This window comes from Ahaetulla prasina, chromosome 7, assembly GCF_028640845.1.
Source record: "Ahaetulla prasina isolate Xishuangbanna chromosome 7, ASM2864084v1, whole genome shotgun sequence".
Lineage (NCBI taxonomy): Eukaryota > Metazoa > Chordata > Lepidosauria > Squamata > Colubridae > Ahaetulla > Ahaetulla prasina.
The window spans coordinates 100608838-100749650 of NC_080545.1; the positions used below are offsets into that span (position 1 = coordinate 100608838).

The 140813-nt window shown below is 47.2% G+C and overlaps 2 protein-coding genes across 3 annotated transcripts in view; both read right to left on the reverse strand.

The window, feature by feature from the left end:
* Nucleotides 1-26639: 26639 nt before the first annotated feature.
* On the reverse strand, nt 26640-118962 carry AHCYL2 (adenosylhomocysteinase like 2). Of its 2 annotated transcripts, XM_058190154.1 has the most exons (17): nt 118559-118954; nt 64956-65064; nt 52800-52943; nt 49829-49929; nt 46828-46930; nt 46537-46631; nt 39850-39956; nt 38064-38180; nt 36137-36200; nt 34601-34689; nt 33501-33571; nt 33218-33312; nt 31941-32039; nt 31671-31739; nt 29497-29575; nt 27710-27830; nt 26640-26810 (listed from the first exon to the last, which is right to left on the reverse strand). In XM_058190154.1, the coding sequence occupies exons 1-17, from the start codon at nt 118889-118891 to the stop codon at nt 26804-26806; spliced, it is 1803 nt and encodes a 600-aa protein (XP_058046137.1). In that variant the 5' UTR covers nt 118892-118954; the 3' UTR covers nt 26640-26803. The 2 variants fall into 2 exon arrangements, with proteins under 2 accessions (XP_058046137.1, XP_058046136.1); XM_058190153.1 differs by lacking the exons at nt 26640-26810; nt 27710-27830; nt 29497-29575; nt 31671-31739; nt 31941-32039 and adding an exon at nt 32391-33160 and having other exon boundaries at nt 33201-33312; nt 118559-118962.
* Nucleotides 118963-125821: 6859 nt separating this feature from the next.
* SMO (smoothened, frizzled class receptor) overlaps nt 125822-140813 on the reverse strand; it is a 28231-nt gene continuing 13239 nt past the window's right edge. Inside the window, exons 7-12 of the mRNA XM_058190152.1 lie at nt 138951-139043; nt 137575-137683; nt 135791-135976; nt 132375-132523; nt 130063-130197; nt 125822-127034 (exon numbers count right to left, since the gene is read on the reverse strand). Coding sequence (XP_058046135.1) covers nt 126394-127034; nt 130063-130197; nt 132375-132523; nt 135791-135976; nt 137575-137683; nt 138951-139043 — 1313 coding nt within the window. The 3' untranslated portion in view covers nt 125822-126393. The remainder of the gene's footprint in view (nt 127035-130062; nt 130198-132374; nt 132524-135790; nt 135977-137574; nt 137684-138950; nt 139044-140813) is intronic.

Below are 140813 nucleotides of genomic sequence, written 5' to 3' on the forward strand. Positions count from 1 at the left end.
TGGAGATCCCTGCTCTAGACTCCCAGGAGGGAGGGGCTGCTGGCTGAGGGACTCTGGGAGTTGAAGTCCACAAGTCTTAAAGGGACCAAGGTTGGAGACCCCTGCTCTAGACTCCCAGGAGGGAGGGGCTGCTGGCTGAGGGACTCTGGGAGTTGAAGTCCACAAGTCTTAAAGGGACCAAGGTTGGAGATCCCTGCTCTAGACTCCCAGGAGGGAGGGGCTGCTGGCTGAGGGACTCTGGGAGTTGAAGTCCACAAGTCTTAAAGGGACCAAGGTTGGAGATCCCTGTTCTAGACTCCCAGGAGGGAGGGGCTGCTGGCTGAGGGACTCTGGGAGTTGAAGTCCACAAGTCTTAAAGTTGCCAAGGTTGGAGACCCCTGTTCTAGACTCCCAGGAGGGAGGAGCAGCTGGCTGAGGGACTCTGGGAGTTGAAGTCCACAAGTCTTAAAGGGACCAAGGTTGGAGATCCCTGTTCTAGACTCCCAGGAGGGAGGGGCTGCTGGCTGAGGGACTCTGGGAGTTGAAGTCCACAAGTCTTAAAGGGACCAAGGTTGGAGATCCCTGTTCTAGACTCCCAGGAGGGAGGGGCTGCTGGCTGAGGGACTCTGGGAGTTGAAGTCCACAAGTCTTAAAGGGACCAAGGTTGGAGATCCCTGCTCTAGACTCCCAGGAGGGAGGGGCCGCTGGCTGAGGAACTCTGGGAGTTGAAGTCCGCAAGTCTTAAAGGGACCAAGATTGAGACCCTGTTCTAGACTCCCAGGAGGGGCTGCTGGCTGAGGGACTCTGGGAGTTGAAGTCCACAAGTCTTAAAGGGACCAAGGTTGGAGACCCCTGTTCTAGACTCCCAGGAGGGAGGGGCTGCTGGCTGAGGGACTCTGGGAGTTGAAGTCCACAAGTCTTAAAGTTGCCAAGGTTGGAGATCCCTGTTCTAGACTCCCAGGAGGGAGGGGCTGCTGGCTGAGGAACTCTGGGAGTTGAAGTCCACAAGTCTTAAAGTTGCCAAGGTTGGAGATCCCTGTTCTAGACTCCCAGGAGGGAGGGGCTGCTGGCTGAGGGACTCTGGGAGTTGAAGTCCACAAGTCTTAAAGGGACCAAGGTTGGAGACCCCTGTTCTAGACTCCCAGGAGGGAGGGGCTGCTGGCTGAGGGACTCTGGGAGTTGAAGTCCACAAGTCTTAAAGTTGCCAAGGTTGGAGACCCCTGCTCTAGACTCCCAGGAGGGAGGAGCAGCTGGCTGAGGGACTCTGGGAGTTGAAGTCCACAAGTCTTAAAGGGACCAAGGTTGGAGACCCCTGTTCTAGACTCCCAGGAGGGAGGGGCTGCTGGCTGAGGGACTCTGGGAGTTGAAGTCCACAAGTCTTAAAGGGACCAAGGTTGGAGACCCCTGCTCTAGACTCCCAGGAGGGAGGGGCTGCTGGCTGAGGGACTCTGGGAGTTGAAGTCCACAAGTCTTAAAGGGACCAAGGTTGGAGATCCCTGTTCTAGACTCCCAGGAAAGGAGGGGCCGCTGGCTGAGGGACTCTGGGAGTTGAAGTCCACAAGTCTTAAAGGGACCAAGGTTGGAGATCCCTGTTCTAGACTCCCAGGAGGGAGGGGCTGCTGGCTGAGGGACTCTGGGAGTTGAAGTCCACAAGTCTTAAAGTTGCCAAGGTTGGAGACCCCTGCTCTAGACTCCCAGGAGGGAGGAGCAGCTGGCTGAGGAATTCTGGGAGTTGAAGTCCACAAGTCTTAAAGGGACCAAGGTTGGAGACCCCTGTTCTAGACTCCCAGGAGGGAGGGGCTGCTGGCTGAGGGACTCTGGGAGTTGAAGTCCACAAGTCTTAAAGTTGCCAAGGTTGGAAACCCCTGCTCTAGACAGCAGTGACTCTCAATTTCCGTAGAGAGAATTTTTGCAATCTCAGGGTTGACCAGTGAGGTCTTGAGGGCTTCTCTGAATTTGGCTATCCTCTTGCAGACGTTTCACGACCCAACTAGGGAACATCATCAGTGCTTAGAAGGCAGTGAGTTTTGCTCTCTGTTAAGCTACTGACAAGAAAACCACACAGCCATCCTTCTAGCATTGATCATGTTCCCTAGTTGGGTCATAAAATGTCTGCAAAAAAAAAACCAAAACAGGTTCATAAAGGACCCTGCAGTTCTTCTCCTCCTGTTTCTCCTCCTCCTCCTCTCCTCCACAAACCCCTTTCCTCATCTACCACTGATCATGTTCCCTGGTTGGGTCATAAAATGTCTGCAAAAAAATAATCAAGTTGAGAAAGGACCTTACAGTCCTCCTCCTCCCGTTTTTCCTTCTCCTCCTTCTCTCTTCCTCCACGAACCCCTTTCCTCATCTACCACTGATGATGTTCCCTAGTTGGGTCATGAAACGTCGGCTCTGAGACCCCCCACCCCCCCTCTTCCCACCGATGCGCCCCACGGAAGCCCCACCACGGAAAGAGAGAAGCTGACACACCACGAGGACCTTCCAGAGTAAAAGCAGGACCTTCTTCATGGGGAAATGTGGAGAATGCTCGCTGCAGAATTTGGTCACCATCGTGAACAGCAAGAGGGCGAACGGTTCTTCGCTGTGGATCGGATAACCTGCCAGAAGAATTCTGAAGAGTCAAATCGGGGGAGGGGAAAGGAGAAGTTGAGTGTCACCAGCAACCTGGCAAAACCCAGCTTTGTCTCTACGTAAAAGCGACCCAGAAGTTTTTAAAAAAATTAAACAGAATTTTTGGCGGGGTGTCTATCCAAGGAGAGTGAATGGATGGGGAATTGGGGAATTATTGCCTGTGGCGTCAGAGGGTGCAAAGCGCTAAGAAGGAAGAGAGAGAGAGAGAGAGAGAGAGAGAGAAGAGAAAGAAGAGAGAGACAAAAGAGAGAGAGAGGACAGAGAAGAGAGAGAGAGAAGGGAGAGAGAAAGAGAGAAGAGAGAGGGGAGAGGAGAGAGAGAAGAGAAAGAAGAGAGAGAAAGAGAGGACAGAGAAGAGAGAGAAAATGGAAGAGAGAAGGAGAGGAGGAGAGAGAGAAGAGAAAGAAGAAAGAGAGAGAGAGAGAAAGAGAGAGAGAAGAGAGAGAGGGAAAGAGAGAGAGAGAGAGAGAAGAGACAGAGAAGAGAAAGAGAGAGGACAGAGAAGAGAGAGAAAACGGAAAAGAGAAGGGAGAGGAGAGAGAAAAGAGAGAAGAGAAAGAAGAGAGGAGAGAGAGAGAGAAGAGAGAGAAAGAGAGAAGGGAGAGGAGAGAGAGGAGAGAGAGAAAAGAAAGAAGAGAGAGAGAAAAGAGAGAGAGAGAAAGAGAGAGGACAGAGAAGAGAGAGAGAGAAGGGAGAGAGAGAGAAAGAGAGAGGACAGAGTAGAAAGAGAGAAAAACGGAAGAGAGAAGAGAGAGGACGGAGGAAAGAGAGAGAAAGAAGGGAAAAATTGAGTCTGAACAGAGCAAGGATCGGGGCCAAGGTTAAAAGGCACCACCTGGGCCAATCCAGAGACAGTGTGTGTGTGTGTATTTGTTTTGTGTGTTGCCGTCACCTACTCAGCTCAGCCCTGAACATTTCTCGGGAGGCCGTCCACTTCGGAGGGTCGGTCTCCATTTCCACCCGGACGTTCTCCACCATCAGGTACATGACGCTCAGAATCACCCTGGAAATAAATCCGAAAATAAGCTGCAGTTAGTCCTTGACTTATAACCGTTTCGTTTTAGTGACTTCGTTCGAAGTGACAACGGCGCAGAAAAAAGTGACGTAGGACCGTTTTTCACACTTATGACCTCATCATCATAATTCCCTCATGGTCACATGATCAAAATTCATCCGCTTGGCAACTGACTCACACTTATGACCTTTGCAGCGTCCGTCCCTGTGGTCATGTGATCAAAATTAGGACACTTGGCGATTGACTCACACTTACGACGGTGGCAGTGTCTCCCAGGGTCGTGTGATCCCCTTTGGGCACCTTCTGACAAGCAAAGTCCACGGGGAAGCCGGATTCGCTTAAGGACCGTATTGCTAACCGAACAACGGCACCGATTCACTTAACAACCAGTTGTCAAATGGTGCAAAACCATTAATTAGCAACCGTCTTGCTTAGCAACGGAAGTGGTCATATACATCAAGGACTACCTGTATTTTTATTGCAAAAGAACTTGCTTAACAACTGCCTTGCTCAACAACGGAAATTTGGGGGGGGGGGCTCCACCGCGGTCGTACGTCGAGGACTACCTGTGAAGGGAAGACTCATGCTCGGACTAACTCACCTGAGTTCGGTGCTGTCCGCTAGAGAGATTGCTGGCTTCCTCAGGGCGCTGCTACGGGCCTCGGTGTTGCTAAAATAAAATAAAAAACGCGGAAGAACAGTCAAAAGTTTCTTTTCTTTGCAAAAATCAGGTGGGGAAAAAAAAAAAACCCTAGTCATGAACCGGCTGCGTCTAGATGATCTCTAGGAGCCAAACGTGACAAGGGGATGTTCTCCTTTGGATTGGGCTTCAGGCTTAGCCAACGGAACAACAATAATTTTCCTGTTCTTGGGGCATTCGGCCTTCAAGAGATCTAGCGTTATGCATAAATCTTTTCTTGCAAGGTTGCAGTGAGTGTTGTGACCCAGGCCCAAGTAGGTAGTAGGAAACTCAGTCAGTGTAAAAACAAACAAACTTTAATTAATTCATTAATTAAATAGAATTAATTCATTCCCAGCTTAGTTCAACTAAATTAAAGCAAATTCCCCCCAACAAATTCCTCAGTCCTATCGCAGACCTCGGTCCAATTAGGCAAACTGCCAAAGGCCTTTCTTGGCAAAAGTTCAGAAGACGCCGATACAAAAATAAATGCAACAAGACAAAGCTATCAATGTTGTTTTCCGGCAAAGAGCCCAAACGCCATTGTTGGTCTTTTAAACCTTATGGGAGGGGCCAATCATCTCTTGGCCTTACTCCCTAGTCGTCCTCTTTGCTTGAGCTGCTCTTGCCTTCTGGCCAGTCACAAATCCCCTTTTTCAGTACCAAAGTAACTTCAAACAGTTGCTAAATGAATGGTTGTATGTTGAGGAGTACCTCTACTCAGAGGTCTGTGTAACAGATATGACACCCAGTGCTGAAATTTCCTTTCATCATCTTTTAACGACCCCAAAATCTCTTGCGGGGTGGAGTCTGGGCAACTGAATGGAGCTGAATGTTTACTGGCTGAATGCCCTTCCTGTTGCCAGTGCGGAGTTTTGTTCAGCAGATATAGTCTCAGTCTGCCCAGAGAGAGAAATATCTGCCTCTAACTAGGATCGAACTCACAGCCTCTCCTGACTGTGAGGGGAGAGCTCCACCTCTACGCCACCGCACCACTCCAGCGCCGAAATTCCTTTGTGTGCAACAAATCGGTATTTAAAGGCTAGAAAAATGGTGTTTTTCTACTTATTTGAGCCTCTCCCTAAATTAATCAATTCACACAAATGAAGTTTTTATGAAATAGAAGCTTTTTTAAAAAAAGCTGGTCGCTTCCCGAAGCAAATTCAACAGCAGGGCGTGAGTCCTTCGGGAGAAGGGCGGTATACAAATCAAAACAATAAATAAATAAATAAATAAATAAATAAATAAATAAATAAATAAATAAATAAATAAATAAATGTCTTTTATGCCCGTCGCCAAAACGTCACTTACGCCGCTTCCATGTTGAGCAGTTCCAGAAAGGCTGTGAAGGTCCCCATTTGGTACAGCAAAAAGTTGTTGTGTCGCGCCCAGTGGAGGACATCCGCTTCCGTGTCACATTCTCCAAAAACACCTGGAAACCCCATGCAGGTGAGAGATGGAAAAAAAAAAGAGAGAAGAGTGAAATTTCTGCCTACTTTTTCGCACTGATTCCCAAGCTTGGCTACTTTAAGATGTTTCAACTCGGTGGTGGGATTCAGCCGTTTCGCACCGGTTCGGACGAACCGGTAGTGGTTCCCTGCAGGTGGGCCTGCCCCGTCCACCTGCTCCGGCGCTAGGCCATCCTATTTAGCCACATTTTCTAAACGACGCACGTGAGCAAAGGACACATAGAATTTCTAGGTTCTATCATATCGCAAGATCTAAAATGGACAGCTAACATCAAAAACATCATCAAAAAAGGACAACAAAGAATGTTCTTTCTGCGCCAACTCAGGAAGCTCAAACTGCCCAAGGAGCTGCTGATCCAGTTCTACAGAGGAATTATTGAGTCTGTCATTTGCACCTCTATAACTGTCTGGTTCGGTTCTGCAACCCAACAAGAAAAACACAGACTTCAGAGGATAATTAGAACTGCAGAAAAAATAATTGCTACCAACCTGCCTTCCATTGAGGACCTGTATACTGCACGAATCAAGAAGAGGGCCGTGAAAATATTTGCAGATCCCTCGCATCCTGGACATAAACTGTTTCAACTCCTACCCTCAAAACGACGCTATAGAGCACTGCACACCAGAACAACTAGACACAAGAACAGTTTCTTCCAGAACGCCATCACTCTGCTAAACAAATAATTCCGTCAATGCTGTCAAACTATTTACTAAATCTAACTACTATTAATCTCATCGTTTTCATCACCAATCTCTTTCCACTTATGACTGTATGACTGTAACTTTTTGTTGCTATCATTAAGGGTTAAATTGCAACCTATGATCATCATTTGTGTTGTAAATGTTGTACCTTTGATGTATTTTTTTTCTTTTTTTCTTTTTCTTTTATGTACACTGAGAGCCTATGCACCAAAACAAATTCCTTGTATGTCCAATCACACTTGGCCAATAAAATTTTATTCTGTTCTGTTCTGTTCTGTTCTGTTCTGTTCTGTTCTGTTCTGTTCTGTTCTATTCTATTCTATTCTATTCTATTCTATTCTATTCTATTCTATATGCAGAAGGCCGGGCACATGCGTGAAAGACACATGTGCAAGCAAAGTGAGCGTGCGCGCACGCGTGCTCACATTTTCGGTGTGCGGAGAACCGGCGGTAAAATTATGTGGAACCCATCTCTCTTTGGACTTCGACTCCCAAAATTCTCCCAGCCAATTCTGGGAGTCGGAGTCGAGACATCTTAAAGTAGTCAAGGTTGGGAAACCCCGGTTTACAGTGAACAACGAAGAGAAAGCAAAATGAAATATCTTAATTTTTCTAAAATACTTGCAAGACTCTTTACAGAATTAACTCATCTTGTTACGTTTCCTGTCTTGTCTACCTGGGAAGGCGGATTATCAATCTTGCAGGTCTAAAAATACAAACCTCCCGCCGTCTCTTTTTAAGACTGAGAATTAGAGAATTTCCTTTCTTTCTCCACCCATTATGCAGCTGAGGGCTAAGAGCTCCCTTATAGAATAGAATAGAATAGGACTTCTGGTGGCGCCGCTTTCTTCGCTGGATGCCGGAAAAGGCGCCCCATGCTGAGGTGTCATAAAAGCCGATGAAAACAGCTAAAATCAGCTTGAAGTACCCTCCCTGGGAGAAAGAGAAGGGAAAGAGCAGCGGAAAAGCGCTAGAACTCCCCAGGGGCTTTGCTTTGTGAAAGTGAAGCCTCGGAGGGTCGAGTCCGGCATAACTCCGTTGAGCTCTGAATCCAGCACGCTCCTGCAGTAGCGGGAAAAGAAGAAAGCGACCATCTCTGCTCAAGTGATTTTTCTTTGGATTTCTGGATGCAGACGGAACAAACACAAGTGATCGATCATTGGGATTGCAATTATTGAACCTGACTTCTACCCTTTAAGAAAAGAAACCTTCTATCGTTTTAATTAAGATTGCTGAAAATGGCGTCTGAGAGGAAGTGAAAGTTGGAAACTTTGTAATCAAGTGTAGATTGTATTTGTGGAATGAATGTTTTACCTAGATTTTTATTTTTGTTTCAGATGATACCAATAATTAAGAAAGATAAAAATTTGGAAGAATGGCAGATTGGAATTAATAAATTTATATGGGAAGGTAAAAAAGCGAGAGTTAAAATGAAAATAATTCAAGACATACAGAAAAGAGGAGGTTTAAAAATGCCTAATTTTAAATTATATTATGAAGCAGCTGCTCTTTCGGTAATAAGTGATTGGTTTAACTTAACAGAGGAAAGGATTCTGAATATAGAAGGTTATGATTTACTATATGGATGGCATGCATATTTATTGTATGATAAAAAAATGGATAGAGCCTTTAAGAACCATGTGTTAAGAATTGCTCTTCTGCGTGTCTGGAAGAAATACTATTACAAGTTGAATTATAAAATTCCTATTTGGACAAACCCCAGGCATGCAATAGAGAATATAAATATAGAACAGAAACAGGAAGTGTTTACTTATAAAGAACTTTTATATTTTGAGAGAGGTAATTTACAATTAAAATCCTTGCAACAATTAAAAGAAGAAGGGAGAAATTATACTTGGTTCTAATATGGGCAATTACGAGCTAGGTGGAAAAAAGATCAGAAAATTGGTATCATGCAGAATGAAGAAAACTTGGTAAAACAAATTATAAATCAAACTCAGGTGCATATAAAGAGATTGTATAATGTGTTGATAGAAATAGACTCTGAAAGGGATCTAATAAAGCATTGTATGATAAAATGGGCACAAAATATTTAAGAACCAATATTTTTGGAAACTTGGGAAAAAATTTGGATTAGAAATATTAAATTTACGCAAGCACAGAACTTGAAGGAAAATTTTTATAAAATGTTTTATAGATGGCACTTAGACCCTAAGAAATTATCATGTATGTATCCAGATATGCAAGCGAAATGTTGGAGATGTAATTGTGATGATGCTACATATTTTCATATTTGGTGGACTTGTAAGAAGATTAAGGCTTTTTGGATAAGGATCTGGTGGATTATACAAAATGTTTTGAAAAAGAAGATAAAGTTCCTACCGCAATTTTTCTTATTGGGAATTATTACGAACTGTACAGTAATTGAGACTAAGTTGATTTTAAATTTAATAACAGTGGCAAGACTACTGATAGGACAATACTGGAAGAAAAAAGAGTTACCTACTATAGAAGAATGGATATTGAAAGTTGCTAATTTGGCTGAGATGGCTAAAATCTCAGCCTTTTTGAAAGACACTACACAAGAAAAATATTTAACTGAATGGAAAAAATGGATTGAATATATGCAAAATAGATATCAGATTAAGAGATATCAGATTGCTTTTGAACGATTAGGATGTATTTATCTTTGATTTGTATGGGGAAAGTTAGGATTTGAGAAGAAGGGAAGGATTATAATTTGTTTTAGGGAAAATTTAGCGAATGATTGTTTTTTCTTTTGAACTATACCTTGTGTTTGTTCTGGTAAATCGGGGGAGGGGGGGAGGGAGGAGGGAGGGGATGGAGTGGGGGGGGAAAGGGGGGGGGGAAATTTTTGTAAAAACTTTTTCAATAAAAAAAAGAATAGAATTTTTTTTATTGGCCAAGTGTGATTGGACACACAAGGAATTTGTCTTTGGTGCATAAGCTCTCAGTGTACATAAAAGAAAAGATACCTTCATCAAGGTACAACATTTACAACACTTAATGATGGTCATAGGGTACAAATTTAACACTTAATGATACAACACTTAATGATAGTCATAGACTACAAATAAGCAATCAGGAAACAATCTCAATATAAATCATAAGGATTACCAGCACCAAAGTTACAGTCATACAGTCATAAGTGGAAGGAGATGGGTGATGGGTGATATCTGACTGTTCTCTAGGTAGCACTTCTTGGCTGGTCTTTCAACGTGTTGCTCGCAGGCCATTTGTAGGTGCTTAAGGGTGGCCTCCACATCCCACGTTCTGCTTAGCGTAGGATTTTGTAACCCTCCATAATTTCACGGTTTTTTTAAAAAAAAACCTATTTGCAATGTTAGCCTTTCCTTGCTCTAATTCATCTTTTTCTTTCTCTACTTTAATAAGATATTGGCCAAAAATATAAGATGGATAACTTCAGACACACAGAAATAAGGATTTCTAGTAACGTTGGTGTGTGTGTGGAATAATGCACTTCACATTAGAGGCTGGTCTCTTGGTTTTAGTCAGGGGTGAAATCCAGCAGGTTCTGACAGGTTCTGGAGAACCGGTAGCGGAAATTTTGAGTAGTTCGGAGAACCGGCAAATACCACCTCTGGCTGGCCCCAGAGTGGGGTGGGAATGGGAATTTTGCAGTATCCTTCCCCTGCCATGCCCACCAAGCCATGCCCACAGAACCAGTAGTAAACAAATTTGAATTCCATCAGTGGTTGAGGCACCAGGCCAGAAAGTGGGAGACGGTGAGTTCTAGTACCGTCTTAGATGTGAAAGGTGGCTAGGTGATTTTGGACCAATCACTAGAAAATTGTGAGTTCTAGTCCCGCCTTAGGCATGAAAGCCAGCTGGGTGATTTTGGGGCAATCACAGGGAGACGGCGAATTCTAGTCCCGCCTTAGGCATGAAAGCCAGCTGGGTGATTTTGGGCCAATCACAGGGAGACGGTGAGTTCTAGTCCCGCCTTAGGCATGAAGGCCAGCTGGGTGACTTTGGGCCAATCACAGGGAGACGGTGAGTTCTAGTCCTGCCTTATGCATGAAAGCCAGCTGGGTGTCTTTGAGCCAATCGTTCTCTCTCTCTCTCTCTCTCTCTCTCTCTCTCAGCCCAACCCACCTCACAGGGTTGTTGTTGTGTCCTACCCTTGAGTTATTTGTGAGAATAATAAAGGCAGGATGCAAATTAATTAATTAATCGAACAACCAATCAGGAACTCCTGGAAGGAACCTATTTGGCCCTCGAGACGTGCCGTTACCTTGTGCCAAATAGAGAACGGCCCGAGCAACTTTCAGCCGTTGGTCTCTACTGACCACCTCCAGCCCATCCAATAGCCGCATCACGTAGGTCTTCTGCTGGGTCAGGTCCAACTCTGACCACCGCTTGCCCTTGGCTGTAGAAAAGGAAGGACCCGCTGAGTTTATCCATTCAAAGGATAAGAAACGGGTTTCCGTACCATACAAGGCACATAAAGGAAGAGGAGAAGGTCGAAGAGACAGGGAGCAGACTCAGAAGAAGATGGAGAGACGCCCGAACAGCCTCAAATAACAATGGTTGAGGCCTCCATCTCCCTCAACGGCTGAATTGGTAAAAGAGGGAGGAGGAGGAAAGGAGGAGAAGGAAGGGGAAGGGGAAGAGGGGGGAAGAAAAGGAAGGAAAGCAAAGAGGTTGTAAAGGGCTACAAGTGGAGGAGGAATGGGGAGGAGGAACAGGAAGAAAGAAAGAAGGAGGAGGAGGAGGAAGAGAAGTAGTAGTAGTCATGTCAAGGATTACAAGTGGAGGAAGAGGGGGAGGAGGAAGGAGAGAAAGGAAGGAGAAGAGGTGGTAAGGGACTACAAGTGGAGGAGGAATGGGGAGGAGGAGGAAGAGGAAGAAAGAAAGAAGGAGGAGGAGGAGGAGGAGAAGTAGTAGTAGTAGTCATGTCAAGGATTACAAGTGGAGGAAGAGGGGGAGGAGGAAGGAGAGAAAGAAAGAAAGGGAGGGAGGGAGGGAGGGAGGAAGGAAGGAGAAGAGGTGGTAAGGGACTACAAGTGGAGGAGGAATGGGGAGGAGGAGGAAGAGGAAGAAAGAAAGAAGAAAGGAAGGAGAAGGAAAAGTCATGTCAAGGATTACAAGTGGAGGAGGAGGGGGAGGAGGAAGGAGAGAAAGAAAGAAAAGGAGGGAGGGAGGGAGGAAGGAAGGAGAAGAGGTGGTAAGGGACTACAAGTGGAGGAGGAAGGGGGGGGAGGAGGAAGAGGAAGAAAGAAAGAAGAAAGGAAGGAGAAGGAAAAGCCATGCCAAGGATTACAAGTGGAGGAGGAGGGGGAGGAGGAAGGAGTGAAAGGAAGGAGAGAAAGGAAGGAAGAAAGGAAGGAGATGGTAGGGACTACAAGTGGAGGAGGAATGGGAGGAGGAGGAAGAGAAGAAAGAAGGAGGAGGAGGAGAGTAGTAGTAGTAGTCATGTCAAGGATTACAAGTGGAGGAAGAGGGGAGGAGGAAGGAGAGAAGAAAGAAGGAGGGAGGAGGAAGGAGAAGAGGTGGAAAGGGACGACAAGGGGGGGAGGAATGGGGAGGAGGAGGAAGAGGAAGAAAGAAAGAAGGAGGAGGAGGAGAAGTAGTAGTAGTAGTCATGTCAAGGATTACAAGTGGAGGAAGAGGGGGAGGAGGAAGGAGAGAAAGAAAGAAAGGGAGGGAGGGAGGAAGGAAGGAGAAGAGGTGGTAAGGGACTACAAGTGGAGGAGGAATGGGGAGGAGGAGGAAGAGGAAGAAAGAAAGAAGGAGGAGGAGGAGAAGTAGTAGTAGTAGTCATGTCAAGGATTACAAGTGGAGGAAGAGGGGGAGGAGGAAGGAGAAAGAAAGAAGGAGGGAGGAGGAGGAGGAGGAGGAGGAGGAAGGAGAAGAGGTGGTAAGGGACTACAAGTGGAGGAGGAATGGGGAGGAGGAGGAAGAGGAAGAAAGAAAGAAGAAAGGAAGGAGAAGGAAAAGTCATGTCAAGGATTACAAGTGGAGGAGGAGGGGGAGGAGGAAGGAGAGAAAGGAAGGAAGGAAGGAAGGAAAGAAAGAAAGTTTTATAACTAACATCTTACTAAGAGCAAAACCAAGATGCTCTTGGTATCTTTGTCTAGGAGAGGAAGGAAGGAAGGAAGGAAGGAAGGAAGGGAGGAAAGATGAATCTGCAGGGTGTCCCAATGCGATCAGTGCAACTCTGGGCCCCTCAGAGATAAAAATACTCCCCACCCCACAGAAAACAGAGAGAGCAAGAGCCGGACGGATGGGACATGGAGGGAAACCTTAGAGGGGGAAAAACGTACCTTGAACCTGGAAATCTTCCTCAAAGCATCTCCTGTTGAGGGCAAATTCGGGTCCCTCGGTGTAGCTGTAGAGTTCTGTTCAAGAAAGATGGATTTTTTTCCAAAGAAGGGAGAGAACGAATAAGCTGCCCTCCGATGATGCCGCCCTGGCCTGGGTGCCACCCCACAGCTGCCCTCTCAGCCAAGACCCAGCAAAGCTTGGGGACCGGATTCGAATCCCTCCTCCTACCCAATCCTCCCAGGGGGCTTCATTCCCTCAAACAAATGTCTCTCACGGGTGCTAAAGCGTACAGAGAGTCCTCGACGTACGACCACAATTGGGACCAGAACTCCTGTTGTTAAGTGGGACGGTCATTAAGTGAGTTGCTCCCTGTCTGCACAAAATTTTGCAATCTTTTTTATTTTTGTAGCAGTCGTTAAACGAATCCGGCTTCCTCCCCCCACCCCCCGCATTGACTTTGCTTGTCAGACGGTCGCAAAAGGGAATCACGTGACCTCCGGGACGCTGCGACCGTCACGAGTGAGTTTTGATCACGTGACCACAGGGATGCTGCAATGGTCATACGTGTGAAAAATGGTCATAAAGACGCTTTGGACAGTCGCTGTTGTAACTTCAAAACTTTATAAGCGAACCGTCGTAAGTCGAGGACCTTGCCTGAACGTGATGCAGGGAAGCTGTGGCGGTTGTAAGCGTAAGTCACATTTTCCAGCTCTGTTGTAATATTGAACAGCTGCTAAACGGAACTATCTCTGTAGACTGAAGTCAGTCTCGTGAAAAGCCGGCAAGGATTTCCCGTGGAAATTTTGCTGAATAAAGACATTGATTGATTGATTGACTGACTGACTGGATTTCTGTAGTAGCCCAGAATTAGTTGTTCACTTAGATTGGTGGCTATAGAAATCAAGTCAAGTCGAAGGAAGGGAGGGAGGAGGAAAGGAAGGAAGGAAGGAAGGAAGGAAGGAAGGAAGGAAGGAAGGAAGGAAGGAAGGAAAGAAAGAAGGAAGGAAGGAAGGAAGGAAGGAATCAGTCAGAAACTTCAATCAATCAGAAACTTCCTAGAGAGTGGGAGAGCCTGGGAGACCCTGTGGCTCTGGATCTGCCTTCTTCAATCTCTTCCTTGCAGAAGATCTGGAGGCACCATATCTGATGGGCTAGTGGATCACAAGGTTTCTCGCTCTGCTATTTGCCCCCTCAAAGTGACATCTAAGCATAAATCCCTTTGCTCGCAAAATACCTGAGCATTTTTAGGCAGCGTCCACAAAACCACGAAAGTTGGCAGCCTTCTTTTCAACCCAAGGGAAGGACGTAGCTCCTTCCAGACCTTCTTACTCAGGGGTGAAATGCTACCAGTTCACTCCAGTTTGGGAGAACCGGTAGTGATAAAAACTAGTAAAAGAAAAAAAGCTACCGGTTCAGGCAAACTGGTAGTTAGCTACCATAGTTCAGTTGAACCGGTAGTTTAAAAAGCTACCAGTTCAGGCGAACCCGGTTCCTCCGAACTGGTATATCCAACGATCAGCTGTGCCGCACGCGTCAGCTTTTCTAGAAAGCAGGAAATACTGCTTTCTAGCGCAGTTAAATCGCACGGCAAAATTGACCCCCCCCCTCGCTGTTCTACTTACCTTCCCAAGACTCCTTTTGGCGAGTAGCGTGCCTGCACTTGGCATGCACTGCGCACGCAGCGAACCAGTAGCAAACCGGTTCAGATTTCACCACTGTTCTTACCTGCCAGTTCAGCTGCATGGCTGTCCGCATCTCCATACGCGAAATCCAGGTTGGGACAATCCATGGATCCCTGCGGAAGAAGGTCCACCTTCAGTGAATGAGGCAGAATCACCAGGGAATAACCGGAATCTTGATTCTGCGCCACTGGCTAGAGCAGGGGGTCTCCAAACGTGGCCATGTGGAAACTTGTAGACCACAACTCCCAGAATCCCTCCATCAGCCATGTCTTAAAGGGGCCACGTTTGGAGAGCCCTGTGCTAGAAGAAAGCAGAAATCTAGAGAATGCTTCAAATCCAGTTATGGAGAAGGCAGTATAGGAACTGGGCGTGGCTTGGTGGGCATGGCAGGGGAAGGATACTGCAAAATCTCCATTCCCACCCCACTCTGGGGCCAGCCAGAGTTGGTATTTGCCTGTTCTCTGAACTACTCAAATTTCTGCTACCGGTTCTCTGAACTACTCAAATTTCTGCTACTGGTTCTCCAGAACTGGCCAGAGGCTGCTGGATTTCACCCCTGACTTATGGTTTATATCCATGTTGCTTGTATCTTTACAATTCATATTCTTCTGATTGTTTCCTAGTATGATTTGATTGCTTATTCGTATCCTATGACTATCACTAAGCGTTGTACCTTATGTTTCTTGACAAATATGTTTTATTTTTTTTCTTTATGTACACTGAGAGCGTATGCACCAAAGACAAATTCCTTGTTTGTCCAATCATATTTGGCCAATAAAGAATTCTATTAAGTGGACCAATGGCACAGTTTTGCTGAAAACTGGAGGTAACTGCCAAGAGCCATAAATGCAGTCTAGTTCCCAGGAGTCAATAGTCTGGACACATGACTGTGTGTGTGTTTGTGTTTGTGTGTGTGAGAGAGAGAGATGGAAAAGAGAGAGGAGAGAAGAGAGAGAGTGATAAGACAGAGAGAAATGTGAGAGGAGAGGAGAGGAGAGCTGCAGAGAGGAGACAGAGACGAGAGAGAGAGAGAGAGAGAGAGAGAGAGAGAAAAGAGGGATGAGAGATGAGTGAGAGACAAGAGAGAAAGAGAGAGAGAGAGAGAGAGAGAGAGAAAGTGGGGGAGAGGGAGAGACCACCACAACTTCAAATCCAGAACTTCTTCCGAGATCCGCATGCTCTCCACATGATGTTGAGTCAATTCAGGCTCTGGGTCTTTGCCTTGAAGGAGAACCCAGCAGAGATCCAGGAATCCACAGAAGTCCTCTCTTTTCTTCCTTCCAGCTGATCCCCAGCAGCGTGCCGTGAAATGTTCGAACCCACTGTGGATTCGAACTCCCTGCCTGGCATTATGTTGCCCGCCTCCAGACGTGGCAGGGACTTCCCTATCTTGAGTTCCCTGGCTAAGAACCTGGTGGGAGGAAAACCGATAGGCTGAGTCCGTGGAGTCACCCGCGGCCGGGTCTTCCGAGCAAGAGAAGACGGAATTATCCGAAAGCTTCTCACCTTGGCCACTTTAAGACTTGCGGACTTCAACTCCCAGGGAATCCTGGGAGTCGAAGTCCACAGGTCTTAAAATGGCCAGAGTTGGCCATTCCGGTTCTCAATAGATAGTTTTTACATCAGGAGCGAAATCCAGCAGGTTCTGGAGAACCGGTAGCAGAAATTTTGAGCGGTTCAGAGAACCGGAAAATACTACCTCTGGCTGGCTCCAAAATGGGGTGGGAATGGAGATTTTGCAGTATCCTTTCCCCCAGGAGATTTTGTAGTCTCCTTCCCCCAGGAGTGGGGTGGGAATGGAGATTTTTGCAGTATCCTCCCCCCAGGAGTGGGGTGGGAATGGAGATTTTTGCAGTATCCTCCCCCCAGGAGTAGGGTGGGAATAGAGATTTTGCAGTATCCTTCCCCCCGGAGTGGGGTGGGCATGGGGATTTTGCAGTCTCCTTCCCCCCCCCTGGAGTGGGGTGGGAATGGAGATTTTTGCAATATCCTCCCCCCAGGAGTGGGGTGGGAATGGAGATTTTTGCAGTATCCTCCCCCCAGGAGTGGGGTGGGAATGGGGATTTTGCAGTATCCTTTCCCTGAGAAGCTGGGAGGGAATGGGGATTTTGCAGTATCCTTCTGCCACGCCCACCAAGCCACGCCCACAGAACTGGTAGTAACAAAAAACTGGATTTCACCCCTGGTTTACCTCTTCACCATTGTTCTCCTACCCCGATTTAAAAAATCAAAGGAGATCCGTCAACTTGTCCTTGGTGGCATCTTGCATATCCGCCATGCCAGCTTCCCTCGGGTTGGTGGTCTCTAGAGGGGCTTCACTACAAACCCCAGGACTCCCCAGCCCCCTCCCCCCATCTGGGCTTTGCACCCTGACTTCTTCACCAGCTACGTGGGGAGGTAAGATTCCCATTGGAGCTCCAACCGATTCCGGGGGGTGTGTGTGACCAGAAGCCCTTTGAGATCCTCTGCTCCCCTTCAATCATGCCAGCTGGAAGCTGCGGTGGGGGGGTGGAAGGTGGGTGGACTTCATCCCACCCGGGGGATGTTTTCTTCCTTCCTTCCTTCCCTTCTTTCTTCTTTCCTTCTCCGTCTCCCTTTCTTCATTACTTTCCTTCCTTCCCTTCTTTCCTTCCTTTCCTTCTTCCTTTCTTCATTACTCTCCTTCCTTCCCTTCTTTCTTCCTTTCTTCCTTCCTTCCTTTCCTTCTTCCTTCCTTCCCTTCTTTCTTCCTTTCTTCCTTCCTTCCTTCCTTTCTTCCTTCTTTCTTCCTTCCTTCTTCTTCCTTCCTTCTTCTTCCTTTCTTCCTTCCTTCTCCTTCCTTCCTTCCTTCTTCCTCTTCCTTCCTTCCTTCTTCTTCCTTCCTTCCTCTTCCTTCCTTCCTTTCTTCCTTCCTTCCTTCCTTCCTTCTTTCCTTCTTCCTTTCTTCATTACTTCCTTCCTCTTCTTCCTTCCTTCCTTCTTCCTCTTCCTTCTTCCTTCCTTCCTTTCCTTCTTTTCTTCATTACTCTCCTTCCTTCCCTTCTTTCTTCCTTCCTTTCCTTCTTCCTTCCTTCCTTTTCTTCGTCCTTCCTTCCTTTCCTTCTTCCTTTCTTCATTACTCTCCTTCCTTCCTTCCTTCTTCCCTTCTTCCTTCCTTTCCTTCTTCCTTCCTTCCTTCCCTTCTTCCTTTCATTACTCTCCTTCCTTCCTTCCCTTCCTTCCTTCCCTTCTTCCTTCCTTTCCTTCTTCTTTTCTTCATTACTTTCCTTCCTTCCTTCCTTCCTTCTTTCTTTCTTTCTTTCTTTCTTTCTTCCTTTCTTTCTTTCTTTCTTCCTTCCTTCCTTCCTTCCTTCCTTCCTTTTCTTCCTTCCTTCCTTCCCTTCTTCCTTCCTTCCTTCCTTCCTTCCTTCTTTTCCTTTCACTCACTCACTCAAGTTCTGCCCTGCATAACAGTCCCAATTTTCCACGCAGCCCCCTGGGGAAAGTAATGGCCCACCCCTGCCCTTGGGCAAGGCTATCTTAGAAGACTGCCCCCCCACTTCAAAAACTAACCCAGCTGCAATGCCCGGAAAGGTCAGACGGAGGCAGTCAAGACGCAGCCCTAGAAGGCGCAGCAGCCCTTCCCTCACAAGTAGCCAAGCCCCCCAGCGTATGGAGCTGCCTTGCTGACCCACTGCTGACCCACAGCTGCTGCCAGGCTCTTCTCTAAGGGTGTAGGGCCAATTTTTCCCAGCCTTTGCTCCAATGGGTAACTCTCCCTCCTCCCTCGGGAAAACACTAAACAAAGTGAAATAATTCGTGGGGTTGTGGGGGGGGGGATTTTTCTGCCTTTCCATGGGGCAGCTGGGAGGGGGGAGGCCCGGCCCTGGCATCCGCAGAGGGTGACCCCCTGGCATGCAGCACCAGAGACCAGCCCACCCCGACCCGAAGGCTGTTGCAATTCAGCCTCTTGCAAGGGGGAGGGGGGGGGAGAGTGGGATGGAGCCACGAGGGGCAGCGCAGTGGAGCAGAAATGCCTGGGGAGGGGCTGCAGCAAAGCCCCCTCCTCACCCTTCCAGCCTCACCCCCCCCACTACTCACCCTGAGCGGGCTGCAGAGGAGGGGGGGGGTCCCTTTTCCCTTCTCCGCATAGATGCATTTCCAGAAGCCCCCACCCCACCCCACCCCACCCCCAAAGCCCGGCTCAGAGGGAGGGCAAAGCAGGAAATGCCCCTCCCAGGGCTCCCCTGCACCTGGGAGACGGGAGGGGCTCTGCACAGCGAAGGCAAAGGGTGCCGCTCCCTCCCATGCAATGCGGGCTGCCCCTCCCGCAAGACCCTCCCACTTATCATTTCTGCCCCCCAGAAGGCAGGTTTTCCTCCCGAGGAGGGGTGTCCCAGCCCCTGCCCGGCGCCCCAGACCCCCAATTTCCCCACGGCCGCGACCCCCCCACCCAGCCCCGGCCCCTCCACCTCGGCTTCCCTCCTCGCGCTGGCCAGCAGCCCCCTGCCCGGGGCTCCGCCGCCCTCCTCCATCCGCCCGGCAGAGACACGTGGGGGCAGCGCGGCGCTTCCCAGCCCGGGTCCCCGCGCGCCACGCCCCCCAGCTCCCATTGGCCGCCAGGCGCCGGTAGGCGGGACCCGGCGCGCACACCCCCTCGCGGCGATTGGCCCAGCCGGGGAAGGGAGACCCCCCTGTGGGAGAGCTGTAACCAGGGCAGGTGGAGAAAAGGGGCGGGGCTCAGCGCTCCAGCCAGGGCGCCTCTGAGCCTGTGCAGAGTGGAGAGGTGTGTGTGTTTATATGTATATTATGTATGTATGTATATATATGTATATATGTTTTCGTAGGTTTTCACAGGTATAGGTATGTAGGTCTTGGCATATTTGGGTCTTTTCCCGTGTAAGGTTGAAAGTATCTTGGCAATGTTTCGACGAGGTCTCACTCGTCATCTTCAGGCTGGTGCTTTTGGCTTTGTGCTTGTGTGAGCAAAGCGTGGTAGGAGCTGCCATCTCTCTATAAATAGCTCCAACCACTTCCTCCGACCACGCTTTGCTCGCACAAGCACAAAGCCGAAAGTACCAGCCTGAAGATGATGAGTGAGACCTCGTCGAAACGTCGCCAAGATACTCTCAACCTTACATGGGAAAAGACCCAAATATGCCAAGACCTACATATACATATATGTATACACATACATACATACACACACATTAGCTATGGGTAGTCCTCGACGTCCGACCACAAGGGAGTCCGACATTTTGGTTTTCTAAGTGAAACAAGTTGTGAAGTGCGCTTTGCCCCATTTTGCAACCTTTTGGGCCACCGGCACTAAGTGAATCGCCGGTGTTGATAAGTTAGTAATCCGGTTGTTAAGGGAATCCGGCTTCCCCATTTGACGCGGCTGGTGGGCAGGGGATCGCGTGACCTTGGGATGCAAGCAACGGTCGTAAGTATGAACCCGTTGCCAAGTGTCTGGATTTTGGCCAACAGCAAAGGTCGTAACTTTTGTGAAAAACAATCCTAAAAGTCACTTTTTTTTAGTGCTGCTCTCACTTAGAATGGTTGCGAGACGAATTGTTGTAAGTCGAGGGCTATTGGTAACTGTTCTGTTAGACTCCACGGTCCCTCATCCACAGCCAGCCGGGGCAGGAAAGCCCACAGCTGCTCTTTCCTGAGCAATGCACAGGGGGTCCCCAGGCTCTCCACAGCTCTCAGTGCAGCTGGGACCCACAAATGAAAAGCCGGCCTTTCCAGTCCCAACAACCACCCTGCAAGGAGTGTGGTTTCTCTGGCGCCTTTCCAATCACGGTCCCCAGACCAGCCCCGGATCCCACACTGGCCCTTCTCTTCTCATCTCTTCTCTTTGCTCCAGAGAGCAGCAGTCTGGGGTCTCTGCTTTCATGGCCGGGCTGGAACCAGGGAAAGCCCCCACTGCCCCCACCCTAGATTGGTATACAGTCAAAGTGACAATAAAGGTATTATCCTATCCTATCCTATTTAATTTCTATTCTATTCTACTCTATTCCTAATTCATATTCCTAATTCACATTCACATTCTACAGACAGTAACAGTTGGAAGGGACCTTGGAGGTCATCTAGTCCAAACTTCTGCTCACACAGACCTGTACTAGGGATTTGAACTGCCGACCTTTCTGTCTTAACTACTGAGCCACCTAGTCAGGCATTCTATTCTATTCTATTCTATTCTATTCTATTCTATTCTATTCTATTCTATTCTATTCTATTCTATTCTATTCTATTCTATTCCATATTCTATTCTATATTCTATTCTATTGTTCTATTCTATTCTATATTCTATTCTATTTCATATTCTATTCTATTCCATATTCTATTCTATTCTTTCATTCCAATGTCTATTCTATTCTATTGTTCTATTCTATTCCATATTCTATTCTATTCTTTCATTCCAATGTCTATTCTATTCTATTCTTCTATTCTATTCTATTCCATATTCTATTCTATTCCATATTCTATTCTATTCTATTCCATATTCTATTCTTTCATTCCAATGTCTATTCTATTCTATTGTTCTATTCTATTCTATTCCATATTCTATTCTATTCTATTCCATATTCTATTCTTTCATTCCAATGTCTATTCTATTCTATTGTTCTATTATATTCTATTCCATAATCTATTCTATTCTATTCTATTCTGTTCTGTTCTATTCTATTCTCATTCTCTTCCTTGTTTTGAACGGCTTTCATCTCTTGGCACAAATAACTCAAGTTTGCTTCCTAGGAGGAGAAGAGAGAGAGATCGAGATCTGGTGATTTAGCCATGAAGTTTAGTGCTGGGTATTTTCTGCCACTCAAGGATCCCCGAGAAATTTTAATAACGTTTCCGCAAAGTTCAGTCTGGATTTGACAAGATTTTATTGGTATTCTTGTGATTACAGAGTCTTTATTGTTTGTCTAATACAATCACTCAGATAGAAATATTGAAAACGTCTTTTGAAAATAGTTAATCCGTCCCAGATTTTCCTCGGTTTTGAGTTTTCAAACATCGTTTCCTTATTTTATTTATTTTTTTCCTTAGGAAGCTTTTTTCCGCCTTCTGGTTCAACTGGTGTTTTTTTTATTTCCTTCCTTCATTGGAAATAGCATTGTGTTTAAACACCAAACATTACAACTGTGTCGGTTTAAGAGATGATGATCACTGCAGGACAATTCAAGGTCGATTAGAAAAATCGGAGCAAGCGAAAGGTAGGAAGGTACAGACTTCAAAAAGGCAGACAGTTTGTTTTGAAATTATAGGGCCCAAATATTATGTAGGATGATTTCAATCCTCCCCTCCAAGCTACGTCGCAGGGAAAAAGTGGCTAGCATTAAACTGAGTTACAGATGAGGAAACCACCATGATGCACCATTGATGAGGATCTGTTCGTTTACAGCAATGTTTTTTTCCCCCCAAACTTGGCCGCTTTAAGATGGGTGGACTTCAATTCCCAGAATTCCCCATGGGAATTGAAGTCCACCCATCTTAAAGTGGCCAAGTTTGAAAAACAACAACAACAACATTGCCAAACAATCTCTCCCTCTTTTACCTTTGATCCCACTTTTAAATGACATTATTTTACAAGCTCAATTCTCTTGTTCTCTCTTAGTGGCTCCCTTTCCCAACCAGGGTGCAGCTCCCCCAGTGGGACTTCTCAGGATAGTAACAGCTATCCTTAGACTTATATCCCCCTTCATGGTACTTGACAGCCCTCTCTAACTGATTGACAGAATCAGCCTCCTGTCTCCCCACAAGCAATCTGGGTCCTCGTTTTACCGACCGCAGAAGGATGAAAAACTGAGTCAACCTTGAGCTGGTCAGGATCGAACTCTGGCGGTGGGAATTCATGCAATACTGCAGTCTAGCCACTGCACCACTACAGATGGTCCTTTCTTCCTTCCTTCTCATCTCCTTCCTCCCTCATCTCATCTCTCCTTCCTTCCTTTCTTCCCTTCCTTCTCATCTCCTTCCCTCCCTCATCTCATCTCTCCTTCCTTTCTTCCCTTCCTTCTCATCTCCTTCCCTCCCTCATCTCATCTTCCTTCCTTCCCCCTTCCTTCTCTCATCTCCCTCCCTCCCTCATCTCTCCTTCCTTTCTTCCCTTTCTTCTCATCTCCTTCCCTCCCTCATCTCATCTCTCCTTCCTTCCTTCTTTCCTTCCCTCTCTCCTCTCCCTCCCTCCCTCATCTCATCTCCTTCCTTCCTTCCCTTCCTTCTCATCTCCTTCCCTCCCTTCTCATCTCCTTCCCTCCCTCATCTCTCCTTCCTTCCTTCCTTCCTTCTCATCTCCTTCCCTCCCTCATCTCATCTCTCCTTCCTTCCTTCTTTCCTTCCTTCCCCCTTCCTTCTCTCATCTCCCTCCCTCCCTCATCTCATCTCTCCTTCCTTTCTTTCCTTCCTTCTCATCTCCCTCCCTCCCTCATCTCATCTCTCCTTCCTTCCTTTCTTCCCTTCCTCCCTCCCTCTTAGCAATAGCACTTATATACCACTTCACGGTGCTTTACAGCCCTCTCTAAGTGGTTTACAAAGTCAGCTTATCGCCCCCAACAAACAAATTGGATCCTCATTTTACCGACCTCGGAAGGATGGAAGGCTGAATCAACCTTGAGCCGGTCAGGATCGAACTGCTGGCAATCGGCAGAGTCAGCCTGCAATACTGCATTCTAATCTCTGCACCACCATGGATGGTTTTTGTCTGCCCAAATTACATCCACACCTTTGACCCAGGACTCTGGCTGGGGTTCCCTCTTTCTGACGCCAATTTTCACCAAAATGGTGTCTTTTCCCACAACACCATAATTACCCACAATTATTTGCAAAGCTGGCTGGGGGCAGAAGGGGGTGCACCCCCTGCGAATATCTGGGTTCCTACATCTAGAGGTGTCAGTTAAAATCCAGGCTGGTCAACAGACGCCGTGGTTGGCTGGGGAACGCTGGGAGTTGATGTCCAACCACTTTCAAGCTGCTATGGTCGAGCGACCCCGATCTACGGTACGTAAGACAGTTCAAAAGTTGGAGAGCAAAAGTTGGGTAAGAAACCGCACCAACTTCTTCACCCACGTGGCATTTTTGGAAAACTCGGATGAGCCCAGGGTGGGTATCCCTCTTGGGATGGCATCAACGCAACCCACAAAAATCCCAGTTGGAAAACGCAACCAAGATATTGTCGCTTTCGGCCAAGCGTTATCTATCGGCCGAAAACTTGGAATTTCACCAACTTGGGAGAGTTTACAAATCGAGGAAACCCGAAAACCGAGGAAGAATTGCTGAGCGGAAATGGGTGGTATCTTTGTATGTCAGAGGTCTTCAAACTTGGCAGCTTTAAGACTTGGGGACTTGAATTCTGGGAGTTTAAGTCCCCAAGTCTTAAAGCTGCCAAATTTGAAGACGTCTGTTCTACGTTCACCCGTTGAGGGTGAATGTTGTGCCTCGCCCGCCCTCCTCTCCTCAGCCGGGCCCCTCCCATCTCCTGCTATCTGAGTCAGAGTCTGATAATGAAGAGGAACGGCCTGGCATGCCTCCAGCCTCCAGCCCTGGCACCATGCCCGGACAGAATGAGCAAACAAACCTCCCTCCTACAGCGTGTGAGCACAAAGCCAGCCACGTGCTAGAATTGCCGGCAGCAGAGCAGGAGGACGGAAAGTCACAGTAGATGGATCCCCGCTTCCGGAGAATGGAGAGGCGACGTCAGCAAAAGGAAGGGAAGGGCAGGCCTGGATAAGTGCTGAGTCATGGAGCCACACCCCACGGCCTATATAAAGGATCTGCTTTTTGGCATTCCTTGAGTCAGGCAAAGTCTAATCTGGTTGCTGAAGTCACACCTTGGATTCCTGCCTGCCCTGAGAACTCTGACAGGAATTTGGCAAAGCTGCAGAGGCTTCGTGGTCACGCTTGATACGGACTTCTCAGACCCGGCCGTCAGAGGAGGAGTGGGACACGACAGTGAATTTACACATTTTCTTTCCCTTTCCAATGCAACAGGCTGTTAGGGCGTGTCGGATTTTTCAACTTTCCATTTTCCAAATGATCGGGATGCTAACAAGTTGTAACCCGCCTTGGGGAGTATAAAGATATTTTGGTCCCTTTGACATAATTTAGATGTCCTTGGTGTAAGGAACTACATAAATATTTGAAGTTTTTGACGTTTTCTTGGTTTCAACGGGCGGCTTCTCTGCTGTGGACCGTGATAAGAGAAACGGGACTCCAACCCCAAAGAATCTGGCCAGAACAGCACAGTGGTGGTGTTGGGGGGGGGGTGTGGCAGAAAGAGAAGGGGCACAATTCCACCTGGCCCAGAAGTGATGATGGAAGATTTGGCCCAAATGATGCCCGCAGAAAGACATTGGCAAGATTACGATTTGGGGAGACGAGGATTATTTAGCCTGAGCAGTTAAATTAAAGACAGCTTTACTGATAGAAGAGAATATTTGTAGCTCAGGGCTGAACTGTGGAGGGTCCTTGGTGCTCTCTGAGCTTGATGGTTTTTCTTGCAGACGTCTCGTGACCCAAATAGGGAACAACATCAATGCTTGAAGGAGAGGAGGAGGAGGAGGAAGTAGTTTGTGGGGTCCTGGGTGCTCTCTGAGCTTGCTGGTTTTCTTGCAGATGTTTCGTGACCCAAGTAGGTAACATCATCAGAAGAGGGGGGGGGGGTTTACAAAGTAGAGAACAGGGAGGAGGAGGAGACTGTGGTGCCCTTCCTGCTCTCTCTGAATTGGGATTGTTTTACGGCAGATATTTCATGACCAATAGATAACCTCATCAGTGCTTCGAGGTCTTCCAACACTGATGATGTTACCTAGTTGGGCCATGAGATGTCTGCAAGAAAACCACCAAGCTCAGAGACCACCAAGGACCCTACATTCAGCTTCCTCCTCCATTCCACAGCCGCCCTCCTTCCTAGCACTGATGATGTTACTTAGCTGGGTCATGAGAAGTCTGCAAGAAAAACCCCAAGCTCGGAGAATGCCCAGGACCGCACAGTCATAGGTTTTTTTTTAATTTGCATTTATATCCCGCCCTTCTCCGAAGACTCAGGGCGGCTTACACTATGTCAAGCAATAGTCTTCATCCATTTGTATATTATATACAAAGTCAACTTATTGCCCCCCCAACAATCTGGGTCCTCATTTTACCTACTTTATAAAGGATGGAAGGCTGAGTCAACCTTGGGCCTGGTGGGACTTGAACCTGCAGTAATTGCAAGCAGCTGCTGTTAATAACAGACTGTCTTAACAGTCTGAGCCACCATAGTCCTCCTCCTCCTCTTCCACTCTGCAAACTCTACTGCCTTCTGGCACTGATGATGTTACCTAGTTGGGTCATGAGACGTCTGCAAAAAAACCAAGCTTGGAGAGAACCCAGGTCCCTACAAATTAGCTTCCTCCTAGTGACTCTTCAGAGAAAGTTGGAACATTCCCACTTGAAGGCAGTGGGGGGGGGCACTAATTTCCACAGAAGTACACAGCGGTTTGGCAACCTCGAAAACTTGGGAGAGGCGGAGGAAGCCACACGCTAAGGGAGCCTTGGGCCCTAGCTCTACATCCCTTCGACCCACTGCAGTCCGTTGGTGTTGTGTCTCGCTCGCTTTCCCCGCAGCCGGGTCCCTCTTATCTCCTGCCGAACGCTGAGGAATGTCCTGGCATGCCTCCAGGCCCCAGCCCTGGCACCATGCCCAGACAGGCCGAACAAGACGAAGGGCCTGACGTGCCTCCAGCCCCCAGCCCTGGCTCCATGCCCAGGCAAACGGAGCAACTAGACCCCTCCCCCTCTCCCACAGCATGTGAGCCTGAGGAATGTGAATTACCAACAGCTGGAGCCTGGAGAGATCCTCACTTCTGGAGAGTTGAGAGGCGACGTCAGCAAAAGGAAGGGAGGGGCAGGCCTGGATAAGTGCTGAGTCATGGAGCCACACCCCATGGCCTATATAAAGGATCTGCTTTCTGGCATTCTCCGAGTCAGGCAAAGTCTACCTTGGATTGCTGAAGTCACTTCCTGGTCTCCTGCCCGCCTTGAGAACTTTGCTAGGACTTTGGCAGAGCTGCAGAGGCACGCTTGATACGGACTTCCCCGACCCGGCCGTCAGCGGAGGAGTGAGACACGACAGTTGGGTTAAACCCAACTGTGAGAACAAGGCCCCTTCCCCAGCCCACCCCCCCCGGCCCAAAAACCACAACTAGGTCCATCATCTCGGAGTAAGAGGGCCGTTTTAAAGAACACCACTGGGGCCTTGGTCGCAAGTACGGTATTCTAGTTTAATAAATAAATAACCTAACACACTGTGGACTAGGGCAGCCTGGTGCTGAGTTCAGAAGTTTGTGCTGGGTCATCCTGCAAGGTAGCCAGAGATGTCTCGGGATCGGATCCTCCCCTTCCTCCGGCGGCAGCCGTGGGAGACTTAATACCTGTTGGATTAGAGAAGGGAGGAGCGGACAGGTTGAGAAGAGGGTCTTTTGAAGGCCTTGGTTGGCGTGTGTGTGTGTGTGTGTGGATTGCGAGGGAAATGCAGCCTGGAAATGGTTTTAAAAATTAAAGGGACATGCAAATAGTCCTCGTTTTACGACCACTTTGGGGAGCGGTATTTTCACTGATAAGCCAGGTGGTTGTTAAACGGGCCCCATCTGATTTTGCAATCTTTTTTCATCATTAAGCAAATCACAGCAGTTGTTAAGTGGATCGTGCGGTCATTAAGTGAATTTGGCTTTCCTCCATTCCCCAGTTTGCCTGTCGGAAGCCGGCGGAAGGTCACAAAAGGGGATCACATGATTCCGGACATTGTAACGGTTGTAAATACAAGTAGTCCTCGACTTACGATTCACAAGTGAGGCCAAGGTTTATGTTGCTTTAAGTGACGAATTTGTTCAGTGAGTTTTGCCCCGTTTTACGACTTTTCTGCCCACATTTGTTACGTGAATCACTGCAGTTGTCCCACGGTTGTTAAGCGAACCTGGCTTGATGAATCCTTGACTTCGCTGGTCAGCAGGTCGCAAAAGGGGATCACGTGACCCCGAGGGGACACTGCGATCGTCATAAACATGAGTCGGTTGCCAAGAGTCTGACCGCTGATCATGCGACCGGTCGTGCAGCAGTCGTAAGTGTGAAGAACTGTCCTAAGTCACAGTGCCGTGGTAACTTTGAATGGTCCCTAAACGAACCGTTGTAAGTCGAGGACTGCCAGTATACGTCGTCGTTTTTTTGTTTTTTTTAAAATGTACACTTTATAAAATATGATAAATAAAAAATATGATAAATAAATAAATAAAACCGAAGAAAATGACTCGGCATTTTCAACAAAAGGACGTACCTGTAATAGTTTGGCTTAAAAGGCCCGTTTTTGTTCAGCCCCAAGTATTTTGCCTGCTCGTCCGACAGTTCCGTCAGGTGGGCGTCAAAGGTGGGCAGGTGAAGGCTCGCGACGTACTCGTCTGCAAGAGAGGAAGGGGGCCGGTCAGATCTCAAGGGGAGGGGGGGGGAGCAGCTGAAGCCCCAACCAAGCTCCTTGGCACGCACACACACACAAACACACACTCACACAAACACAGCCACCCGTCCAAGTGCACATTCAAAGCACCCATGGTGATGTATTTGTATGGAGGTCTCCAAGCTTGGCCACTTTAAGACTTGTGGACTTCAACTCCCAGAATTCCCCAGCCAGCATCCTGGAAGATGAGTGGACTCCAACTCCCAGAATTCCCCAGCCAGCTTTAAGACTTGTGGACTCCAACTCCCAGAATTCCCCAGCCAGCATCCTGGAAGATGAGTGGACTCCCAACTCCCAGAATTCCTCAGCTACCAGGCTTTGAGGTGGGTGGACTTCAAGTCCCAGAATTCCCCAGCCAGCTTTAAGACTTGTGGACTCCAACTCCCAGAATTCCCCAGCCAGCATCCTGGAAGATGAGTGGACTCCCAACTCCCAGAATTCCTCAGCTACCAGGCTTTGAGGTGGGTGGACTTCAACTCCCAGAATTCCCCAGCCAGCTTTAAGACTTGTGGACTCCAACTCCCAGAATTCCCCAGCCAGCATCCTGGAAGATGAGTGGACTCCCAACTCCCAGAATTCCTCAGCTAGCAGGCTTTGAGGTGGGTGGACTTCAACTCCCAGAATTCCCTAGCTAGCGTAGCTTGGGAATTGAAGTCTGCAATTCTTAAAGTGGCCCAGTTTGGCTAGCTGAGGAATTCTGGGAGTTGAAGTCCACGAGTCTTAAAGCATCCAAGACTGGAGACTCTTACCTATCTCCTAAGACAATTCTCATCTCCCTCCCACCTCCCCTCGGAGGGAGATTTGGGGCTCTGACCTCGGGAGGCCCGAAAAACATAAAATATTGAATACAGGTAGTCCTCGACTTACAACAGTTCATTTAGTGACTGTTCAAAAGTTACAACAGTGACTTAGGAGTGTTTTTCTCACTTGCCACCATTGCAGCGTGTTCCCCCCCCCCTCCCCTCCGGTCATATTATTTACATTCTTGACAACTGGTTCATATTTATGACGGTTGCAGTGTCCCGGGGGTCATGTGATCCCCTTTGGTGACCTTCAGACAAGGAAAGTCTAATGGGGGAAGCCAGATTCACTGTACAACTGTGTTACTCTCTTTAACGACGGCAGCAAAGTCGTAAAACGAGGCAAAACTTCACTTAACAAATGTCTCTCTTAACGGCATGAATTCTGGGCTCAATTGTGGTCGTAGGTCGAGGATTACCGTAATAATAGAATTGGAAGGGACCTTGGAGGTCCTCTAGTCCAGGGGTCTCCAACCTTGGCAACTTTAAGGCTTGTGGACTTCAACTCCCAGAATCCCTCAGCCAGCAAAGCTGGCTGAGGAATTCTGGGAGTTGAAGTCCAAAAACCTTAAAGTTGTCCAAGTTGGAGACCCCTGCTCTAGTCCAACCCTCTGCTCAAGCAGGAGGCCCAGCCTACGCCATTTCAAAAAGAGAGCGGCCTAAAATGGTGTAGGGTCTATTTGAGCAGGGGGTAGGACTAGAAGACCTCCAAGGGTCCCTCCTGACTCTATGATTATTTTCTTGGGCCCAGCAGAGGACAGAGGCGGAGTGCCTTCCCAGGGGGAGCCCCGGGCCCATCTCCCCACTTACCCATTTTCTTCGGCAGGAGGTACACGTCCTGCTTGTAACGGCCTTCGGGGGCGTTGTACAGCTCTATCAAGGCCAGCGCCTGCAAACCACAAAGAAGGACTTTGAGCGACCCCACCCCCGGCAAGCCCGGCGGGACCCCCCATAGCAAGACAAGTGGAATGGGAGAGAAGCAGAGCTTGGGCATCACCCACGTCCAGGTTTGAAATAAAAAAAAGAACCGGACTGTAAAAAGCCAGAAGGCAGCCACGCCCGACAGGCAATGTCCCGGACGTCGGCTCCTCCACTGAGAGCAAGTCCAGGACCTGCTGTTCCTTCTCCTCCTCCACCCCATCTGTTCTGCTTAGCGTCGAGCAAAGAGCTAAGCCTTTGAGCCACGGACACCAATTCGCAGCCAAGAATCAAAACGCTTGAATTTCACCACAAGTGGACAGACTGCGCCACGGTTTCAACTGGGAAATTCGGAGCATCCTAAACCAAACCAGGTTCAAAAAAATCGATAAATGAATCGGCCATCGTCGGGCACATAGAGATCAACAACGTTTACATACCGTTCAAAAAAAGACAATCAAAAAGCCAAAAAGGAAACAAAAAGACCGAAAGGCATCTTCTCTGGTAGCCACTACTCAGATAAACAGAGATGTTCTTGATTCTTTGATTAGGCTGTTGTTTACTGTTTATTTCTCTCAGTTGGTGGTTCCTTGATTGGGATACTGTTTACTTATTGATTGTTGGAGTCGGGTTAATTCTTGGTGTTAATCCCTGCTTATCTGGATGTTCAGTAACGGTGAGGAGGTTTTTAAGTCTTTCTGTTTCCTTTTTTGGCTTGTTTTTGGCCTCCTTCCCTTGCGGCACTGATGAGGTTACCTAGTTGGGTCATGAAACGTCTGCAATAAAACAACCCAGCTCAGAGAGCACCAAGGACTCCACGATTCTCCTCTTCCTCCTCTCTGCAAACCCCACTCCCTTCTAGCACTGATGATGTTGCCTAGTTGGGTCGTGAAACATCTGCAAGAAAACCTCCGAGCATAGAGACTAAGTGTTGGTTATCACCTTTAAAGCGCTCCATGGCATTGGACCGGGATATTTATGGGACCGCCTGCTGCCGCCAGTTACCTCCCATTGTCCGGTACGTCCAGTGCGCGCTCACAGGGAGGGCCTTCTTAGGGTGCCGTCGGCCAGCCAATATCGGCTAGCGGCCCCCAGGGGAAGAGCGTTCTTTGTGGGGGCCCCGGCTCTATGGAATGAGCTGCCGGTGGGACTCCGTCTCCTCCCTGATCTCCGGACCTTTAAATGCGAGCTCAAGACTTTCTTTTTTTCACCAAGCGGGGCTGGCCTGATTGATTTTAGTATGGGGGGTTTTAGCGGGTTTTAATAGGGTTTTTACCAAGGTTTTAGTTTTGATAAATTTTAGCTAATATTTTAAGTTACAGCGATTGAATCAGATTTTTAAACTTGTTATAGTATTTTAATTTGTTTAGGATTTTTTGTCGTTTTATTGGCTGTACACCGCCCTGAGTCTTCGGAGAAGGGCGGTATAAAGGGCGGTATGGCATAGGGCCGGGTTATTTACGGGACCGCCTGCTGCTACCGAATACCTCTCACCGACCCGTGCGCTCTCACAGAGAGGGACTCCTCAGGGTGCCGTCGGCGCGACAGTGTCGTCTGGCGACGCCCAGGGGAAGGGCCTTCTCTGTGGGGGCTCCGCCTCTGAACGAACTCCCCAGGACTTCGCCAACTTCGGACCTCAGACCTTTCGCATGAGCTTAAAACCTACCTATTCATCTGCGCTGGCCTGGGTTAGTTTTTAAATTTATGGGTTTTTAAATGGGTTTTAGCTCTAAATTTTAATTGTGGCCAATTTTAATAAGTTTTTTTAACTGCATTTTAATTGTATTTATATATTGTCTATTTTACTTGGCTGTGAACCGCCCTGAGTCCTTTGGGAGAAGGGCGGTATACAAATTTAATAAATAAATAAATAAATAAAAATATGAATGAATAAATAAATAAATAAATAAATAAATCAAGGACCCACACAGTTCAATCCTGAGCTATAAATACCCTCTTCTATAAAATAACTAAACGAACCCCCATTATGATGCGCCCCCCGTGGAGGGAGAAGGCTACCCCGTCCACGCACTCATTGGCAAAACTAACCTCTGTCTCTGACTCACCTGAGTGGTGGCTGTGATGGACAGAACGAAGGTTGGCACTGTGGAGCAGCTGAGGTTCAAGAGGCGTCCCTTAAAAGGCAAAGAAAAGGGGAGGAGCGGTTTTCATCCCCCGGATTGACTTCTAATGTCCCCCATCGTGTCTTGAGCTTCCCCAAGTGGGATATCGGGGAGGGGTCCTCTTTGGCCTCCCGGAGGCTGTCGGGAGCCTGCCCGCCCCAGCACTCAAGGCAAGCTCTCCACTCATCTGCGCTGCGGAGAGGTTTCACTTACTTCAGCCAGCAAGACGATTCTCTTCCCATCGGGCCAGATGACGTGGTCAACCTGAGACCTCACCCGCTCCCAAGTCAGCTCTGGGGTACGCAAGCTGGCCTGGAAGAGAAGCAGGGGAAGGGATCCAAGCAGCCCAGGCCAAACGTTTACAGGCCGGCCTGATACCTCTTCGAGGTTGTGCAAACTCTTCAGAGCAGGGGTCTCCAACCTTGGCCCCTTTAAGACTTGTGGACTTCAACTCCCAGAATTCCTCAGCCAGCTTTGCTGGCTGAGGGACTCTGGGAGTTGAAGTCCACAAGTCTTAAAGGGACCAGCTTTGCTGGCTGAGGGACTCTGGGAGTTGAAGTCCACAAGTCTTAAAGGGACCAGCTTTGCTGGCTGAGGGACTCTGGGAGTTGAAGTCCACAAGTCTTAAAGGGGCCAAGGTTGGAGACCCCTGCTTCAGAGCAATTCCGCTTAACTTTAGCCATTTTTAAGCTGTGTAGACTTCAGCTCCCAGAATTCCCCAGCCAGGAAATTGGCAGAACTTGAGAGAAACTGGCTTTAGATAAGACCCTGGAACACTCCAATGGGCCATTTGTGTGTGTGTGTGTGGGTTCTTTGGAGGGAGGGAGGGAGGAATAGCTTTACACTTGTATATCCTGCTTTCACGGTGTTTTTTCAGCCCTCTCTAAGCGGTTTACAGTTTTCAGCATAATAGCCCCCAACAATCTGGGTCCTCATTTGACCCACCTCGGAAGGAGGGAAGGCTGAGTCAACCTTGAGCCCGCTGTGGGCAGAGTTTGCCTGCAATACTACTGCGTTCTAACCACTGTGGGCATTAGACAAGTCAAGGAAGGAAGGAGGAAAGGAGGGAGGGAGGAAGAAAGGAGACAAAGAGGGAGGAATAGGAGGTAGAAGGAAACTGGAAGGAAGAAGGGAAAGAGGGAGAGAGAAAGGTGATAAAGAGAAAGAAGGTGATAAAGAAAGAGAAACAGGAAGGGAAAGGTGACAAAGAGAGAGGGAAGGAAGGAAGGGACAGATAGAAGAAAGGAATAGGAGGTAGAAGGAAACTTGAAGGAAGAAGAGTGGGAGGGAAGGAGAGAGGAGGGAAGGGAAGGAGGGAGGACAGAAACGGACAGAGAAGGAGAAAAGGAAGGAAGGTGACAAATAGGGAGGGAGGGAAGGAAGGAATAGGAAGTAGAAGGGAGGAAGGAAGGAAACAGGAAGGAAGGAAGGAAGGAAGGAAGGAAGGAAGGAAGGAAGGAAGGAAGGAAGGAGGGAAAGCTACATCTTACCACGTCAATTTCTGTGTTGGAATGTCCCATGTTACAAACAATACAACCGTTCTTCATCCTGTCCAGATGTTCTCTGGTCACTACATTTTTGTTGCCTGTAAAAGAAAACGGGGAGCCAGCGGCAGAGCTGTCAATCAGGCTCCTCCTTGGCCAGCCCATGAAAGGGCTGCGCCTCTTCCACCCTGCAGGAGCGGCTCTTCAGGGCTCTTCTCTTGCAGGTTGCCTGGAAGTGAAGGCCCCCTCCCTCTCCCCCATGACCCCCCCCTCTTCCCCCGGGAGTTACCTGTGCAGGTGATAACGATGTCGACTTGCCGAATTACTTCGTTGAGTTTCACGAGACGGAAGCCATCCATGCTGGGAGAAGGGAGAAAAAAACCCGAACCTTGAGATTCATGGACGGGTCTCCAGAAAAGTCAACCCCAAATATAAGAATTCAACCCCCCCATTTCATATTCCGGGCAGCCCTTTGCCACTTGGGGCCGGAAACCAGCAAGTTGTGGTTGTGTGTAAGGCTGAAATGGCTGGGCACCCACAACAACCCACACATTTTTTTTAATGGCTGCATCAGGGACAACAGGAGGGGTGGGGTCCTTAAGCAAGGCCGTCTCGCTTAACGGCCGTCAGCACTTGCAACCGTACTGGTCAAGCTCCATTACGGCTAGTCCTCAACGTACAACAGTTCGCTTAGCGGCCATTCAGAGTTGCAACGGCACTGAAAAAAAGGACTGTTGTTCACAGTTACGACTTTCGCAGCTTCCCCGTGATCATGTGATCAAAATTTAGATGCTCGCCGACTGGTTCATACTTATGACCGTCGCATCCAAAGGGCAGGTGATCGTTTTTTTTGCGACGTTCCTACAAGCAGAGTCCATGGAGGAAGCCGGATTTGCTTAACAACCGGGTTCATAACTTATTCACAGTGGCGATTCGCTTAACGACAGTTGCAAGGAAGGTCGTAAAACAGGACAAAGCTTAGCCGTTCCTCTTAGCCCCGGCTGGCCCAGGAGAGGCAAAGGGGCAGAAGCAGCAAAAAAAAAAAAGAAATGATAAGATTCATCGAGCCTGAAGGGATCTTGGAGGTCTTCTAGTCCAGGGGTCTCCAACTTTGGCGACTTTGGGACTTGTGGACTTCAGCTCCCAGAGTTCCTCAACCTTGGCGACTTTGAGACTTGTGGACTTCAACTCCCAGAATTCCTCAACCTTGGCGACTTTGAGACTTGTGGACTTCAACTCCCAGAGTTCCTCAGCCAGCAAAGCTGGCTGAGTAACTCTGGGAGTTGAAGTCCACAAGTCTCAAAGTTGCCAAGGTTGGAGACCCCTGTTAATCTAGTCCATCCCCCCCTCCCCGCGAGGCAGTTCCCTCCCCCGCCTTTTGGTCCTTACCAGGCTTGTAGAGCACAGATGGGATCGATCTCGGTCACGTACACAATGGAGCCCATGGCCTTCAGGGCCGCACAGCATCCTTTCCCCACCTGGAGCAAAGGAGGAGGAGGTCAGGAGGAGGCTGGAGAGAGAGGGGAGACCGAAGGCAAGCAGACCATCCCCAGCCCTCTGCAGCTACACATTTAGTCCAAAGGGATGTCTCCCCATCCCCACTCTCTCTCTCTCCTTCTGGAGAGCCCGAGAGAGTCCAGGAAGGGCAGCAATCGGTCTGTGGATGGACAAAGATCCCCACAGGGGAAGTGAGGGGTGTGGGTTTTGTGAGTTTTTCTGCAGAAGAAGCTAAAAAAATTGTTTTTTTTGGAGAGGGGGGGAGAGGCACAGAGGGAAGCCGGATCTCGTTAGAAAGCCAGGTGAGTTAGAACAGGAATCTCCAACCTTGGCAACTTTTAAGACTTGTGGACTTCAACTCCCAGAGTCCCTCAGCCAGCAAAGCAAAGCTGGCTGAGGAACTCTGGGAGCTGAAGTCCACAAGTCTTAAAAGTTGCCAAGGTTGGAGACCCCTGAGTTAGAACAGCGTTCTGGAGAAATCACTTAGAGCAGAGCTTCCCATCCTGGGCAACTGTTAAGATAGCTACACTTCAACTCCCAAAATTCCCCAGGCAGAATGGCGAGGGCTGGCAGGGAAGGGAAGGAAAGGAGAGGAGAGGGAGGGAGGAGAAAGAGGGAAGAAGGAAGAAAGGGAAAGAATGAGGGAAGGAAGGGAAGAAGAAAGGAAGAAAAGGAGTGAGGGACGGAGGAGAGGGAGGGAGGGAAGAAGAAAGAAAGAAAGAAAGAGAGAGAGAAAGAAAGAGAAAGCAAGCAAGCAAGCAAGAAAGAAAGAGGGAGGGAGGGAGGAGAAAGAGGGAAGAAGGAAGGACAAAAGGGAGAGAAGGAGGGAAGGAAGAGAAAGAAAAAAAGAGAAACGGAAGAAAGAAAGAGGGAGGAAAGGAGGGAGGGAGGGAGGAGAAAGAGGGAAGGAAGGAAGGAAAGGAGAGAGAGGGGAGAGAGGAAGGAAGAGAAAGAAAGAAAGAAAGAAAGAAAGAAAGAAAGAAAAAGAAAGAGGGGGAGAGAGGGAGAGAGGAAGGAAGGAAGGAAGGAAGGATTCTGGGAGTTGAAGTCCACATACTTTAAACGTTGCCAGGTCACGAACGCTGACTTAAGAGAGCAGGGGGAGTTGCAAGAGATTCCATCCAGAGGAAGAGATCCTTCTGCCCGATTGTGGGCAAATCCTGGTCTTGACCGCTTGCTATCTTGTACTTCCCCACCCCTGACCTCACAGTTCAAAAGGCTACCCTTGCCCCCCCTTCTCCCCCAGTGGCAGCACTCATGGGCACCAAGGCAGAATTTGGAGGCTCAGGGGGCCAGGAGGAGCCCTTCTCTGGCGATGCCTGCAGCTCTCCAGAGGAGGAACCTTGGGAGCAGAGGCGGTCACTCCTTGTCACCTGGGGAGGAAAATCCCTGAGCGCCGTTTGAAAGGCAAAACGGGTCCGGACTCACCTCTCCGTAGCCGCAGACGACCACCTGTTTCCCTCCAAACATCATGTCGGTCGTCCTTTTAAGGCTGGGGAGAAAAAGAGAAGCCCCGCAATTATTCCAGATGGATGGATGAAAGGAAGGAAGGCGCAGCGCCAATCACACATGTCGAAACAGGTGAATGACGGGTGCTGCCAAGACTCGGGAGCGCAGGTGAAAGGGGTCTGCGGAGGGTTGCCTTTCCACCAAGATGTTACAAGCAGAGTTTTGCAGAATATTAACAGGACCAAATTCCTCGGGGCAGAAAGCTTTCACAAGAGCTGTAATTGGTGGGGCAGGTGTGAAGGCTGCCTCAGATACACACACACAACATTTTCTGTGTTCTTCCCCCCCCCCCCACGTCTCTTTACGGACTGCAGGATCAACTGAAACAGTTGGCCAGATCGCCACAGTGTGGTTGGTATTTGCACGGTTCTAGATAAGAAGAATCTGCTTTCTAGGTGTGAGCAACTCTCATTCCTTCCTAGCACTGATGATGGTCCCTAGTTGGGTCATGAAAGGTCTGCAAGGAAACCACCAAGCTCAGAGAGCACCAAGGACCCCACAGTCCTCCTCCTCCTCCTCTCCTTCAAGCACTGATGATGTTCCCTAGTTGGGTCATGAGACGTCTGCAAGAAAACCACCAAGCTCAGAGAGAACCCAGGACCCCACAACCTAGAAATAATGCAAACCTAGAAACAACTGGAGCTGTACAATGAGGGATCAGGACCAGGAGAGGGGAGACGTATCGACCTGCGGTTACGGTAAAAGTAACAGGAAGTTTAACTTTAACTTAAGTTTAAATTTAAGCTTAAATTTCAACTTCCAACAGCCAGCGCCTGTTGCCTCTTACAAAGCCACTGGATCTAAAAGTGTAAAAAACAAAATAAATAAAAATGAACCAAACTTCAGCAATATCCTCTTCCTTCCCCATTCTTTTAATAACCGTTCAATCGCTTTGTCTTTTATTTCGGTTCATTCCACCTTTGCGTCCCTGCCTCTGAGTCTCCTAAAAGGGCTCTTCGCGGCTTCCGATCTAATCCTGGATTCTGGGTTTTCTGCCACGTCCTCATTTCTGACAGGTGATCTGCGAGACGACCGCCTCCCCCACCCCCAGCCCCCATTCCCCCCAAATGGATTTGCGGAAGGATGCGCTTCCTTTCGGAGCGGAGCCTCTTCTGCTTGGCCCTGCGTGGCCTATATTCCCATCTATTTTTAGCAAATGCGGAAAACAGGTTAACAACGCCGGGAGGGAGCGATTTCCCATTTTCAATCACGGTCCCCGCGGGACGGAGCGTGGCTCTTGCTCCAGTTTCTGATCCTTGGTTCCTTTCCTTTATTTACGACGTCGGCTTCTAAGGTCACTCAATCAGAATAGAGCGGGAAGGGACCTTGGAGGTCTTCTAGTCCAACCCCCTGCTCAAGCAGGAGACCCTATATTATTCCAGACAAACGGTTGTCCAACTCCTCTTAAAAACCTCCAGTGTTGGAGGCAAGGAGTTCCACTGGTTAATTGTTCTCACTGTCAGGAAATTTCTCCTTAGTTCTAGGTTGCTTCTCTCCTTGATTAAATTGGAAGGGACTTTGGAGGTCATCTAGTCCCCTGCTCAAGCAGGGGACCCAATTCAGACCAATGGCTGTCCAATCTCTTCTTAAAAACCTCCAGGGATGGAGCATCCACAACCTCTAGAGGCAAGGAGTTCCTCTGGTTAATTGTTCTCACTTTCAGGAAAATTAAGTGTTAACTAATTTAACTGCAACAATTCCCTTAACAATGGTGGCAAGAAAGTTCACGAAATGGGACAAAGCTCACTTAACAACTGTCCGGCTCGGCAACACAAATGTTGGGCCGTAAGGCGAGGACCACCTGCAGAAGAAGATTGGGAGAAGACTTCAACAGCAGGGGACCTACCCATCCAGAATAGATTCCCGGCAGCAGTACAAGTTGTCGAACTTCTGTTTGGTGACTGAATCGTTGACGTTCATTGCGGGAACGCACAACTTGCCGGCCTTGGAGAGTTGGTACAACCTGGCAAGAAGTTGAAAAACAAAACAAAACACACACACACACACACACACAATCAGTTTTCCACAATTTCCTTTGCTGCTCTTGAGGCTTCTAGGGTGGGTCTCGATTGGCCCAGGTCAGGGGTCTGCAAACTTGGCTCTTTGAAGACTTGTGGACTTCAACTCCCAGAGTTCCTCAGCCAGCTTTGCTCTTTGAAGACTTGTGGACTTCAACTCCCAGAATTCCTCAGCCAGCTTTGCTCTTTGAAGACTTGTGGACTTCAACTCCCAGAGTTCCTCAGCCAGCAAAGCTCTGGGAGTTGAAGTCCAGAAGTCTTAAAAGAGCAACGCTGGCTGAGGAACTCTGGGAGTTGAAGTCCACAAGTCTTCAAAGAGCCAAGTTTGCAGACTCTCCCATCAAAGCTACAAAGGGTCAACCTGTAACCTGATTCTCAACGAAGCGAATGGGTTCGATAACGGAGAATGGAATGGATTTAATCCTTTTATTATCCATTAAGTGAATGGATTTATTTATTTTTTTAACCACAAAGGAGAATAGCTGGGGCCTACTCGACTTACAGCAGTTTGTTTAGCCACCACTTGAAGTTACCACGGGAATGAAAAAAAGCAACAAGACCATTTTTCACACTTACGACTCTTGCAACCTCCCTGTGGTCACGTGATTTACTTTCGGATGCTTGACAACTGACTCAAACTTCTGAGGGTCGTAGCATCCTGGGGTCGCACGATCCCCCTTTTACGACCTTCCGACAAGCAAAGTCAGATTCACTCAACAACTGTGTGACTAGTTTAACAACCGCAGTTGATTCGGTTAACAAATGCGAGGAAAAAAGTCGTAAAATGGTGGCAAAACTCCCACTTATCAAATTTCTCACTTGAGAACATAAATTTTGGGGTCGATTTGACTCGCGGTTTTAACATAACATAACATAACAACAGAGTTGGAAGGTACCTTGGAGGCCTTCTAGTCCAACCCCCTGCCCAGGCAGGAAAGCCTACACCATCTCAGTCAGATGGTTATCCAACATTTTCTTAAAAATTTCCAGTGTTGGAGCATTTACAACTTCTGCAGGCAAGTCGTTCCACTGATTGATTGTTCTAACTGTCAGGAAATTTCTCCTTAGTTCTAAGTTGCTTCTTTCTTTGATCAGTTTCCACCCATTGCTTCTTGTTCTACCCTCAGGTGCTTTGGAGAACAGCCCAACTCCCTCTTCTTTGTGGCAGCCCCTGAGATATTGGAACACAGCTATCATGTCTTCCCTAGTCCTTCTTTTTATTAAACTAGGCATACCGAGTTCCTGCAACCGTTCTTCATATGTTTTATCCTAATCATCTTTGTTGCTCTTCTCTGCACTCTTTCTAGAGTCTCAGCATCTTTTTTACATCGTGGCGACCAAAACTGGATGCAATATTCCAAGTGTGGCCTTACCAAGGCATTATAAAGTGGCACTAACACTTCACGTGATCTTGATTCTATCCCTCTGTTTATGCAGCCCAGAACTGTGTTGGCTTTTTTAACAACTGCTGCACACTGCTGGCTCATATCTAAATGGTTATCCACTAGGACTCCAAGATCCCTCTCACAGGTACTACTATTGAGCAAGGTACCTATCAAAAAAAAAAAAGATCCCAAGGATACAATGGCCGCCCTGTCTCAAATATATTTTTACCTGTGGACCCCGGTGACACTCTCTTCGACTATGCCTTTGATTTTCTTGAACATGTTTGGGTACTTCTTGTAGATCCAGTGTGTGAGGTCTCCACCATCATCCAGGATCTGCAAGACAAAATGGACCACAGGTTGATGTGACTGTGTGGCTACGGCAACAATTTTGAAATAATAATTATTATTACTCCTACCCTCAAAACGACGCTACAGAGCACTGCACACCAGAACAACTAGACACAAGGACAGTTTCTTCCCCAAATGCCATCGCTCTGCTAAACAAATAATTCTCTCAACACTGTCAAACTACTGACTAAATAGGGGGTGGGAGGCACCGTTTATCGGTGGTTCTCCTCCTTCCTCTCGGGCCGTTCGCAGACGGTGTTGACTGTAACTTTGTTGCTTGTGTCCTTACGATTTTGAATGATATTGTTTCCTGATTGCTTATTTGTAGCCTATGACTATCTTTAAATATTGTACCTTATGATTTTTTTTTAAATTTGCATTTATACCCTGCCCTTCTCCGAAGACTCAGGGCGGCTTACACTATGTTAGCAATAGTCTTCATCCTATTTGTATATTTATATACAAAGTCAACTTATTGCCCCCCCAACAATCTGGGTCCTCATTTTACCTACCTTATAAAGGATGGAAGGCTGAGTCAACCTTGGGCCTGGTGGGGCTTGAACTTGCAGTAATTGCAGGCAGCTGCTGTTAATAACAGACTGTCTTAGCAGTCTGAGCCACCAGAGGCCCTTTCTTGATGAAAGTATCTTTTCTTTTATGTACACTGAGAGCCTATGCACCAAGACAAATTCCTTGTGTGTCCAATCACACTTGGCCAATAAAGAATTCTATTCTATTCTATTCTATTCTATTCTATTCTATTCTATTCTATTCTATTCTATTCTATTCTATTCTTTATTCTCTATTCTATTCGTCTTTATTCTCCATTCTATTCTATTCTTTATTCTCTATTCTATTCTATTCTATTCTATTCTGTTCTGTTCTGTTTTATTATTATTACTGATAGCTGCACAATTGGCCAGACATTTAGACTGGATTTGGCATTTCTGCCCACCTGTTTTTTTGTGATTGAACATTTTTTATTAGTTTATCAAAGTATAAAATACAAAGGAAAAAAAAACCATGGAAAAGTTAAGAAGAGAGGGAGGGAAAAAGAAGAGATGTAGTGCAACAGGAGAAAAATAAGAAAAAGGCACCGGCTTCCGACTCTCTTTAACATAGTAGAAGGTAACAACATTACAACCACAACTTTTTTGCTTTTACACAACAGTACGCACAAGCCATTTCTATAATAATAAGTATGTCTGGTTTACAAAAACAGAATCAAAGTTTCATATATATTTTTCTCATTGCAAACACAAAATCCGGAAGCCATTTCAAAATAGAGTCAAAATTAAATATAATCTGTTATTTTGATAAAAGAATCAGTTTATCCATCTCTGGTTCTCTTTGCTGTGGCGGATAACATATCATTCATTCTCGCATTTTCAAATCTAGTCCATAATATTTTACAAACTTTGGAATATTGTTCAGCATTACTTAAAAAAACTGGTAGACAGGCGTATATTACACATATACTCATTTTAGACATACAAAACGACGGTAGGTTAAAGCTTTCTATTGGTACATATATCATTTTTTTTTAAAAAAAATCCATCCTAATTAATTAAAACTTTATATTTAAGTCACTCCCTCCAGGTTCATAAAATAGAGTTTATTTCTTCTCGGGAGTGTCTATCGAATCTCCTTTCTTGAAATAGTGCTCATTTCGGTCGGCCTCTTGATTCCTTCCCAAAGGACTCATTTAAAGTGGTGTCTTTCAACCTTGTGAACTTTCAACTGTAAACAATGCTTGCTGGGGGATTCTGGGAGTCGAAGTCCACCTATCTTAGAAGCTCCCAAAGTTGACAGACATGGCTTTGGATCAGGGCTCTCTAAACCTGGCACCTTTAAGACTTGTGGACTTCAAGTCCCAGAATCCCTCAGCCATCCACGCTGCCTGGGGAACTCTGGGAGTTGAAGTCCACCCATCTGAAAGTTCCCAAGGTTGAGAGACAATGCTCTGAATCAGGACTCTCCAAACGTGGAAACTTTAAGACTTGGGGACTTCAACTCCCAGAATTCCTCAGTTATCCATGCTGCCTGGGGGATTCTGGGAGTTGAACAGGGATGAAATGCTCCCGGTTCGGACCGGCTTGCACGATCCGGTAGCGATGGCGGCTGCTGGTTCAGAGAACTGGTAGCAAAAATCCCTGCCCCCCCCGCTGAGCCGCCCCATCAGCAGAGGGTTGTTTTTTTTTACTTTTAAAAGCCGGTTTTGCTTCAGCCAAAACATGCCTTTAAAAGTAAAAAAAAGCCTTTGAGGATCCTGCCCCTCAGCTGAGATCGGCAGAGACTTTAAACTTAAAAAAAATATATTAAAGTCTCCTCTGGCGATCTCACCTGAGTTCCTCATCAGCAGAACCTTACTTGTACTCTTACTTGTAGAAAACATGTTTTCTACAAGTAAAAGTAGAGATTCTAAGGCACTTACCTGATTACTGATGAACGCATGGCTTTTTTTCCAGCCAGAAAGCCCCAGTTTCACTTTCAGCCAGACAGAATCAATTGCTTAGCTAATCTATTTCCTCAGGGATCAACTAATGCTGGCTGGCTTTGCTGGCTGAGGAACTCTGGGAATTGAAGTCCACAATAAAATAAAATAAAATAAAATAAAATAAAATAAAATAAAATAAAATAAAATAAAATAAAATAAAATAAAATAAAATATTTGTGCAGCTTTCTGAGATTTGGTGTGTTTCTGTAGTGTTTCACTCTAACTACACAAACACACAAAATCTCAGAAAGCTGTATGTGGCATATTGTGTGTGAGTCAGTTGTGTTGTGTTGTGTTGTGTGTGTGTAAAGTGTGAAAGTTGGTTTTTGAGCTTTTTGTGGCTGTGTGAAGTGTGAAGTGCAGCTGCTTTTACATTGTGTGTGAGTCAGTTGTGTTGTGTTGTGTATGTGTAAAGTGTGAAAGTTGGTTTTTGGTACCTCTTATTGTTTTTTATACTTTGTTTATTATTTTTATTCTTTATTGTTATTGACCACGCCCACCCAGTCATCTGACCACCAAGCCACGCCCACAGAACCAGTAGGGAACATTTTTAGATTTCACCCCTGGAGTTGAAGTCCACCCATCTTAAAAATTCCCAAGGTTGAGAGTCAAACTGCTTTAGAGGCATTTGGGTTGGGATGGAACAATTTGCAAAACTCAATTTAGGGAAACAGCCTCCCCCCCCCCAGATCACGCTGGCTATTAACTCAACGGATTACCAGCCTGGCAACAACAGCGCCCAGCAACTCCCCCCCGCCATTCCCACCCACCTTCCTTCGCACTCAAGGCTCCAGCTCATTAATCTCCAGTTAATTAAGAATGTTGTATAATCCACTTCTCCTTCTTGAAGTGCCCTAATAAGTTAGAGTGGCATTTTCTGGCAGGTTTCTCCTGATCTTTTATGGGAAAACGAGAACGTGGTATGCAGCCTAAATTGACCCGTTCCTGGGGGAGGAAGATGAGGGTGGGGTCCTTTGGCCGGCAGAAGAACCCAACCTGGCTTTGGAGCTTCCACCTTGATGTCTGTCTACAGATGGGAGGAACTGATCTCAACAAGGCGGTAAACATGGTTTGGTGACATCCTTGCTGCTTCTTGAGCTAGGTGGTTTTTCCCCCGCAGACATTTCATGACCCAACTTGGCAACATCATCAGTGCGAAGGAGTGTGGAGTTTGCGAATGTGACCATGTTGGGTCATGAAACGTTTGCAAGGAAACAGCCAAGCTCAGAGAGCACTAAGGACCCCGCAGTCCTCCTCCTCCTCCTCCTCCTCCTCCTCCTCCTCCTCCTCCTCCCTTTCTACTACTTCTCCACTCTGCAAACTCCATTCCCTCGTAGAACTGATGATCTTACCTAGTTGGGTCATGAAACGTCTGCAAGAAAACAATCAAGCTCAGAGAGCACCAAGGAGCTCAAAGAAGAAGTAGTCCTCCTCCTCCTCCTCCATCCCAGCACTGATGATGTTACCTAGCTGGGTCATGAAACGCCTGCAAGAAAACCACCCAGCTCAGGGAGCACCCGGGACCCCACGGTTGAACCCCGAGCTACACATATTTTCTTCTACGGAAACTGAAGTTGTGTTGCCCCGTTGTGTTTTCTCCATTCTCTTCCCCATCAACGATGAGGAAAGCCACTCTTCTAACTCTGAATTGGCCACGTCTGCTGGAAGAAGCATTAACGTCTCATTGTGTTTGCACCCAGCAGAAGTCAAGATTTTGGCCCAGGATCATGGGAACATTGCATTCCGGTCCGCTGCCCTGTCCAAAAACTCTCATTAACCTTTCCCAGGGTCCACCCATTGGTCCCACCTACTTAATAATCTGAACCTCCAAGGCCCTCGGGGAAGGGGGGGGGCACCCAGAGGTCACTTCTAGCCCTGCACTGTAATTATAGGTTATTTTCTCCAAATAATATATGCAAGGTAAGTAATAAGCACATTAACAACAAGCATCTCCTGTGACCTGAGAACTGGGGGAAGATATGACTTGGAAAGGCCAGTGAGGTCATCCAGTCCAACCCTGTGCTGAGAACAGAATTTATTTTAAGTGTCTCTGGCAAATCAGTTCCAGGCAAGGAAAATCGGTCTCTGTTCTCAGTTGGTTGCTGGGTGCTCCGTTTATTATTTTATTTCTTAGATTTTTCATCCCGCCTTTATTACTTTATAAGGGAATCAAGGCAACGGACATATCTAATGAGGCAGTCCTCGACTTACAAGAGTTCACTTAGTGACCGAAGTTACAACAGCACTGCGAAAAGTGACTCGGGAGCAGTTTTCACACTTACGACGGGGGTTGCAAAATCCCTGTGGTCACGTGATTTACATTCAGATGCTTGACAAGTGACTCGTATTTATGACGGTCGTAGTGTCCTGGGGTCACACGATCCCCTTTTGCGACCTTCTGACAAGCGAAGTCAAGAGAGGGGGGGAAGCCGGATTCACTTAACGACCGTGTGACTAATTTAACAATTGCAGTAATTTGCTTAACAAGCATGGCAAGGAAGGTCGTACAATGGGGCAAAATTCACTTAACAAATGTCTCACTTAGCAACAGAAATCCTGGGCTCCGTTGTGGTTGTTAAGTCGAGGACTGCCTGTGCTCTTTGCTCCTATTTTTCTCCCAAACAACAATCCTGTGAGGTGGGCAGGGTGTTATCTCACCCCCTCCGCTTTCCAGCCTAAGACGGGACTAGAACTCCCAGTCTCCTGGTGATTGATCCAAAGTCACCCAGGTGGCTTTCAGGCCAAAATGGGACTAGAATTCATCATCTCCTGGTGATTGGCCCAAAGACACCTATCCCATTTTCAGGCATAAAGTGGGACTAGAAATCCCAGTCTCCTGGTGATTGGCCAAAGACACCCAGGCGACTTTCAGGCCTGAGGCAGGACTAGAACTCACCATCTCCTGGTGATTGCTCAAAGACACCTATCCTGTTTTCAGGCCTAAGGCAGGACAAGAACTCCCAGTCTCCTGGTAATTGGCCCAAAGACATCCAGCAGCTTTAATGGCCAAGGCGGGACTAGAACTCCCAGTCTCCTGGTGATTGATCCAAAGTCAGCCAGGTGGCTTTCAGGCCAAAATGGGACTAGAATTCACCATCTCCTGGTGATTGACCCAAAGACACCTATCCCATTTTCAGGCATAAAGTGGGACTAGAAATCCCAGTTTCCTGGTGATTGGCCAGACACCCAGGCAACTTTCAAGCCTGAGGCAGGACTAGAATTCACCATCTCCTGGTGATTGCTCAAAGACACCTATCCCATTTTCAGGCCCAAGGCGGAACTAGAACTCACCATCTCCCACTTTCTAAGTCTGATGCCTTAACTGCTACACCAAACTGGCTCTCTGATATGGACCCTTTTTGGGGATGATGAAATAAGAGGCTCCCAAATGCCAACCCCACCCCCACCCCAAAATCTGGTGGATCTTTTTTGCGCCTGGGGAAGTTTTTAAGAAGCAAAACGACCCCTTTCTTTCAAGTCCCACTGAACCGGCACTTGCCCCTTCCGTGTGATGCCAGTCGCCCCGTGTTGTGACTCCAGCCCCCGAACCTGGCCCCCGTGCCTGAAAGTGACTCTGAGAGTGAGGGGGAAGGGCCGGTAAGGCTTACCTCGGGAGCACCGATTCCTTTGGCTCGGCTCCAGGAGCCAGAACCAGACCAGTCGGAGGACGTAATGAGGCCGTCATCCCCTGATTCCTCCCTTCCCCAGGCTACGCCTTCAGACCCAGCTGATAATAATAATAGTCAAGCTTGAATTGACCCGCGCTTCAGAAGATTAGAGAGGCGGCGTCATCAAAAGGAAGGGTGGGGCAGGAGCCCCACCCCACAGGATATATAAGGAGCCTTGGGACTGCTCTCACTCCACGGGAAGCAAAAGTTTAGCTGAACCGTTTCAAAAAGAGCTGAAAGTCTTACTCTGTGAGTCATTTGTTTGAACTTTGGCAGGCAGCTGCGATTTCTCTGCCAGGACTGATAAGAGCCGTGAATCCACTGGCTGAAGGCCAGCTTGTTAATCCGAAGTGGGGAAGGAGACAGAACACCCCGGCAGATTTTGGGGCCCGGCGCTCACCATGTTGGGCTGCCAGCCTTCGACGTTGACGCATCGGTCGATGCACCACCAGAAATCGTCCTCCGACTCTCCTTTCCAGGCAAAGACAGGAAATCCTAAAAGAGAAATCGGGGGGCGGAGTAAAGGGGGACTCCTTTTAATAGGCAGAAGAAAAGCCATCGCCCCAAAAGACCTTCATGTCGTTCCCGCCCCCCCAGTTCTGCTCATGGCTGAACAGCTTCCGTCCCAACACCCTCAAAGCTTGTTTTGGGGGTCACCCCCCCCCCCCGAGAAAGACAAATCCTTCCTTACCATTCTCAGCCAGGGCAGCCGCCACTTCGTTGAGGGTGGAGTAGATGTTGCAAGCAGCCCACCGGCACTGAGCCCCCAGGGCGCCGAGGGTCTCCATCAGGACCTGCATGCAAGGGAATGGTGAGTAGGGGGCTCCGGAATTGCCAGGGCTACTCAACCCACCCACCCCGATCCCTCAACCTACTCCAATTCGGCCAACCCACCTGCTGGATTTCATTAACTCCTCTTTGCTAAGCTCGTGATAACAACCTTAATAAACCTTTGTTTTTTATTTTCCAGTTGAGCAGGGCTCACGTACAGGTAGTCCTCGACTTACAACCATTTGCTTAGTGACTCTTCGAAGGTGCAAAAGAGTGAAAAAAAAGTGATCCACGTCCGGTTTTTACACTCAAGACGGTGGCAGCCTCCCCGCGGTCAGCTGATCAAAATTCAGACACTTGGCCACTGGCTCGTATTTATGACAGTCGCAGTGTCATCCCGGGGTCATGAGATCCCCTTTCACAACCTTCTGATAAGGGAAGCTTAATGTCTACATGATTCACTTAATGACCTGGGGGTGTCGTGTCCCACTCCTCCGCTGACGGCCGGGTCAGGGAAATCCGAATCAGGCGTGCCTCTGCAGCTCTGCCCAAAGTCCTAGCAAAGTCCTCAGAGCAGGCAGGAGACCAGAAAGTGACTTCAGCAAGATATGTTTAGACTTTGCCTAACTCAGAGACTGCCAGAAAGCAGATCCTTTATATAGGCCATGGGGTGTGGCTCCATGACTCAGCACTCATTAAGGCCTGCCCCTCCCTTCCTTCTGTTGCCTCCGCCTATCCAGTCTTCTGATGCGAGGGTCACTCCAGTCTGCAGCTGTTGGTAATTGACCTTCCTCAGGCTCAAATGCTGTGGAGGAGGGGGAGGGGTCTAGCTGCTCCGTTTGCCTGGGCATGGAGCCAGGGCTGGGGCCGGGGGATGCTCCCTCCTCTGCAGCCTGCTTGGGCATGGAGCCAGGGCTGGGACCGGGAGGTGCCCCCTCCTCTGCAGCTTGTCTGGGCATGGAGCCAGGACTGGGGCCGGGAGGCATACATTCCTCCGTGTTCGGGAGCAGATAAGCAGACCCCGGCTGCGGTGAGAGCGGACAAGACACAACGGGGCGGGGGAAGTAAGGTGATAAAACTGTTGTGGTCCGCCAGCAGCCTGCGGAGCTGGCAACGGAGTTGGACAGCGATGAGGCTGAGGTGGGGCCAGGGCCATCGGGGAATGATATGACTCCAGAGGCTGACAGCAGTGAGGCAGAGGAACAGGAGGAGCCTGTTCCTAATGCACGCATGAGAAGAGCTGCGAGAAGGCAAGAGCAGCTCAAGCAGAGAGGATGACTCAGGAGTAGGGCCAAGAGATGATTGGTTCCTCCCATAAGGCTTAAAACAGACCAGCAATGGTATTTGAGCTTTGCTGGAAAACAACGTTGGTAACTTCGTCTTCTGCTTCGTCTACGTCTTGCATTTATTTTTGTGACTTCTGGACATTTGTCAAGAAAGGCCTTTGGCAGTTTGCCTAATTGGACCAAGGTTTGCGAGATAACTGAGGAATTTGTGTTGGGAGGCATTTGTTTGAATTTGAGCCGAACGATGCTGGGAATGAAGTATGTTCTGTTCGAATAAAGTTTGTTTGTTTTTTCACGGACTGAGTTTCTTACTACCCATTTGGGCCTGGGCCACAACAAAAACGGGACACAACTTGCTTAACAACTGCCCTGCTTAGCAACGGAAATTTGGGCCTCCACTGTGGCCGTAAGTCGAGGACTATCTGTACCCTGCATTGTCAGTTGTCTGGGAGCATGAAAAGTTAAGATGGGGGTCCATGCCAGTATGAGGGGTAGGTGTGAGTGTGGTTGCCTGATTCCAGAAGTACAAAAAGTCCTCCAACTTATGACTGTTCGGTAGTCCTTGACTTAGGGACCACAACCGAGGGCCAAAATTTCTGTTGTTGAGCGAGACATTTTGTTCAGTGAGCTTTGCCTGCGTTTTACGACCTTTCTTGCCACAGCTGTTCAGTGAGCCACTGCCGTTGATAAGTTAGTAACCTGGTTCTTAAGTGAGTCTGGCTTTCCCCCGCTGAGTTTGCTAGTCAGAAGGTCGCAAAAGAGGATCGTATGACACTGTCGTGTCCCACTCCTCCGCTGACGGCCGGGTCAGGGAAATCCCAATCAGGCGTGCCTCTGCAGCTCTGCCAAAGTCCTAGCAAAGTTCTCAAGGCAGGCAGGAGACCAGTAAATGACTTCAGCAAGATATGTTTAGACTTTGCCTGACTCAGAGACTGCCAGAAAGCAGATCCTTTATATAGGCCATGGGGTGTGGCTCCATGACTCAGCACTCATTAAGGCCTGCCCCTCCCTTCCTTCTGTTGCCTCCGCCTATCCAATCTTCTGATGCGAGGGTCACTCCAATCAGCTGTTGTTGGGAGTAAACCCTCCTCAGGCTCACATGCTGTGGAGGAGGGGGAGGGGTCTAGCTGCTCCGTTTGCCTGGGCATGGAGCCAGGGCTGGGGCAGGGAGGTGCTCCTTCTTCTGCAGTTTGTGTGGGCATGGAGCCAGGACTTGGGCCAGGAGGCATACATTCCTCAGTGTTCGGGAGCAGGTAAGAAGGCACCGGCTGCTCTGAGGGCGGGCAAGACACAACAGACACCCTCCCGGAGACGCTCCGATGGTCATAACTATGAACCGGTTCCCGAGTGCCTGAATTTTGAACACATGACCATGGGGATGCTGCAACGGTCGTAAGTGTGAAAAATGATCGGAAGTCACTTTTTTCCAGTGCTGTTGCAACTTGGAATGGTCGCTAAACGAACTGTTGTAAGTCGAGGAGTACCTGTAAAGCCCAACACAGCATCTCCGAGGTGGAGATAACCTCTCTAGGTAGGATTTCTGGACCACTCGATCCAACCTCTGGGTGATCTCCCCAGCTCTGGGACAAAGAAAAAACCGGGGACAGCGACGGGGGAGCGCCTGGCGTGACTTACAGCAGTTTGAGCCGTGATGTGGGTGCAACCCACGATCTTGGCTCCGGCCAGTGGCTTCTCTCCCTGAGCGCGTTTCCTCAAGGCCATGAGCGCAGGCATTTCTAGGGAAAGGAGAGAAGGAAACAGAGGTTCAGCGGAAGGGCAGGAAAACAACCATCTAAAATTAAAAGAAGGGCGGGGTGGGAAAGAAAAAAAAAAACGTGGCCAGGAGGGAGTGGCGAAAGATGGAAGAGAAAAGTTTCGTCTGCCTTATCCAGAGCTGAAATTCGTTTGGGAATCTCCAATTCTTTCTCCTCTCCCCTTTCGGGCCAAAATGGCATCCGTAACCAAATCTATCTACCGAACGGAGTAGCTGTAGGGACCCTGGAGGTCTTCTAGTCCGACCTCCCGCTCAGGCAGGAAAAACTATACCATTCCAGACAAGGGGTTGTCCAATCTCATCTTAAAAACCTCCAGGGGTGGAGCATTCACAAGTTCTAGAGGCCAGTTGTTCCACAGGTTAATTCTTCTCACTGGCAGAACTTTCTCCTTAGTTCTAGGTTCTGGCCTTTCTATTTTCTTTTTAGCCTTTTCATTTTCTCTTTTTGAAAGGTGGGTAGATGTTGCTTATCTCTATGTGCCTGTTGATGCCTGATATATATATACAAGGACAAGCCACTCATATATAAAGAGAACATTCCTTTCTAGCCCTGATGACGTTCCCTAGTTGGGTCATGAAACAGAGAACACTAAAGGATATCCCTCTCCCTCCCTCCCTCCCTTTCTTCTTCCTCCACACCACAAATCCCCCTCCCTTCTAGCACTGATGATGTTCCCTAGTTAGGTCATAAATGTCTTCAAGAAAACAACTAAACTCAGAGATCCACAGCGCTCCTCCCACCTCTCCTCTCTGCAAACCCAACTCCCTTCTAGCCCTGATGATGCTCTCTAGTTGGGTCATGAGTCTGCAAGAAAACCACCAAGCTCAGAGAGCACCAAGATCCCCACAGTCCTCCTCCTCTCGACAAACCCCACTCCCTTGCAGCACTGATGGTGTTACCTAGCTGGGTCCTGAAACGTCTGCAAGGAAACCACCAAGCTCAGAGAGCACCAAAGGCCCCACAGTCTGTCCATCTGTCAGTCAGTCCGTCCATCCTTCTTTCCTTTCTCCTTCCCTCCCTCCCACCTTCTGTAAGAAAATAATCAAGCTCAGAGAGCACCAAGGATTTCAAAGAAGAAGTAGTCCTCCTCCTCCTCCATCTCTCCTTTCTAGCATTGATGATGTTCCCTAGTTGGGTCATGAAACATCTGCAAGAAAACCACCAAGCTCAGAGAGCACAGTCTATTTCCTCCTCCTCCCGCTCCTCCTCCTCTATTTCACAAACCCTTCCTTCCTTCCTTCCTTCCTTCTCTCCTCCTCCTCCCTTCCAAATCCTCCTCCCTTCTAGCACTGATGATGTTCCCTAATTGGGTCATGAAACGTCTGCAAGAAAACCACCAAGCTCAGAGAGCACCAGAGGACCTCACAGTCCTCCTCCTCCTCCTCCTCCTCCCACAAATCCCAACTCCCTTCTAGCACTGATGATGTTCTCTAGTTGGGTCATGAAACGTCTGCAAGGAAACCACCAAGCTCAGAGATCACCCAGGAGCCCAAAACCCCCAGTGTCTCCATCACATCCCCCTAAGATATGGGAAAGGGGTCAGGGGACAGAGAGAAAGAGATCAGCAGAAGGAGCCAGCAGGATTACAGTTTTGTGGCTTTTTTTGGTGTGTGGGTTTTTTTGTTTTTTTTTGCAGCAAAAGAGAACGCTGGGAGTTCATTTGATTCCGTTCCCTTTTGTAGCTCCGGCAGCAAATAGTTCAGTAATTTGATCAGCGTCAAGAGATTAAAGCAAAGAGAGAACTGGGGGTGGGTGGGGGGAGAAATGAGGCTGGGAGCCGTAGAAGGTGTTCCCTTCAGTCCCTGAATAATGGAATGCTTGGGGGAGAGAGAGAAAGCGCTTAGGTGGTTTTGAACAAACATGTTGAACTGCACGTGGCACAAGAGTAAACAACGCGTAGGGTTGGGTTCCCACGACCTGAAGGGATGATGGTGGGTAGAACTACAAATACCAAACCACAAAACGCCTTTCTCCATTTTAATCTTGTCTGGGGTGATCTGGGAATTCAGCCACTGTAAGATCACGTATGTCTGGTTGAGAAGGGGGTCCGGGGGGGGGGAGGAGGGGGAAAGCCTTCTGCAAGAGCAGAGTGGAGGGATATGTCTGTCTGTCTATCCATCCACCCATCTACCCAATCTATCATCCATCCATCCATCCATCCATCCATCCATCCATCCATCCTCTGTAATGTCTGTCTGTCTGTTTCTCTTCCTCTATCCATCCATATGTATCTGTCTACCTCTCTATTTATCCATCCCTCCATCATCTCTTCCTCTAATGTCTATCTCTCTATCTAGCCACCCACCCACCCACCCTTCTCTGTCTCTGCCTCTCTCGAGGCGAGACTAGAATTCACCGTCTCCTGGTGATTGGCCCAAAGTCACTCTGTTGGCTTTTATGCCTAAGGCAGGACTAGAATTCACCGTGTCCTGGTGATTGGCCCAAAATTTTGCCCAGTTTTCATGCCTAAGGCAGGACTAGAACTCACCGTCTCCTGGTGATTGACCCAAAGTCACCCAGCTGGCTTTCATGCCTAAGGCGGGACTAGAACTCAGTCTCCTGGTGATTATGCCCAAAAGTTTACCCAGACAGCTTTTATGCCTAAGGCAGGACTAGAACTCATTACTTCTTCTAGCCTGATGGCTTCACCCCCTAGACCCAACTAGCTGTATGGTCTCCCCGGCTGGGGTGAGATAGGCAACCCACATCCGCAAGGACCAAGAGATGGCTCCCTCCCCGTGCCGGAGTCAATGAATCGAGTCCCGTCACGCCAAACTAATATATGCACGTTGGCCCAGGAAGCCAAGGCCAGCTGCGACGGCCTCCCTCACCTTGTTCGGCGATTTCGATCTCCCTGCGCCCGAATTCAGCCTGTTTGATGTTTTTCACGCAGAAGTCGCTGCTGCCCTTGGTGCTCCTCTGTTGCTTGTCCCTCGGGGAGGTCTCGTCATCAGAGCTGTCGGTGTAGGAGGCAGCTGGGGAGAGCGGAAACAGAAAGGAGGGGGGCTGAGGAGGGGGCTGGGAGGGAAACACCCGCCGTAAACTTGGGAGAAGCAAAACTGGTGGGCAAAAAAACCAAACAAACAAGGTCTTTGGGCATCTAGCCTTTGGAACATCTTGCCACTTGAGGTAAGATCTGCCCCCGTCCTTTTGGCCTCCCGAAAGGCCCCCAAAACGTGACTCTTGCCAACTGGCCTGGAGTCCTGATGGGGACATCCCGCTATAGGAAGTCCTTGACTTACGACCCAAAACATCTGTGGCTAAGCAAGACGGTGGTTAAGGGAGCTTTGCCCCATTTTACGACTTTTCTTGCCACGGCTGTTAAGTGAATCTGGCCTTCCCCATTGACTCCGCTGGTCAAAAGGTCGCAAAAGGGATCACGTGACCGCCCCCGCCCCCCCCGGGGACACGGCAACCGTCACAAATATGAGCCAGTTGCCAAGCGTCCGGATTTTGTTCGTATGACCACGGGGGGCGCTGCAACGGGAGGGCTGTAAGTGTGAAAAATGATCATTTGTTTAGTGCCGTTGTAACTTCGAACGGTCACTAAGTGAACCGTTGTAAGTCGAGGGCTACCTGCATTCCTTGACCACAGAGGTGGCTCAACTCCTCATCACTCCTCATCACCAAGCTCAACGCCTAGCACCAAACACAGACTAAGCCACCTGCAACCCTACAGGGGACTTCTCCAAAGACTAGGCTAGACCGGATAGAAGACCTCTAAGGTCCCTTCCAACTCCATTATTCTTTTCTCCAAAGCACCAGAAGAAAGAAGAACAATAAACCAGTGGAACAGCTTGCCACCAGAAGCTGTGGGTGCTCCAACACTGGAGGGATTTAAGAAGAGTCTGGCAGGATAGGAAGAAAAAGTCTTTTACGAAAGGGTGACATGGTTAAAAGTTAGGATAAGCGATAGAAATAAGAGAAGGGGGAATATTAGTGTATACATTTTTATATGATAAAATAAAAGTAATAACAAGAGAAAACATGGAATAACTGAAGCATGACAGATTGCAACTTAATATAAACGTGTAGCATTAATAGAAATATAAGAGTTGAATGTAATAACTATGATTAATTCTACTAGTTTTTTAAAACGTAGGTGCCACACTGTTCACGCACTGATTTGATATGTTTGTAAAAAATAAAAAATAAAATAAAAAAAAGCTTGGAAAAATAAAGAAGAGTCTGGACAACCATTTGTCGACAATGGTATAGGCCAAGTTTCCTGCCTGAGCAGGGGGCTGGACTAAAACAGGGGTCTCTAACCGTGGCAACTTTAAGCCTGGAGGACTTCAACTCCCAGAATTCCCCAGCCAGCTAGGCTAGACCCCTGGACTAGAAGACCTCTAAGGTCCCTTCTAACTCTGTTATTCTGTTGCACCTGAAGGCAGGACAAGAAGCAACGGATGGAAACTCATCAAGGAGAGAAGCAACTTAAGAACTTCCATACAGTGAGAAGAATTAATCAATGGAACGGCTTGCCATCGGAGGTTTTGGCTCCTCCAACACGGGACATTTTCAAGAAGAGATTGGAGAACTATTTGTCCAGAATAGGGTAAGGTCTCCTACCTTGAGCAGGAGGTAGGACTAGAACAGGGGTCTCCAACCTTGGCAACTTTAAGACTTGTGGACTTCAGTTTTTGTTGAGACTCTAGAAAGAGTGCAGAGAAGAGCAACAAAGATGATTAGGGGACTGGAGGCTAAAACATATGAAGAACGGTTGCAGGAACTGAGTAGGTCTAGTTTAACGAAAAGAAGGACTAGGGGAGACATGATAGCTGTGTTCCAATATCTCAGGGGTTGCCACAAAGAAGAGGGAGTCGGGCTGTTCTCCAAAGCACCTGAGGGTAGAACAAGAAGCAATGGGTGGAAACTGAACAAGGAAAGAAGCAACTTAGAACTAAGGAGAAATTTCCTGACAGTTAGAACAATTAATAAGTGGAACGACTTGCCTGCAGAAGGTGTCACTCGGGAGCCACGAGGGCTCCTCTCATCACCAAGCAGCTGCATTCTGACCAACTGCAGCCTCCGGATGCCCTTCAAGGGGAGCCCCATGTAGAGAGCATTGCAGTAGTCCAGACGAGACGTCAAGGGCGTGAGTGACTGTGCACAAGGCATCCCGGTCTAGAAAGGCGCAACTGGCGCACCAGGCGAACCTGGTGGAAAGCTCTCCTGGAGACGGCCGTCAAATGATCTTCAAAAGACAGCCGTGCATCCAGGAGAACGCCCAAATGCGCGCACCCCTTCCATCGGGGCCAATGACTCGCTCCCGACAGTCAGCCGCGGACTCAGCTGACTGTACCGGGATGCCGCATCCACAGCCACTCCGTCTTGGAGGGATTGAGCTTGAGCCTGTTTCTCCCCATCCAGACCCTGCACGGCTTCCAGACACCGACAGCACTGATAGCTTCATTGGGGTGGCCGGTGTGGAAAAGTACAGCTGGGTGTCATCAGCGACAGCTGGTACCTCACACAAGCCACTGATGATCTCACCCAGCGGCTTCATATAGATGTTGAACAGAAGGGCGAGAGATCGACCCCGCGGCACCCCACAAGTGAGGCGCGGGTGACCTCTGCCCCACCGTCAACACCGTCTGCGGCCGGTCGGAGAGATAGGAGGAGAACCACCGATACACGGTGCCTCCCACTCCCAATCCCTCCAACCGGCGCAGCAGGATACCATGGTCGATGGTATCAAAAGCCGCTGAGAGGTCTAATAGGACCAGGGCAGAGGAATAACCCCTATCCCTGGCCCTCCAGAGATCATCCACCAACGCGACCAAAGCCGTCTCAGTGCTGTAACCGGGTCGGAAGCCGGAGTGGAACGGTCCAGATAGACAGTTTCCTCCAGGTGCAGGGGAAACTGAAATGCCACCATACTCTCTACAACCTTCTCCGCGAAGCGAAGGTTGGAGACCGGACGATAATTACCTAAAACAGCCGGGTCCAGGGAAGGCTTCTTGAGGAGGGGCCTCACCACCGCCTCTTTCAAGGCGGCCGGAAAGACTCTCCAACAAGGAAGCACTGTAATCCCCTGAGCCAGCCTCGTGTCACCTCCTGAGTGGCCAGCACCAGCCAGGAGGGGCACGGGTCCAGTAAACACGTGGTGGCATTCAATCTACCCAGCAACCTGTCCATGTCCTCGGAGTCACAGGGTCAAACTCATCCCACACAACATCACCAAGACCGCCTCAGATACCCCGCCTGAATCGCCACAATTTTGGTCCAGACCGTCCCTTGCTGAACGATTTTATCGATAGATAACCGTTAAACTCCTCAGCACGCCCCGCATCGGGTCATCCCGCTCCCCTGGTGAAGGAGGGAGCGGTCACCCAAACAGGGCAGCTGGGCGGTTATCTGCCGACGCAATGAGGGAGGAGGCGTAAGAACGCCTCGCTTCCCTCAGTGCCACTAGGTAGGTCCTGGTATAGGATCTAACTAGTGTCCGATCAGCCTCTGAACGTCTGGACGTCCAGGAACTCTCTAGGCGCCTTCTCCGCGCTTCATCCCCTCAGCTCCTCGGAGAACCAAGGAGCCGGTTGGGATCTGCGCCGGTCAGAGGTCAAAGGCACGACACGGTCTAAAGCCCCAGCCGCAGCCCGTTCCCAGGCTGCAGCTAGTTCCTCTGCCGTGCCGTGAGCCAGACCTCAGGAAGTGCCCCAACCTCCGTCCGAAACCTCTCTGGGTCCATCAGGCGCCTGGGACGGTACCACCGTAATGGTTCCGTCTCCCTGCGGTGTTGGGTAGCGGTCAGAAAGTCCAGGCGAAGAAGAGAGTGATCTGACCATGACAAAGGTTCAGTGACTATTTCCTTTAAGTCCAGATCTCTCAACCACTGTCCAGAGACAAAATCAGGTCCAGTGTGCCTCCCCCGATGTGAGTGGGGCCATCCACTACTTGAGTCAGGTCCAAGGCCGTCATGGAGGCCAGGAACTCCCGAGCTACCGTCGATGACGAGCCGGCAGATGGCAAGTTAAAGTCCCCCATGACTAAAAGTCTGGGGGTCTCCACTGCCACCCCGGCAAGCACCTCCAGGAGCACGGGCAGGGCAGCTGTCACGCAGCAAGGAGCCAGGTACGCGACCAGCAAGCCCATCTGACATCTATGACCCCACCTCACAAAGAGGGATTCACACCCGGCAATCTGAGGTACAGTGGTCTCCCTCGGCTCTAGACTCTCTTTAATAGCAACCGCCACCCCTCCACCCCTACCCTGGGCCCTCGGCTGATGGAATGCACGGAAACCCGGTGGGCACATCTCGACCAGGGGCACACCCCCTTCAGTGCCCAACCAGGTCTCCGTAACGCCTATAATATCTGCCCCCTTCCTTTTGGCCTCCCGAAAGGCCCCCAAAACGTGATTCTTGCCAACTGGCCTGGAGTCCTGATGGGGACATCCCACTATAGGAAGTCCTTGACTTACGACCCAAAACATCTGTGGCTAAGCAAGACGGTGGTTAAGGGGTTAAGCTTTGCCCCATTTTACGACTTTTCTTGCCACGGCTGTTAAGTGAATCTGGCCTTCCCCATTGACTCCGCTGGTCAAAAGGTCGCAAAAGGGGATCACGTGACCGCCCCCGCCCCCCCCCCGGGGACACGGCAACCGTCACAAATATGAGCCAGTTGCCAAGCGTCCGGATTTTGTTCGTATGACCACGGGGGGCGCTGCAACGGGAGGGCTGTAAGTGTGAAAAATGATCATTTGTTTAGTGCCGTTGTAACTTCGAACGGTCACTAAGTGAACCGTTGTAAGTCGAGGGCTACTTGCATTCCTTGACCACAGAGGTGGCTCAACTCCTCATCACTCCTCATCACCAAGCTCAACGCCTAGCACCAAACACAGACTAAGCCACCTGCAACCCTACAGGGGACTTCTCCAAAGACTAGGCTAGACCGGATAGAAGACCTCTAAGGTCCCTTCCAACTCTATTATTCTTTTCTCCAAAGCACCAGAAGAAAGAAGAACAATAAACCAGTGGAACAGCTTGCCACCAGAAGCTGTGGGTGCTCCAACACTGGAGGGATTTAAGAAGAGTCTGGCAGGATAGGAAGAAAAAGTCTTTTACGAAAGGGTGACATGGTTAAAAGTTAGGATAAGCGATAGAAATAAGAGAAGGGGGAATATTAGTGTATACATTTTTATATGATAAAATAAAAGTAATAACAAGAGAAAACATGGAATAACTGAAGCATGACAGATTGCAACTTAATACAAATGTGTAGCATTAATAGAAATATAAGAGTTGAATGTAATAACTATGATTAATTCTACTAGTTTTGTAAAACGTAGGTGCCACACTGTTCACGCACTGATTTGATATGTTTGTAAAAAATAAAAAATAAAATAAAAAAAGCTTGGAAAAATAAAGAAGAGTCTGGACAACCATTTGTCCACAATGGTGTAGGCCAAGTTTCCTGTCTGAGCAGGGAGCTGGACTAAAACAGGGGTCTCTAACCGTGGCAACTTTAAGCCTGGAGGACTTCAACTCCCAGAATTCCCCAGCCAGCTAGGCTAGACCCCTGGACTAGAAGACCTCTAAGGTCCCTTCTAACTCTGTTATTCTGTTGCACCTGAAGGCAGGACAAGAAGCAATGGATGGAAACTCATCAAGGAGAGAAGCAACTTAGAACTTCCATACAGTGAGAAGAATTAATCAATGGCTTGCCATCAGAGGTTTTGGCTCCTCCAACACGGGACGTTTTCAAGAAGAGATTGGAGAACTATTTGTCCAGAATAGGGTAAGGTCTCCTACCTTGAGCAGGAGGTAGGACTAGAACAGGGGTCTCCAACCTTGGCAACTTTAAGACTTGTGGACTTCAATTTTTGTTGAGACTCTAGAAAGAGTGCAGAGAAGAGCAACAAAGATGATTAGGGGACTGGAGGCTAAAACATATGAAGAACGGTTGCAGGAACTGGGTATGTCTAGTTTAATAAAAAGAAGGACTAGGGGAGACATGATAGCTGTGTTCCAATATCTCAGGGGTTGCCACAAAGAAGAAGGAGTCGGGCTGTTCTCCAAAGCACCTGAGGGCAGGACAAGAAGCAATGGGTGGAAACTGATCAAAGAAAGAAGCAACTTAGAACTAAGGAGGAATTTCCTGACAGTTAGAACAATCAATCGGTGGAACAATTTGCCTGCAGAAGTTGTGAATTCTGGGAGTTGAAGTCCACGAGTCTTAAAGTTGCCAAGGTTGGAGACCCTTGGACTAGAAGATCTCTAAGGTTCATTCCAACCCTGTTATTCTATCACACCGATAAGCGGTTTTTCCAATATTTGAGGGGTTCCCCCAAAGAAGAGGGAGGGGTCAAATTATTCTCCAGAGCACCGGAAGGCAGGACAAGAAGCAATGGATGGACACCAATCGAGGAGAGAAGCAACCTAGAACAATCAACTGATGGAACCGAAGTTGCCTTCGGAAGTTGTGGGAGCTTCATCCCTGGAGGCTTTCGAGAAGAGACTGGACTGCCGTCTGTCAGAAATGGTGCAGGGTCTCCTGCTTGGGCAGAGGGTTAGACTAGATGACCCTACGAGGTCCCTTCCAACTCTGTTGATCTGTATTTTGTAGGCTAATGTACAACCCCAAGCTCCTTACGAGCCAGAAATCGGATCTCTAAAGCAATCCAGTGGATCTTTTGCCTCTAGGAACTCGGTTTAAGAAACCAACTCTTACAGCTAGGGAGGATGTCATGTTTGACCGATCACCCAAGGGATCTGTTGGGGAGGGGGGGGTTTAAAAAGGCCCATCGGTTCTAACGCAAAGAATCCGCTCTCATTTCGACAAGATTCAGACAGCTTAAAAACAACCCGGCAGGAATCTTTTGGGAGCGAGTCCCTACAAGTGATCCTTACCGCTTCCTACCCGTTTACACAGAATCCGGCTGGGCTTCCGGTCTTGGGCCCGAAAGGACAACTGAGCTACGGCAGGGATCTCGTCGAGGACCGTGTCAGGGGAGAAGAGTCTCGGAGCGTCCATCCGATCGAGGAGCGACTCTTCCTTTCTGTGCAACCGGGACCCCCCCGGCGTCCCCCCCGGGAGACGCTCTCCCTCCTCGGATGGCTCCGCATCCAGCCAAGCTCAGTCACAATCGGAGACTGGAGAAGCGTCATAAATAAACGTTCTGAGCTTGGGTTCCAAAGGCCGGGCGGAATCAAACACCGTCTCCGATCTCCTTCTGGAAACAAGAGGCGGTGGCGGGGAAAAGAGAGCGGCTGTGGAAGACCGGGTGGGATCTCTCTCTCTCTCTCTCTCTCTCTTTGTGGGAGGGTCTTTCCTAAGGGGGTCGCAGATCGCGCAAAGTGGGGAACGAAGAATCCAGAGATGAAATAGAAATAGTGCTTAGACTTATATACCGCTTCACGGTGCTTCGCGGCCCTCTCTAAGCGGTTTACAGAGTCAACATAATTGCCCCCAACAATTGGGGTCCTCATTTTACGGACCTTGGAAGGACGGAAGGCTGAGTCCACCTTCAGCCGGTCAGGATCGAACTATTTGCAGTGGGCAGAGTCAGCCTGCAATGCTGCATTCTAATCACTGTACTACCATGGCCCATATTTCCTTCCTTCCTCCCTCCCTCCCTCTTCCTCCCTTCCTCCTTTAGCACTTAGCAACAGCACTTATATATCACTTCACAGTGTTTTAAGCAGTTTACAGAGTCAGCTGCTTGCCCCCAACAATCTGGGTCCTCATTTGACCGACCTCGGAAAGACAGAAGGCTGAGTCAACCTTGAGCCGGTCAGGATCAAACTGCTGGCAGTGGGTAGAGTCAGCCTGCAATCCTGCATTCTAAACCCTGTGCCACCGCGACTCTTGCTGAATGTCAGATTGCACTGAGTTGCACAGCAATGGTGAACATGAGCCGAATATGGAAAAACAAAGATATCAGCCTGGCAACCAAATCTAGGTTAGTCTGCTCTATCGTGTCTCCCCGTATCTACCGATGGCTGTGAAAGCTGGACCTTAAAAAAGTGAGAAATGAAGAAAATAATTTGAGCCATGATTGTTCTGTCCTCCCTCGCCTCCGTCTGAATGATGGCTTAATTAGCCGGCACTATCAGCTCTGGCAGCAGAATAGCCAGCGGCTGCCAAGTGTCTCTGTTATCTTCCACGACACTGGTGAGTCACCCAGAAACAAACTTCAGCTCTTAGTCAATCAGTGGATTTGCCTGATACGAAGAGGCAAAGCAGCTCTGGCTGCCTTTTATATCTGTGGGGTGTGGCTCCATGACTCAGCACTTCCTAGGCCTGCCCCACCCCTGCTTCTGTTGTTCCCTTCTCTCCTGCTACGATACCTAGGGTCCAGCCAGGCCTGATTGCCATCAGCTGGGTCTGCAGGCGTGGCCTGGGGGGCGGGGAAGAGTCGGGGGACGGAGGCCTTGTTATGTCTTCCACCTGGCGACTTCTGGCTCCTGGAGCTGAGCCAGGGAAGCCGGTGCTCCTGAGGTAAAGTCCTGACGGCCCTTCCCCCTCACTTTCCGAGTCACTTTCTGGCAGGAGGGCCGGCTCAGGGGGGCACAGACACAACAATGATGCTGGAGGAGACTCCTGCATCTTCCTTGGACAGCAAAGATGACAAAGTGAGTCCTGTAGCGCATAAGCCCAGACACGTCACGGGAAGGCAAAAATCACGGAATTGTGTCTTCACTTTGCCCACATCACGTGGGGGATTTTGCAGGAGAAAGCAATTCTTTTTGGAAGAGTCAACTGGTAAAAGGAAAGCAGAGCAGCAAAGAACACAACGGGCTGGAGACTCTCACCAGCCAGAGGATAGAACAACTCAAAGGAGTAACATAAGATTGGAAGATATGAAGGGACCTGGCCCACAGAATCACCAAGAGTCGGACACGACTGAATGGATAATATCACCGTCATTGTGAGAAAAGAAATATATCCATTGGAAAATTGGAGGAAATAAGGTCTCGGAGTGGACCTCCAGGCCTCACTGAACCAAAGTTTTAACAAATAAAAATAACAACAACAGAGTTGGAAGGGACCTTGGAGGCCTTCTAGTCCAACCCCCTGCCCAGGCAGGAAACCCTACACCACTTCAGACAGACGGTTATCCAACGATAACCAACAAGATGGTTATTTTAAACTAACATAACTGCAAAATGTACCAGACGCAATTCTAATGTGCTGACTTGTGTGCTGCATTTTCTGCAAAGTACGTGGCGTTTTTTGTTTTTGTTTTTATTTGAATTTATATCCCGCCCTTCTCCGAAGACTCAGGGTGGCTTACATTGTGTAAGGCAATAGTCTCATCCTATTTGTATATTTATATACAAAGCCAACTTTTATTGCCCCCCCCCAACAATCTGGGTCCTCATTTTACCTACCTTATAAAGGATGGAAGGCTGAGTCAACCTTGGGCCTGGTGAAATTCGAGCCTGCAGTAATTGTAATTGCAGGCAGCTGTGTGTTAATAACAGGCTGCATGAGCCTGGTGAGCCACTTCCCAGCATTGAGATATATTTGGAATCAGAACTTTAACACTGAGAAATAGGGAACTGAAAGTAGACGATGGATAGAGGTTTGAGATGTACATGGGTGTCTACAGACAGTGACAGTCAGTAAGAATGTAAAAAAGAACAAGTGAAACGATGGAATGCGTATGTCAGTAAAAAAAAAGGTATAAGAAATGTAGCTTGAGATGAGAATGGTGTCCTCTGCCCGATAGCAGTCCTTGTAGGCCCTTCTATATGACACTGGAACCCATTGCAATGGTTTAATAATGCAAGTTTTGTTGTGGAATTGCATTGCTATGATGGCTGTTCATGTTCCAAATTGCTCATGAATAAACCTCTGAATCTTAAAGTAAGATTTCTTGCTTGGGGTTTCCTCTTTGGGTTTTTTTAATTGGGGTCTTTTGATAACATCATCCTCATCCTCATGTCCTCTTAGCAGCCCTCTCTCCTGCCCTCCCAAGGTTTGCAATGGCACAGCAGTGTGTAAGGGGGTTGCTAGATACGCTTCCTTGTGCTCTCTGATGCCAGCAGGCACAGGGCTTTGGCAGCAGGACCGTGTGACACGCTGCAGGTAGGCAGCGCAGAGCAAACTCCTTTTGTTTTAGAAAGAATGAAAAAAAACCCAGTTTTTCTATTTAAGCCTTCTTATCATAGCTGTATTTTTTTTTTGGTGGGGGGGGGGATGAAAATGGATCCGAAACCATTCTGGCTCCAACGATGGCATTATATGACACATACTGTCCAAGTTTATTCTGTGTCACTATGCCTCCATATCTGTCTGTCCCTCTATCACACTGTTGGCGAAGTGTCGTCACAGAGCGCCAAAATGGGAGCGTGGACACACGCACAGAGGAGTGCCGGAAACTGGAAGAGCAGCTGAGCCTCCCGTTTCCAACACGCTCATGTCTTCACTGGTCACCTGGTCTTCTGGCTCCCGGTGCTCCCACGCGCAAAGACCAGCTGGCCGGCATCCATGTGGGTGCCGGAACCCGGAAGAGCAACGGGCAATGGCTGGCATGCCCAGAGAGATGGCAGTGTGTGCTACTTCTGGCACGCGTGTCATAGGTTCCCCTTCATGGCTCCATCATCTACCTATCCATTTGTCTGTCTATCTATCTATCTGTCCACCTACCCATCCATCCATCTCTATTGCTCTCTCTCTCAATCTCTATCTATCTATCTATCTATCTATCTATCTATCTATCTATCTATCATATAGCTATCTATCATATAGCTATCTATCATCTCATTTCATCTTTCCACCCGTCCGTCCATCAATGTTTCTTATTTCTCTCTCTCATCCATCTATCTATCTATCTATCTATCTATCTATCTATCTATCTATCTATCTATCTATCTATCTATCTATCTATCTATCTATCTATCTATCATATATCTAATCTCTCATCTCTTTGTATCTCATCTCCTCTCCATTCATCCATCCATTCATGTCTCTATTTTTCTCTCTCTCAATATCTATCTATCTATCTATCTATAATCTATCTAACCTCTCATATCTCTGTAACTCATCTCTCCATCCATCCATCCATCCATCCATCCATCCATCCATCCATCCATCCACCCATCCATCCATCCCTCTTATTTCTCTCTCTCTCCTATTTATCTATCTATCTATCTATCTATCTATCTATCTATCTATCTATCTATCTATCTATCTATCTATCATCTATCTAACCTCTCATCTCTTTGTATCTCATCTCATCTCTCCATCCATTCATGTCTCTATTTCTCTCTCTCAATATCTATCTATCTATCTATCTATCTATCTATCTATCTATCTATCTATCTATCTATCTATCTATCTATATCTATCATCTAACCTCTCTATCTATCTATCTATCATCTATCTATATCTATCATCTATCTAACCTCTCATCTATCTAACCTCTCTGTAACTCATCTCTCCATCCATCCAGCCATCCAGCCATCCAGCCAGCCATCCCTCTTATTTCTCTCTCTCTCCTATCTCTCTCTCTCTCTCTCTCATCTATCTAACCTCTCATCCCTTTGTATCCCATCTCTCAATCTATCCATCCATCTATCTATCCTCTGTCCGTCCATCTCTCTGTCCTTAGATCTGCCTGCCTTCCGCTCCCATCTTCAAGCGGTGCCATTTCCCTCACAGAGTGACCCTGGGGGGTGTATAGAGCTCATTTTACTGGGAATGACTATTACAGGATCTCCCTGATGAAGGAAATAAGTCACGAGTTAAACCATTCACCTTAAGCCTTCTTGACTTCAATGGTGATGGAAGCCGAATTGGCATCTGCTCTGTCCTGCTTCACTTCCCATCAGGGAGTGTTCGCTGGTAGGCTGCCTCTTGACAGAGAGGCTCCATTCCACCCCTCTGCCTGTTGTGAACGTTGCAAAACAACCATTCCCACTTCTTCCCTGCATCCCTGGCAGGGAATTCCATGTAATAATTGGGGAGGGAAGAATGGCAGAGGCTCAGTTCCCAAATGTTTTTTTTTTCCTGAAAACTTCTCTTAGACGCGCCTACCGGAGCTGTAGCTGTCGGTTGATGACTGAGAGATGGAGCGGGATAGTGAACGGCGCCCGATCTTCGTGGGACGCTTGTTGAATTCTTGCTTCTGGTCAGCAAACTGGATCTATTAAAAAAAAGAGAAATCCAGATTTAGCGAAAGGTGGACGGAAAGAAGAATTCGGGTCCGACAGAAACCGGCCTTCTGGTCCGCAACTCAAGACACACTTTGAACCAGGTGACTTCTCAAAGAACCCCCAACAGCTTCACGACGTCTCCCGGGTCAATGTTTTAATATCATATTTGCCTTTTGGAAAAAGCAGCTGGTGGGACAACCATGAAGTCTTTAAACCATTTGCAGATGACGCTGTCCTCTTCTCACGAGACGCAGAAGAGCAACAAAGACACATGCAGCAAATGAACAGAGAACCATTTTGGCTTAAAAAATAAACCTGAAGAAAGAGCCAGGTTAGGTTAAATAAATTCAGGAAGGAAAGAAAGAAAACTGTTCATATCTGGAGAAGAACTAGATCTACATCAGGCCAACGGATCTCAATGGAAGGGGATACAAAAATGGAAATTGAACGGCGGGTTAAATGCGGTTGGCAGCCAAGTTAAGAGTAATTTTCAAGAACAACCTCCCCCTACGATGCCCACGGAGAAAAAAGTCTGGATCCGTGTGTGCTACTTGCTCAAACGTATGCCGGCGAAACACGGAGACGAAGCTCACCGTCGACGCAAAAGCTACAAGGGGCGCAAAGATCCACACTCGGCATCACAAGACAAGGTAGAAAGAGCCACGCGTGGATTAGGGAACAAACGAAAATAGAGGATGCCATCGAGAAAGTAAAACCACCCCTGGAACGCTTCAAATCAATGGGAGAAAAACCTGAAGAAGGTGGACATTTTTCGGTATCTGAGATCCCACCTCCAAGGCAGGGGTGAAATGTAAAATTTGTTACTACCGGTTCTGCGGGCGTGGCTTGGGGGGGGGTATAATGTGACTGGGTGGGCATGGCCCTCAGGTGGAGAGTCAACAGCCCGCAGGTCTGGAAGTGGCTGATGAGGAAGAGGAGGAACAGCTGGATCCAGTGCCTGACGTGCAGATGCACAGAAAGCAGAGGAGAGGAGAGCAGTGGAAATCTATGGGCCGGTCCTTGGGATGGAAGAGCCACCGCTACTAGCGAAGCCCCACCCTGGCTCTGGGGATAAAAGGCAGGGGGAGGAGAGGAATAGGTGTGGCAGACAACTATTTATCTCCCCGCCGGCCGGACTTCTTAGCCTGCTAGAGAAACTTTTTGCTGGGGCTGCTGGCGCATCTAATAAAGGAATTATTGATTCAACTTCAGAGGGTTTGTTGTGTTTGGGGAGCCGGGTCAGAACAGGAGGTCTTTTAAGAAAAGATGGGACAAGCGTTTGTCCAGAATGGTATAAAGGACTCCTGCCTTGGCCAGGGGGTGGACTAGAAGACCTCTAAGCTCCCTAGGATGCTATGAAATGCCCTCACCTTGCCTTTAATCCCCGAGTGCCCGTTCGCAGTGGTCATCTTCTGCCCAGGCATGGTGCCGCGTCCGGGATGCCCTCTCAGAGGCAGCACCTGAGCAGGTGCCCATCCCTTTATACCTTCCCTCCAGTGGAAATCCTGCCTCCTCTGGTTTCGCCTCTCTGCCTGGGGACGGGGGTGGGGGGGATGGAAGATGGGAGGGGAGGGGAGGGGTGAGACCAAGGTGTAGAACACCTGAAGGTTCCCACCTTCTTTCCAGGTTTCCATTTCGTGGCCGGAGAACCAATGTTAGAAGAGGCACCCGCCCTTAGCAAAACCAAACCTCACCGCCTATTCCATTGTCCCCGGACCATTCCTCCTCCTTTTAATTTTCATTTTAGCACTGCCACATTATTAAACTCCGGTTTCTAAAATGCCCTGCCTCATACATGCCTTAACAATAGCTTATTTCTATATTCCCCCCCCCCCGTCCCGCCTGCTATAATTAACTCGATAATTAGGTTCCTTTTAAAATTCAAATTTCTCTCTCTTTTTATTGTCCCCCCCCCCCACAATCCGTTCTCGGAAAGTTGAACTAGCAAGCCACTGAAACAATAAAGGCATTTATTATTAACCAAAACTGAAGAGAGCTGCTTCCCATCCACCCACCGCATTTCAAAAATCTTGCTCTTTTCTGAGCAAGGGTGAGATTTTGGATGCTTCTGCAGCTGGTTAACTTCTCGTGCCAAAAAATCCTCCAACAAACCTAGAATCAGTTGGATTTTCTTCCTGGTGACCGGATGGAGCCCACCTCAAGCTGATCACCTGGCGATAACTTGCGCCCGGTCTGGTTTTTTTAAGGGATACAGGTAGTTCTCGACTTACGACCAAAGCTGAGCCCCAAATTTCTGTTCGTTAAATGAGATTTGTTCAGTTGTTAAAGGAGTTTGGCTCCATTTTTTCATGGTTGAGTGAATCAAGGCGATTGATAAAGTTTTGTAACTTGGCTGTTAAGTGAGTCTTGGCTTCCCCATTGACTTTGCTTGTGAGACGGTCGCAAAAGGGGATCGCGTGACCATGGGACACGGCAACGGTCGTTAACTATGAGCTCTGAATTTTGATCACACGACCAGGGGGACCACACGACCAGGGGGACAAAGGTCATAACTGTGAAAAACGGTCCCAAGTCCCCTTTTTTTCCATAGTAACTTGGAACGGTCACTAAATGAACTGTCGTAAGTCAAGGACTGCCTATGAGTCTCTGCTTGCTGATCATCATCTCTTGACTGGTCCTTCCTGCAGTCCCCTGGGTATGTCTATTTTATTTTGTAAGCACCGGAATCGTTAACAGATTGGATTGACCTGCAAACGTCCCAAATAAATATATAACCAAAATGCTTGTTAATTTTTCCAGACTTGGGATCTCAAAACAATGGTTGCATTTAATGACCTAGTGGCTGACTCTCTGGACCAGTGTTTCTCAACCGTGTTGGCCTGAAGGCATGTGGATTTCAACTCCCAGAATTCCCCAGCCAGCTAGGAATGCTGGGAGTTGAAGTCCACCCATCTTCAAATTGCCAAGGTTGAGAAACATTCCCTTAGACCAGGGTTGTCCAACCTGGGTAACTTTAAGACTTGTGGACTTCAACTCCAAGAATTCCTCAAGCTGGCTGAGGAATTCTGGGAGTTGAAGTCCACAAGTCTTAAAGCTGCCAAGTTTGGACTACCCTACCTTAGACCAAGGGTGTCCAACCTGGGCAATGTGAAGACTTCTGGACTTCAGCTCCCAGAATTCCCCAGGCAGATAGGAATTCTGGGAGTTGAAGTCCACCCATCTTCAAGTTTTCAAGGTCGAGAAACGTTGCCTTAGACCAGGGGTGTCCAACATTGGTGGCTTGAAGACTCGTGGACTTCAACTCCCAGAACTCTCCAGCCATCTAGGAATTCTGGGAGTAGAGGTCCACAAGTCTTCCAAGTCGCCAAGGTTGGACACCCCTGTCTTAGACCAACAGGAGACCCCGACTATGAAAGGAAAGCTTCGGCCATGTCCAAGCGGGCTCACCACTGGCTCTAAACTGTCCACCCCAATTTCTCCCCCGAGCAGTTTCACTGCACATACCAGATGGACTTTGTGCCAAGACTTTGAAGGATTTAGTAAGAGGGTTAGGATTCCAGGCTAAGCCTGTCACATGAGTGGGAGCCTTGAGCGGATTAACGCTACTACAGGTTTAACTCTTCAAGTTCTTGAGTGTTCTCCAATACAACATCCATCGCCGGGCGCCGATCTTCAAGGCACGCACTTCCGACTGCAAGGGCATTTGGGATGCCCCCTGCTTGGCCACATGAGATAACAGATATACTTTTAGTGGTTCGCAAAGATGTGAAGTCTTTTTAGTTAACCAAATTAGAAGGAGCCTTTCAGCCGGTTTGGACCGATTCAGGCGAACCGGTAGTAGCGACCCAAGTGCAATCCTGTCCTATATCGCTGTGTTTTGGGATGCTGTACGAATGTGCAGATGGCAGGCAAGAGGGAATGGCCGTGTTGTTTGACGTCGCCTGCATGTGTGGACGGCGCGCGTGAGCGAATTATCATGTTTTGTGACACCGCACACATGCGTGGATGGCACGCATGCACATTTCCGGTACTGGGCGAGCAGGTTGTTACAGTATGTGAAGTCCCACCTCTGGAGCATTTAGGTTTGGCGAACGTTCAAATTAAAAGTACCCTAGATAGATAGCTTCCTGGTCTTCACATGGAAACATTTAATGAGGATCATTAACCACTAATTATCCATTTTGGGGAGATTGATTTTTTTTTAAATTTGAATTTATATCCTGACCTTCTCCGAAGACTCAGGGCGGCTTACATTGTGTTAAGATTCGTTTAGAAGAGAAGATTTGTTGCTCAGGATTGAATTGTGGGGGTCCTTGGTATTCTCTGAGCTGGCTGGGGTTTTGGCCGGACTTTTCATGACCCTACTAGGGAACATCATCTGTGCAGGCAGGCAGGCACGCAGGAAGGAAGGAAGTTTAAAGGGAGGGAAAGAAGACGGAAGAAAGGAAGGAAAAAAGGAAGGAAGAAAGAAGGGAGGGAGGGAAGGAAGGAGAAAGGGAGGGAAGGAAGGGAGAGGGAGGGTGGGAAGGAAGGAAGGAAGGAAGGAAAAAGGAAGGAAGTTTAAAGGGAGGGAGGGAGGGAGGGAAGGAAGAAGGCAGGAAGGAAGGAAAAAAGGAAGGAAGGAGGGAGGGAAGGAAGGGAGAGGGAGGGTGGGAAGGAAGGAAGGAACTTTAAAGGGAGGGAGGGAGAGAAGGAAGAAGGAAGAAAGGAAGGAAAAAGGAAGGAAGGAAGTTTAAAGGGAGGGAGGGAAGGAAGAAGGAAGAAAGGAAGGAAAAAAGGAAGGGAGGGAGGGAGAGCTATGGATCCTTGGTGGGTTTTTTGCACACATTTCATGATCCAACTAAGAAACATCAGCAGCTGTAGAAGTTTTCCCCCTTCCTTCCAGCAGTGATGAGGTTACCTAGTTGGGTCATGAAACGTCTGCAAGAAAACCACCAAGCTCAGAGACCAGGAACTCCACTGATGAGTCTCTATCAAAGGCACACCTGGACACACCTGTGTTCCAGACCTGCACGCCCACCGCACTCCCACAGTCTATCAGAGATTAGCTGGGCAACCCTTCAGTCAGGGACTCCTTTATCTTTACCTTGTCGTTTGTTTTTATTATTTTTGTGCCTTTTCTGAGCGGACGATAGAAGAATTACTTCCGTCTCCTTTTATTCGGGAGAGATCTGAAGGAGGGCTTCCTTTGTTCTTTCCCTCTGTTCCTGACCTTGGGAGCTCACATTTTTTCCAACAGAAGGCCTGCCAGACGGTCACTTTTCTATCTGGAACTTACGTTCTTGGGCAAGCTTACAATTATTTTACGGGCTTTATCACTGAATATTTTTGCCCCAAGGACATCATTAATGATTTTCAGATAATAACCAATCTCAATTTGTCCCGCCACTCATTAATCTGATTGTGCAGGAAGGAATTACTCAGGCAATGGCTGGCACAGAAGACTCTCTCTCTCCTTTCTTTTCTCTTTCCCTCTTCTCTCTTTCTTTCCTTCTTTTCTCTCTCTCTCTCTTTCCCTCTTCTCTCTTTCTTTCCTTCTTTTCTCTCTCTCTCTCTTTCCCTCTTCTCTCTCTCTCCTTTCTTTTCTCTTTTCTTCCTCTCTCTTTTTTCTTTCTCTCTTTCCCTCTTCTCTCTTTTTTCTCTCTCTTTCCCACTTCTTTCTCTCTCTCCTTTCTTTTCTCTTTCCCTCTTCTCTCTCTCTCCTTTTCTTTCTTTTTCCCTCTTCTCTCTCTTTCTCTCCTCTTTCTTTTTTCTCTCTCTCTTTCCCTTTTCTCTCTCTCTCTCTTTTAAAGAGCAAATAAATCCATTTTTGGAACGCACGCTGTCCCTTGGCTTTCTAGGATTACGGTCAAAGACAAAAATTGTTTTAGGGAAACTATCGGGGGTGTGTGTGTTTCTGAACCTCTTTTCTGACTGCTTTGTCCTACACCAACCCGGGAGGCCAAAGGACCTGTCTGGACTTAGCAAAGATGCAATCAAAGACACCACCCTTACTACCAGTTTACTCCTTCGATGCTTTTGGTTCTGCCCAACAGCTCTTACCCTTAGGTGTTGAAAACTGTTTTCCGAATTTGTCTATTCTGCCGCTGCAAAGATTTTACAGGTAGCCCTCAACTTATGACCATTCAAAGTTACAACAGCACCGGAAGTGATTCTAAGTAATTCAGATGCTTGGAAAACTGACTCGTACTTATGACGGTTGCCGCGTCCTGGGGTTGTGTGATTTCCCCTTTGGAAACGAGCAAAGTCAATGGGGAAGCCGGATTCGCTTAACAATGGTGTCACCAACTTAAAAACCCCAGTGATTCGCTTAACAACGGCGGCGAGAAAAGTGGTAACGGCGGAGCGAAATTCACTTAACCGATGCCTCCCTTAGCGACGTAAATGTTGGGCTCCATTCTGGTCGTAGGTCTTCTTGGACTGCCTGTACAGTCGGAGAAACCACCTTCCTGCTAAGGGCTCAGCTGCCTTTTATCTGACCGCTCCCAAGGTCATTTCCACAACTGCCTGATGACCCGAGATATAATTATAAGGCATGACCGATTAGTCATCAATGTGTTAATTAAAAAAGCAGATCCAATTTAATGGCTGTTTTAATAGCTAATTATTCCGCAGATTACTCCACAAAACTAATCTGCCTTCTTTTAATTAACTGGCCTTAGGGCAGGTTTTAGGCTAGGATTAAAAACGGGTCTTTAAACCACTTACAAATCTCGAAAGGACAAGTTTCTAGCAAATGTGGAACTCCTCCCTTTTGCTCCTAGAACTTAAGGAAAACTTTCTGCAAAACTCTAATAGTGACCGAACGATTTTATGGTCATTGATTGAGCGCAATGAAAGAGGTTGCTATATATATAAAAAAAAGAGATTGTATAATGTGTTGATAGAAATAGATTCTGAAAGAGATTTAATAAAGGATTGTATGATAAAATGGGCACAAAATATTCAGGAACCAATAATGTTGGAAACATGGGAAAAAAATTGGGTTAGAAATGTTAAATTTACGCAAGCGCAGAATTTAAGGGAAAATTTTTATAAGATGTTTTATAGATGGCATTTAGATCCTAAGAAATTATCATGTATGTATCCAGATATGCAAGCGAAATGTTGGCAATGTAATTGTGATGATGCTACATATTTTCATGTATGGTGGACTTGTAAGAAAATTAAGTCTTTCTGGATAAGAATTTGGTGGATTATGCAGAATGTTTTGAAGAAGATAAAGTTCCTACCACAACTTTTCCTTTTGGGAATAATAACAGACTGTACAGTGATTGAGACTAAATTGATTTTGAACTTAATAACAGCAGCAAGCCTGTTGATTGGACAATATTGGAAGAAAAAAGAATTACCCACAATAGAAGAGTGGATATTGAAAGTTTCCAATTTGGCTGAGATGGCTAAAATCTCAGCCTTCTTGAAAGACAGTACTCAAGAAAAATATCTAAATGAATGGAAGAATTGGATTGATTATATTCAAAATAGATATCAGATTAAGAAATTTCAGATTGCCTTTGAATGTAGGATGTTGTTTTTGATTTTAAAGGAAGAAGTCAGGTTATGTGAAAGGAAGGATTATAATTGTGTTAGATTTTTAAAATTTAATGTATGACTGTTTGTTCATTGAACTATACCTTGTGTTTGCTCCGGGAAGTTGGGGGGGCAGGGGGGTTTTGGAGGGAGGGGAGAAGGAGGGGGGATGGGAGGGAAGAAATTTAATTGTTGTAAACTTTTTCAATTTAAAAAAAAAAGGATCCCCTTTATTTGGCCAAAGTAAACACTTAAGATTAGGTAGGGAGCCACTCGTTTTAAAATGCATTTATAAAAAAAGGGAATTATTCAGAGAGAGAGGGAAAGGAAGGTCAGAAAAGTATAATTGAAAGAACCTCAGTCTCAAAGGTCACCTTGGATCATGCCGACAATGTACAGGTAGTCCTTAACTTATGGCGGCTCGCTTAGTGACCGTTCAAAGAGAGAACGGCACTGAGAAATGTGGCCATTTTTCGCACCGCAAGCGTTCCAGGGGTCCCATGATCAAAATTCAGACGTTGGGCAAATGATTCATATTTATGACAGTCGCAGTGTGTCCCGTGATCTCCCTATGGTGGCATCCTGAAAAGGCAAATCAACGGGGAAGCTAGATTCATTTAACAACCGTGTCACTAACTTAACAACTGCAGCGAGAAAGCTCACTTTGTCTGTGTTTCACTTAGCAACCTAAAGTTTGGGCTCAATTGTGGTCATAAGTCAAGGAACTACCTCTACGCCGAGAGTTCTTGCTCATTTCAGCCAGGGGGAAAATAAAAAAAGAGATTAATGTGAACAAATACAAAGGAAATAACCGGTCAATAAATTGCTCTTAAGATTGGTAGCAATTCTGGAGAAAAAAAAACAGAAATTTCCGGCTGAAATATTTCAGCATCGCTTGCCGAGTTGGTATTTTCTCTTGGGAGAAATCGGATCTCTCCACCTCAAAAATCCCGGATTCCCTTCTCCCAAATATTTTTTTGAGGGCGATAATCAAAGGTTTAGGACTTCTAAAAATAAAAGGCAGGCAGCGAGGGTTATTTCTGTCGGCTCTAAACAGGCAGGCAAGACGTGGGAAGGAAGAAGGCAGCAGTTGAAAAGTTTTGTGAAATCTGTACGCCCCGATCTTAATGCAACGAGAGAGAGGCATCTCTGGAGCATTCTCTCTCTCTCTTTCTCTCTCTTTCTCTTTCTCTCTCTCTCTGTGTATGTCTAGAATAATGCAGAAGGGGGGCTGGGGACATTCCTGCTTCAGATGCATGGGATGGAGGGGCTTTGGGAGGGGTGCAGAGAAGAGCAATAAAGATGGTTAGGGGCCTGGAGGCTAAAACATATGAAAAATGGTTACAGGAACTGGGCATGGCTGGTCTAGCGAAGAGAAGGACCAGGGGAGACAGGATAGCAGCCTTCTAATATCTCAGGGGCTGCCCCAAAGAAGAGGGAGTCAAGCTATTCTCCAAAGCACCTGAGGGTAGAACAAGAAGCAATGGGTGGAAACTAATCAAGGAGAGATGCAACTTCGAACTAAGGAGAAATTTCCTGACAGTTAGAACAATGAATAAGTGGAACAGCTTGCCACCAGAAATTGTGGTTGCTGCATCAGTGGAGGCTTTTAAGAAGAGATTGGACAACCATTTGTCTGAAATGATATAAGATGTCCTACTTGAGCAGGGGGTTGGACTAGAAGACCTCCAAGGTCCCTTCCAACTCTGTTATTCTGTAAAAGAAAGGTGAAAAGGCTTAAAAAGGACGCCCTGTTTATCCTCCATATTCATCTTAACGTTATTTGAGAAGCAAAGAAGTACTAGGAGAGAGAGGGGGAAGGAGGGAGAGGGAGAGAGAGGGAGGGAGAGAGGGACAGAAAGGAAGAGAGAGAAAGGGAAAGGGAGAGGGAAAGAGAGGGAGGGAGAGAAAGAGAGGGAGGGAGGGAGGGAGGGAGAGAGAGACAGAGAGACGGAGGGAGTGAGAGAGAGGGAGGGAGGAGAGAGAGAGAGAGGGAGGGAGGGAGAGAGAGGGTGGGAGAGAGGGAGGGAGGGAGAGAGAGGGAGAGAGAGACAGAGGAGGAGAGAGAGAGAGGAGGGAGGGAGGAGAGAGAGGAGGAGAGAGGAGAGAGAGAGAGAGGAGGGAGGAGGGAGAGAGGGAAGAGAGAGGGAATGCTTATGGAAGAAATTGCAATGAATAGTTTAAATTTAAAGCAAAGTAATTTATGTAGAAAAGGAGGATCTCTTTTGATCACCCCAGGAGACGATGGGCCCCATTAAATGTTAGAATGAATGTCCACAAAAAAAGGGTCCAGGAAATTAACCATTTGCCCACCAGGAAAAGCGCTTGTCCTGTGAAGACAAATATTCAGCCATGATCCGTCCTTATGAAGACTGAGAGGCCGTAGCGGCTCAACAGATGCGCCAAGCTCATGGACCACCAAATCTGGAGGCCATCCCTGGTCTACCAACGGGAAACGCCATAGGGCAGCTCTACGCCCGACTGCCGTCGCTCAGATGCTCCGGTTCTCAACCCCCGATTCTGACACAGAGGGGGGCCGGCCACATCTAACCTCGGTGAGCAAGCCAGAGTGGCTCCATGATTCTCCGGCCAGCAATTCGAGGGGAAACCAAACCTCCGGGGGTGGGGAGGGGTGTGAATGGCGTTTTGAGGCCCATCCATTTGCAAAAGAGTTTGGCTCCTTGAGGGAGGATGAGAAGTGGGCACCCAACTCTCAACAGCAGCGTGCAGCTCTCCTTAGGCAACCCTTGGGCATTTGAGGCGGAAATGGGCCCTTTTGCTCAGTTTTTTTTTCCTTCCTTCCTTCCTTCCTTCCTTCCTTCCTTCCTTCCTTCCTTCCTTCCTTCTTTCTTTCTATCTATCTGATCATCCATCCATCTATCTACCCACCATCCATTCATCATCTATCTATATATCTATCCATCCATCCATGTATCTACAGTATGTATCTATGTAGCTATCTGATTATCCATCCATCCATCATCTATCAATCATCTCTCTCTCTCTCATCTATCTATCTATCTATCTATCTATCTATCTATCTATCTATCTATCTATCTATCTATCTATCTATCTATCTATCCTCATATCATTTCATCTCTCCGTCCATCCATCAATCCATGTCTCTATTTCTCTCTCTCTCTCTCATCTATCTATCTATCTATCTATCTATCTATCTATCTATCTATCTATCTATCTATCTATCTATCTATACTGTTTCCCCAAAAATAAGACCTAACTGGAAAATAAGCCCTAGAATGATTTTTCAGGATGCTCATAATATAAGCCCTCTCCCCAAAATAAGCTCCAGTTAAGATTGTCAGCCAGATGGGTGCATTTAGTACCGTATTTCCCCCCAAATAAGCCCTAATGCGTCTTTTGGAGCAAAAATTAATACAAGACCCGGTCTTATTTTCAGGGAAACACGGTATCTATCTATATATATCACACCACTTTTATTATTTTTTACAAATATCTCAAGGTGGCGAACAAATCCAACACACCTTCATCCTCCCATTTTCCCCACAACAACCCTGTGAGGTGGGTTGGCCTGAGAGAGAGAAGGCCTGGTCCAAAATCACCCAGCCAGTTTTTCATGCCTAAGGCAGAACTAGAATTCTCCATCTCCTAGTGATTGGCCCAAAGCCACCCAGCTGTTTTTTAAATGACTAAGCTGGAACTAGAACTCCCCGTCTCCTGTTGATTGGCCCAACGTCACCCAGTTACGTTTCATGCCTAAGTCAGGACTAGAACTCCCTGCCTCCTGGTGAATTCACCCAAAGTCACCCAGCTCTCTTTCATGGCTACGGTTTTGTCTTGAAGTCTAAGTCTCAACAACTAAGGCTAACCGTAGCCCTGAAAAGAGAATAAAGGTAAAGGTTCCCCTCGCACAGACATGCTAGTCGTTCCTGACTCTAGGGGGCGGTGCTCATCTCCATTTCAAAGCCGAAGAGCCAGCGCTGTCTGAAGACGTCTCCGTGGTCATGTGGCTGGCATGACTAAATGCCAAAGGCGTACGGAACGCTGTTCCCTTCCCACCAAAGGTGGTCCCTATTTTTTCTACTTGCATTTTTTTTTACCTGCTTTCGAACTGCTAGGTTGGCAGAAGCTGGGACAAGGAACGGGAGCTCACCCTGTTAGGCGGCAGCACTAGGGATTCGAACCGCTGAGCTGCCGACCTTTCGATCGACAAGCTCAACGTCCTAGCCCCTGAGCCACTGTGTCCCTTTGAAAAGAGAATACAGCCAAGCTAAAACGTATCGCCCAACAGGTGTCCAAGTTTTCTCCCCCCCACCCCCTTCTTATTCATGGAAGCTAGATGGAGTTGACTCACCATCCAGTCTGGCAAGTGGAAGGCAGAGGTCCCTTCGGTGTTCTCCCACTTCTCCATCCCAGCAACTTGAGAAACGGTGGTCTTCTAAGGAGGCTTTGATCTGATTCTACAAAGTTGGTCAAGGGGGAAAACAGAACTCCCGGCTCTTCTCGAGGAAGCAACAGAAGAGCTGGTGGCTCTCTTTATGACCGCGCCTTGTCTACGGCGCAAGTCCTTGGTCTGGCTAAGGCTTCGGAGTCCAGAACTCAAGCAGAGACTTCGAAGAAAGCCCTCTGTGCCAAGTCTTAGGACTGGGAAATTAACTACAGACTACACGAGTAATCTGTTTGTCCGCTCCATGGAGCAGGTACTCCCAACCTTTGCAGAACCAATAAATGACATCACCCAAAGTCCTGAGACCAGAGCTCAACCTGCCCCAAAGTCAAGGAGGTGTTCCTGCCAAAGAGAGGTCTTCTCCTGTGTAGTTTTGTTATCGTATAGCATCACAAGTTTGTGTAACTAAAGGAAAAAAGCCTGACAGGACTTCTGGCTGCCAAGCAAGGATGCCTGGCACGGGGCCAGCTGCAAAGTATTTAAAATTAACTTTTGAGAGACCTGACACTGGTGAGTTTTTTTTCTGAGATATTTTCTTTCGCTTGCCTGCAGCTCCCTCTGTTGGGTTGTGCACAAAAAGGCAGCCTTCCCATATCTCGGGGGGCTGCCCCCAAAGAAGAGGGGCGTCAGGCTATTATTCGGCAAAGCGCCCGAAGGCAGGACAAGAAGCAAACGGAGGGAAGCTCATCAAGGAGAGAAGCAACCTGGAACACAGGAGAATTTTTTTTCTGACAATGAGCACAATTAACAGTTTGTCTTCAGATGTCAAACTATTTAACACCACAGACAATACATCTATCATTCAAAAAGACCTTGATCATCTAACCGCTTGGTCTAAAACTTAGGAAAAAAGAACCCAAACACTAAGTACATACTAGATGGACATTACCTTACAGATGACCCCATTCCCGTTAAAGACCTTGGAGTTTTCATGTCAAATGATCTAAGTGCCAAAGCCCCCTGCAAATACATAGCAAAAAAAGGCTCTAAGAGTTGTAGACCTAATCTTGCGTAGCTTCTTTTCCAAAAACACCACACTACTAACCAGAGCATATAAAACATTTGCTAGACCAATTCTAGAATACAGCTCGCCTGTTTGGAACCCTCACCACATCTCTGACATCAATACAATTGAACGTGTCCAGAAATATTTTACAAGAAGAGTTCTCCATTCCTCTGAAAACAACAAAATACCTTATCCCACCAGACTTGAAATCCTAGGCTTAGAAAACTTGGAACTCCGTCGCCTTCGACAAGACCTAAGTTTAACTCATAGAATCATCTATTGTAATGTCCTTCCTGTCAAAGACTACTTCAGCTTTAATTGCAATAATACAAGAGCGACCAATAGATTTAAACTTAATGTCAACCGCTTTAATCTAGATTTGCAGAAAATATGACTTCTGTAACAGAATCATCAGTGTTTGGAATACTTTACCTGACTCTGTGGTCTCTTCCCATAATCCTAAAAGCTTTAACCAAAAACTTTCTACTATTGACCTCACCCCATTCCTAAGAGGACCATAAGGGACGTGCATAAGCGCACAAACGTGCCTACCGTTCCTGTCCTATTGTTTTTCTTTTCTTCTTCCTATATACATATATGCTTATACCTCCTTATATTTATCCATATATGTGTTGATATATTATATAATCTTTTTGTATGATACCTACATATATTGTTGTGACAAAATAAATAAATAAATAAATAAATAAGTTGTGGCTGCTTCAACACTGGAGGTTTTTAAGAAGAGATTGGGCAGTCATTTGTCCAGAATGGTATAGGTAAGTGATGGCTAACCTTTTCACCATCGTGTGTCAAAAGTGGGGGGAGTACGGGGGGGTGGGTGGGGGGTCACACATGAGTGTGCCCACACCCATAATTATATGCGTCCCGTGCATGCGTGCATAATCCTGCGCTCCTCCCGCTTTTGGCCCGATGGGCCCAGTAGGCCCGTTTTTTGCTCTCCCCAGGATCCAGAGCCTCTCTAGGAGTCTGGGGAGAACAAAAAATGGGCCTCCCGGTTCCACCAGAAGTTGGAAAGGAGGCCATTTCCAGCCTCTGGAGGGCCTCCGGGGGATGGGCGGGGGAAGGCCATTCTCACCCTCTCCAGATTCCTAGAGAGGTTCTGGAGTCTGGGGAGAGCGAAAAACAGGCCTTCCCCACTCCACCCCAGGCCCTCTGGAGGCAGGAAACAGCCTGTTTCCCTACTTCTGGTGGGCCCAGAAGGCCCGAAAATCAGCTGTGGCACACGTTCCATAGGTTCGCTATCACGGGTATAGGATCTCCTGCTTGAACAGGGGGTGGAATAGAACAGGGGTCCCCAACCTTGGCAACTTGAAGCCTGGAGGACTTCAACTCCCAGAATTCCCCAGCCAGCTTTGCTGGCTGGGGGATTCTGGGAGTTGAAGTCCTCCAGGCTTAAAGTTGCCAAGGTTGGAGACCCCTGGACTAGAAGACCTCCAAGGTCCCTCCAAACTCGGTTATTCTGTTAATTACCACACACTGAGAGATCAGAAATGGCAGGATTCAAAGGATTCCCACATCTAAAGGAAGCATTTGTAGCTCGCTGAGCTCAGATATTTCATGAGCCAAACTAGGTCACATCCCTAGCACTGATGACATTACCTAGTTGGGTAACGACATGTCTGCAAGAAAACAGCCAAGCTCAGAGAGCACCAAGGATCCCGCAATCATCCGCCTTCTCTTCCTCTTGCTCTACTTCCTCTTTCTGCGCCAACTCAGGAAGCTCAAACTGCCCAAGGAGCTGCTGATTCAGTTCTACAGAGGAATGATTGAGTCTGTCATTTGCACCTCTATAACTGTCTGGTTCGGTTCTGCAACCCAACAAGCAAAACACAGACTTCAGAGGATCATTAGAACTGCAGAAAAAATAATTGCTACCAACCGGCCTTCCATTGAGGACCTGTATACTGCACGAATCAAGAAGAGGGCCGTGAAAATATTTACAGACTCCTCGCATCCAGGACATGAACTGTTTCAACTCCTACCCTCAAAACGACGCTATAGAGCACTGCACACCAGAACAACTAGACACAAGAACAGTTTCTTCCCGAAGGCCATCACTCTGCTAAACAAATAATTCCCTCAACACTGTCAGACTATTTACTGAATCTGCACTACTATTAATCTTCTCATAGTTCCCATCACCAATCTCTTTCCACTTATGACTGTATGACTGTAACTTTGTTGCTGGCAATCCTTATGATTTATATTGATATATTGACCATCAATTGTGTTGTAAATGTTGTACCTTGATGAACGTATCTTTTCTTTTATGTACACTGAGAGCAGATGCACCAAGACAAATTCCTTGTGTGTCCAATCACACTTGGCCAATAAATAAATTCTATATGCAAGTTCCACTCCCTTCTAGCACTGATGAGGTTATCTAGTTGGGTCATGAAACATCTGCGAGAAAACCACGAAGTTCAGAGAGCGCCAAGGACCCCCAAAATCCTTGTCTTCCTCTCCACAAGCCCCCCCCCCCAGTTTTCCAGCACCGATGGTTTTACCTATTTTGGCTAAGGCCAACTCTGCAAGAAAACCACCACCAGGTGGACACGAGAGGGCGCTCGAAGCTCACCCAAATCCATCCTCCCGCTGGAGGAAGGGAGAAAAAGCAAAGAAAAATTCATGTCAGAGATTTTTGGAGGAAAAAAAGGAAGGGCAAAGGAGAAAAAGAATAGAATAGAATAGAATAGAATAGAATAGAATAGAATAGAATAGAATAGAATAGAATAGAATAGAATAGAATTCTTTATTGGCCAAGTGTGATTGGACACACAAGGAATTTGTCTTGGTGCATAGGCTCTCAGTGTACATAAAGGAAAAGATACGTTCATCAAGGTACAACATTTACAACACAATTGATGATCAATATAGCAATATAAATCATAAGGATTGCCAGCAACAAGTTATGGTCATATAAATGGAAAGAGATTGGTGATGGGAACTATGAAACGATTAATAGTAGTGCAGATTCAGTAAATAGTCTGACAGTGTTGAGGGAATTATTTGTTTAGCAGAGTGATGGCCTTCGGGGAAAAACTGTTCTTGTGTCAGGCACCATATTATAAGATATATTGGCAGCCAATCCAGCCCTTGCTAATGAGCCGAAGAGGCAGGGGTGGCCGATGGGCCTCCAACCTGAAAGATGATTTTAAATTCAGCAATTGTGAAAGAGCCTACGGACAAGTCTGTGGTGCAATTTTAAATTTCAATATGGGACTGAAATCATGTAACACGGGACAGGGTGATATTTAAAAGCCAGGCAGGCAGTCCTCGACTTACGACCAAAACGGAGCCCAACGCTTCTGCTGCTAAGCGAAGACAGGCGCTAAGTGAGTTTCGCCCTGTTTTAAGACCGTTCTCGCCACCGTTGTTCAATTACGGCGGGTCGTTCAATTAGTCACACGGTTCTTAAGTGAACCTGGCTTCTCAGTTGACTTTGCTGGTCAGAAGGTCGCAAAAGAGGAATCACGTGATCCCGGGACACTACAACCGTCCTAAGTATGAGTCAGTTGCCAAGGGTCTGGATTTTGATCACATGACCACAGGAATGGTGCAACGGTCGTTAAGTGTGAAAAACAGTCATCGATCCCTTTTTTTGGTGCCATTGTAACTTCGGTCACTAAATCAACTGTTGCTAAGTCGAGGACTGCCTGTAGGAAGGTTCCATTACGGTCATAAGTGGAGGACTAGCTGCACTTTCTGCTCCTGGGATAATTCACAAAAGGCAAATTCGAATCTTGACAGTGGACCTTTAGCTCCTGGTGCCAAATAAATGTTATAAAAAGATAGAAGTTTGATATGCCAGGCAAAGCAACATGGCGCCTCTAGCACATACCACCGAGCGGCCCTGCTGGGTTCAAATGCCCGCTGGAAGAGGACGTCCCTTGAGTTAGAGGGCTCACATTTTCTCCAACCATGACTCATTAAAGCTCTTCTACATGCCCCAGTTTTGATCCTCCCCATGGCAGATCTTTGACCTTGTTGGCAACCATTGGATATTTCTGGCCTACACTGCAAAGGAGAAACCCTTCCATACTTCCACCTCTCACAATACTAGACAACACAGTATCAACAGTAGAGACCTTCAAATTTCTAGGTTCTACCATATCGCAAGACCTAAAATGGGCAGCTAACATCAAAAAAGTCATCAAAAAAGGACAACAAAGAATGTTCTTTCTGCGCCAACTCAGAAAAGCTCAAACTGCCCAAGGAGCTGCTGATCCAGTTCTACAGAGGAATTATTGAGTCTGTCATTACCCTCAAAACGACGCTATAGAGCACTGCACACCAGAACAACTAGACACAAGGACAGTTTTTCCCCGAAGGCCATCACTCTGCTAAACAAATAATTCCCTCAACACTGTCAAACTATTTACTAAATCTGCACTACTATTAATCTTCTCATCGTTCCCATCACCAATCTCTTTCCACTTATGACTGTATGACTGTAATTTTGCTGCTGGCAATCCTTATGATTTATATTGATATATTGACCATCAATTGTGTTGTAAATGTTGTACCTTGATGAAGGTATCTTTTCTTTTATGTACACTGAGAGCATCTGCACCAAAGACAAATTCCTTGTGTGTCCAATCACACTTGGCCAATAAAAATTCTATTCTATTCTATTCTATTCTATTCTATTCTATTCTATTCTATTCTATTCTATTCTATTCTGCTCTGTTCTATTCCTATTCTATTGTAAAAAAAGGACTACCAGCCTCTCATATGAACCACTGGCCGGGAGTTCACCCGCAACACAGGTTGTGAGTATCGATCTAGGAGAATATCTGTAGCTCGGGGTTGAAAGGAAGGGCTCCTTGGTGCTCTCTGAGCTTGGTGGTTTTCCTGCAGACATTTCATGACCCAACTAGATAACCTCATTGGTGCCAGAAAGGAGTGCGGATTGTGGAGAGGAGGAGGAGGAGGGAAACTAGTTAACTTCATCAATCACGGAAGGCCCTTCGAGAGAGAAATACATTCAAGAGACTCTGCTTAATCTAAGCCACTATGAAGCAATGGCTAAATCCGGGAAGCCAGAAGAGAAAACTTTTATTTGCATAGATTGGCTCCAGATAGCGAGGTGCCCTGAGTCAGCCTGCCAGGCGCAGGGAAACGGAGAGCGGGCATGCCAGTTAGGCATGTGACTGGGCTTGACAATGTCAGAAAAGGGAGTTGAGATAATGCCAGTGTGCATTTTTCCAAAACATCACGAGCATCTGGATGTGTTTAAACAAGCGCTGACTTTCCCACAAAAGACAAAAGAACATTACTCATCCCTCCTCGGGCCAGGACAAGACGTTGCTTTTTTAACTTATATTTATCTGTTTAAAATTTCTCCATCTGCATTCATCCTCAGGAACTCGCTGCCTCAGGACGTCCGGGTGAGGAATGGAGACTCCAAAAATAAAAAAAACATCACAGCTATGACTGAAGTACCTGCAAGTACAGGCAGTCCTCAACTTACAGCCACCGTGGAGCCCAACATGTTGCCAAGGGAAACAGCTAAGGGAGTTTTGCCCCATTTTACGACTTGTCTTGCTCCAGTCGTTAAGTGAACCACGGCAGTTGTTAAGTGAGTCGCACGGTTGTTACGCGCATCCGTCTTCCCCGCTGATTTTGCTTCTCAGAAGGTCGCAAAAGGGGGACCGCGTGACCCCAGGGCCACTGCGACCGTCATAAACGTGAGTCGGTTGCCAAGTCTCCCGAATTTTGATCACGTTATCCGGGGGGATGTTGCAAGAGTCTTCAGCGTGGAAAAAGGGCCAAATGTCTTTTTTTTTTTTTAGTGCAACAACAACTCTCTACAGCGAAAGACTCTCTCTAACACAGGGGTCTCCAACCTTGGCAACTTTAAGACCTGTGGACTTCAACTCCCAGAATTCCACAGCCACCTTTCGGAACTCTGGGAGTTGAAGTCCACAAGTCTTAAAAGTTGCCAAGGTTGGAGACCCCCTGCTCTAACAGAATAACCAAGAAAGGACCCTGCTCATTTTGGACAAACAGTTGTCCAATCTCCCACAGCCTCTGGTGGCAAGTTGTTCCACTGATTAATTGTTCTCATTGTCAGGAAATTTCTCCTTAATTCCAGGTTGCTTCTCTCCTTGATTAGTTTCCATCCATTGCTTCTTGTCTTGCCTTCAGGTGCTTTGGAGAATAACTTGACTCCCTCTTCTTTGTGGCAACCCCTCAAGTATTGGAAGAGTGCTATCATCTCACCCTTCGTCCTTCTTGTTATTAGACATACCAAATCCCTGCAACCGTTCATCATATGTTTGAGCCTTCAGTCCCCTGATCATGTCCAGAAATATTTTACAGGAAGAATTCTCCATTCCTCTGAAAACAACAAAATACCTTATCCCACCAGACTTGAAATCCTAGGCTTAGAAAACTTGGAACTCCGTCGCCTTCGACAAGACCTAAGTTTAACTCACAGAATCATCTATTGTAACGTCCTTCCTGTTAAAGACTACTTCAGCTTCAATTGCAATAATACTAGAGCAACCAATAGATTTAAACTTAATGTTAACTGCTTTAATCTAGATTGCAGAAAATATGACTTCTGTAACAGAATCATCAGTGCTTGGAATACTTTCCTTGACTCTGTGGTCTCTTCCCATAATCCCAAAAGCTTTAACCAAAAACTGTCTACTATTGACCTCACCCCATTCCTAAGAGGACCGTAAGGGGCGTGCATAAGCGCACAAACGTGCCTACCGTTCCTGTCCTATTGTTTTTCTTTTCTTCTTCCTACATATATATATGCTTATACCTCCTAACATTTACTCATATATATGTTTATATACTATATAACCTTTCTGTATGATACTTACATATATTGTTGTGACAAAATAAATAAATAAATAAATGTTTGTTGTTCTTCTCTGCACTCTTTCTAGAGTCTCCACTTCTTTTTTTACATCGTGGAGACCCAAACTGGATGCAAATATTCCAAGTGTGGCCTTACCAAGGCATTATAATGTGGTATTAACCCTTCACGTGATTATATCCCTCTGTTCACGCAACCCAGGATCGCATTGAATAACAGAGTTCAAAAGGACCTTGGAGGTCCAGGCTCCTGCACAAGCAGCAGGAGACCCTATATAGCAGGAGTCTCCAACCTTGGTCCCTTTAAGACTTGTGGACTTCAACTCCCAGAGTCCCTCAGCCAGCAAAGCTGGGAGTTGAAGTCCACAAGTCTTAAAGGGACCAAGGTTGGAGACCCCTGTTATAAACCATTTCAGACAAACGACTGTCCAGTCTCTTCTTAAAAACCTCCAGTGTTGGGAGCACCCACAACTACTGGAGGCAAATTGGCTTTTAACGTTTCTTGAAACTTTCTTTTACGAACAGCCATCTGAGGGCAGCGATGACATATGGCGGAGATATTACAACACGTGCATCCATGCGTGTATTTCATCTCATTTTTACGGGACCGCCTGCTGTTACCTTATGCCTCCCACCAACCCGTATGCTCAGATAGAGAGGGACTTCTCAGGGTGCCGTCCGCCAGGCAGTGTCGGCTGGCGGCCCCCAGGGGAAGATCCTTCTCTGTGGGGGCTCCTACTCTTTGGAATGAACTTCCCCCTGGTTTACGCCAAATACCTGACCTTCGGACCTTTTGCCGCGAACTGAAAACATATTTGTTTGTTCGCGCGGGGCTTTCTTAAATTGTCTAGATTTCGAATTTTAAATTTTATTTAAGTTTTAAACTGGGGTTTTTAGATTTTTTAACTATTTTAATTTTCGGCCAAATTGTATAATAAGTTTTTTAATTTACTTTTAATTGTACATTGTTTCTTTTTACCTTGGCTGTACACCGCCCTGAGTCCTTCGGGAGAAGGGCGGTCTAGAAATCTAATAAAATAAATAAATAAATAAATAAATTTTATGCCAAGCTCTTTCGCTTCTCTGCAGTTTGAGCCCTATTGCACCTGAGTTATCGCACATGGGAAGTTTTAAGATGAATACGCTGAATGGTTCCTTCCTTATTCTTTTTTAAGGCAGCCTGTCACCACCTAAAGAAGTCCGCTCGACAGACAGGGAAGTTCTGCGGAAACACAGACACACATACACACAAAGGCAGAAATATGAGCAAGGAAGGTCAAATGGAAAGTTGTGAGTTATCACAAAGTTGTGGTTTGGAGATCAGGAGGTCTGGGCACGTGACTTCAAGAGTGACTCATGGGAGGGGATCGGAATTCAAGACCATCCCGGAGAGGAAGACAGTGCAGTCCTTGACTTACGGCCACAATCGAGCCCCAAAAATTCTCAGTCACCAAGCGAGACAGTGGTTTGGTGAATTTTGCCCCCCTGTTTTACGACCTCCCTTGTCACAGCGGCGAAGCGAATCCCTGCGGGTTGTTAAGTTAGGGGCACGGTCGCTAAGTGAAGCGGGCTTCCCCATTGACTTGGCTGGTCAGAAGGTCGCCCAAGGGGATCGCGTGACACTGCGACCGTCGTAAATACGAAATGTCAAGCAGTCTGAATTTTGATCCCACGAACATGGAGCTGTTGCAGTGGCCCTGAGTCACGATTTTCAGTGCCGTTGCAACTTCGAACGGTCACTAAATGAACTGCTGTAAGTCGAGGACTACCTGTCCTACAAGAGCGTGCAGTGTGAAAAACCAGGAAAAAAAACGGTTGTTCACCTTAACCTTCAGGTGTGTATTGGCAATGACGAAGGGAGAGATGACCAGCCTGTTGATGTACGAAGGAGGGAGCGTTGGTTCCCTTGGGCAAGGAAGGGAAGGAAGCACTCCAATTCTTCCTTTATAGATGTACGGTACATATAGTTTTTTTTTATTAAATGCATCACAATATAATGTACAATATTTCAACGTCTCTCCTTAAAGATCCATGCCTTGAAGCTCAGCCCAATCGTCCCTATGGTGGAGGGTTGGCTGGTTCCTGCAAATTCCCAATTCTTTGCAGATGCTGGCAAGCCACTAGTATATAAAATGAGAGCAAACCCCACTCCCTTCTAGCACTGATGATGTTACCTAGTTGGGTCGTGAAACATCTGCAAGAAAACCACCAAGCTCAGAGAGCATGAAGGGCCCCACGGTCCTCTTCCTCCTCCTCCCTTCTAGCCACTGATGATGTTAGCTAGTTGGGTCATGAAATGTCTGCAAGAAAGAACCAAGCTGAGAGAGCACCAAGGATCCCACAGTCCCCCTCCTCATCCGCAGTTGGATCATGAAACAGCTGCAAGAAACCCTCCAAGCTCAGAGGTTCCCATCAATGGTAATTCTGTCAGACTGGACAGCAACATAGGCTTCCACTGAGCATCAAAATGACACAGATGCTGCCCTTATGTATTTCCATGCTCATGTCTTGTGAGAACATGTAGCTCATGCGTTTTATACATACCGCCCTTCTCCCGAAGGACTCAGGGTGGTTTACAGCCAAGGTAAAAACACAACTCAGAAAAGTTAAAAAAACATTTAAAAACTACTTAAATTGAAGACTGAAGGAATATAAGACTATAATAAAACCCCAATAAAAAACTTCATTAAGCCAGCCCTGCACAATGAAATAGAAAGGTCTTTAGCTCGCGGTGGAAGGTCCGGAGATCAGGAAGTTGACGTATCCTCGGAGGCAGCTCATTCCAGAGGGCAGGAGCCCCCACAGAGAAGGCTCTCCCCCTGGGGGTCACCAGTCTACATTGTTTGACCAACGGCACCCTGAGGAGACCCTCCCTATGGGAGCACACGGGTCGATGGGAGGCTATTGGTAGCAGCAGGCGGTCTCGTAGATAATTCATACTTAATTAAAAATGAAGTTAATACTTCATTTCTGCTAAACCTTCAGGACGGAGGCAAACTCTGTGCCTGAACCGATCGATCTCCTTTCCTAAAATTCACATTATAATGTGGCAGCTGGCCCTCTTCCAGGGCTCAAGAAACCTCAGAGCCAAAGCTGGATTCTCACAGCCACCTGTCGCATTTGAGAGTCAACAAGATAGCACTCAAGGGGGTCATCTGTTAACAGTACAGAATCACAGAGTCAGAAAGGACCTTGTAGGTCACCTAGTCCAGGGGTCTCCAACCTTGGCAACTTTAAGACTTGTGGACTTCAACTCCCAGAATTCATGGGAATTGAAGTCCACAAGTGTTATAGTTGCCAGAGCTGGCTGAGGAATTCTGGGAGTTGAAGTCCACAAGTCTTAAAGTTGCCAAGGTTGGAGACCCCTGATCTAATTCACCCCCACCGCCAAGCAGGAGACCCTACACCGTTTGACAGATGGCAGTCCAGTCTCTTCTTGAAAGCTTCCAGGGATGGAGCTCCCACAACTTCTGAATAACAGATTGACAGAGTTGGAAGGGACCTTGTAGGTCATCTAGTCCAACCCCCTGCCCAAGTAGGAGAGCCTACACCGTTTCTGACAGATGGCAGTCCAGTCTCTTCTCGAAAGCTTTCAGGGATGGAGCTCCCACAACTTCCGAAGGCAAGCTGTAAAGCAATGCGATGCAGAGATGAGCTGTGGACAGCCCTGAGCACTCGGTCTTAGGAAGGCGCATCCGGACCCCTTTAAAAGAAGGCCCCTCGAAGACCTCTCCCCACTTTGTCCAAGCTTCCAATGGGAAGGGGGCTTTCGCTCACGATTGCTGTGACTCAGAAAACCTCCCCACGTGCAAAATCCATGTGAGTGAAGCCCTTCTCCCCCTCTGGAACAGATGGGACTGGCAAGGGAAGGGAAAAAGGGCGAGTTAGGGCAGGGCCTTGCCAACACACCCTGGTGCCTATGTTTAGCTCTTCCTCTCCCCATCCTTGCGCCTCCCCCACCGCACCGCCCCTGGGAGCAAGCTGCGGCCTGTAGCATCTGCAAAACCCAAAGGCCCAGGAGGAGATTAAGCAGGAATGGCAGCAAAATTGGAGCAACGGTTTAAACAAAACAAAAAAAAAAAGATTGCCCCAGGGTGGCAGAAGCTGTCAGCTCAGTAGGAAAGGATGACGGTAACCTTGGCCAGGAGGGTCATCCTTCAATCTCCAAAACTCCCAGAGAGAAGATGGTACTTCAACACTTTCCTCCCACCCTTCTCTTTTCTTCTCTTCTTCCTTCCTTCCTTCCTTCCTTCCTTTCCTTCCTTCCTTCCTTTCCTTCGTTCGTTCCTTCCTTCCTTCCTTAACAAAAAAGCTAGACAGACATAGCTAAACCAAGAGACCGATAGTGAAAAAAATAGATATAAAGAGATGATATAGATTAGAGATAGGTAGGTAGATAGATAAGTAAGTAGGTAGGTAGATATATAGGTAGGTAGGTAGGTAGGTAGGTAGGTAGGTAGGTAGGTAGGTAGGAAGATAGAAAGATAGATAGAAATTATGATAGATATCAGATTGCCTTTGAATAATTAGGAAGTATTATTTTATATAATGGGGGGGTTAGGAAATGAAAAGATTTGGATGAGGTTAATTGGATTAGAAGGGAAAATTTTACTCTATGTTTGGTTTATGTATAACAATACCTTGTGATTGACCCGGGAAGGCGGGGGGGAGGGGTTTTTTAGGGGGGGGAGAGGGGGGAAAAGGGGAAAAATGTTTTTGTTTGTTAAAACTTTTTCAATAAAAAAAGAAGAAGAAATGATGATAGATGATATAGATTAACTTGGATGGATGGATGGAGAGAGAGAAAGAGAGACAGACAGACAGAGGGGTGGGAGATGATGGATAGATAGATGATAGACAGACAAACAGAAGTGGGGGGATAAGCAAAGGATGGATGGATGGATGGATGGATGGATGGATGGATGGATGGATGGGTAGATATAAAAAGAGCAGGGTCCAACCAACGGACAGCATAAGGGTGTGGGCAAGGGAGATCGAGGTAACCCAATGCCCGGGGTCTGCATTGCTGAGACCCTCCCCTCCTCACCCCCTGGGCTGCGTGAGAAGAACACATTCAGCCCAGAATCCAGTGCGCTCTCCGAGAGCTGTCGAAGGAAGGAGGGGGAAAAAAAGGAGGTTAATGAGGGAGGAATTAATGGGCAGCCTTCGTCCAGCCGGAAAATCGGCCTTCTAGGGGGAGCCTTGAGGGCCCTGGCGGCCTTCTCTCTCCCTCTCCCTCTCTCTCCCCCCCCCCAGCCATCCTGGTTTCCCATGGGAACCCAGCCGAAGTCACGTTGCGGGACTGCATGCCAGGGAGAGCTGGCCCTTCTGCAGCCCAAACTGCTCTCACCCACCCCCGTCTTCGCCACTGCAAAAGGCGAAGGCTTTAGGGTTGCTCCATCAATCTGCTCTACGGCAAGTCCTCAGTTTATGGCCACAACTGCGCTCCAGTGGCCAAGTGGCCAAGGTTGAAAACCCCTGCTCCAAACAGAGGTCTGCTGGGGTTTGCTGGAAACACCATGGACACCAAACAGGCAGTCCTCATCTTACAACCGCAATTGAGCCCAAACAAGGTACGTTGCTAAGTGAGTTTTGCCCCGTTGTGACCTTTCTGGCCATAGTTGTTAAGCGAATCACTGACGTTCTTAAATTGGTAACAGTGAATCTACCTTCTCCGTTGATTTTGCTTGTCCGAAGGTCACAAAAGGGGATCACGTGATACCCCCTCCCCAGGACACTGCAACCATCGTGAATGTGAATTGGTTGCCAAGCATCAGAATTTTGTTCACGTGACCGTGGGGATGCTGCAACGGTCGTTAAGCGTAACTTAACTTTGTAACTTTCAATGGTCACTAAATGAACAGTCGTAAACCGAGGACTATTTCATTACAGAAATGTTGTTTTGTCCTAAGGATAAGATGCAGGGCCCGTGAACACGATGCTCATCTCTTTGTAGCCTGCTTACTGCTGGTGCGATATATTTTTTTTCTAGTTTAAAAAGAATAAAATATTATCAGGAGCCTATCCAAAAATGGAAGGTCAGGGTGAAAGCCAGATCTGCAAGTTAAGATCGGATTTTGCAGTGCCATCGTTAAGTTTGAACGGTCACTAAACGAGGACTACCTGTATCTACAAGCACATTCACTCCAGGGAAAACAACAGAAGAAAATTGTGTTTCGAAACAGAAAGTTCCTGACCGCGAGAATAATTAACCAGCGGAACTGCCTGCCTCCAGAAGTTGTGAGTGCTCCATCACTGGAGGTTTTTAAGAAGAGATTGGACAGCCATTGGTCTGGAATGGGAAAGGGTCTCCTGCCTGAGAAGAGGGTTGGACTAGAAGACCTCCGAGGTCCCTTCCAACTCTGCTATTCTATTATTCGGATCTTCTTTCTCTGTTGTGCCCCCCCAACGTGAATTAAAATTAAAATCTCACTTGACCATAGCTGATAGTGGAATTTTTTTAAATACCACTTTTAAATACCAAGAATAAATTTAACTGCCTTTCTTCTCTGAGCTCTGCATTAAACACCCTTTAATATAAAGCAATATTATAGCTATCCTTATCGTACATAAATAAAAGATTTTCATCTGGATTTTTTTTTTTTTTTGCCAGCTGTCTTAATTTGCTGAGGGTCTCCCACAAAAATATTTGTGAAGCCATCATGTTCTCTATGTTCAAAGCAGGAAAAAAAAATGCAACTTGGGAGAGATAAAAGGAAAAAAAATGCCGAATTATTTATCAAGCATGCATTAAAAAAATATTAATACTGAGTCAAAACTCGCTAAATCTACTAAGCACCAAACATATGGGGGATTAGAAAGAACACAGAATGAATGTGCTTTCAAGTGAGAAAATGGAAAAGTCCCAATACTTTTGCTCTCAGCAAATGAGAACATTTTGACAGCAGAAAAGAATTTTTTTTAAAAAAAATATTTCTGTAGAATTATTGAATAGTGACTCCCACTCAGTTGATGGGTACAGTATTCTGTACACAAACCTAAGATTGATCAAAGCTTCTCCAATTTTTGCGGTAAAGTGGAAATGACCCATGTTGGCTTAATCTCGGTTATTCAATACCCACTTTTTCTTTGGATAATCTCAGAACTTGCAAAACAAAACAAAAACGGAACAGAGAGTTAGCCAAAGACTAGTTTTGCTGCTTTTAGGCCCTGATGATGTGATGTGATTTTGTCCAAAGATTGATTTTTGGGAAACCACAATCGACAAAGAAGTGAAACCTGCCCAGAATACAAGCAAGTCCTTTGCATCTAAAAAGGGACTCTACAAAACAGAGGGGTGGACTAGAAGACCTCCAAGGTCCCTCCCAACTCGGCTATTCTGCTAAAACATCTCTGTTAAGATAAAAAGGGTGAGAGTTTCGATTTCTGCTTCAACGGAGGGATTTTTAATTAGCTGGATGATTTCATGAGCCCTTTTATGTTATGCCCCCCAATCTACATGTTGAAAGTTCTAATTCTTGCATAATTAGTAATTCATGGGGGTTTACTAAAACAGAACACTTACCTCACCAAAAACAATTTAATAACTTGCTGTAGAGCGTAGAATTTTAAATATGATTGTGAATGGTTTTGCTTAGGGTTTAATCGCTTCTCTAATCTTATAGAATAATGCAATCGCTTATTTGTGGCTATATAGATTAGATAAATAAATAGTAATTATTAGGTGAAAAAGCAGCAGTAGTCAATACAACGACGAGGAAAACTTTCCACCATGGGGGAACTTTCAAACGTGCCAATTGAGTCTGAATAGATATTTATAACTTTAATAATAAATATAAATATCAAGTGCTACAGATATATTTTTTCTTCCTCTTCTGTTCTTTATAAATCTTCTCAAATGCCAAAGTTTGTCAATCTGCTACAGTATACATTTAATATAAATATAAATATAATAAATATAATAAATTGAAATAAATATAATACAGGTAATCCTTGATTTACAACCATTCGTCCGATGACTGCTTGAAGTTAAAATATCACTTTAAAAAAAGGGACTTATGACCGTTTTTCACACCTATGACCACTGCAGCAACCTCATGATTACCGGAATGACCTTTGGATGTTTGGCAACTGGTTCGTATTTATGATGGTCGTAGCATCCCAGAGTCACGGGATCCCCTTTTGTGACCTTCTGATCAGCAAAGTCAAGAGGGGTCAGGGAGGGAGTGCGCAACTTAGGCGTTCTCCTGGACGATCGGCTGTCCTTAGAAGAACATTTGACAGCCGTCACCAGGGGAGCTTTTTATCAGGTTCACCTGATTCGCCAGTTGCGCCCCTTCCTTGACCGGGACGCCTTACGAACGGTCACTCACGCCCTCGTCACTTCCCGCCTGGACTATTGCAACGCTCTCTACATGGGGCTCCCCTTGAAGAGCACCCGGAGGCTCCAGTTAGTCCAGAATGCGGCCGCGCGGGTGATAGAGGGAGCACCGCGTTGCTCCCATATAACACCCATCCTGCGCGGTCTACACTGGCTACCGGTAGCCTTCCGGGTGCAATTCAAGGTTTTGGTTACCATCTTTAAAGCGCTCCATGGCTTAGGACCGGGATACCTTCGAGACCGCCTTCTGCCACCGATTGCCTCCCAACGACCCGTGCGCTCCCACAGAGTGGGCCTCCTCAGGGTGCCGTCGACCAAACAATGTAGGTTGGCGACCCCCAGGGGGAGGGCCTTCTCTGTGGCGGCACCAGCCCTGTGGAACGAGCTTCCTCCGGGATTACGACAACTCCCCGACCTCCGGACCTTCAGACGGGAACTGAAGACTTATTATTCCAGCGTGCAGGACTAGCCTAAGAATAAAATGTTTTAGTTAAATTTTAATGGGGGTTTTATTGGTTTTTATTGTTTTAGTGATCAGGCCAGGATAATATTTAGTTTTAACTGGGTTTTAATGGTTATTTATTATATTGTTTTAATATGCCTGTGAACCGCCCTGAGTCCTACGGGAGATGGTGCGGTATATAAGTTTGATAAATAAATAAATAAATAAGAGGGAAGCCAGATTCCCTCAACAACCCTGTTACTAACTGAACAACTGCAGTGGTTCACTTAACAACGGAGGTAAGAATATACGGGGATGCTGCGACGGTCATGAAAGTTTGAAAAACCGTCGTAAGTCGTTTTGGTCGGTGCCGCTGTATCTCCGAACGGTCCCTATGCGAACCGTTGTAAGTCGAGGACTGCCTGGGTGCAGGTGAGCTCGCAAAATGGTTTCAGGCTCCAAAGCTAAAATGTTCCGATCACAATTTGCTCTGAGCTCAACACTGTTTTGAATTCAAACCGTTTTTGCAAAGGTTTTTAATCATCATAAGGGGAAGAGTAGCAAGAGAGGAGTCACAAGGCTTAAACCGTGAGTAGTCAGTACTTGAGTGAGTAACGGCTCCCATAACGGGCCTTGGGGGCTGTCGCATCACCGGGTGCTGCCAGGCTGTGGGTGATGGGAGTTAGCATCCTAATTGGGGCATTATTTGGCTGCCACACCAAAGCAGGGAGGGGGTTGCAGGCTCAGCCAAAGGAAGCAGAGAAAGAAGAGGAGGGAAAGCCATATGTGTGTTGGTGGAGGGGGGGGGGATGTGGGGGTCTCAGAAGAAATGTCACTGGCAACCATTTCCCCCCCCCCCGGGGGTAGCAGCAGCTCATGTGCTTTTGGATTCGTAAATACTTTTGGTGAACTGGAAATCTTTGCAAGGCACATTAAACTCCCCGTTTCAACTCCAGCTATTTCTTTGTTATTTCAGCAAGATAAACAGGCCAATTAAACCCATTTCAAACATGCACAGGTGTTTTTTTTTTTAAAAAAAATAATATACTTTATTAAGGGTACCAAAAGAAGAGAATACTTGGGGTTGAAATGTGGGGTCCTTGGAGCTCTCTGAGCTTGGCTGTTTTCCTTGCAGACGTTTCATGACCCAACTAGGTAACATCATCAGTGCTAGAAGGGAGGGGGGTTTGCTGAGAAGAGGAGAAGGAAGGAGGAGACTGCAGGGTCCTTTTCTTGCAGACATTTCATGACCCAACTAGATTACATATCAATGGTAGAAGCCTTCTGACACTGATGATGTTCCATAGTTGGGTCATGAGACGTCTGAAAAAAACAACCACCACCCACTCCCTCTAACACTGATGATATTCCTTAATTGGGTCATGAAATGTCTTGGGGGGGGGGAAAAAACTAAACTCAGAGAACACCAAGGACCCCACAGTCCTCCTCCTCCTCCCAAATCTAACACTGATGATGTTCCATAGTTGGGCCATGAGACATCTGGAAAAAGCAACAACCAAGTTCAGAGAGCATCAAGGACCCCACAATCCTCCTCCTCCTCTCCACAAACCCCACTCCCTTCTAACACTGATGATATTCCCTAGTTGGGTCATGAAAGGTCTGCAAGGAAACTACCAAGCTCAGAGAGCACCAAGGACCCCATAGTCCTCCTCTTCCTTCATCTTTCTCCCTGCCAAAAAACCCCCCACCAAGCTCAGAGACCACCCAGGCCCCATATTTACTGAATCTGCACTACTATTAATCTTCTCATTGTTTCCATCACCAATCTCTTTCCACTTATGACTGTATGACTGTAACTTGTTGCTGGCAATCCTTATGATTTATATTGATATATTGACCATCATTTGTGTTGTAAATGTTGTACCTTGATGAAGGTATCTTTTCTTTTATGTACACTGAGAGCAGATGCACCAAGACAAATTCCTTGTGTGTCCAATCACACTTGGCCAATAAAAAATTCTATTCTATTCTATTCTATATTTTAAGGGCACATCAGTCCAACAGAATGTCATGGCTGGGAACGGAGTTATGGTTGGGGAAAGCAAGACTCGGAGTAAACCTATCTATATGTGAACGAGTAAATCTGAAGCGCCTGAAAACTCAGATCACAGTGTGAAAAATATCCATGGGCTTGGAGGAAAAAATAAACCAGAGCATGCAATTGATCTACCAGTTTTCTCCTATCTCATAAATTCTCATAAATTCCATTGATGAAAATCTTTTCCCTTTGCATCGACCGGCCCATGAGCTCGGAAAGCTCCAAGTGAAATTGGATTGCTAAAATTGGATTACGGCAGCTCAGATGATACCCTTTAAGTCATTTAATCTTCGCTTACTCGGTCGGAGACAGCAAGCGAGCCTCCTCTCGGGTGACTCTTCTCCGGTACATGCGAGGCCAGGACAGGTCGTCTTCAACTTACAACCACCATCGAGCCCAGAATTTCTGCTGCTAAGTGAGACATTTCTTCAGTGAGTTTTGCCCCATTTCACAACCTTTCTCACCACGGTCGTTAAGTGGGTCGCTCCCAATTCTTAAATTAACAGTACGGTTGTTAAGTCAATCTGGTTGATTTTGCTCGTCTGAAGGTCGCACTTACGACCGTTGGGGATCGGTCGTGACACACACACACACCCCGTCGGGGATCACGTGACACACACACACACCCGGGACGCTGCGAATGTCATAAATGTGAGCCCGTTGCCAAGCGGCAGAGTTTTGATCACGTGACAAACCCCCTGGGGATGCTGCAACGGTCGTAAGTGTGGAAAGCAGTCATAACTCATATTCTTCCATGCAGTTGTACGGCTATAATATAATAGACGGTATATAGTATAATAAAGTGCTTGAATTCAGAGTAACGAGTGGTCCTGTTGATTGCTCGAGAGAGCCAATCTTTTAGTGATTAATCTTCATTAAATTAAAATACTTTACTGAGCGTGTTTCATGTAAGAAAGCCAGAGATGAATGCTGCGACGACAGAACAATGGAAAAGCTGTCCTTTTCTTAATGACTCAGTCTTAGGTAAGGCTTTTATAAAATGGGTGTGATTCACCGAATGTCTCATATACGTATTAACTTCTGCTTCGTTGAGTAAGGCGATAATAGCTATTTCTTCAAAGTTGAGGCTTAAAGGCCTTTGGACTAAGCCTGCTGCAGATTTTCAAGAATTAGCATTATTGTTTGACCAGATGACTGTCAGACCCGTGGAGTAGCAGGACAAGCCTCCCCACAGCTAAGTATCTTAAAACAAAACCCCAATACAGAGGCTGCACAGTAATCCTCAAGTTACAGCCACAATTGAGCCCAAAATGTATGTCGCTAAGCGAGAAATTTGTGAAGTGAGCTTTGACTTTTCTTGCCACTTTTGTTAAGTGAATCACTATGGCTGTTTTTTTTTACAATTATTTATTCATTTCTTATTAAAATATTGGACAAAGTGCGACCATCCTGGCGTTATCTCCACCATACACACTAAAATATGAAACAAATAACATATATACTCTTCATAGATTACTAATTATATAATTAGTTATGTATGTATGTAATGTAATGAATTACTATGGTTGTTGAAGCCCTCCCACCTTAAGGTTTCTGAGGTGTGGCTGGCTGGGGAATTCTGGGAGTTGGTACATTTATCTTAAGGTTTCCTGAGGTTTAGCTCTGGGGTCTGCAAACCTGGCTCTTTTAAGACTTGTAGACTGCAACTAATTGTGTTGTAAATGTTGTACCTTGATGAAGGTATCTTTTCTTTTATGTACACTGAGAGCATCTGCACCAAGACAAATTCCTTGTGTGTCCAATCACACTTGGCCAATAAAATTCTATTCTATTCTATTCTATTCTTAAAAAAGCCAAGTTTGCAGACCCCTGGTCTAGCTGGCTGGGGAATTCTGGGAGTTGAAGTCCACCCATCTTAAAGTTGCCAAAGTTCAGAAACCTAAAGATGACAGTCCTGCTATTTTTAGTAGAATCTTACGGGAGGAAGGGACCTTGGAGATCCTCTAGTCTAATCCAACGCCCTGCTTGACTCCTTAAAGGATCACTTTGCTTTCAAACATAAATCTGGTAAAAAATAATAATAATTTCAAGTTCTGACGCAGACGGTGCTTTGAAATCCATTTCACATATTTTCTTTGTGAGCCTTCTGAGATAGCATTAGTCATGTTACTTCTTCCACTGATCTCTTGTGCTCTGAAGTGGGACTGTTTTTACTCTAATCTCACCTTTGTAAAAATAAAGGTGTCAATTGTTGACGGTTACAATCTGAACCTGGGAGTTATTTCATCATAACTGGATAAGATCGCTTTCTTTCCCCGGGTACCATGAACTCGGGTTGCAAATGTTGTCTCAAATCAATATGTAAGGACGAAGGGCGGGGAGAATTTGTTCCAGAAATGGACAGAGAACTTGATTTTAATTGGAAACAGGTACAGTAAAGAAGTTTTAAACCGTCCTCACAAAACAAATTATATCCTGTTTGTCTTTTTTTAGCCTTGAACATTTTATATTTGTGTTTTCAAGTGTTTCTTTACTTTTCTCTGAAACTATCTGGGGATTAGGCTGTTTTTCAGGTTGTCAAAATATTATTATCACAGGTCGTCCTTGACATATGGCCACCATCAAGCCTAAAATTTACTAAGTTGCTAAGGTGGGCGTCACATATTGTAACGACCGGTTCGCCCAGAACTGAAAATGTGAGTGTGCGAGCAGCCTCGGAAAACTGGTGATCATATAGGATGTGATAGTGCCAGGGTGGGTAGGCGGGCCCAGCCACTGGTCGGGTCGGAACTACAGGTTCGCCCGAACTGGCAGCAGACTTTTCTTGACACAGTTGGAGGAAGAGGAGGAAGAGGAGGAGTTGGCTGGGGAATTCTGGGAGTTGAAGTCCACAGGGGCCATTGTTCCCCCCGCCCCCTCTGACCTCTGTTTTAAAAGAACCGAGGCAGTTAAAATTAAAATCTCTCTTCTTCCCTCCATCAACGGATTGAGGACGTTCTGAGCAGCCCGTGCGGCAGCTGATTGAATGGCAGCAGATTGGGGGAGGCACGTGCTAATTTTCCTGCCAAAATATGCCGAGAGGAACCCCCGGTACCAACTCTGCGGCAAGAGATTAAAGGCGACAAAATTGCTCGCCCAACGATCCGGTTGCTATGCTACACGAAGCTGCGCTTAACTTCCCACGCCTGTTTTCAACCGAGCCTATGAGCCATGAAGACGCGTCCAGCCTTCCAGAAGGCACATCTGAATACCGAGTTACGCTTAGTCTGCCAGGACCTCCGTGCGTGTGTGTGTGTGTGGTAGGAAGGGCCGAATCTCAGCCTATATGCCCATAAGTGAGAGATCCTAGGCTTCCCACTCGAACAGGACTGTCCCTAATCTTAATCCAAATGATTAACATTTTTATCCCGTCTTCATTGCTTTATGGGTAACTCAAGGTGGGAAAACAGACCTAACTGACTTTTCTCCTCTTATTTTTCCCACAACAACAACAAGCCTGTGAGGTGGGTTGGGCTGAGAAAGGGACTTGCTCAATGTCACCCAGCCAGCTTTCATGCCTAAAGCGGGACTAGAACTCCCCGTCGCCTGGTGATTGGCTCAAAGTCATCCAGTAGGCCTTCATGCCTAAGGCGGGACTAGAATTCGCCATCTCCTGGTGATTGGCCCAAAGTCACCTAGCTGGCTTTCATGCCTAAGGCAGGACTAGAATTCACCATTACCTGGTGATTGGCCCAAGACACTCATCCGGCTTTCATGGCTAAGGCGGGACCTACAACTCACAACCTCCTGGTGATTGGTGCCTGTTCAGTTAGCCGGCTTTCACGCCTAAGGTGAAACTAGAATTCACTATCACCTGGTGATTGGGCCAAAGTCACTCAGCTGATTTTGTGCCTATGGTCAGACTACAATCCACTGTCTCCTGCTGATAGGCCTAAAGTCACCCAGCCAGCTTTCCTGCCTAAGGCCGGACTAGAACTCATCTTTTCCTGATTTCTAGCCTGATCCCATACTGGCTGAAGAATTCTGGGAGTTGAAGTCCACATATCTTAAAGGTGCCAAGTTTTTTTTAAAAAAAAAACTCCGATCAACAAAAGGCATGAGGGTCACCTATATAAACTGTTTTGAAGGACAACTGGGGCCGTATCAGCTCCTTGAGACAAGTCTAAAGGCGTATTTTAAATAAACGAACATTATCTAGGAAAGGGCGGGGGGTCCTTTTCCGACACTGAACCAGCTGCCCGGGGAGAAAGGTAAGCCGATAACCACTATCAGAGCTAAGAGCAAACATGTTAAATCAAAGCATTTTTTTAAATCAGAAAAACCGAAACTCTTATCAGTCTTCACCACACTGAGCCTAAACTCATTTTTTTTAAAAAAAATAAAACATTGCGCTTCTGGTTTGCATATTTAAATATGTAATATTGAAAAAGTCATTTTAACTACTTTCCTTTAGGTGGGTTAGAAAGGAAGAGAGGCTGAAACGCCAGTGAAATAAAAGCGATAAGCAATGAATTAAACGCAAGGAGCATAAATCACAATGAAGTGGACTCTGGCCGCAATTTCCAGAACCTTCCGTGACTGCCAAAATCTGCTAGGCACCCCCTAAGTGAGACCCATTATCGTCGAGGGCAGAATTCTGGGAGCTGGAAGTCCAAAAGCTGCCTAGTGGTTAGAGAAGCGAGCGGTTAAAATGTAGACGCAAAAGGACGAAGTCTTGCAAGATCGTAATGTGTACAGACAGGTAGTCCTCGACTTACGACCAGTCTGTTAGCGGCCGTTTGAAATTATGACGGAGTACGAAAAAGGGACCAAGGACTCAGGTTTGAAGTGCATGACAGTCACACGGCTGTGATTTATGATGTTCAGTATGTAGAAATTAAATACTAAATACTTTTGCTGGGTTCCAGCAAGAAACAACAGAAAAACCCTAATACAAGTAGTTCTTGACTTACAACGGTTTGCTTAGTGACCATTCAAAGTTATGACGGTACAGGAAAAAGGGACTCACGGCCATACCTAGGAATGTTGCAGCATCAGTCATGGAATTGGCATTCAGATGCTTGGCAACTGACTCACATTTACGACGGTCACAGTGCCCCTGGGGGAGGGTCACGTGATCCCCTTTAGCCGGATTCACTTAACAACCGGGTGACTGATTTAGCAACCGCAGCAGGGATTCACTTAACAAACGTGGCAAGGAAAGTCATAGCCAAGTCTCAGAGTTTTGACGATGTGACTGCGGGGATGCTGTAACGGTCGTTAAGTGTGAAAATGTTCATAGGACACTTTTTTTTCTTTTTAGGGCCTTTGTAATGTCAAATGGTCACTAAAGGAACTGTTGTAAGTTTGAGGACTACCTGTAGAGTAACTTTTCTGGAGGAAGACTTTTTTTTGTGCAGTTTAAAAGAAGTTGAGACTTTGGAAAAAGGGCAAGGAAGAGCAACTAGGAGGATTAAAGGCCTGGAGACTAAAACATATGAAGAAGGGTTGCAGGATTTGGGTTTGGCCAGTCTGGAGAAAAGAAAGATGAAGAGAGATATGATGGCAGTCTTCCAATATTTGAGGGGCTGCCAAAATATTGAATAACAGAGTTGGAAGAATAGATTTTTTTTTTTATTGGCCAAGTGTGATCGGACACACAAAGAATTTGTCTTGGTGCGTATGCTCTCAGTGTACATAAAAGAAAAGATACGTTCATCAAGAATCATAAGGTACAACACTTAATGATAGTCATAGGCTACAAATAAGCAATCAGGAAACAATCAGTATCAATATAAATTGTAAGGATACAAGCAACAAAATTCCAGTCATGCAGTCATAAGTGGAAGGAGACGGGTGATGAGAACAATGAAAAGATTAATAGTAGTGCAGATTTAGTGAATAGTTTGACAATGCTGAGGGAATTATTTGTTTAGCAGAGTGATGGCATTCGGGAAAAAACTGTTCTTGTGTCTAGTTGTTCTGGTCTGCAGTGCTCTATAGCGTCGTTTTGAGGGTAGGAGTTGAAACAGTTTATGTCCTGGATGCGAGGGGTCTATAAGTATTTTCCTAGCCCTATTTTTGACTCGTGCAGTATACAGGTCCTCAATGGAAGGCAGGTTGGTAGCAATTCTTTTTTCTGCAGTTCTAATTATCCTCTGAAGTCTGTGTCTTTCTTGTTGGGTTGCAGAACCGAACCAGACAGTTAGAGGTGCAAATGACAGACTCAATAATTCCTCTGTAGAATTGGATCAGCAGCTCCTTGGGCAGTTTGAGCTTCCTGAGTTGGTGCAGAAAGAACATTCTTTGTTGTGCTTTTTTGATGACGTTTTTGATGTTAAATCTTGCAATATGATAAAACCTAGAAATCTGAAGGTCTCTACTGTTGATACTGTGTTGTCTAGTATTGTGAGAGGTGGAAGTATGGGAGGGTTTCTCCTGAAGTCTACCACCATTTCTATGGTTTTGAGTGTGTTCAAAGAAGAGGGGGGGTCAATTTATTTTCCAAAGAAACAATGGATGGAAACTAATCCAGGAGAAAAGAAACCTGGAATGAAGGAGAAACTTCCTAACGGTGAGGAAAAATTAACCAGTGGAACAACTTGCCACCAGGAATTGTGGGTGCTCCATCACTGGAAGATTTCAAGAAGAGATTGGACACGCCATTTGTCTGTATTGGTATCTCCTGCTTGAGCAGGGGGTTGGACTAGAAGACCTCCAAGGTCCCTTCCAGCTCTATTATGACTGATTAATGGATGTAGCTGTGACCAAGGCTGCCATTGTTCCTCTCCATCTTTAAAAAAAACAACAACCCGAGAGCTTAACTCACGTGAACCATTTTTACATCCTGGTAACACTCTGGTGGCTCAGCAGACTAAGTCTGTCTATTATGAACACAGCTGCTTGCAATTACTGCAAGTTCAAGTCCCACCAGGCCCGAGGTTGACTCAGCCTTCCATCCTTTATAAGGTAGGTAAAATGAGGACCCAGATTGTTGGGGGCAATAAAAGTTGACTGTGTATATAATATACAAATGGATGAAGACTATTGCTTGACACAGTGTAAGCCGCCCTGAGTCTTCGGAGAAGGGCGGGATATAAATTCAAATAAAAAACAAAAACAAAAACACAAGGTGAAGATCAGGTAGGGATCAACCAGGTGGCTCCTTCAGGTGTGGCTTTCTTAGGGTGCATTTGAGAGGCATTATGACTTAATGTTGTTGGCGGCTTTGATCTTCACAACAAGGATCAGCCTTGCCTGTATAATCCTCTCCTCTCACAACATAAATACCTGGCAACCAGGTGGCATATCAAAGAGGAAGAGGATACAAGGAGTGCCACCTGGAAAACCTGAGCTCAGGTATGCCAATCCCCCTTTCCGTTTAAACCAGGGGTCCCCAACCTTGGCAACTTTAAGCCTGGAGGACTTCAACTCCCAGAATCCCCCAGCCAGCAAAGCTGGCTGGGAATTCTGGGAGTTGAAGTCTACCAGGCTTAAAGATGCCAAGGCTGGGGACCCCTGGTTTAAAGTATAGTCTGGTATTTTCCCAGTCAGGTTGCCCCAAATAATTTGGCTTTATAACTCATCTTGCTCTGGAAAAGAGGTTAACACAAACTTGGGAAACCCGCAAAGAGGAGAACCAAGCAATTAGCAGTCCGTTGTGTTATCTGCCTCCTCCGGCGATCAAAGCGAATGGCGAGCCAAGAGTTCCTGTGTAGAGTTTAGACCTCGACTTACAAGAGTTCGTTTCGTGACGGATCAAGGTGATGATCGTTTCTCCCACAACCACGGCAAGAGCTCCGGGGTCACGGGATCAACATTCAGACGCTTGGCGACCCGGTTCGTCTTTATGATGGTTGCGGTGTCCCCGGGATCCCCTTTGGCGACCTTCTGGCGCGCAAAAGTCAAGGGGCAAGCCGGATTCACTTTACAACGGTGTGACTAACTTAAGCATGGCAAGGGCTTCACCTAAGACTTGTGGCAAGAAAGGTCGTAAAACGGTGCAAAAACCCGCCCAACAACTGTCTCGCTTTGCAACGGAAATGTTGGGCTCCATGGTGGTCGTATGTTGAGGACTACCTATAGATATCAAATAATGAAGCCACAAGTAGCCTATGGCAAATGACCATAATTAAGGCTACAATTATGGTTTTAAGTGGGGCCAGTTGTTAAGTGGCTTATCAGGTAACCATGACCAGTTTTTATTTATTTAACCAACTAATCGAATACCAAGGACCCCATGGTTGTCCTCCTTCTCCTCTCCAAAAACCCACTCCCTTCTAACACTGATGATATTCCCTAGCTGGGTCATGAAACGTCTGCAAGAAAACAAACAAGCTCAGAGTACAGCAAGGGCCCTCCCCTTTCTCCCTCCCTCCTTTATTCTTTCTCCTTTCTCTTCCTCCTCGCCCCATTCCCTTCTGATGCTAATGATGTTCCCTAGTTGGGTCATGAAACGTCTCCAAGAAAACAACCAAGTTGAGAGAGCCCCAAGGACCCCCCACACCCCATCTTTCCTCTCTCCCACCCTCTCCTCCTTTATTCCTTCTCCTTCCTCTTCCACGACACAAACCCCACTTATTTGCTTCTAACACTGATGATGTTCCCTAGCTGGGTCAGGAAATGTCTGCAAGAAAGCAACCAAACTCAGATAGCATCATGGACCCTGCAGTCCTCTCCTCTCTCAGGAAACGTCTCAAAGAAAGCAACCAAGCTCCAAGAGCACCAAGGCCCTGACAGTCCAGCTCTTTAGCGAATGAAGTGTCTTCAAACTTGTTCCTGGGATCCAAACAGCTACCCATGTCATTAGATCAGCGGTTCTCAACCTGTGGGTTGGGACCCTGTTGGGGGTCGAATGACGATTTGCCAGGGGTCGCCTAAGACCATTGGAAATATGGGAAGTATACTTGCAAGTTGAAGAATCGCGCTCCAATGGTTGACTCCATAAGCCAGCTGCAGGCTCTTCAAATCGCTACCCGAATTCGGCTTCAGGCGCGATGAATTAAAAAAGAGAGAAATCTTTGCTCTGATGTCTCCCTCTCAAGCCACCTGCAATCACTCCCAATCGCTAGCCTAATCTGGCTTCAGGCGCGATATAAACTTAATAGGGGAGGAGTCTCCACTTTAATGCTTTCGTCCTCAAGGCAATCGCAAGCAGTTCAGATTGCTAGCCAATGTGGCTTCAGGTGTGATAAATTAAAAAAAAAAAACAGTTTGCCGCTTTTTTCCCCCCTTCTGCGGTTGGGGTCGCCACATCATGGGGAATTGTATTAAAGGGGTCGCAGCACTATAAAGGTTGAGAACCACTGCATTAGATGAACAAGAAACGAGTAATTTCCTTTCTGTTAGGGCTCAGCACAGATCCCATTTTGGTTTTGCTGACCAGCCTCTCCACCTGGGCTGGAGAAAACTCCTGAACATCCCTCCTTAGATTATGGGAAGTAGAGTTGCGGAGATGAGCTAGCCAGATAGGAAATAGTCCTAAATCAAGCCGGTTGTCAGAAGTGTCCAATTTGCACGGCAAGCTTTTGAAAGCTGACTTCCAGATAGACGAGACCGGCATGTGGCTTATCTCATGCTTGGCCAATCTGAAACCCCAGGATAACCGAGCCTGGCTTGAGATGAAAGAGAACTTCAGGGGCATGGATCAATAATTCACAAGGGCTCTATTATGGTGGAGAGAACCCGCAAAGGGACAAAGAGGCATCCAGCCCTCCAGCCTGGCAAGGAAAAGGAAAACGCACAAGACGGGCACAGAGAACAATCGCTGCCTTTGCTGCCTGATTCATCAGCCCCAGCGACAAAAATCCTGGGAGAGCAGGCCGAGGAGAGAAAAAAGGGGGAAGGAGGAGATAGGCAGCTTGCTCGGGGAATGTCTGCCTGGAGAACAAGCAGATTGTGCAGCTGGGGTGGGTCTTCTTCATTTGCCACGGTTCCAATTCATTTCCCTACCATCTTTCCACCAACGCTTAAAGGAATTTGAGTAGGACAATTACTCTGAAAAAAGGATAAACTAGCTGGGGAATTCTGGGAGTTGAAGTCCAGCCATCTTAAAGTCCAGCCATCTTAAAGCTCTGCTGGCTGAGGAACTCTGGAAGTTGAAGTCCACAAGTCTTAAAAGTTGCCAAGGTTGGAGACCCCTGTCTTAAAGCATCTTGGATGGGGAATTCTGGGAATTGAAGTCTACCCATCTCAAAGCATGCTGGCTGGAGAATTCTGGGAGTTGAAGTCCAGCCATCTTTAAACCATGCTGGCTGGGGAATTCTGGGAGTTGAAGCCTGGGGAATTCTGGGAGTTGAAGTCCAGCCATCTTTAAACCGTGCTGGCTGGGGAATTCTGGGAGTTGAAGTCCACCCATCTCAAAGCTTGCTGGCTGGAGAATTCTGGGAGTTGAAGTCCAGCCATCTTTAAACCGTGCTGGCTGGGGAATTCTGGGAGTTGAAGTCCACCCATCTCAAAGCATGGCTCTACTTGCCACTGAAGAGGCCAGAATTTCCCCTCCAGAAGTTGTGGGGTTACCAGCATTGGAGATTTTTAAGAAGACTGGAGAACCATGTGTCTAAAAATGGGAGAGGGCTTCCTGCCCGAGCAGGGGGATGGACTAGAAGACCTCCAAGGTTCCTTCCAACTATGTTATCCTGTTCTATTCTACTCTATTCGGTTCCTTATTCTTCTTATTCTATTCTATCTACGTTCTATTCTATTTTGTTCTGTTCTTTTTACGTTCTATTCTGTTCCATTCCATCTCTTTTTAGGAGAACATATGAATACAGGTTTTTTTTAAAAAAATTGGAACAGAAGCGACTTCCTTTCTTTTGAGAGAGCTCTATAGTATTAACACTGCATTTTGCAGCTCTCTATGGGGGCCATTTGCTAGCACAGATCAGTTTAGTTTAGTTTATTTAGATTTTTTATTTAGTTTATTTAGATTTTTTATTTAGTTTATTTAGATTTTTATACCGCCCTTCTCCCGAAGGACTCAGGGCGGTTCACAGCCAAAGTAAAAACAATAATAATATACATAATAAAAACAATTATTAAAAATCTTATTACATATCAGGCCAAATTAAAACTATTTAAAACCATAAAACCCCAAATAATTTACAACAAAATATTAAAAACTGCTAAAAATTTCTATGCCAGTCCTGCGCGAATAAATAGATAAGTCTTCAACTCGCGGCGAAAGGTCCGAAGGTCGGGAAGTTGACGGAGTCCTGGGGGAAGTTCATTCCAGAAGGTGGGAGCCCCCACAGAGAAGGCCCTCCCCCTGGGGGCCGCCAGCCGACATTGTTTGGCGGACGGCACCCTGAGGAGTCCCTCTCTGTGAGAGCGCACAGGTCGATAGGAGGCAATCGTTAACAGTAGGCGGTCCCGTAAGTAACCCGGTCCTAAGCCATGGAGCACTTTGAAGGTAGTAACCAAAACCTTGAAGTGCACCCGGAAGACCACAGGTAGCCAGTGCAGCCTGCGCAGGAGTGGTGTTACATGGGAGCCATGACCGGCTCCCTCTATCACCCGCGCAGCTGCATTCTGAACTAACTGGAGCCTCCGGGTGCTCTTCAAGGGGAGCCCCATGTAGAGAGCATTACAGTAATCCAAGCGAGAGGTGACCAGAGCATGAGAGACCGTGCATAGGGCATCCCGGTCAAGGAAGGGGCGCAACTGGCGAATCAGGCGAACCTGATAAAGGAAGGAAGGAAGGAAGGAAACCAGCCACCCTCCCAGCCCTGATGCCAGTCTAACCACTGATGAAAAGATACTGGCTCCAGACTCAAAGGTTGCAGCTGAAGGCAACCGGTTCGCCTAGGTAGCTGCAAAGCCCAGCTTGCCACAGAGGCCTATTGAAATGATAATGGTTACCAAGGTTACTTTTAAAATTTTCACTCTAGCCTGAAGTACCTTCTCTGAGTCCCCATTCAGGAATTTTCCACGATTTGGCTCTCCTAAGAAACTCAAGGTTTTGTCAGGGAGACATAGATAACAGGTTTTTAGGGCAGATCTTCTCAAAAGTATTTCTGCGTGGGTCAGAAATACTGAGGTCAGGTGGAAATTAAATTCAGAAAGTGAGCATCAGTCGAATGGTGAATGGAGAACTCCGGTTGTTGGCGGAGCGAAAGACAGGTAGTCCTTGACTTCCAACCGTTCATTAGTGACCATTAATAGAAAAGAAGGAAATAGGATAGGATAGAACATAGTAGAGAGATAGAACAGAACATAGAATAGAATAGAATAGAATAGAATAGAATAGAATAGAATAGAATAGAACAGGGAAGGGAAGGGAAGGGAAGGGAAGGGAAGGGAAGAGAAGAGAAGAGAAGAGAAGAGAAGAGAAGAGAAGAGACGAGACGAGACGAGACGAGACGATCCGGTCTTCTCAATTCCTGGCAGATAGATGGAGAAGAAATGGAGGTAGTGACAGATTTTATTTTCTTGGCTCCAAGATCACCGCAGATGGGGACTGCAGCCAAGAAATTAAAAGACGTTTGCTCCTGGGGAGGAAAGCTATGGCCAATCTAGACAGCGTACTAAATAGCAGAGACATCACCCTGCCAACAAAAGTGCGTATAGTCAAGGCTCTGGTTTTCCCAGTTGCAATGGATGGCTGTGAAAGTTGGACCATAAGGAAGGCTGAGCACCAAAGAATCGAGGCCTTTGAACTGTGGTGCTGGAGAAGACTCCTGCGAGTCCCTTGGACTGCAAGGCGATCAAACCAGTCAGTCCTAGAGGAGATCCACCCTGACTGACTGCTCTTTAGAAGGCCAGATCCTCAAGAGGAAACTCAAATCCTTTGGCCACCTAATGAGAAGGAAGGACTCCCTGGAGAAGAGCCTAATGCTGGGAACGATGGAGGGCAAAAGAAGAAGAAGGGGACGGCAGAGAACGAGGTGGCTGGATGGAGTCACTGAAGCAGTCGGCGGGAGCTTAAATGGTCTCAGGGGGATGGTAGAAGACAGGAAGGCCTGGAGGAATGTTGCCCATGGGGTCGCAATGACTTCGCAACTAACAACAACAAGAAGAGAAGAGAATACAGAATAGAATGGATTATAGAGTAGAAAATAAAATAAGAGAGGATAGGATAGAATGTGGAATAGAATGGAATGGAATAGGGAACAGAATAATAGAATAGAATAGAATATGGAATGGAATGGAATGGAATGGAAGAGGAGGAATGGAATGGAATAAAATAAAACAGAACAGAACAGAATAGGTGGCAGTGTTTCTCAGGTTGGCAGCCTCCAGATGTGGGAGAGGAAGGCCAGGTTGCCCACTGAAGGGGTCGGGGTGTGTGTGTTTTATGCCTTGATCCAACAGACCATCCGTTAACGCTGTAACAGGCATTCGCTTCTAATGGTGCATTTAAAAAACAGGTCTATTTAAAATGAATCGTTCTACCGGATCTTAAATCAAATTTGATAGTTACATTTTTAATTAGATGCACTCAGAAAGATTTGCCTCCTGGTGACGACACCGGACGAACGTGGCCATGGTTCAGGTGAGGTCCAGATGTCCTCCTCTCCTCCCCATCCCAGCCTCTGCCCAGGTCTGCAGCTGAGCAAGCCAAGGTTTAGGGTTGCCCTCTGTTAGCTTTGCCCTCCTCCCCTCCTCTGCGTGGGGCCCAAATCTCCTGGTGTCAAACAGGGGTCTGGCATTTTTTAAAACAATCTAACACCCCCCACACACAGCTCAATAGCCTGGGCTAGAGAATGGCTCTCAGCACACAGGGAAGGCTGGGGCAAAGCTCGGATGTATCTTGGAGTCCTGCGTGCGAGATGGGCGGCTAGAGAAACGGAATAATCCTTGGTGCTCTCTGAGCGGGAGTGTGGTTGGCTCACAGACATTTTATTACCCAATAAAATGAGTAATAAATGGATTACTACCCAGTTACATCATCACAGGGAATAAGTGTGGCGTTTGGACCCTGGTTACATGCAAGAGCTTGCCCTGTCAGTTTGGCAGGGGATGGGGGGATTTTTCCCACGGGAATGCCTTGACTGACTCTATATTAACAGGGAACAAACCCCACACTCACACTGATGATGTTACCCTGTTGGGTAACCCCTGCAACAGCCTCAGAGAATATCAAGGACTCCACAGTTCAACTGAAGTACAGATATTGAAGGACAAGAATAGGGAGGGAGGGAGGGATGAATAAGAAAGAAAGAAAGAAAGAAAGAAAGAAAGAAAGAAAGAAAGAAAGAAAGAAAGAAAGAAAGAAAGAAAGAAAGAAAGAAAGAAAGGAAGGACATAAGCAAGCAAGAAGGAAAGAAAGAGAGAAGAAAAGAAAGAAAGGAGGGGGGAGGAAGATAAAGAGGAAAAGTAAGCAAGCAAGAAGGCAGGCAGGCAGGCAGGCAGGAAGATAGAGGGAAAGAAAGAAAAACAGAAAGAGAGGGAAAGCAAGAAGTTGAGGGATGTGATGGATAGTCCTTTTCTGAAGCCCACGGCTTGGGCAGGATGACTAACACGGGTCAAAGATTTCAAGAGTTAGATTTATGAGACTCTGAAGTTACCTATGAAGAGATTCTCACCTGGCAAGCCTGTGTAGGAATTTAGCACCCACCCCCCCTCCTAGAAGAATGAAATATTCTAGGAAATATTTAAAAAAGCAGAATATTATACCTTCCTGGATGAGAAAAGGAGAAACATGCTCTTGGAAAGCGGCCCCCACCTTTGTTAATAGCCCCAGAAAGACAAAAGACATCTTATCTACAACACAGAAGACCTTCAGCTCCAGGGTGATGGGATTAAGACATGGCCCTCAGGACATGATAGGATTAGCCCCTACCCATCTAGCAACAGAATCTTACCACATGGCAAGGCTCAAGCAAGCTTGAGAGACAACCTACAACATTAGCTAAGACCCCCACCCCCTGGGAGTCTGACAACCAATCAGGATACTCTTCCTGTGCCCCAGAAAGTTCAAAGCTCAGAAAAAGCATAAAACCAGGGAGCACACAGGATCTTGCCCTTTTCTGTTCAGGATCTCAAGCCATGTGATCCTGACCACCATTAAACCATCTTTCCAAGCAGCCTCCATGTTTCCAGTGTCTTTGTCCCCCCTTGGAACTGAACCCAGATGGATATTTCTTCCAACACCTGGCTTGTCAAGAAACCTGCCTGCCAGCTCGAGGAGATACAACTACTGAGAAATTACTGTCAGACTGGGGAGCCGCTGGATTAAATTTCTGCACGTAGAGATTTAAAAAACAGACAAACACGACAACATATCTTTTCTACTCAGAGCTTGGCTCCCTGGGCTGATTTCACAGGTTAATTCTCCGGTACATATAATAGGTGCTCAACTCTTTTTGGGAAGCTGTGTAAGGATGAGATAAGCACAGATCAGATTTTAACCCCCACGGCCTCTGCATATCACCTGCCCATCAAAGGGCTGGGAATGTGAAGATGGCACCAGCTTAGATAAAACCTCCTGATTTCAAAAGGAGAGACGGATCTTTGGGCCTCCTATGGCCAGTTGTCTCCTAAACTCCTAAAATGCAAGACAGCCAGAAGGCAGGCAGACCTCTTCAAAGGAGAACAACTGAATTCTTTTGTTGGCTTCTCCCCTGGATCACTCTGGATCATTTAAATCTCCTCAAAGGAACAGGATGAGAGAAATGCTTCCCTTTAAAAATCACAGCAGGGAGCTGAAGACGATGCCTAATGCAATTAGGACAGTTGGCTGGCTGAAAACGGCCCACTTCCTTCCTTCAAAATGAATATTCAATATTCCAAGGAAAAGCAGGAAGGGATAAAGGAAGGAAGGAAGGAAATACGACATAAAGACGAGAGTGACAAAATCACACAGACAGACAGAGATACTGCCATTTGTTTAGTGTTTCTCAACCGTGGCAACTTGAAGAGGTGTGGACTTCAACTCCCAGAATTCCCCAGCCAGCTGTGGGGAATTCTGGGAGTGTTCACGCCACTTCAAGTTGCCAAAGTGGAGAAGCAAGACCCCAATGGCAATGAAGGACAGAAATGGCAATTTTATGCGCAGCAGCAGCAGCAGGGGTGAGAGGCCTCGGTGTGGTGTCACCTGAACAATCACAAAAGAAGAACACACGATTAAAACCCAAAATGCAGGCTACATTTGGGTCTAAATAAGGATGTCCTCTAAACTGACTAGGCCCAAAACCCAAGAAGGCCTTGCAAGTGTAATCTTGTGTCTACTTAGCTGAGCCTCTTTGCAATAATTGTTCTCATTGTCAGGAAAAATTCTCCTTATTTCCAGGTTGCTTCTCCCCTTGATAAGTTTCCATCCGTTGCTTCTTGTCCTGCCTTCAGGGGCTTTGGAGAAGAGGCTGACCCCCTCTTTGGGCTCAATTGTGGTCATAAGTCAAGAACTACCTCTATTCTCTGCAAATACTGCATGGCAGAAGCTCCACCATTTAACTGTGGCAAATACATCCGCAAGGGCAGTGGGTTCAAGAGCCTTTAACCTCCAAAGCATGCATCTATCTATCTATCTATCTATCTATCTATCTGAGATCAAGTAACAGGCAGGATTTTTGACTGACAGCCCATATTTGACCTCACCAATGCATTCCAGGGTGTCAAAAGAGTTTGTCCAAAGGCAAACGTTCGTCACACATATAATTTCTGCATTTATATTTTCCAGCAGAGGTTCGTTAACCGTTAATGTGACTTCTGACAGGCAACGAGAGAGACGTAGAAAAATAAGCAACGTAACACCAGCAGAGTACCTTGGATAAAACTGATTTATCACTTTGTTGCTTGTGTGTACAAGTTCCAATCACACTTGGTCAATAAAGAACATTCTATTCTATATATTCTATTCTATTTTCCAAGTCTGAACAGATGCAAGGTATAGAAACGCTCATCTTTCTGCTGCTGAGAAACTGAAGACTGGGGAATGTTCTAAGTCTAGGACAACTTTAAGATATTGGCTAGGGAATTTCAGGGAGTTGAAGTCCACCCATCTTAAAGTTGATGGGTTTGAATGTTCTAACCTAGGTAGGATCAATCCATCTGATTGATTAAAGATTCGTGTCCACTTAAGTTCTGGGCGTCTCGGGATTCCACACCTTAATATAACCAATTTTAAGGTTTCCGGGGCCCCCCCCCCAATAATTTATTTTATGTTAGCATGTTTAAGCTGGCAGCAGGAAATGGAATCCGCTGGTTTTCCATTCTAATCACAAGATGCGCAGAGACACAAACGCTTGGCTTTTCAGTCCCAAATTCTGAATCACACCATTTGCAATATCATCTTAAACAGATTTTTTTAAAGCTTTGGGTTTATTGAGCGTTTATTAGGACACGTTTTCTGTTCCTCAGCAACCAGACCCAGGCAACACCATTTGCAGTTAGTGAAATAACGCTTTCAATAAAAAGCCCTCTGCATCTTTCAACATTCAGTCCCAAGTAATGCTTTTTAAGCAGAAGGGCGGTTCTAAACCGCAGTGCCGCATCAATCTTTATTCCGGTAGGTTTGGCAGGCATTTGATAGCAAGGAAGTGTGCAACACCCCTCAAAGAATAATATTTATTCCTTCTATAAACACATCATTCAATTGGGGTTTATAAATTAACAGGATATGTCAAAATGTTAACTTGTATTGTTATGGATGACCCTGTGCCTAACAATTTTTGCTACAGATAACATGGGGCAATATAATCACACACACACACACACACCAAGGCTAGTTCAGCTCAATGGAATATTGCAGGGGTCCCTAAATTTGGCAACTTTTAAGACTTCAGATGCTGATGTGAGTTGAAGTGCACAAGTCTTAAACGTTGAACTAAACTGAATACTGGAATACTTGTGATGCTGGTTATTTCAATTAGCACAAACCTTGGTTATATATTCTTTGAAGGTTTCCCTATCTGTCTGTCGCTAGGACATTTTATTCGATTTTTATCAACATCCATCTAGCTGCCAAGCATTGGGGACAATTTCTTCTCAAAAATGTTCCGTCCTTCCAGATTCTGCAGCAGCTTTGTTCTCGAGGCCATCCGTCTGGTAAACTCGCAAGATCCGTTTCTCTTGCCATGTACATGCATACAGCCGAACTAGACTGTGTTGTTTCTCTGTGTCGTATAATATATGTGGGTATGTGCATCATTTTTGTATTTATTTTATTTATTCTGTCGTATTTTGTAGTGTGTTGGAGATGGTGACCCTTTGAGAGCTGTATGCAACCAAATTTCATTTTAATGGATGCCGATTAGCGTGCATTCAAAGTGAATAAATTTATTCTGTCTATCTATCTATCTGTCTGTCTGTCTGTATTTTTATCTATCTATTGGTATCTCTGTCTGTATCTTTACCTATCTATTGGTATATCTATCTATCTATCTGATCTATCTACCTATCTATTTATTTATCTATCTATTGGTATCTCTGCCTGTCTGTATATTTATCTATTTATCTATTGGTATCATTTTTCTATGTATGTATGTATGTATGTATCTTATCTTATCTTATCTTATCTTATCTAATCTAATCTATCCATCCATCCAACCTACCGGTACCCCTCCCCTCTCTGTTGTTGGAAATACAAGCTGGTTGCCAAGCGTCCCAATGTTGGCCACGTGACCATGGTGGGGATGCTGCAATGGTCATCCGTGTGAAAAACGGTCATGGGTCACTTTTTCCAATTGCCATTGTAACGTCGAACACTCACTGAATTTTTCACGGTTGTAAATCTAGCACTACCTGTATCCAGTAAGAAATTCAAAACTTTTTTTCCGTAAGAGTTATTTTAACAATAACCAGGTGACATCAAAAGAACCACCTACCTAGAGCAATCCATGTCAAAAACAACCAAAGCCCCCCCTCCCCCCAAATGGTCTATCCAACCAAGAATAGCCCGTTAAGACTCATGATGTTGCCTACTTGGGTCATGAGACATTTGCAATAAATCAACTAAGCTCACAGATGACTGAGAACCCCACAGTCCTCCTCCTCCTCCTAGCACTGATGCTGTTACCTAGTTGGGTAGTGAGAAGTCTACAAGAAAACCACCAAGCTCAGAGAGCACCCAGGACCCCAGAGTTGAACTCTATTAGTGCAGCAGCTCCCATAATGCTCAGCCAGCCACAGCTGATATTTCCCCATGGAAGCAATGGGCCCACATGGACTTCCCAAATCTAACTGGCTCCCTTCAATCCTCAGATAGATTCAGGCCCCTGGGTATTTAGTTTTCTCCGGAAATAGGGTTCTGCTTCCCATGCCATTTCTATGGCATGTGGAGTCACCCTAAAAGAGAGCTTTCCATGGGAAATTACATAGCAATTTGAGAGGTTTCTACCAAGAATGATAAGTTTGTGATTTCCCCAAAACTGCACAATTTTGATGTTTGAGGGAGGGGCTCAATGGAAGCACGTTGCTTCAGGAAGACCTCCTGCCCCCATCTCGAAACCAATAAAAAGAAGGGGTAGATGATCATTGGCTGATGGGTTTTTTTGCAAGACCACAAGGTCTTTTCCTGTTTTACAGAATATTGGGGGGGAGGGCTGACATCTGCCCCATAAACTTTCAAACTGCCCTTATTTACCCCCAAAACCCTCTAGAGACTGTATCTGCGAACCTCCTAAATGCAGGTCATCTTCAACTATTCATTTAGAGGCTGTTCAAAGTCACAACGGCACTGAGAAAAGTGACTTATGACTGTTTTTCGCACTTACGACCGTTGCGAAATCCCTATGGTGATGAGGATCAAAATTCAGACGCTTGGCAAGGGACTCATATTTACGACGGATGCAGGGTCCCGGCCATGGCAACTGGACTTCTTTTCCTTTTGAGTTTGAAACGCTTTGCTGCTTATCCGAGTAGCCATTATCCCTTCCTCTTAACCCAAAGTTTCGCAGCCTTGAGCTCCCCGCACGCAGGTAGACTTGAAATTCCAAGTATATGGTGCTTCAGTCATAAAACAGTTGTTGCTTTTTGAGTTGCAAAAGCCATTCTCAGACTAGCTTGTTAACCCTGAGAACCAGGGAAAAAAAGAAAGATAAGACAATGTCTTATCAGGCAAAGCAACATTCCTGGTCCCAGAAACCATTGTTTTATCTTCAGGGAGAAATCCCTCTTGAGGCTCGCACCTGTTTCCCTTTCGCTCCGTTTAACTTGGGAAAGAATTCTGCAGAAGCTCAGGAGGTGCCGGGAAACTTTCGCTGGTATTCAAAATATAAAGTCAGGATGACTTTTAACGGAATAACAGAGTTGGAAGGGACCCTGGAGGTCTTCTAGCCCAACCCTCTGCTCAAGCTGGAGACCCTGTGCTATTTCAGATGAATGGCTGCGTCCAATCTCTTTTTAAAAACCTCCAGTGTTAGAGCACCCACAACTTCTGGAGGCAATTTCTATCCCCCTGATTAATTGTTCTCACTGTTAGCTAGGTTGCTTCTCTCCTTGATTATTTTCCATCCATTGCTTTTTGTTCTGCCCTTCGGTACTTTGGAGAATTTTGAAGCAGCCCCTCAAATATTGGACCAGGGAAGGTTTGAAGGCTTCCTGAGTTAAATATATTGTACCTAGGCCTCCATTTTTGTCTGATTGGGCTGTAATGAAGTGGACGAGTACAGAGCCTCAGAAAATGTTAGCGAAGAAAAACCAGACAATTCCCAAATATAGATTCCACCAAAACATGCCTTAGAATCGAGTAACCACGATGTAATTTAAGGGAGAGCAAAGCTGATAGAGAGAGGGGGATTGGCCCAACATCACCCAGTTGGCTTTCATGCCTAAAGCAGGACTAGAACTCAGTCTCCTGGTAATTGGCCCAAAGTTATCAAGGTGGCTTTCATGCCTAAGGCGGGACTAGAACTCACAACCTCCTGTTTTCTAGCCTGGTGCCTTAACTACTAGCTCTCTCTCTCTCTTATTCCCAGAGCCACAATGAGACAAGTGGCATATACATTGAACAAAATCAATGCACACATGCATAAAATTGCTCTTCACACTCAGCTAGAAGAAATACTTAAGCTTCTGAAGAAACTGTTCTAAAGAGGAGCCTGTCCATGCTTAGCACACTGAAGGCCCCCTGGCACTGCCAAGTGGGGCTGCTGGCATGCCTGGAACAATGCCAAGCAGGGACGCTTTTCCTTCAGAGAAGGTGCTAAGGGCCACACCTGGCAGGAGACAGAGGTGGCTTCAGGCCACCCTGAGTAGGTCACAGGGAGGGGGACTCAAGAGGGAGCCAGCAAATGGGGTGGGGGTGGGTGGGGACAGATGGGTTTGATATCAGGGTAGAGGCTCTTTGGACAATTGCCCCCTTTCTGGCCATGCTCACCCCAATTCCTAGGAGGAAGTGGGCTGCAAGACCCCCAATTTCTCCCAGCTGTAGAGGGCAAGATCCCCCACCCACAGCCGCTGCAAAGACTCTCTGACCGACACCCACCCCCCACCCCCCGCTTGAGGCTACAAAGGACCCCAATCTCTCCCAGATTGCAAAGACCCTCAGATCCTCCCCCAAGGTTGCAGAAGGCAAGATCCACAGCCCAACCCTGGACATACACACACACACAGCCCTGACTCCAAAGATAGACCCACAATGGCCCTCCAAGCTACAAAGGGCAAGAGCCCCCTCTTCCATCCCCAACTGCAAATACCCTCCACCCCCTCAAGGCTACAAAGGGCAAGACCCCTGATCTCTCCCCAGGCTCCAAAAACCCTCCATCCTCCCACCCCCCCAAGCCTAAAAAGGAAAAGACCTCTGATCGCCCCCTTTGCAAAGACCCTCAAGCCCCCCATCACCACCACAAAGCTGCAGAAGGCAAGACCCTCCTGGTGACAAAGAACCCAGAACTCCCCTCCAGCCTCCAAAGAAAGACCTCCAGGCTACAGAGTAAGACCCTCCCAATCTCCCTCATCTGCAAAGAACCTTGACCCCCCAAGTTTGCAAAGGGCAAGAACCCGTTTTTCCCAGTCAGTGAAGACCCTCAAAGCCCCCACCCCAATGGCTCCCATTGCCGTGGAAACATCTACCATCTCTCAAGGTGGCAACGATCCCCGAACCCCACAGAGTCTCTAAAGAGAGACCCTCCACCCCCTCCCCAAAGCTGCAAAGGGCAAGATTCCCGATTGGCCCCCCCAGACCCCCTCCAGCTTGAAAGACCCTCCAGCCACCCCCAGGCCACAAAGGGCAAGACCCTGCATCTCCCCACAGGCTGCAAGGCCTCGACCCTCCCCACAAGGCTGCAGAAGGCAAGACCCCCAAGCCCTCCAGGCAGCAAAGACCCACTGACTCCAAAGGAAGACCCTCGATGCCCCCATCTCTCCAACTGCAAAGACCCTCCACCCCTCCCCAAGTCTACAAAGGGCAAGACCCCCATCTTCCCCAGACCCTCGATGCCCCCACCCGTCAGGCTGCAAAGGGCAAGACCCCACCCCACCCTCCAGGCAGCAAAGACCCCGACTCCGAAGGAAGACCCTCGATGCCCCCCAGGCTACAAAGGGCAAGAGTCCTCCCCCGATTTTTCCATCTGCATAGACCCCCACCTCCCCAAATCTACAAAGGGCAAGACCCCCATCTTCCCCCAGACCCTCGATGCCCCCACCCGCCAGGCTGCAAGGCAAGACCCCCCAGGTCTCCTGATCTCTCCCAGGCCCCAAGGCTGCAGAGATCAAGACCCTGATCTCCCCTCCCCACCCACGAGACTCCACAGACCCCTCCCAGGCATTTGAAAGACCCCACCCCACCCACGGCTACAAAGGGCAAGACCCCACCCCAATCTCTCCCCTCAGAGCCCCTCGGGCTTGAGAGACCCCCCCACCCCCGGGCTGCCCTCCCAGGGACTACAACTCCCATCATCCCGCAATCTCCCACGGGCAGGAGAAACGGGGGAGGGTCCATTCTGTCAGGCCGGTCCTCCGCAACCCCCACGGGGGCCCGGGGAGGGGGGCGCAGCGGCGGCAGGGGACGATGGGCCATGTAGTCCCTTGCCTGCCTGCCTACCTTCTTGACGGTGCGCGGCGCCTCCGTGACGGTCCCGTCGGGGCTGACCAGCGCCTCGCCCAGCGGTCCGCCCGCCCCGTCTCCCCCGTGGCCGCTGAGCCGGAGCGGCGGCTCGCAGCGCTTCATGGCCGAGGCCTGGGGGGCTTTGGCGGCAGCCGAGCCGGGGGGCGCCGCGGGGGCCGCTTTCTCGCCCGCCAAAGCAGGGCCGGGCTCGGCGTGAGGCGGCGAGCAGGGCCCGGGGACGGCGGAGGAGGCGGCGGGCGGCTTGTCCAGAGGCCCGGCCAGCTCCTTCAGCTCCACGGCCGGCGGGGCCGCCACCCGCACCGACATCATCCCCTCAGCCTCCCTCGCTCCGCTCCGCCCGCCCGGCTTCCCTCAGGCTGGCCACGCCCTCCGGGAACGCCCACCCCGCGCGCGGGGCACGCCGGGAAACGAGTCCCGCGCCCGCCTGGCCGCAGCGGCGCCTCAGCCTTTCGGAGACTGCCGATCCCGGCGGGCTTTGCGCGCGGGGGGGGAGGGGAGGGGAGCGGGAGGAAGGACGACGACGACGCAGCGCCTCCCCCCGCCCGCCCGCGCGGAGGCTCTCGGGAGCTGCAGTTCGACGGCTCGTGGCAAGCAGGGAACAGGGCTCTTCCGGAGCGGCGGGACTGCCGTTCCCATGAGCGCCCGCGGCGCGGCTCGAAACTCAATTGGGCGCTTCGGGGGATGGGCGGGGCTTGGAAGGCCCAGGGGTTCCCCCCTCTCTTCCCTCCCCCCCCCGGCAAAACACGCGTTGGAGTTTTCAGAAGGACTGCATGGACCATCGTCCACCCAGGACTCCAGGACCCATCATTTTTTCCCTTGCGGGCCTGGCAAGCTTGAAGGCCATCAACATCATCATATCTTCTTTCTTCCTTTTCCCCGCCTCTTTTTTCCCCCCTTTCTTTCTTTCTTCCTTCCCCTCCCCCCTCCTCTTCCACTTGTAGTCCTCGACTTACAACCTCTTCCCCTCCCCCTCATTTGCCTTCATTCCTTCTTCCTTTTGCCTTCTCTTCTTCTCCCTCTCCTTTTTTTTCTTCCTCCACCTCCCCATCCTTCTCCACTTGTAGTCCTCGACTTACAACGTCTTCCTCTCTGTTCACTCCTCCTCCTCTTCTCCTGTAATTTTTCTTCCTCCTCTTCTCCTCATTTGCCTTCATTCCTTCTCCTTCCTTTTTTCCTTCCCTCTCCTCCTTTTTTCTTTTCTTCCTCTTCCTCTGCCTCCCCATCTTTCTCCACTTGTAGTCCTCGATTTACAACCTCTTCCCCTCTCTCCCTCCTCCTACTCCTCTTCTTCTGCCTCTCCTCCTACTCCTCTTCTTTTTCAAATTCCAAAACAAAGTCCTTCGGCCTCATCACAAATCTTTTGTCTTCTTTGGCACCCTGCCAAAGGCTTTTCTTGGCAAAGCCCCATGAAGTTCACAAACAAGAGACACCGACTAGAAATCAATGTAGCAATGTTGCTTTCCTATGAAGAGCCCAAGAGCCGTTGCTGGTCTTTTAAGCCTTATGGGAGGGGCCAATCATCTCCTGGCCTTACTCCCGAGTCGTCCCTTTTGCTTTTGCTGTAGTCCCGCTGCTCTTGCCTTCCAGCAACCCTTTGCATGCATGCAACAGGCTCCTCCTGTTCCTCTGCCTCTCTGCTGTCCACCTCGGGAGGCGTCACTCCCAGATGGCCCCCTCTCTGCCTCCGATGCAAAGCCCTCATCTGGGCCTTCCCCAGACTCCAGGACTGGCCCATGTTCCTCCCCAGACTCCTCACTGTCCGACTCCACTACCAGCTCCGCAGGCTACTGGTGGACCACAAGATGTTGGATAGATGATAGATGGATGGCTAGATACGATGATAGATGGATAGTTGGATAGATAGATGTTAGATAGACAGACAGACACAGACAAATATAGACAGACAGAGATAGATACAGATGGTTGGATAGATACCGATAAATTATAGATATAAATGGTAGATAGAGGTAAGTTGTCAGTTTTGGAAGGCAATTTTCTTTTTGTTTCTTAACTGCCACATATTTTAGCTGGGGAAGCTGGGAGGGGGTGGTTGTTGGAGCGGTAGAAAGTTAGTCATAACAACATTCTGTATTCAAGGACATCCTAGTCTGATGTAGACTGCCTGAAGATTGTATCCAGTTGAGTGTGAAGAGTTGATTGGACAATGTGATGAACTTGTGGGTGTGGAGCAGGGCTGTGAACTGTCAACTGGGTGTGGAAAACCTGGAAGCTTTCAGTTTCGGGTTTTCCCAGCTGTGCCAACATGACATCTGTAATAAATTGGAACTTTGAGGAACCTCAAGCCTCAAAGCTTTATTTCGTTGGGGGTGTTCCTTGGAAACCTGACATAGGTATTTTATTTATTTTTATTATTTTATTAATTTAATTTCTATACCGCCCTTCTCCCGAAGGACTCAGGGCAGTTTACAGCCAGAAGGTTGGTAGGTAAATAGATCTGACAGGCAGGCAGGAAGGCAGACAGGCAGACAAATGATAGATGATAGAATGATAGACAGAGAGAATTAAGGGTGTGAAAAGCATTTGGAAGGAATCTGGGGGACAAAGGATAGATATGCCTTTTTTTTTTTTGCAAGATATAAAACAATTTGAAAGTCTAACAAGCCTCCAGTTTTCCCAGCACTCCCTCTGTGGTCAGTGTAATTATGTATTTATTTCCTCAACCATTCTAATCCATGCTGACGCTGAACAGCTTATAAAACCTCCTCCTGTAAGAGGATTAAAAATAATACAGGAGCACCAGGAGAAAAAGAAATGAAAACAAAGAACAAATTAGAGTTTTAGCAGAAAGAGGGAGATAAAGATATGACTTATCTTTCTTTACCTGTGATTTTGGGAGCAAAGCACAAAGCGTACATCCTGTCCTTTACCCCAAAGTCAAATTAATTCTTTCCAGAGGTTAAAAACTTGTCCTTTTGCTGAACCTCTGGGGGTTTTTTTCCGGCAAGGCTTAGCAGGAAGGTTACAAGACACAATCACAGCATGTAATTTGTCACTCCCCAGGAGTGTTGAAAATGCACTCTGCGCATGTTCTGAGCCAAGGGCCATTCCCACGATTCCTGCTAGGATTCTGTATATGGACAGGTGCTGGTGCCATGGAATTTATTGATTAAATCGGTTGGGGATGGGGAGACTGTCCACTTTTCAAATGGGACTCGGGGTGCTAAGAACACAAAACAACTATCACAATGGGTTTTGGGGTTTTTTTTTGTTGGTTGTGATGGTTTCCTTGAAAAGGCAATTAAAATTGACCTCCGGAGTAAAGCTGCCATTTGTTTAAATCAGCGTTTCTCAACCTTGCCAACTTGAAGAGGTGTGGACTTCAACTCCCAGAATTCTCCAGCTAGCATGGGGAATTCTGGGAGTTGAAGTCCATACCTCTTCAAATTGCAAGGTTGAGAAACAAGACTGCAATACTGGCTAGGGAATTCTGGGAGTTGAAGTCCACTTATCTTCAAGCATGCTGGCTGGGGGATTCTGGGAGTTGAAGTCCACTTATCTTAAACCATGGTGGCTGGAGGATTCTGGGAGTTGAAGTCTACTTATCTTAAAGCATACTAGCTAGAGAATTCTGGGAGTTGAAGAATTCTCATCCATTTGCCCAACCAGGGATGAATTACAGGTAGCCCTCGACTTACAACAGTTCATTTAGTGACCGTTCCAAGTTACGACGCACTGAAAAAACAACAACCCTGTTTTATGACCATTGTTCACACAATTTTTTGGCTGGATTTAAATCCCACTAAAACTCATCCGGGCTGCCCACAAACATCTGTAGGCCAGTTCCTCTGCTCCAGATGATATTTCTACTTTTATACACAGGGAGTTCTCGATTTACAACATTTATATTTAGTGACCGAAGTTACAATAAATTTACAACATTTATATTTAGTGACCGAAGTTACAGGCATTGAAAAAAGTGACTCAGGGCCAATTTTTGTACTTACAACCGTGGCAGCATACGCAATTCAAATCCTGCTCCGTATTGCCATCTCCTGGCACAAATTTAGTTAATAACATTTTTGCCCCCCCTTTTAACGTCTTGCAATCTTTAGTTTCTGTGGCTGCGCGCTCTACGTTTAATTCAGCTAAAAGATTTTGCAGTTGGGTTCAATTAAGATTTTCGGTCGAGTTTTAACCTTCCTGAGTTTAGGTAAGGAAATAGTGTTCACACCAAGACTATAGAGCACTGCACACCAGAACAACAGTTTTTTCCCGAAGGCCATCACTCTGCTAAACAATTCCCTCAACACTGTCAGACTATTTACTGAATCTGCACTACTATTAATCTTCTCATCGTTCCCATCACCAATCTCTTTCCACTTATGACTGTATGACTATAACTTGTTGCTGGCAATCCTTATGATTTATATTGATATATTGACCATCATTTGTGTTGTAAGTGTTGTACCTTGATGAACGTATCTTTTATGTACACTGAGAGCATATGCACCAAGACAAATTCCTTGTGTGTCCAATCACACTTGGCCAATAAAAAATTCTATTCTATTCTATTCTAACCAGCTGAATTCCAAATTCGTGAAATTCTTATTTTTCTTTTTTTGAAACAAAAACCAATTGGATTAACCCAAACTTCAAAAGAGACACAACAACGGTGAATCCCAACCAGGAGTTTTCTTCTAAATATTGAGGACACATTTTATTTTGCAATAACAAAACATATAAACCAGAGGTGGGTTCCAGCAGGTTCTGATTAGTTCTGAAGAACTGGTAGCGAAAATTTTGAGTAGTTCGGAGAACCGGTAAATAGCACCTCTGACTGGCCTTGTCCCCATCTATTCTCTGCCTCCCAAGTCCCAGCTGATGGGGAGGGAATGGGGATTTTGCAGTAACCTTCCCCTGGAGTGGGGTGGGAATGGAGATTTTGCAGTATCCTCCCCCTGCCACGCCTACCAAGCCACACCCACAGAACCGGTAGTAAAAAAATTTGAAACCCACCACTGATATAAATGTGACACATATAATGCTCAACATACAAAGATTTACTGCGCGACCCCTTGAAGTTAAAAAAAAAAAAAAGTGATTCAAAATTGATCCTCACACTTAACGACCGGCTCTGCCTCCCAATGGTCACACCATCAAAATCCTGGTGGCACGTATTTGCCACATCAATACATGTCCAGTTCACAAGGGCCACAATTTGGATCGCGTGACGACAGGGCTGCGACAACCGTCGTTAAGTGTAAAAAACGATCCTACGTCGCTTTTTTTTACGACCGCTCTAACTTCGGTCACTAAATGAACTATTGTTAAGTCGAAGAATACCTGTGTATAAAAGTAGAAAAAGCAATAGGAGCAGAGAAACTGGCCAATAGATATTTGTGGCCACCAATGGTGAAATGTAAAATTTGTTACTACCGGTTCTGTGGGTGTGGCTTGGTGGGGGGGGTAATGTAACTGGGTGGGCACGGCCAACTTTTTTTTTTTTACTTTTAATAGCATTTTTTCTGCAACCTCTTCAGCCTTTGGTAGAAAAAATGCTTTTAAAAGGCTCTGACGATCCCAGCTGAGCCGTGCGATCATCAGAGGCTTTTTTTACTTTTTAAAAGCATTTTTTCGGCCGAATGATTGCACAGCTCAGCTGGGCATGGGGGGGGCAGGGATTTTTGCTACCGGTTCTCCGAACCACCTGCCGTCATTGCTACCGGATCAAGTGATCCGGTCCGAACCTGGAGCATTTCACCCCTGATGGGCACCCTGGATGAGTTTAGTGAGGTTTCAATCCAACCAGATTGTGTCAAGATTTCCAAAGTTATCCAACCTTTCCAAAGAAATTTCTTATTAGAGATGATAAAATGTTTAGATTTTGCAACCACCAAACACAGACGAAAACTTTGCGTTATACATAGGTATATTGAAGAACAGTAACAAACCTGGAAATATTTTAACACGTTGCTACCGCTCCTTCCCATTCAACTCAGCCTCCAAGTTGACTCCCTGTCCTAATTCCCATCGCCCTCTGGTCCCACCAGGGAGAGGATGAAGGTCAAGACTACAAGTCCCATCAAGCTGCACGGGGAGGTAGAGGCATAGCACGGGGTGTGGAAAGCAAGAGTTCTCCAAAAGTTCAAGGCCTTCAAACTGTGGTCCAGGTGACCTCAGAAAAAGGTTCTTCTAACCGGCTGTAGAGTTGACCCCATGAAGACTTCAGAAGTTAGGGGAAAAGACTCCAACTGAGGTGTCCCTACAGAATTCCGCGAGGAACTTCGAACCAGAGATGGGGATATGTTAAGGTTGGATCTCAAGGTCCATCAGGAAGGGTCAGAGATGGTGGACACAGGACTGAAGATCAAAGATATGGCAGGCTACCAGGGACTATCCAGATGGTAGACATGATGTTCCTCAACATTGTCCACCCTTTTAAGATGGGTGGACTTCAACTCTTCCACTCAAGACGGCCTCCCTGCTTACTCCATATTCCAATTCCTATCTCCCGTCTGGTTCCACCATAGAGAGGTTGAAGGTGAACACTACAAGTTCCATCACTGGCTGGGGAATTCTGGGAGTTGACGTCCACCCAGTCATCGGGGTTGAGGAATACTCATCTGACTTCAGGATAGTCCCTGGTGGTCCATCACGTCCATGATCTTCAAACTCAATTCTGAAGCACCCTCAGCCATGGATCTCTTGAGAAGACATCCAGATCAACCCATCCGTGTAGAATGTCCTTCAAATCATCGGGATCTTCTCCAAGAAATCTTTTTGAAATAAACCTCCTTTCTGCTCAAAACTGCAACAGGTACGGTAAATGCCCAAAGCGATACGAGGTATTATGTACCTAGAGCCCCTGACGTCGTTGGTGCAATGCACAGGGTAGTCCTTGAATTGCGACCGGAATGGTGTCCGGAATTAGTCCTTAGTTGTTGATTGCTAGGCAGGACATCACGGGACAGCCCTGGTTTTATGAGTTTTTGTTAGGCGATGGTCTGGATCAGGGGTCTCCCACCTTGGCAACTTTAAGACTTGTGGACTTCAACTCCTAGAATCCCTCAGCCGGCTTTGCTTTGCTGGCTGAGGAATTCTGGGAATTGAAGTCCACAAGTCTTAAAGTTGCCAAGGTGGGAGACCCCCTGGTCTGGCTGGATGGATGGAAGGAGGAAGGAAAAATGAGGAGGGCCCTTGATGATCTTTGAGTTTGGTTGTTTTCTTGCAGACATTTCATGACCCAACTAGGGAACAGTATCAGGAATGAAGGAGAGAGGGAGGGAGGGAGGGAAGGAGGGAAGGAGGGTCATTGATGGTCTCTGAGCTTGGTTGTTTTCTTGCAGATATTTCATGACCCAGCTAGGGAACATCATCAGGGATAAAGAAGGAAGGAAGGAAAGAAGGAAGGAAAGAAGGAAGGAAGGAAGGGCTGTGGGGAGTCCTTGGTGCTTTGAGATTGGTTGTTTTCTTACAGACGTTTCGTGACCCAGCTAAGTAGCATCATCAGTGCGGTGGGGGAGACCTTCTGCAGATGGTGATGCAGAGTTTTCCTCATTCTGGAAGCGAGAAACCTTCTTGAGCTTCTCCTCATACCAAAACGAGAAGGACAATCCCACCCTGGGTCTTCTTGAAGAGGTCCACAAGGGGGTGAGGGGGAGGGGAAGGAAGGAGGGCCTTCAGAAGGTGTCCAAGGGCAGGTTGTCTCTTCCAATAATCTCTTTCGGTCTCCTTGAAGGAGAGGGAGCAGAAGAACCCCTTCGGGACCGTCCCTTCCCCCTCTTTCTCCCAACCCCCCACCCACCCACGGCTGATCGACCACCAAACCACGCCATTGGAAAAGCCCCCTCCTAGAAGTCGGAGTCCAGATCCACCAACTCGGCGTCCATCAGGTTTGTCCGGGAATGGATGGGGGGCAACCCACCCCACCTGCCCAGAGGCGGCTGCACCCCATAGAAATCACCGCCCAGGAACAAAGCAGCTGAGCTCCTGGGGGGAGCAGGGAAGGCGGCCCCCCGAAAACGCGACGGCTGCTGTCCGGGGAACAGCCACGCTCCACGTTCTGGTTCCGTTTCCTCAGAACCCCCAAAATCAGGGGAAAAGGGGTGGTTGATGAGATCCGGGGGGTTGTTGCGCCGGCAGCTGCTGGGGGGCAGGTCCCGGGACAGTCCAGCCAGGGAGGGGTCCAGCTGTCGGGGAGCTCGGGGTCTCCATTCGGGGTCCGCGCGAGACCAAAGGACGTCATCCAGAGCTTGGCTTTGCTGTGGGTCGGCGACAAAACACTTGGTTTGGGGGAGGCGAGGCAGGCGTGGGACGGAGCTGGGCCCCCCCGGGGCAAAGTAATTCGGGGTGCAGGTCTCGGCTGCTGGCCCGGAAGGGCAAACCCCCTTCTTTTTTCTGTGCTTCTTCTTCTTCCGAGTCGGTTTCTTGGCCCGTCGGGAGGAGAACTCGCCCTCCATCAGCCAATGACTGGCCCTCTCCTCGGGGGGCACTGGAAAAAGAGGGGGGGCGAGAGAACTGTCAATCAAGATCAAGGGAGGTCCTAATACCACTCTATAACTGGGGTCTCCAACCTTGGCAACTTTAAGCCTGGAGGACTTCAACTCCCAGAATGCTGGCTGGGGGATTCTGGGAGTTGAAGTCCGCCAGGCTTAAAGTTGCCAAGGTTGGAGACCTCTGCTCTATAGAATAGAATAGAATAGAATAGAATTTTTATTGGCCAAGTGTGATTGGACACACAAGGAATTTGTCTTGGTGCATATGCTGTCGGTGTACATAAAAGAAAAAATACGTTCATCAAGGTACAACATTTACAACACAATTGATGGTCAATATATCAATATAAATCATAAGGATTGCCAGCAACAAGTTATAGTCATACAGTCATAAATGGAAAGAGATTGGTGATGGGAACTATGAGAAGATTAATAGTAGTGCAGATTCAGTAAATAGTTTGACAGTGTTGATAAAGCCCTAGTAAGGCTACACCTGGCGTCCTGTAATCCAGTTTTGGTCACCACACTATAAAAAGGATGTTGAGACTCTAGAAAGAGTGCAGAGAAGAGCAACCAGGATGATGAAGGGACTGGAGGCTAAAACCTACAATGAACAGTTGCAGGAACTGGGCCTGGCTGGTCTAGTGAAGAGAAGGACCAGGGGAGACACGATAGCATCTTCCAATATTTGAGGGGCTGCCACAGAGAGGAATTGGGGGTCAAGCTATTTTCCAAGGCACTTAAGGGCCAGACAAGGAATAATGGATGGGAACTGAACAAGGAGAGATTCAACCTGGAAATAAGGAGGAATTTTCTGGCAGTGAGAACAATCCACCGATGGAACAGAAGTTGCCTTCGGAAGTTATAGGAGCTTCATCACTGGAAGCTTTCAAGAAGAGACTGGACTGCCATCGGTCAGAAATGGTGCAGGGCAGTGGTGGGTTTCAATTTTTTTTACTACCGGTTCTGTGGGTGTGGCTTGATGGGCGGGGCATGGCTTAGTGGGCGGGACTTGGTGGGCGGGGCAAGGGAAGGATACTGTAAAATCTCCATTCCCGCCCCAATCCAGGGGGAGGTTACTGCAGAATCCCCATTTCCTCCCGATCAGCTGGGACTTGGGAGGCAGAGAATAGATGGGGTTGGGGCCAGTCAGGATTTTAACTACCGGTTCTCCGAACTACTCAACATTTTCGCTACCGGTTCTTCAGAACTGGTCAGAACCTGCTGAAACCCACCTCTGGTGTAGGGTCTCCTGCTTGGGTTGGCCTAGATCAGGGGTCTCCAACCTTGTCAACTTTAAGACTTGGGGGACTTCAACTCCCAGAATTCCTCAGCCAGCAAAAGCTGGCTGAGGAATTCTGGGAGTTGAAGTCCCCCAGTCTTAAAGTTGACAAGGTTGGAGACCCCTGGACTAGATGACCTCCAAGGTCCCTTCCAACTCTGTTATTCTGTTATTCAGAAGCTGTGGGAGCTTCATCATTGGAAGCTTTCAAGAAGAGACTGGGCTGCCCTCTGTCAGAAACAGTGTAGGGTCTCCTGCTTGGGCAGGGGGTTGGACTAGATGACCTATCAGGTCCCTTCCAACTCTGTTTATCTGTTATCTGTCATTCCATAGGTAAAGTTCCACCAGATTCTCTGAGGAGGAGGATTGGCAGCTGTCACAAGACCGTTAGGTCTCATTTTGGGAGATAGGGCTGAGACAGTTAGACGTTTTGCATTCAGGCTGGGGTACATTTTGTATTAGAGGGAGTCCTTGCTTTACGACCATAATTGAGCCTCGCCTTTCCGTTGCTAAGTGAGCCCCGCCTTTCCGTTGCTAAGGGAGACCAAGGGTGTGGGGGCCTGCACAGTGAGTTTTTCCCCATTTTACAACCTTTCTCGCCCCGGTTGTTAAGTGAATCGGTGCCATTGTGAAGGGAGTCACACCGTTGTTAAGCAAATCCGGCTTTTCCCGACTTTGCTTGTCAGGGGGGGATCACGTGACCCCCGGGAGACATTGCGACTGTCGTAAATATGAGCCCGTTGCGAAGCGTCTGAATTTTGATCACGTGACCGCGGGGATACGGCGGCGGTCGTAAGTGTGAAAAACGGTCCCAAGTTCCTTTTTTTCAGCGCAGTTGTAAATTTGATGGGTCACTAAACGAACAGTCGTAAATCAAACACTATCTTCGTTTATTTGTTTGCGTGTACTAGCCGCCCAACTCCAAGGGAGTACAGGGAGTCCTCGACTTACAACGATTGGTTTAGTGACAGCTTGAAGTTACAACGGCATGGGGAAAAAAGTGACTCGTGACCGTTTTTCACACTTACGACCGCTGCAGTATCTCCCATGGTCAACATGATCCAAATTCAGACACTTGGCATTTGGGTTCCTACTTATGACGGTCGCAATGTCCCAGGAGTCATGTCGTGATCACTTTTCCCTGATCCTCTGAGGAGCCAAAGTCAACGGGGAAGCCAGATACTCACTTAACACCTGCAGTAGTTCACTTAACAAATGTGGCGAGAAAAATCTTAAACTGGGGGGGGGGGGAAACCCACTTAACCACTGACTGGCTTAGCAACAAAATTCTGGGCTCAAATTGTGGTCGTAAATCCAGGACTACCTGCACAGTTAATTTTCATTCCACCCTGGTATAAAGTAAATCAAATTTAGTTTTTGGACAGGCATTGCCTATTTGCAAGAACAAAATCTTTCCCTCCGTCCTTCTCTCTCTCTCTCTCTCCTCACACACACAAACACACACCTGGATGGCACATTTTTCACCTTTCCAGGTGACCCCTCCTCTGAAGAAAGCAGAGGAATCTTCCCATGTTAAACTTTCCAAGCCAGGAATGTGCATTACAGGTGGACTACCTGCATTTCCAGCCTTTGGCCAGCAGCTGGCAGCAGTGAGTCAAGATAGAATAGACACCAATGCATGGAATGCCACATGGCCAAAAAGGACCCCTTCCGGTGGCATTCGAGCTCTTTTGACAGCCCAGCTGACCTCCTGCCCAGCCAACCTCTGTGAGAACCATTACCTGGCGTAGCTACAGGTGTGACAGAGACATCCTGAGAGAGGATGGCGCCTCTCCTGGCCACCATTTTGGTCACATGTTGTGCCCAAGCCGAGGACATGTCTCCCGAAGGCTCGCTGATATCAAACCCCAAACCGGCTGGAAAGAGAAGCAAAGATATTTTAATTCAATGATCAAAATTGAGCTTTTCATCTCCGTTCATTTACTACAGGTAATCCCTCAACTACGACCGATTTCCAATTTCCGGCAAAAAGCACAGAGAGTATAATGGGTTTGCTTAACAACCGTCAGATTTGGTTAACAACCATAGTATTTGCTTAACAGCCGCTGCAAAATAAATAAATAAAAAGTATGAGCATGCGGTGGCCCATTTAACGACCACAGCTGTGATTAAGAATTCAATTACAGTTTACGGCTGTAAGTTGAGAACTACCTGGGAAAAAGCTTGACGTAAGACTAGTTTACAATTTGGGCTGCTTCCTGGGTACTTTGGCCGTGTCTCTCTGTCAAATATGAGACAATAATAAGTAAATAAGTGGAAAAATTACAAAAGCTACTTCTGCAAACAATAAGAATAATAAACTTGTATGGTGCCTGATTCCCAACGATTAGGGGACTCACAACAACCAACAAAATTACAATTAAAAACTCCCTTTTTTACGACCCTTTAATCCCATAGGGACGCAGTGGCTCAGGGGCTAGGATGTTGAGCTTATCGATCGAAAGGTCGGCAGCTCAGCGGTTCGAATCCCTAGTGCTGCCGTGTAACAGGGTGAGCTCCCATGACTTGTCCCAGCTTCTGCCAATCTAGCAGTTTTGAAAGCATGTAAAAATGCAAGTAGAAAAAATAGGGACCACCTTTGGTGGGAAGGTAACAGCGTTCCGTGCGCCTTTGGCGTTGAGTCATGCCAGCCACATGACCACGGAGACGTCTTTGGACAGCGCTGGCTCTTCGGCTTTGAAACGGAGATGAGCACCGCCCCCTAGAGTCAGGAACGACTAGCACATATGTGCAAGGGGAACCTTAATCTTTACCTAATCCCGTAATTCGGGGTAGAGTTCAATGGAGCCTGAGCATTTGTTGACCGGATGCCCTTCCTGACGTCTACACAGGGTTCACAGCAGATAAGGTTTTTTTTTCTTTGCGCCCTAGGAGAGAAATATCTGCCGCTACCTAGAATTGAGCCCTCAACTTTCCGATTGGGAAGGGAGCAGCTTCACCACTAGGCCACTGTGCCACTCTAATAAAAAAAAATATATACAATAAAACTAATAGAAGATAAAAGCTGCAAAATACCTGGGCAGACGGACGTGAGAGTTCTCACTTTCTGATAAGCATCTCTTTCTGCTCAAAAGCTGATAGATTTATATTTTTATAAACTTTCATTCAGCTTTTGTATCCCCCAGCCATTAAGTGACATAATTTTAACCCAGTAGCAATAAAGAGAATATCTGTAGCTGGGGATTGAACTAAGGGGTCCTTGGTACTCTCTGAAATGGGTGGTTTTCTCGCAGACGTCTCATGATCCAACTAGGGAACATCATCAGTGTTAGGAGGGAGTGGGGTTCTCTGTGGAGAGGAGGAGGCGGCGGAGGTGGAGGAGGACTGAAGGGTCCTTCATGCTCTCTGAGCTTGGATATTTCTTGCAGATGTTTCATGACCCAACTAGGGACCATCATCAGTGCTAGAAGGGAGTGGGGTTTGTGGAGAAGAGGAGGAGGCAGAGACAGAGGAGGAGGAAGAAGACGAGGAGGAGGAGGAGGAGGGCTGAGGGGTCCTTCATGCTCTCTGAGCTTGGATATTTCTTGTAGACGTTTCATGACCCAACTAGGGACCATCATCGGTGCTAGAAGGGAGTGGGATTTGTGGAGAGGAGGAGGTGACAGGGAAGAGGAAGAGGAAGGAGGAATGAAGGAGAGGAAGATGAAGGAGGAAGAGCAGGAGGAGCAGGACTTTGGGGTCCTCGGTGCCCTCTAAGCTGTTGGTTGGTTTTCTTGCCGACATTTCATGACGCAACTAGGCAACATTATCCGTGTTAGGGGGAAGTGCACTTCCTGCTTATATAACACCACTCTCGTTTAGCACTGATGACGTTCCGTAGTCGGGTTGTGAAACATCTGCAAGAAACCCCCCCAAGCTCAGAAAGCACCAAGGACCCCACCGTCCTCCTCCTCTCCACAAACCCCACTCCTTCCTAGGCCTGATGATGTTACCTAGTCGGGCCATGAAACATCTGCAAAAAAAACCCCTCAAGAGCACCGAGGCCCCCACGGAACAAGCGTCCTCGTTTTTCTCCTCCTCCTCCAGGACGTACCGACGGGCCCCTCGTGCGAGACGGTGCGCAGGCTGAAGGAGAGCTCCTGCTCGGGGTTGTGCTGCAGCTCCTTCCTCCTGGCGAAAGCTTTGGCAATCATCTTGCTTTTCTTGATCCTCTTGGGCTCGTTGCTGCTCCGTCCGGTCAGCCTGGAGGAGAAGAAGACATCACAGGCCTCCTGATCATGCCCCACCACTGACTCACAACCTCTGGGCAGAGGGTTAGGGCCAGGCTGTTTGGGATGGGGTGGGAGGATGCAGACGGGAAGATCCCGCCTGGTAGATTTGTTCCTTTAAGCCAGGGGTCTCCAACCTTGGTCCCTTTAAGACTTGTGGACTTCAACTCCCAGAGTTCCTCAGCCAGGACGATACTGACGATCAGCTGTTCCAGGCTGCAAGGATTGCCGCTGCCCATCGCCGCCTATCCCCGCTGGCTGGAACAGGCTGAAAACGGGACACGCGGAAGCTGAAAATGGGGCACGTGGAGGTAGCGACAGGTGGTGGCGACCCCCCCAGCCTGGAACAGCTGATAGGCGGTATTCCGGGAGGCCGATCCAACCACCAATCAGCTGCTGGTGCTACATCAGGTTGTGTTGAAGCTGACCAGCCTGTTTGCTGTTTGCTGCAAGGAGGTAAATTGCTGGGAGGCAGAGGCAGATTTTTTTCTGGTTGGAGATTGGAGGCTGGAAACCCCTGCTTTAAGCGACCCATCATCCTTCAGGTTGTCTCTCGAGATTCTCCATCATCCCGGTCCTGGTTGTCCCGAAGGTGGGTGTTTTTTTTTTTCCCAACAGGCAACTGGACTTTCTTGGTTTTTCTTCGAAGACGTTTCGCTTCTCATCCAAGGAGCTTCTTCAGCTCTGACTGGATGGCAGGGAAAGGTTTATATTCCTTGCAGGCAGCATTTGGTCATTTGCCTCCTGTTAGAAAGTTGAGGCCACTTGGAGGTTTGTCTGTGTCCTCAGGGTCACCTGAGTGGTGCAAAATGGGTGTGGAGCCTACTTGGAATTGCACAGTCCTTTTGTTCCACACCCATTTGCAGCACTCAGGTGGACCTGAAGACAGACAAACCTCCAAGTGGCCTCAAGGACCCTCTGAAAGGCTGCAAATGACCAGCTGTCTGCAAGGAGTATCAATCCTTCCGTTCCCCAGAAGACGTTTCGCTTCTCATCCAAGGAGCTTCTTCAGTTCTGACTGAACGGTGGAGGATGGAAGGATTGATACTCCTTGCAGACAGCCGGTCATTTGCGTCCTTTTTTAGAGAGTCCTTGAGGCCGCTTGGAGGTTTATCTGTGTCCTCCAGGGTGACCTGAGTAGTCCAAATGGAGGTGGAGCCTTCTTGGAACGGCTGAAAGGACTCTGCAATTCCAAGAAGGCTCCACACCCATTTGCACCACTCAGGTGACCCCGAGGACAGCTGTGTTTAATAACAGGCTATCTTACAGCCTGAGCCACACCGCGGTGCAAAATGGGTGTGGAACCTTCTTGGAATTGCACAGTCCTTTTGTTCCACACCCATTTGCAGCACTCAGGTGGACTTGAAGACAGACAAACCTCCAAGTGGCCTCAAGGACCCTCTAAAAAAGGATGCAAATGCCTCTGCAAGGAGTATCAATCCTTCCATTCCTCACAATCCAGTCAGAGCTGAGGAAGCTTCTGGGAGGAGAAGTGAAATGTCTTCAAAGAAAAACCAGAAAGTCCAGTGGAAAAAAGCACCTTTGGGACATCCTTCTGGTTGCCACTTCCGGCCATTTGCAACCTGGTTTGTGGGGTTCTTTCCCCACCCTTTAAAAACCCACTTTAAAAGAACAAAATGCAGAGCTTTGCAATGACTCCAGAGCACCCCAACTTACAAATGGAGGGGTAGTGATGACAAGAGCCCCACAGAATGCAAAAACATCGCGAACAGCTTGTCCTTGACTTACAACAGTCCGTTTAGCGTCTGTTCAAAGTCACCACGCGCTGAAAAAAAAAGTGACTTAGCACCGATTTTCACACTTACGACGGTTGCAGTGTCCCGGCGATCACATGATCAAAAATTCAGACGCTTGGCAACTGGCATGTACTTATGACTGTTGCAGTGTTCCTGGGGCCATGGGAATCCTCTTTTCAGCCCTTTTGACAAGGCAAGTCAACGGGGAAGCCGAATCCACTTAACAACCATGTTACTAACGGAACAAGTGCAGTGATTCACTTAGCAACGGTGGCAAGAAAGGTCGTAAAAGGAGGAGAAAGAGTAGAAAGAAGAAAGAGAAGGAAGGAAGTGGAGAAAGGAGAGAAGGAGAAAGAAGAAGCAAGGAGGAGGAGCAGAAAGAGAGAGAGGGGGGGAGAAAGAAAGAAATGAAGGAAGGAAGGAAGGAAGGAAGGAAGGAAGGAAGGAAGGAAGGAAGGAAGGAAGGAAGAAGTCACTCAAATATAGTCCCAAATATAGAAATATAGTTCTGAGCTGGGACAGAAAGAAAAAAAGACAAAAAGAGAGAGAGAGAGATGGAGGGAGTGAGGGAGAGTGGGAGAGAAGATGGAAGGAAGAAAAAGAAAGAGGAAGGAAGGAAGAGAGAGAGGGAGAGTGGGAGGGAAAGAGAGAGAGAAGATGGAAGGAAGGAAGAAAAAGGAAGGAAGAGAGAGAGAAAGGGAAAGAAAGGGAAAGAAAGGGAAAGAAAAAACAAGAGGAAAAGAAAAGAGCGATGAAATGGAAAGAAAGAAAGGGAGGGGGAAGCGAGGAACTAGAAATAAATAAACACGAAAGAAAGAAGGAAGGAAGGAGTGAGTAGAAAGAGAAAAAGAAAAAGAAAGAAAGAAGAAAGAAAGAAAGAAAAAGAGAGAGAGAGAAAAGAAAAGAAAGAAAAGAAAGAAAAGAAAGAAAAGAAAGAAAGAAAGAAAGAAAAGAAAGAAAGAAAGAAAGAAAGAAAGAAAGAAAGAAAGAAAGAAAGAAAGAAAGAAAGAAGTCACTCAAATATAGTCCCAAAAGTTGGGGAGGAGAAGAAGGAGGAAGAGGAGGTGCAGAAGGAGAAAGAGAAGAAAGTGGAGAAAGAGTGAAGCAGAAGGAAGAAGAAGGAGAACACAGGAAGGAAAAAAGAAGCAAGAAAAAGGAGAACAGGTGATAAAGAAAGAAAGAAAGAAAGAAAGAAAGAAAGAAAGAAAGAAAGAAAGAAAGAAAGAAAGAAGAAAACATGAAAAAAAGGAGAGGAAAAATGAGTGCCATACTAACCCTGACTGGTCACTAAACGAACGGCTGTAAGTCAAGGACCTACCTGTAGGTGTTTGGCTCTTGAGAGGAACCCTTTCTACCTCTTCCCACCATGGACCTGGAGAATTCCTTAACTGAACACCTCCTCCTCCACCCCCCTCCACAAATCCCTCTGGTACTCCAGCCAGCCCTCCCCTGCAAGGCGGCATCCCTCCAGCACCTCCCCTTACCTGCCCCAGGTGCGCTTCCAGATGAGCAAGGTAGCCTTGGTCCACACCCAGGTGCTCATGGAGATGCCGGTGCCAAACATGGCGAAGAGGTTGATCTTCTCCACCAGGAGGCTGGGCCGGTTCTTGATCTCACAATCCGGGATCGGCTTGTTGGTCTGGGTGGCGATCGTCACGTTGGCCTCGCACCTGCGACAGGTAAGACCACGGTGGATTTGATTGAAATCACATCGGATTTACATCGCGAGTTAGGTCGCAATTTAAGCCAGGGGTCTGCAACCTTGGCCCCTTTAAGAATTGTGGACTTCAACTCCCAGAATTCCTCAGCCAGGACGATACTGATGATCAGCTGTTCCAGGCTGCAAGGATTGCCGCTGCCCATCGCCACCTATCGCCACCAGCTGGAACAGGCTGAAAACAGGACACACGGAGGCTGAAAACGGGACACGCGGAGGCGGCGATAGGTGATGGTGACCCCCACAGCCTGGAACAGCTGATAGGCGGTATTCCGGGAGGCGGATCCAACCACCAATCAGCTGCTGGTGCTACATCAGGTTGTGCTGAAGCTGACCAGGCTGTTTGCTGTTTGCTGCAAGGAGGTAAATTGCTGGGAGGCAGAGGCAGATTTTTTCCCCTTTGTTCTCCTCCCCAAAAGCTAGGTGCGTCTTGTAATATATAATATAATATAATATAATATAACAACAGAGTTGGAAGGGATCTTGGAGGCCTTCTAGTCCAACCCCCTGCCCAGGCAGGAAACCCTACATCATCTCAGTCAGATGGTTATCCAACATTTTCTTTAAAATTTCCAGTGTTGGAGCATTCAGAACTTCTGCAGGCAAGTCGTTCCACTTATAAATTGTTCTAACTGTCAGGAAATTTCTCCTTAGTTCTAAGTTGCTTCTTTCCTTGATCAGTTTCCACCCATTGCTTCTTGTTCTACCCTCAGGTGCTTTGGAGAACAGCCTGACCCTCTTCTTTGTGGCAACCCCTGAGATATTGGAACACAGCTATCATGTCTCCCCTGGTCCTTCTCTTCACTAGACTAGCCAGGCCCAGTTCCCGCAACCGTTCTTCATATGTTTTAGCCTCCAGTCCCCTAATCATCTTTGTTGCTCTTCTCTGCGCTCTTTCTAGAGTCTCAACATCTTTTTTACATCGTGGCAACCAAAACTGGATGCAATATTCCAAGTGTGGCCTTACCAAGGCATTATAAAGTGGCACTAACACTTCACGTGATCTTGATTCTATCCCTCTGTTTATGCAGCCCAGAACCGTGTTGGCTTTTTTTTTTTTTTGATACTTTGGAGAGTCTTATAGTCTGAAAAATACGGTATGTTAAACTTGCTGAACCGCAGTGGAATGCGAGAATGGCCAAAAAGCTATTTTAAGTCCATTCAGCCAAAACAACCCTCCTTTTAAACAAAACCAGGACCATTTCTCATACCCAGGGGAATGGATTGCTACAGGATCCAATCTGGGTCGGCCACCATTCGATTCCCATGCAAGCAAACCCAGAATCTGGATTTCAGGCTCTCAAACCGAGTTAAACTGCCCTATCCTTCAGCAAAGCCATCATTGCTTGATGCTGGTTTCTGGACCCTGGCGTGCAAGTGGGCAATCTGGTTTCCTTAATAGTTGCCCGGGGAAAAGGGCTTGATCGGAAAGCCCTGGACTCCCTTTGACAATTGGTCATCAAAGGAGCCTGGCGCGGGTGCGAATCCACGCCGGGTTGCATTAAGCCAGAGGTGGGCGGAGGGAGGAACGTCGACGTCTCCACGACTTACAGCACGTATTCCCGGAAGCTGCGTTCCCACTCCGCCTGGTTGAAGAAGTCGTAGAAGTGGCAGCCGAAGGTGATGAAGACAAAGCCGAAGGCCAGGAAGCCAAAGATCCCTGCGAATAAAAGACGGCGGTCAGAGGCAGGGGTCTCCAACCTTGGCCACTTGAAGACCTGTGGACTTCAACTCCCAGAATTCCTCAGCCAGCTTTGCTGGGAGTTGAAGTCCACAGGTCTTCAAGTGGCCAAGGTTGGAGACCCCTGGTCAGAGGTCCCGAGCAGCGGCGGCCATTCATGAGACAGGTTGAACTCCCTTCCTGTCTTAGTAGCTCCTCAGCCACTGCACAATTGGAGGAACCGTAATGAACTAGTGGTTTGATTTATATTGCGCTATTATTGTTTTTTTTATAAACAACTCAAGGTGGCAAATTTTAATTTGAGAGAGATATGGAGGGAGGGAGAGAGAGAGAAAGAGGGAGGGAGGGAGAGAGAGATGGAGGGAGGGAGAGAGAAAGAGATGGAGGGATGGAGAGAGAGAGAGAGATGGAGGGATGGAGAGAGAGAGGGAGGGAGGGAGAGAGAGAGAGAGAGGGAGGGAGAGATGGAGGGATGGAGAGAGAAAGAGAAAGATGGAGGGATGGAGAGAGAAAGAGAGACAGGGAGGGAGGGAGGGAGAGAGGAAGGGAGGGAGAGAGAGGGGGAGGGAGGGAGAGATGGAGGGATGGAGAGAGAAAGAGAGAGGGAGGGAGGGAGAGAGAGAGAGGGAGAGAGACTAACTTACTGCCAGTTGGTTTTCATGTCTATAGTAGGACTAGAACTCCCAGTCTCCTGGTGATTGGCCCAAGTCACCCAGCTGGCTTTCATGCCTAAGGCAGAACTAGAACTCACTGTCTCCAGGTGATTGGCCCCTCCAAAAAACCCAGTTGGCTTTCATGCCTAAGACGATACTAGAACTCACCGTCTCCTGGTGATTGGCCTAAAGTCACCCAGGCCAGTTTTCATCCCTAAGGCAGGACTAGAACTCCACCATCTCCCAGGTTTTAGCCTAGTGCCTTAACCACTAGACCAAACTGGCTCTTTAAAGTAAATTAATTCCTTAATTAAAGGCCTTGATTCACACAACTATCCCCAATGAGCTCAACCCTTTGGAGAAAGCGTTCGATACAAACTCAGGGTTGGGTGCAAGCATTATGCTAAATCGTGGCTGATTTTAATAATGAGTTTTGCTAATCTAGCCACAGTGGCTGGATCAACACATTAAGAAACAAGCCACGTTTCTCACCATCGTAACTTGATTCAGAGACGGTCGGCCAAAACAAGCCATGTCTTGAGTTGACCCCACCCACCATTTCAATATTCTCCTTTATGGTTACCTCTACTTACCAAGGCGTAACATGGTCTCGTTGATCTTACTGGCCGCCTTCTCGCTCAGGAGGCCTGGATGGTTGCTTTTGATGGAGAAGAGAGTCATCACTCCTGGGGGGGGGGAGAAGAAGGCATTTATTAGGGTCTTTGTAGGGGAAGAAGTGGCAGAATCTGGGGGCGGCGTCAAAAGAGAAATCAGTCTAGCATCCCTACGTAGCCACAAGCAAATTAAGCCCAACCTCCTTTAAGTGCCATGGACCCTTATCTAATTCATAGCAGCTGCCAGCTCTTAGTTGAGAAGATTCCTGCGCATGGGTTTTAGCAACAAAGCAGTTTAATTGGGATCTTCATCTAAGGATCTTGTCTTTCATGCCTGACAGTCTTGCAACCTTCACGATCCAAAGAAGAGCAACAAGCAGATCAGGTGTCATTGCCTCTGCCAAATTTTTGCCAAAAACGACAACCACCTATTTTTTTTTGGCATCACCTGCAAAATCCTGGAATCAATCATTAACCAGTCTATTACCCTCCACTTAGAGACAAACCACCTACTCTCCAACAAACAATTTCATCTCAGAAAAAATGTATCCTGTAATCTACAACTATTACATTGCAAAAACATATGGATCTCGATCAGAGCAAAGCAATAGACACAGTTTACATAGACTTCTGTAAAGCTTTTGATTCAGTGGTACACGACAAATCACTTCTAAAATTAAAATCCTATGGCATTTCTGGACTCCTACATAAATGAATAGCTGCCTTCCTGTCAAACAGACAACAAGTGGTCAAAATAGGAAGTGCTCTATCAAATCCTGTACATGTTAATAGTGATGTTCCCCAAGGCAGCGTCCTTGGACCAACACTCTTCATACTTTACATAAATGACCTTTGCGATCATATTAGCAAAGGGCCGTGGTGGCTCAGGCTGTAAGATAGCCTGTTATTAAAACATAGCACCCTGCAATTACTGCAGGCTCGAATCCCACCAGGCCCAAGGTTGACTCAGCCTTCCATCCATTATAAGGTAGGTAAAATGAGGACCCAGATTGTTGGGGGGGCAATAAGTTGACTTTGTAAATATACAAATAGAATGAGACTATTGCCTTACACACTGTAAGCCGCCCTGAGTCTTCGGAGAAGGGCGGGATATAAATGTAAATCTTGAGTCGGTCAGGATCGAACTGCTGGCAGTGGGCAGAGTTAGCAATAGCCCTTAGACTTATATACTGCTTCACAGCGCTTGACAGCCGTCTCTAATGGTTTACAGAGTCAGCCTCTTGTCCCCAACAATCTGGGTCCTCATTTTACCCACCTCGGAAGGATGGAAGGCTGAGTCAACCTTGAGCCGGTCAGGATCGAACTCCTGGCTGTGGGTAGTGAATTAGCCTGCAATACTGCATTCTCCCCACAGTGCCACCATGGCCCTTCCTTCCTTCCTCCCTCCCTCCCTTCCTTTTTCTCCCTTTCTTAGCAATAGCGCTTAGACTTATATACCACTTCACTAGTGCTTTTAAAGCCCTGTCTAAGCCGTTTACAGAGTCAGTCTATCGCCCCCAACAATCTGGGTCCTCATTTTACCCACCTCGGAAGGACGGAAGGCTGAGTCAACCTTGAGCCAGTCTAAAAGTGCATTTTAGAAATCTTTTTTTAAATACCTTGACAGTCATTTCTAAAATTTCATTTTCACTATGTATATGATGGGGGTCCTTAGTATAGATTAATGAGAGGGAAACACACACAAACACAGAGCGCAATTCCAACAACCGTAGCATCAGTCTGCAGTGTAAAAAAAATTGAGAAGAGCGAAGGTGTTGTGTGAAGACTTCCTGAATGCACCCTAAATCAGGGGTGAAATGCTCCCGGTTCGGACCGGATCGC

Bases quoted from the DNA above. Each gene is read 5' to 3' on its own strand.
- AHCYL2 (XM_058190153.1), bottom strand. From the start codon at position 118,891: ATGATGTCGGTGCGGGTGGCGGCCCCGCCGGCCGTGGAGCTGAAGGAG. The intron at 39,957-46,536 runs GTGAGCGCCGGG...TTTGTCTTGCAG, and splicing joins AAGGCTGGCAGCCCAACATG to ATCCTGGATGATGGTGGAGA. The intron at 33,313-33,500 runs GTAACTCCCGGG...TTTCTTTTACAG, and splicing joins CATCGTTATCACCTGCACAG to GCAACAAAAATGTAGTGACC.